The 144,179-nt window shown below is 41.1% G+C and overlaps 1 long non-coding RNA gene across 1 annotated transcript; it reads left to right on the forward strand.

The window, feature by feature from the left end:
* The first annotated feature begins 37,726 nt into the window (after nt 1–37,726).
* LOC140716680 (uncharacterized) lies at nt 37,727–99,629 on the forward strand. The gene is made up of 3 exons (XR_012096345.1): nt 37,727–37,832; nt 98,594–98,821; nt 99,491–99,629. It is a non-coding gene; the product is annotated as an uncharacterized lncRNA (long non-coding RNA).
* The last annotated feature ends 44,550 nt before the right edge of the window (nt 99,630–144,179 follow it).

The raw sequence follows: 144,179 nt of genomic DNA on the forward strand, positions 1-144,179 counted from the left end.
AATTTGACTTTAATTTCTCCTTCTGAAATTGCAGGGTGAATTTTATCATATTATGCTCACTGCACCCGAAGGTTTCCTTTACCTTAAGTTTTCTAACTCAATTCTACTTCATTGCACAACACCTAATCCAGAATAGTTGATTCCCTTGTGGGCTCAACCATGAGCTGTCCTTAAAAACCACCTCATAGGTATTCAACAAATTTCCCCCTTGAGATTCAGCACCAATCTCATTTTCCTAACATAACATTGTTCTTTTGACATGCATTTTCTATCTACCGTTTTAATCTGAGGATCACATCCTGACTGCTGTTCGGTTATTTGTATATAACTCCCATCAGGGTCTTTTTACCCTTGCAGTTTCTTAGCTCTACCCACAACAATTCTACACCTCCTAATCCTCTGTCACCTCTTTCTAAAGATTTGATTTCATTTTTTACCAAAAGAGCCACCCCACCCCTCTGCATATCTGCCTGTCTTTTTGATACAAAGTGTATCCTTGGATGTTAAACTCCCAGCTATAATCTTCTTTCAGCCATGATTCAATGATACCCACAAAGTCATATATGCCAATCTACCTTATTCCATAAACTGCGCGCGTTCAGATATGACACCCTTCAGTCCTGTATTCACCCTTTTTGATTTTGTCCACCTTTTACATTGCAACTCACCCCCTTCACTGCAATTTTACCCTATCATCAGCCTCTCCTTGCTAGTAGTCTCACTACACACAGTGTCTGTTTGTAAACCAACTGCCCCCTCCTCAGCCCTATTGCTCCAGTTCCCATCCCTCTGTCAAATCAGTATAAACCCTTCCCAACAGTTCTAGCAAAACTGCCCGTGAGGATATTAGTGCCCCTTGGGTTCAAGTGTAACCCAACACTCTTGTAAAGATTGTACCTTCCCCGGAAGAGACGCCAATAATCCAGAAATCTGAAGCCCTCTGCCCTGCACCAGTTCCACAGTCATGCATTTATCTGCCAGATCATCCTATTCTTACCCCACTGGTACGTGGCACAGGCAGCAATCCAGAGATTGCTACCCTGGGACTCCTGCTTTTCAGCTTCCTACCTATCTCTTTTCCTAGCAGAGTTATCTATAATCAGAAAACTTATGTTTAGGATTAAGGATAAGAGGTATAGAGTGGTTCTGCGGAGGAATTTTTTTTAACCCACTGAGTGGTTTAAAACTAGAATGCACTGCATAAGTGGTTGGTAAATATTGATGCTTCTTCAACATTTACAGAATATTTAAATGAACACTTAGAATGCCATGTGATGGAAGTGTAGAAGGTGAGTGCCAGAAAGTAGGATTAGTGTACATAGGTGCTTGGTGGCCAGTAGGGATTGGTTCTGCACTGAGTGAGCCTGTGCTGCTGAGCATATGAATTTCAAGTTCTTTCCTGGAAGCAAAGGAAATGTACAAATTGAGCAGCTTGAGGGAAGAGTATTACCTGGAACAATTCCCTCAAATTGGCTGTTTTAATATTTGATGGTCCAGATCTTCTTCACTGTTGAACCAAAATCTTATTCGTATACCTTTGCTTCATTGACACGTAAGCCTTAATATCCAAGAGCAAAGTTTGAACTTGCAAACTTTTTACTCAGAAAGAAGTATTTGATCTAAACCAAGCTCGAACGTTGTTTTAAAAATACTTATGATAGTACTAAATCCGGGTCACACATGACTGCCAAATAAACTTTCAGGTTTATAAGGTGACCATTTGTTACTCATGACATATCCTGAACTGGATAGTTCAGTTTTGGTAATTTAGAACAAAGTTATTTAGAAACCTTGTCATACTAAAGAAGGATCTAAACTTTGTTCTTGTGATGCAGGTGATAACACTAAAGCCACATTTATTACTCTTGGGGATAAGGACTCGGTGTATGGTGTAAACCTTAGTCACATTTGGCTAAACCTGATACTTGTAGTGGATTTTCATTAATCCATCAGGTTTCATGAATACTTTTATTTTCTGGACCCCAGTCAGAAAATGCAATGATCTTAATTCTCGAGGTTAGATGTGAACTCAGAGACCCAAATTGCCGGCTCAGTATTATGGCTATTGTGGAATTCTCGCGGAGCAGGAGATTTGATTCAGAAAGGATTATTTAGTACATTCATTCTTCCTTACGGATCATGATTTCCTTCAGTACTCCCCTTGCATCAACAGATTAATTAGAAGATAATCTTTGGTGTATCTACCCACTGAGGACATACTGAAGTCTCCAGTCACAGCAATAATTGTAAATCATCCCTATTACCACATGTCCTGTAATTATGGTTTTTATTTCAAAGATAAGCTTTATTCATACAAATAAATATTTTCCATTCTTAGTGTTATTTGTTCAATATGTTTAGTAATGTTAATTATTTTTTAAACTAACCATTACCTCTCCTGTGGCACCACATCACCCCCTACCCCCACCACCCTCTAGTTAACAGCAGTTCACTGTTTGATGCAGCAGTGTTCACCAAGCTAGGCAGTTAGCTTGCAGACGTTTCAGCACCAGTCAAGGTGAGATCCTCTGTTGTTGGTGTTTCTCCCTGGGAGTGCTCGCTTTCAAATAGCCCCTTTTCGCTTGTGTCAGTCCTGATGGGCTACTTCTTCAGTTGGCCTTTGAATTCTATTTGCTTGTGTTTCTTTGGCTCTTAGGGTTTCATAAACAACACCTATTATGATATGTTTGTTTATGGAGTTATCAGAAGAGAACCAGGCTTCTAAAAATTCTCGTGTTTGCCTGCGCCAGAACCTCTGCGGTGTTCTAGTTAAAGTGGTGTCCTGCTCAGTCTTCATGTACCGAGTTCAGCGCCAGGGAATTATGTCTCAGTACCAACAGTTTGTGTTCCCGTAAACGAGTGAGAGTTTACGTCCTGTCTGGCTGACATAGTTCTCGTTGGAGTCTCCACAGGTGATCCTGTACACCACATTGCTTTTGTCAACACACACAAAATGCTGGAGGAACTCAACAATGGAAAAGAATACAGTTAACATTTCGGGCTAAGACCCTTCTTCAGTCCTGCCGAAGGGTTTCAGCCCGAGATGTCAACTGTTTACTCTTTTTCATAGACACTGTCTGGCCTGCTGAGTTCCTCTAGCATTTTGTGTGTGTTGCTTGAATTTCCAACATCCGCAGATTTTTTCATCTTTCTGCCATTGATTTTATTGTTTTTTTTTCCATGTTTAATGATGAAATCTAATACATTTTAGAAGAGGATTCTTAGTCAAATGCATTTTTAACATGCGGTGGGTTCCAATTAAAAGCCGATGCTGTTCTGGAATTCAAATTTTTTTCATGGCTTTATAGTAGGTTTTGAATTTGTTTCTTGTCAGCCATTTATGTTGTTCTACTTGTTATTCATTATCAGAACTCTTTTAACAGGTTCATTTACCTTTTGCATGAATGCAGTATTCTGGAATTGGGACTGTGTTGCCAACTATTTGACAACGTGCAGCACAGAGGGTTAAACTCGCATATCAATTTGATAAATTTCCTCTTCCCTGATGGTAGGACTCGAGCGAGATGCACTGAATTCAGGCAGGAGGTAATGTTCTGAAGTGAGAACTGTACTGTATCAACAGAGAATTCATCAACACACACTGTGTTGAAATATAATGTATTATTAAATTTAAAGTAAGCAGTTGTTTTAACATCAGATAAAATAATTTCCACAATAATCTTGGCAATCTTGCAATGAATATTTCAGAAGACATTAAAAGTCTGCTTAGAATATGGAATAATTCTCAAACATTATTGAACATTATTATATCGCTATTCATTGCACTTGCTGTTCTATCTAAATTAAATAGGCAACAATAGAATATGAAAATTTCTGATCTCCAAATGTAAGCATTTGATTGAAAGGGTTACATATCTCAAACCATGTGGACTTAAACCTCTTAGTTTCACAGACAGGTTCCATGCAGTAGATTAACCAGGACAGCGCTGAATCTCTCTTTCAAGCTTCTCTAAAATATGAATTTGCATACTTTCAATGTTAGATATATTGCTCGATGACATCAGTTTCAAATATTTTTTTAAAAAGGATAAAGAAGCAAAAAATGAAAGTTAAAATTAACCATGCCTTTCTAGACATGTACTTACAGTCCTGGGCAAAAGTCTTAGACACACATATATATAATGTATATTATAGAGCTCGGGTGCCTAAGACTTTTACGCAGTACTGTTTTTGTCAACGTGGAGAGGAGAGTGAGTGTGTGAATCTAGTGGGAGCAAAGTATGTTGGGAATGGTAAGGGTGGAATGCCAAGGGGAGGGGGTTAGGAAAGGTGGCAGAGAAGGTGTGCCAGGGGTAAGGGGTGGCATGGCTGCAGACACACTCAGCCCTGAGACACCAGGCAAGGTCATTTGATTCCAAACAAATGGTTTATTGCTCATTACAGAATGTCTCTCTGGTGCTTCCCACTCCCTCCCCTCTCCCTTCCCTTTTCCCCAAACATGATTCCCCTCTCCCTGCCCTCTTCCCCCTCTCAGTCCACAATAGAGACCCATATCAGAATCTGGTTTATCATCACTCACATATGTCATGAAATTTGTTTTTTTTTCGCAGCAACAGTAGAGTACAATGCACAAAATCACTACAATACTGTGTAAAAGTCTTAGGCACCCTGGCGATATAGATGCCTAAGACTGGCAGAAACAAAAGACGTTGTGAATGGTGAGGGTGGAACACTGCAGGAGGGATGTGGGACAGATGGTAGAGAAGGAGTGTCAGGGGTTGGGGAGCAGGGGTGGTGGCATTGGTGCAAACACATCCAGCCCTGAGACACCAGGCAAACGGTGTCTATTGATCACTACAGAATGTATTTCTGGTGCTTCCTGCTCCCATCCACTCTCAGTCCACAATAGAGACCCATATCAGAATCAGGTTTATCATCATTTGTATATGTCATGAAATTTGTTTTTTTTTGTGGCAGCAGTACAGAGCAATACGTAAAATTACCACAGGATTATGCAAAAATCTTAGGCACCTTAGTTATATATATGCGCCTAAGACTTAAGCACTGTACTGTATATCATTGCTTGAATAACTCTGTCTGTTAACTCTTTATTCATCCCTTCAGATGATACATTCCTTTTACATGTTTTTTCCCTTTCATGTATTACACTGCAACCTTGAATTTCCACCATTTCTCTGATTGGAGAGGAAACTGTATCTGGAAACACTAACCTTGCATTCTTTTCTTTTTGTTGATATGCATTTGCAGATCTTTTATTATTGTTTTATTTTACATTTCTAGTATTTGGCTGTTTTCATTTGAACACCTGCCTCTTTGCCACAGGCACTTTTTTTTTATTGACAGAGGCTTTCTCTAACATCACAGATGGAAGATTGTTCAGATCGCTAGATGGAGTTGTTCATGATCCTTTTATCTGACCAAAGTGGATCGCTGTCTTCAATTTATTTTCCTATTATTGCTAGCTAGTTAGTGAAATAACTATTGTGGATTCAGCCAGAGCCATATAGTCTATAAAAGCCTTTGGTTACACACCTGATCTTAATAGAATTCCTGCTCATAGCCAGAGTAGCACTGTTGAACGCAAAGAATAGGAGAGAAAGAAGACCATTCAAGGGTTTAAGTACACACTTGTATGACTGTGTATGTGATTTGGCTATATGTTTATGTTCATATTTGTGACTGAGTGTGTAAGGAGGAGTAGTGCAAGATTGTGTGTTTTTGTGAATGTATGTGTGTGAGTGTGTGGATTTGTGAGTGGGAAGGTTGTGTGAGTTTGAATGTGAGTTTCTGTGTATGTGCATGCGTGTGCACTCATTTCTAAGCATATGGTTTTGTCTGTCTGTGTGTGACAGGAGGGAGGGTGTGCGGATGTTGGATGAGGATGTGAGAGGGAAGTAAATAATAGGGGGGGGATAACAGATTATGGAAGAGCATAACTAATGTTTAGCGTCAGGAAGGATGAACTGCTGAAACAAGTTCAGATTTAAAGTACATTGCAAGTTAATTCTTTCCCATGGAACTTTACATCTTGGGATTTCTATTCAAGGTTTACTATATTAAGGTTAAAGAAGGTATAATGAATAAAAATCGGTATATAAGTGAAGTAGGTATAATAAACAGTCCTGAAGAAGGATCTCAGCCCAAAATGTCAACTGTTTACTCTTTCCATAGATGCTGTCTGGCCTGCTGAGTTCCTCCAGCATTTTGTGTGTGTTGCTTTAGATTTCCAGCATCTGCAGATTGTTGATAATCAACAACAAATTATTTGCATCAAAACTAACTCTTGGACACAGTTTGCTCTTATTTGCAAATTGTCAGGGCAATTAATAAAGCACATGTGTTTAGTTGCACATTCATGAATGGCTGCATGGATTAATTCTGGATACATGTATCTATGCATGAGTCTCCCTTTGTAAGTGTCTGCACATATGACAGTGAATGTGTAAATGAGTGTGGATTATGCATTCACATGAATACATATGTGCACATCCGTATAAGTTGCTGACATATGTATATAGATATTGAAAAAAGACAAAGGTATATTCTGAACAAGGGAGAACTCCAAGTGAAAGCTTTAATCAACATCTTTTCCAGAATACTCCAAAAAATGAAAAATCAGGCTTCTGTGTTGTGTTACAAATCTCATTTAATAAAACAGCTTTGCTCAATAGTTCTGCAGAAAAATTTTGCTCGTCTCATAGAACTTGATGTCTGATTCAGGAATTTTATTGCACCATTTCAAAATCTGAGATGTGATTTATGAACATAAAACTTGCCAGGTGAAGTGGACCAATTTGTGAAGCAGCAGGGAGAGATTTATGCTTGACTGACAGCAGTTGGAAGCAGAGAATTTTCTTTTCATTTACTCTTAAGGGAAGTTTTGGGATAACATTAAAATATGAGTGGAGAAATAGCAGATGGAGTTTAACCTAGTCAAGTGTGAGGTGTTGAACTTAGAGAGGTCCAATTTAAGAGGAATGTTTACAGTAAATGGCAGTACCTTTAGGAGAACAGATGTACAAAAGGATTGTGGAGTCCAAGTTTATGTAAAGAAATAGACATTCAATGTTTCTGGTTGAGACCTTTCATCTGAAGTTTTTTCTTCTTGATGTCCATTGACTTCAGTTTTACCAGAAGCGCTTGATGCCACATTTGGTAAAATTACTCCCATCACATCAAAAACATTCATTCTCATCTCACCCCTGGATGAAGGATATAACGAGATCTGGAGCAGGGTGATCCCAGTGAAATGAAAGCTGGGCATTGCTAAGTGCAACTTAACACTGTAAATGATGGCAGCCTATGTGATTGTTTGAGAGCAGAATTAGTAATTAGTAATTAGTCTGACAGGATTTATCCGACGTTTTTGTGAAATGGACAAGCCTGTTCATTTTTCCACACTATCTGGTTAATGCCAGTTCTGTAACTGTAGTGGAACAGATTGACTAGGGATACAACCAGCTCTGGAGTAAAGGCCTTCAGTCCTACTGCTGGGATGTTATCTGGCCCCATAACCTTTGCTGCATGCAGTGCTGTCAACCATTTCTTGGTCTCATGTCATGTATCAAATTGGCTGAAGACTGCTTCTTTAGTGACTTTAAGACTACAACATATAAGAGCAGAACTGGGCCACTTGGCCCATCAAGTCTGCTCCACTATTTCATCAGGGCTGATTCAATTTTCCTCTCAGACCCATTCTCCTGCCTTTTCCTCATATCCCTTCATACTCTGACCAACCAAGAATCTATCAGCCTCTGCTTTAAATATACATAAAGACTTGGCCTCCATAGCCACCGAGAGATTCACCACTCTCTGGCCAAAGAAATTCCTCCTCATCTCTATTCTAAGAGGACGCCCCTCTATTCTGAGGCTGTGCCCTCTGGTCTTAGACTCTCCCACCACAGGAAACACCCTCTCCACATCCACTCTATCAAGGCTTTTCTACATTGGATCGGTATCAATGCGATTCCTCTTGAAATGAATGCTAGCGGTGGGCTTCTCAGGAGGAAGTTGAGTTAAATCATCCACTCAATACTTCTGGCTGACCATTACTCCTTTCTTTAGCACTCTGAAGAACATTGAGAGGGTGTTCTTGGATGTTCACATTAGCCGTTGAATTATCTGCCATCACACATAGTTAGGTGTGGCCACACTGCAAAATTTGATCTGAGCCTTTGACCGTGAGATCTCATCCTTCAATCTATTGCATTCTGTTCTTGCATGATTACAGTCTGCTCCGTCGAGCTGGAGTCTCATTTTTAGATTCACCAGGTGTTGCACCATCAGCATTCATCTCTGAACTAGGGTTAACCCAGTTGCTTGATATTAATGGTTGAGTAACGGATTGTAAGATTACAAACGGGGTGGTGCACATTTCATCTGTCTCCAATGGAAGACAATGCATCATGGTTATCCTATTTTGAGCTGCCAAATCTATTGAATCTATTTTTTAACATACTGTGATGTCACACAAACAGTGGAAAGTGACAAAGTGAATAATAAAACTACAATGAATTCACTGGATAGTTGCCACGCTGTTAAAAGGATATCAAGATATGAGAACATAATGAATAAAAGGAGAAGCAAGCCATTCAACCACTCATTATTGCTACAATAAGAAAGTGGCTGACCACAGTCACACTTTCCTGCACTAACTTCAAATTGCTTGTCGACTATCATTAAAACGTGCATTGATCTCTTACCAATGCCCTCCTGGCTAAAGAATTCCAAAATGTTACCACCGTCTGTGCTCACAACCCCTTCCCCAGTCCAGGAGGAACATCATCACTGCATGCAGTCAAGCTTTTGAATTTTTTTACATTTCAACGAGACTCTGCAGAAGCTGAAAAATGGATTTCAATCTTAATATCAAAACCACAGTTATGCCTATCTGGAAAGGATAAACAGGATGAGTCATTCTGAAAGTTACTGAAAAAATAAATTAGCAATAAAGTGGACTCTTCAGCACACCAGCCATAAACCACACACTTATACAAATTTTATGCTAATCCCATTTTTTTTACTCCATATTTTCATCCGGGGAGGAGCTAACTAAAGGACCTCAATTTATTGACATCACCACGGAATCAAATGATATATTCATTTTTATATGCTGAGTGGAGATGCAACTGGAGATTGAGTTAATTGGCCATAAATAGGAAGCTTGATGAATGGATAAGAGAAATGAGAATAAAAGATGAAGCTGATATTTAGAAAGAAATACATAAATCTTTGCAGTATTTCCCTGTTCCACATTTCACCATTGTTAAGGAGGAGTAAGACTTTTGAGCTAAAGGTTCCTGGACAAATTATTGTGAAATTACCATGGAAAAGTACTGTTTAAGGTTTTTCATACTTGAAGTGATCTGAAGTTAGATGAAAAATGACTGTAACCTGGGCTTACTTGCTTCTGGGCTCAGCACTTCATTTGTATACAAGGCTCTGCTGGGAATTGAATATCCACACAGGGTCATGAAGGTTAATGGCTGTCATTATAATTGCTATATACTTTTTAACTCTCTGTACCGGGGGTTCCTGAACTGGGGTGTATGGACCTCTCGGTTAATGGCAAGGCTCCACAGCTTAAAAAAGATTGAGAACCCCTGCTCTCAGGTGCTCCATGCCTGGGTTTTCTTTCGAAGGAGGAATCATATTTAAAGACTGCTGAGGAATACAAGTTAATTTGCCAATAATATTCAAACCAAGGAGGAGCCGTTTTAAAGAAAGAGACAGAGCATTCAGGAGTGGGATCAGGAGGCACATCCTGACACAAGTATTGAGAACCAGAACTTGTGTTCCATAATCTCTTCCAACCCAGCTGTAAAAGCAATGCAAAGCTGAACCAATTGAAACTATTAAAATCAAACAAAGCATTTTTCCACTTATCTCTCAGTTATAAAACACTGCTAGTACCTTAGCGACAGATAGGCGTGAACTGAGGTACAGGGATTTAGCCCATCATCTAAGTATGTTGATATTGCTGAAGTCTAACAATTAAAACTTTCCATTATTTTGCACTCTGCTTCGATTCTCAATATGTGTTAAAGATGGGTTCTCTGGAGCTGAATGGGAAAAAAAAATCCCAACATCCATAAAGTAATAATTTTTGGCTATCTTATATTCCTGGGTTTTAAATTAACTTTAGTGTGGCATTTAATCCTCTACAGAAGATCATGGGAGCTAATCAAGTAAAAGATATTCTTTAACCAAAGGATCAGATGAATGCAGTTCGATGTGGATAGGCTTAGTTTTTTTTTGAGTGAAGAGAGGGAGGGCTTTTAAAACTGTAAGTCCAGATTTATTTGCAAAAACATTTATCATATGATGGATGGTGAAGCAGGTAGTTTTGAGAAAGTAGGGAGTCTGCAGAAGACATAGACTGATTAGGAGAATGGGCAAAGAAGTGGCAGATGGAATATAGTTTTGGAAAGTGTATTGTCGTACACTTCGGTAGAAGGAATACATGTGTAGACTATATTTTAACTAGGGAGCAAATTCAAAAATTAGAGGTGCAAAGGGACCTCGGAGTCCTAGTGCAGGACTCCCTAAAGGTTAATTTGCAGGTTGAGTTGGTTGTAAGGTAGGGAAATGCAATGTTATTTCTTTCTTTCTTTATTTTTTTAGAGATACAGCATGGTTACAGGCCCTTGCAGCCCAATTACACCCACGTGACCAATTAAACTACTAACCGGTACATCTTTAGAATGTGGGAGGAAACCGGAGCACCTGGAGGAAATCCACACGGTCACAGGAAGAATGTTCAAACTCCTCACAGACAGCAATAAAGTTGAACTTGGGTTGCTGGTGCTGTAATAGTGTTGCGTCAACCGCTACGAACTGGTGTTGCCTCAATTAGCATTCATTTTGTGAAGACTAGAATATAAAAACAAGGATTAAAAATGTAATTTTGATGCAAGTTATTTGGGGTCCACAGAAGGTTTACAATAATGATGCTGGGAATAAAAGGGTTAACTTATAAGAATTGTTTGATGGCTCTGGGCCTGTACTTGCTGAAGCTTAGAAGAATGAGAGGCGTATCTTATTGAAACCTACTGAATATAGAAAGACCTAGGTAGAGTGGATGTGGAAAGGATGTTTCCTATAGTGGGGAGAGTCTAAGACCTGAGGACACTGCCTCAGAATACAAGGATGTTGATGCACCATCAATAACTCTCGGAGACGTAAGTCAAGGTAGGCTTTTATTGGCTAGAAGAAAGCACTGTCAGCAGCAAGCGACCACCACACAACATCCTGGAGACTGAGGGAGGAGCAGTGCCTCCAATCGCCTTTATACAGGGGTCTGTGGGAGGAGCCACAGGAGCAGTCAGCAGGGAGGGGCGTGTCCAGACAGGTATATGTAGTTCATCACAGATATCCCTTTAGAAAAGAGATGAGGAGGAATTTCTTTAGCCAGAGAGTGGTGAATCTGTGGAATTCATTGCTACAGCTGGCTGTGGAGACCAAGTCATTGGGTATATTTTCAGCATGCTTTCATAGATCCTTGATTAGCAATGATGTCAAAGGTTATGAAGAAAAGACAGGGGAATGAGGTTGAGAGGGAAAATCAATCAACCATGATTGAATGGCGGAACAGCCTTGATGGGCGAACTAGCCTAATTCTGCTCCTATGTCTTATGATCTAACTTTCCAAGTTGATTGTGTCTTGATTGGTCAGCATGGCTCTGCTGGGAGCTATATTATGGACATTTCAAATTGGGGATTGTGCCTAAACTGACATCTGTGATCTGTGACTTTCCGCACTGACCTGGCTAGATGTAGGGATCTGATCCCATTGGCTCTCCGTACCCTAGAGTTGAATGCGAGGGTCTCAACACAACCAAGGTTTCTGCAGTGTTGTGGACACATATGTCTTGCCTCTGCAGGCTCCTTGATCGCCTTTGACAGAAGGCAGAGGCAGGGATAGCTTTCTTGCCATCAAAGCTCGTACTGAAATAACTTTTCAAACGTTTCTGACAGCCAGTAAATAATGAGAGGAAAAAGTAAATTATTAAAATAACTGAAAATAGTTAATTAAGGACACTTAGAAATAATTAAACACATTTAGATAAAGCAAAATATATATTTTTTAAAGTTACATGCTAAATATTTCAGCTTAGTATTTCCATTAAATTAATTCAATCTCTCTTCCTACACTTGATCTAACTGGACAGGACTTAACAGATAATTCTCCAGCCTAACACCAAGGAATTCCAGCATGACAGGATGCTATGAGTTCAGCCTCTGTACATCTGTCAGGAAGTCCTGGATTCACAGAGAGTGTGGGTCAGTTCAGGATTTACTTCAACCGAGTAGTTGAACACAGGCTGTTCCCTTTGAGAACACAAACACCAGATATTTTATAAATATTCAGGGAAACAAAAATAGACATGAAACTCGCTGAGTTCTTTATATTTTCAGGCAATCTCTGTTACGCATTAACTTCTGGGGAATGTCACTCAAAATGTGAAACTCAAGGGATTTCTTGGTTATAATTCTAATATTTCTTCAAATTCTTAGGCTTTTAAAGCTCAGTGTTTAATACGATCATCCCTCAAGCATCATGAACTTGCTCCACAATAAAAGTCTTGGCTGATCTTCAGATTCAGTTCAAGTTCAATCCTTATATCTTCTGGTTCCATTAGTGTCCATGTATCTATTAACACACCAAATAACCGAACAGCCACAGCTTTCTGAGATGAAGAATTGCAAATGCAAAAGACCTGCAGAGATTTCTTCTCATCACACTCTCAGATAGCTGACCCCTTTCTCTGGGGCCACACCTCTTAGTTCCGTATTCTTCACCAAGTGGGCTAAGATACTTGGCATCTAATCCTCTCGTGATTGGTGTTGATTGCCTTGATATTGTGGTTATCCATTTTAACCTCCTGGGAATACAGAACAAGCTTTCATATTGCGTAGAGAAGCGCACTGAGGAGTTGCTATTATTAAAGACATCGATGTGAGGGCAAATCAGAAGCCATACTTACAGCAGAGCTCTGGGCATGGATGAGAGACTGGGGTTCTGCCTGCAGATCGGGGGATAGGACAGCTCTCAGGACAGCAAGAACTGTGCTTTCTGCACCATCAGGAAGGCAAAACAGATTATTCACAGAGAATATACAGCCATTTCTGTGACACCCAAGGCATGAGATGCATGTGGCAGGGTATTCAGACCATAACGGACTACAAGTCCACCCTGCGTGTCAGCGACAGTGATGCTCTCTTCCTGATATGCTGTATGTCTTTTATGCTCGGTTTGATGCATGGAACGATCTGCCAGCAATAAGACCCCCCTCACCCCCTGAGGAGCAAGCATTTTGTTTAGCTACAGCTGACATGAGGAAGACGCAAGTCAGGGACACCCATGAAAAGCTGCGGGGCCTGATAACGTACCTTGTCAGGAGCTGAGGGACTGTGCAGCCCAGATAACAGAGGTTCTAACAGACATCTTCCACATCTCTCTGGAATAGTCCACTGTCCCCTCAGGTTTCAAGGTAGTCAGTATCACCTTGATGCCCAAGAGGATGACAGTAACCTGCCTCAATGAGTACCTACTGGGGCACTGGCCTCAAAAATAATCAAGAGTTTTGAGTGGCTTGTTATGGATTACATTAAATCCCATCTTCCTACTACATTGGACGCTTTCCAGTTTGCTTATTGCTCAAATCAGTCCTCTGATGATGCCATAACCTCTGCTCTCCACTCTGTCCCCCCTGGAAAATGGAGCCACATATGTCAGGATGCTGTTTTCAACTTCAGCTCAGCATTTAGCACGGTCGTCCCTGAGAAGCCAGTAGGTAAACAGTCCTTGTTGGGTCTCAACATCTCTAGCTCCATCACACTGAGCACTGGCACTCTCAGCGTTGAATGCTCAGCCCACTGCTGTTCACGCTGTTGATGCATGATGGTACTGCTCGATCCAGTTCAAACCAAATCATCCAGTTCACTGATGACTCAGCAGTGGTTGGATTCATTGACAATGATGACGGTGATGTGACAGCATCCAGAGAGGAGGTAGAGCAGCTGGTAAAATGGTGCGAGCACAACAACTTGAGTCTCAACGTAGACAAGACTAACAAGATGATTGTGGACTTTAGGAAGGTGCAGACTGACTATACATACACAACTCCTCCTTGTAGAGAGTTAGGAGCACCAAATTTCTGGGAATGCACATAATGGACTATCTCAACTGGTCCCTCAACACTACCTCTTTGGTCAAGAAAGCACAGCATCATCTCCAGTTCCTGAGGAGATTGAAGTGAGTAACCCTCACCCCCACCACCATTCTAACCAATTTTGCAGGAGCACCACAGAGAGTGTCCTGACTAGCTGCATCACCATCTAGTACAGGAATACAAGGTATCTGACCGCAGTTCGGTACAAAGGATTGCAGGGACTGCTGAAAGGATCATAAGGGTTTCTCTTCCATCTATCAGAGATATTTATCAGGAGCACTGCATACACAGGGCCCTTAGCATTGTCAATGATCTCTCTCATCCATCCAACAATATCTTTGACCCCCTACCATCAGGCAGGAGGTACTGTAGCATTAGGACAAGAAATGTGAGGATGGGGAAACAGCTTCTTCCTCCAGGCCGTAAGACTACTGAATTCCTTGGTCTCATCATATATGAAGTACCAGTAGCATTACACTGTTTACTTTTTAATTCGTGTCATAAATGCAACTTATTTTTTGTAAATTTATTTGTGGTAATATTACTTATTGTGTTATATGTTTGAGTTATATGTACTGTGTTGTATGCTATGGTCCAGAGGAATGCTGTTTCATTTGGTGGTATACATGTGTACGGTTGAATGACAATATTGAACTTGAACTGGAATAATCATAGGATGGTCCTCTCATGCAAGGAACCAATGTTGTAAATCTTCACTGCACTGATGCCAAGTCCAGAGGAACCAACCACAGTTAGGGAAAAACAATTACACATGAAACTCACCAATGTTTTTTGTAATTTTAGGTGTTCTCAGGTGTAGTTGCAATGAAGTCCAATGAACCTGCACAAGTTGTTTGCTGCACTGACAAACACATTTTCTGTTGTGCTGTTCCACCACTCTCATATTTCTTTAAAGGAAATTATTTACTTGCTTCTCACAATAAAACAAATCTTCTCACAGTGAGTGGTGAATCTCTGGAATTCTCTTCCCTGGATTGTAGTGGAGGCTAGATCATGAGAGATATCTAAAGTACACTCGAGGCATCAAGTAACCAATGCTTGTTTTTCACTATTCTATTTCTCCTGTCAAAGTGAATCGAACTTTATTTGCTGATTTTCGTGAGAAATTAGTAGACAGTAATACAGATTCACACCATTGTTCTGATGCCAGGGTTTCCACATTGAACTGCACTTCAGTGGGCATTAAAGCAACAGTAAAACATCAGAGTACAGGAAGTAGGTGGAGAGTTTAGTGACAAGGTGTCATAACTACAACCTTTCCCTCAATGTCAACAAAAGAGCTGGTCTTTGACTTCAGAAGTGGGGGGGGGGGGTGCACATGCCCTTATCCACATTAACAGTATTGAGATTGAGAGATTCAAGATATTAGGTGTGAACATACCTGTCCTGGTCCAAGTACATTGATGTCACAGCCAAGAAAGCTAACCAACACCTCTACTTCCTCAGGAGGCTAAAGAAATTTGGCATGTCCTTGTCGACTCTCACCAATTTTTATTGATGCACCATAGAAAGCATCCTATCTGGATGCATAACACCCTGGTACAGCAGCTGCTCTGCACATGACCACAAGCAACTGCAGAGAGTTGTGGACTGAGCATAGCATATCACAGGAGCCAACCTGCCCTCTGTGAACTCTGTCTTTACTTCTCGCTGCCTCAGTAAAGTAGCCAACATAAGCAAAGACCCAACTCACTCTGCCATTTTCTCTTCCCCATCTCTCATTGGGTGGGGGATACAAAAGCCCAAAAAGCACATACCATCAGGCTCAAAGGCAGATTTTATTCCACTGTTATCAGACTCTTGAACGAACTTCTTGTACAATAAGATGGACTTCTGGCCTTGCAGTCTACCTCGATATGATCTTGCACTGTATCATTTACCTGCACTGCACTCTGTCAGTAGCTTTTACACTTTATTCTACATTGTTGTTACTTTACATTATTTGAGTTCAATGCACTGTGTAATTATTTGATCTGTATAAACAAGACAAGTTTTTCACTGTTACTTGGTACGTGTGACAATAATAAACCTAAGACCAACTAAAATTATAAGGTGTGGTTTAACTTATCCTGTTGTAATTGTGAACATAGTGAACTTGTAACTATTAATATTCATACAAAATTCTGACCTATTATTTTGCTAAGCTAAGTACAGATGACTTTATTAGAAGTACAATATACACTGATACATAGTCTCCAGAACATGTGACTCTATGTTTCCACGTATCTACATCAGTTATACGATGGATATAGTAGATGACATATGAAGGGAAATAGATGATCAGCTAGCTACCTAATGTTGTAGATCTCCATTCTTTCTTTTAATACCTCCATGTCCTTTGAAGAATCAACAGACCTTGGAGTTTGTGCAGTGTAGCATAAGGGAAAAGTAATTGAGAATGCTTATCCTATCTTCATAGGTTCAAAGGTTCACTTATTATCAATGAACACAAGAATCTGAAATTCTTCTTCTCCAGATAGCCACAAAACCAAGAAAGAAAAGAATGGCAGCACAATCATCAACTGTCAAATCCTTCTTCCCCACACAAAAATAAGAAAAGTAAAATGGAACAGGCATTTTGACCGCTAAATTCCCCTCCCTTACATACAAAAAAAACGAGAAAGATCGGGGTAAAAACACAGAAAACCTGGGTAAAATTCTCCAGGCACAGCAGCAGGCCTTTTTCTCTTCATAGCAGAGCAATTTCACCAGCAATAAAAAGGCTGTCTGCCCTCTCCGTAACAGCGCAATCTCACTAGCGATAAAAAGGCAGTCTTGTCTCTCTGTAGTGGCGCGATCTCACAACGGATAAAAAGGCAGTCTCTTCTCTCCGTATCAGAGTGATCTCACCAGCGATAAAAACGCAGTCTCCACTCCCTATAGCAGAGCACCATCTTGACTGGAAGCCCGGTCATGGGAACTTAGAGAAATGAAGAATGATCCCATTGAGACATGTATTATTCTTGGTCTCCATCAAATGTTTTATTTAGGTTCTAAACTCAGAACACTTCAATGAAGTGGAATGGTTGCCACCACCTGACTGAGTCCTCTTGCACACTGCTTATGATTGGTTGGTGCAGATCTCCATTCTAATCCTGGTATCTATTTATCAGTGGTGAAACTCTTTTCTAGATTATTTCTCAGTCTCAAGCAAAGGCAGAGGAAGGTTGTCCCAGATTGCCTGATTGGTCTGAACACATCTAACCACTGAGTGAATAAAATGCCATATCTCATTCTTTACTTGAAATGCGTTTAGACACAAATCTACTTGCAAGTGAATCTGTGTGATATCTCATTAGGCGCAGATGAAACATAATAACCCATCCTTCCCCTTAACAAATACTGACTACCCAGATGTAGGTTTCAATCTTCAGTGTTTTCCTATGTTATTTTGTTTCCTTGACTTTCTGAATGGTTGCATAAACTGCAATGTCAGGGATCTGAATCGGAATTCCAAAAAGAAAACAAATCAACCTACTGGAAGATGAAATGCTCCCAATTACCAACATCCTTTGTTCTCAATTAGCAAGGAAGAGCAAAGATTGTACAAAATAGTTCTTCTGCATATAATGAACAAGTTTTGTCGACAAGGGTCGATTTGATGGCTCCCTTATCACAAAAGAAGCCCCTCTGATCACTTTGTCCACTGTTGCTTCATCAAAATTGATTGAGGTTGCAATTGGAGAGAGTTTTTGTATCTGAACTCAGGCACTGAATAAGACAAGTTATTTCATTTAACAGGTAGCGGTCACGTTCCCTTTTCTGGTCTTCTCCCAAAGGATCGCACGTCATTCTCCTCAGGAGTCCGATCACTAAATATTACTCCCCATTCAGTGATTCAAATCAGCCACAGGTTTCTTGCAGCTTGGCTGACATCATGCAGGAACATCACTAAACTAATTCGGACTTTAGAATTCTCCTGGGCCTTTGTCAGTAAAAATATAACACCACATGGCAGAAAGCTTTTTGTCCTTAGGGCCTTGGATGGTTTAGTGTTCTCATCAAAATGCCACATTTTTCAATAAGAGTTTACACTTACACTTCATCCAATTCCTGTTCATCTGCCCCCTTTAGTGCTCTTTATTTTCCCTTAGGGGAGTATTTGATGTATCAATTGCACAGATGTCTGAATTGAAGAATCCATTCAGCTCCAACTAAACTTCTTGAAGCAGGAGAAATAATTGCAGTGCCTCTAACCACACAGCACAACCTACTAACACTCAAAGTTTTCCTTTCATGGGAGCATGGAATATAAATCTTATTATACCTACATATACTGTATATATTTATTACATACCTTTTTTATGATGGCAGTCTGTCGCTTCTCTGATGAGAGGATAAAAGCTCCTCTTACTGCTTTTCAGTATCTGGTTTCAGTAGGGTGTATTTTAAGGACCACAATCGGGTTCAAATGCAATGGGCCAAGCTATTGTCCACTTTAATGCATAGTGTAGACTCACATATAAATAGCAGCAAATTGGATGCCCGTAGTAATAATTACCACCAACCCTCAGCATCCGCTGATCATTCCCACCTGTTACAAAAATTGACTGGCACATTTTATTTTTCAACAGACTCATTTCAGTATTTTTTCTGTATAGAACCCAAACAAAGAGGCGCAGCAACAAACAACCTGTTGGAGGATTTCAATGGGTTGATCGGCATCTGTGAGGGGAACCGAAATCCAATAGCATGGACGGCAGCGATACCTCATGAGCTCAATGCCTTCTATGCCTGCTTTGAAAGGGAGAATGTAACTACAGCTGTGAAGATCCCTGCTGCACCCACTGACCCTGTGATCTCTGTCTCGGAGGCCGATGTCAGGCTGTCTTAAAGGAGGGTGAACCCTTGCAAGGCAGCAGGCCCAATGGAGTACCTGGTAAGGCTCTGAAAACTTATGCCAACCAACTGACGGGAATATTCAAGGACATTTTCAACCTCTCACTGCTACAGTTCCCATCTGCTTCAAAAGGGCAAAAATTACACTAGTGCCTAAGAAAAGTAGTGTGAGCTGCCTTAATGACCATCATCAACTAACACTCACAATTATGGGTGATGAAATGCTTTGAGAGGTTGGTCATGGCTAGAATGAACTCCTACCTCAGCAAGGACCTGAACCCACTGCAATTGCCTGTCACCACAATAGGTCAACAGCGGATGCAATGTCAATGGCTCCTCACACAGCTTTAGGTCACCTGAGCAATACAAACACCTATGTCAGAATGCTGTTCATTGACTACAGCTCAGCATTTAACACCATCATTCTCACAGCCCTGACTGATAAGCTACAGAATCTGGGCCTCTGTACCTCCCTTTGCGACTGGATTCTCGACTTTCTAACCCGGAGAATACAATCTGTGCGGATTGGTGATAATATCTCCTCCTCGCTGACTATCAACACCGGCGCACCTCAGGAGTGTGCGCTTAGCCCACTGCTCTACTCTTTCTATACTCATGTCTGTGTGGCTAGGTATAGCTCAAATGCCATCTATAAATTTGCTGATGGTACAATCATTGTTGGTAGAATCTCATCTGGAGATGAGAGGGTGTACAAGAGCAAGATATACCAGCTAGCTGAGTGATGTCACAGCAACAACCTTGCACTCATCGTCAGTAAGACCGAAGAGCTGATAGTGAACTTCAGGAAGGGTAAGAAGAGGGAACATGAACCAATTCCCGTAGAGGGATCAGAAGTGGAGAGGGTGAGAAATTTCAAGTTCCTGGGTGTCAAGATCTCTGAGGATCTGACATATCAATGCAGCTATAAAAAAGGCAAGACAGCAGCTATATTTCATTCAGAGTTTGAAGAGATTTGGTTTGTCAACTAAAACAGTCGAAAACTTCTATAGATGTACCATAGAGAGCATTCTGGCAGGCTACATCACTGTCTGGTATGGGGGCAGGGGCTACAGCACAGGATCAAAAGAGGCTACAGAAAGTTGTAAAATTAATCAGCTCCATCTTGGGTACTAGCCTCTGTAGTATCCAAGACATCTTCAAGGAGCGGTGCCTCAGAAAGGTGACGTCCATTATTAAGGACCCCCAACACTCAAGGCATGCCCTCTTCTCATTGTTACCGTCAGGAAGGAGATACAGAAGCCTGAAGGTACACATCCCCTCTGCCATATGTTTCCTAAATGGATATTGAACACATGAACACTACCTCATTTATTTTTAATATATCTAATTTCTGCTTTTGCACTACTTTTAATCAATTACAGTATATATAGAGAGTAAATAATTGATTTACTTATTTTTTCTTTTTATATTATCATATATTGCATTAAACTGCTGCTATTAAGTTAACAAATTTCACGACACATGCAGGTGGTAATAAACCTGATTCCGATTCTGATTCCTTCTCATTAATCTATCAATGAGATAACAACAACTTCTCTCTTTAGCAACTCTGGACTCATACTATTAAAGAAAGTCCCTTTGTTCTATTCATCCCTCCTGCACCCTTCCAACTTAAAACTATTGTGTTTGTTTCTATCTCAGTTCTGATGAAGGATTTGTTAACACATGAACGGTTTCTCTTCATAAAGATGCTGTTAAACTTTGTGTTTCCAGAGTTTCCTGAATATTTAGGTTTATTTCCGATTTCCAGGCTCTGCAGGTTTGAAACAGCTCTGCCATTTGAGTGCACAGTAAATTCAGACTGTTGTGTCTCATCATTTCCGTCCATTCACGTCAGAGAGCACAGTAGTTGAACATTTACTGCTCTCACAGCAAAGAGCACAATGGATTGGCAATCTTTCCTCTCATATGGATGGTACAAATGCCTGAGATTCTGCAACTTCATTAGAAAGCAGAGTGGCTGGCAAATCACATTAAAGAGCACTATGCTTTGGAACATTCTCAAGTCACAGACGTGCAACAAAGAAACAGGCCCTTCAACCCATCAAGTCTGTACTGACAAACACCACCCATTTACACTAATCCTACGTTAATCCAATTTATTTATTCTTCCTACAACCTCATCAAGTCCCCCCAGGCTCTACCATGAATTTACACACTAAGGACAACTAACAATAGTCAATTGACCTACCAATCCATATGTATTTGGGACATGGGAGGAAGTTATATCACTTAGATGAAACTGACGATCTCAGGAAGTACATGCAAACTCCACGTAGACAAGACGCAAGGTCAAGATTGAACCCTCACACATTGGAGAATGCAGAGGGATGGGAATCTGGATTTTCATGAGGGAGCATAAATGTTTATAAATCTGTCTTTAACATTACACCACATATTGGAGCAGAAACATCAAGTAAGATCTTCCTAGTTTGAGATCAGTTTGCAAAACGTGAATTGGGTTCCAAGAGGATGAATTTCCCCATGATTAATATGAGATATCTCTCTGGAAGGACTTTCTGGGACTCTGAATGTTGGTGAGGGAGGAGGTGTAAGGGTTGATGTAGCACTTGTCTCACTTGGAGGGGCGTCAGTGGGGAGAGACAAGTGAGAAGAGTAACAGAGAATGACTCTTATGGAAAGTGGGGGGGGAGAGTTCTCCTCCCCATCTTCTTAGCTGGCTTCACCCCCCTTCCTTTCTAGTGCAAATGAACGGTCTCAGCCTGAAACGTTGACTGTTTACTCCCCTCCATAGATGCTGCCTCACGTGTTGAGCTCCTCCAGAATTTTCTTTGTATATAACAATAACAATGCAGAATAAATTGTAACAGCTACAGAGAAAATACAGTGTAGGTAATCAATAAGGTGTAAATCATAATGAGGCAAATTGTGAGGTCAAGAGTCCAATTACAGTAGGGAACTAGCTATAGTCTCCCAACCATGAGGTAGAAGCTGTCCTTGAGCATGGTTGCCCATGATTTCAGGCAGAGGTGTTAATGCCTATCCTTACAGGCAGCAAGTGAAAACAGATGCTCATTTATAATGTAGTATTCCTTTCTGTGTGGATGAATGGAACTTTTCAGTTTGTGAACACTGAAATTTAGTCAAAAGGTAAGATGAAAGATTTAGTAAACTAATATTATAATCCAAAATTTCTCTGTTGTTCCTCTAAATAGGGCTGGTGAAAAGTCCTTACTCTGTTTGTGTGCAGGGCTGTGTTGTTCAAAGGTTGGTCTCCTGGTTCTGAGTTATAGATGAGAGGTTCAAATTTATCTCCAGGCACCAAAGGGAAGTCATGTAAAATGGTACATCACTGTAATAATTTTTGGGTGCTGCACCACTGTTGTCATTGGCTGTGGCAACTGGCATTCTGCAATGTAGAATAGAGTCATAGCATTGTGGAACCAAAGAGTCTTTCAGCACAGAAATCAGTCCTTCAGCCCATTGTGGTGACACCAACTGTCTACCCTTTCTCCGCATTGTTTATCGTCTTTTATGCTATGGAGCTTAGCATGTGGCATGTAAATTATCTGGAGTAAAGAAGGAAAGCAAGAAACTAATTTGCATTTTATTGTGTCTCTTAAAGGCATCACTATTTTCTAATGCACTTTGCAGCCAAATAAGTACTTGAGAATACCCATGTAGAGTTGGACTAATTGGCATAGCACTATGCCTTGTAAAGAATGCTCATTTGTCTCTCCCTGTTGTTTTGCATTTATCTTCTACGCATCTAAGGGTAAAAACTTCATGTGTGATGGTTGCTCCATTTTTCTTTGAGCTGTTAAGGAATACAAATGACAAAGGATCAAACTGGGAATTCAGCTAAATTTAATGACCCCAGTGTCAGTGAGAAGTGAGTGATGTTGAGTGCAGTAAATGCAGGAGCAGATTATCAAATGCTGTGAAGTGAGGAAACCTTTCAATTTGTGCCCTGCTGTACTTGGATGAGTACATTAGAGTGAGGAGCAGTTTACTGCATTTTAATAGTATTACCAACATGTTCGGAGCCAGACAGAGACACATTTAAATGCATGATTTATTCTGAAAACTAGTGCAAGTTTTGTGACTGGATTGTAAAGGGTGATTTTTGCTTCTTTCATAAGATGGACCTAAGATAGACTACTTTATCCCAAAACACCTCAGAAATGATTTTTTCATAACCTAAAATTATTATTTTATAGTCAGAAAATTATGATGCAAAATTATTCTGTAAAGCATAAAGCAAATACCTGTAATAGAATCAAACATGATCTGGAGGCCTTTCAACCTTTGCAACACAGTCAAAGAGTGATCCCATTTCTCAACGATCTTCCCACCAATTCCAAAATGGTACTTGTTATGTATTGATTAATTTTCCATTTGAAGTCAAGCAAAAGATTCCACATCGGGAATTTTCATTCTGTGAAATAATTTTCCTTATTCTGTATTTTCCTTATGATTTATCTTTATTTCTTCACTTACGTTACTGATAATGAAACAGTTTCTAATTTATCAAAAAAAATCATAATTTTAAATCTTACCTTAACCTTTTTTGATTCTGAAAGGATCCCAAAAGCTGTGGAGTCCAGGTCATTGGGTGTATTTAAGGCAGAGCTTGATAAGTTGTTGATTGGATATGGCATCAAAGGTTATAGGAAGAAGGCTGGGGAGTGGGGCTGAGGAGGTGAAAAAAGGATCAGCCATGATTGAATGGTGGAACAGACTCGATGGGCCAAATAGCCTGATTCTGCTCTTATATCTTATAGTCAATGGTCAATTTCTGCACCCTGTATCGACAACACAGTTCTGTTTATGATTATCCTATTTTACTGTCTTTTAAATCCTCTTCCAAGCCTTGAAATTCTCTCTGATGTGCAGTTCTCAGAAGCATGAATTAAAATATATTTATCAGAGTTTTAATACAAACTTTATTTTCCTGAAAAAAATTCCAAAAATCATAAATAATTTTTCCCATTCTGCTGTCATTTTCCCTTCCTTTGTCGATCACTTGCATTGTTTCTTTTATTTAATAAAACATAGAAGATAAAATCACCTGACTTATTTTATGAGATGACTGCACACACATTTACTCTAAGGCAGGGGTTCCCACCCTGGGTCCACGGACCCCGCAGTTAATAGTAAGGTTCCATGACATTAAAAAAGTTGGGAAAAAGTTGGGAAGTTGGGAACTGCACTGCAAATATTAGCACTTAGTGCTTGTAATGCTAATGTTTGTACTACCAAATTTGAAATAATTGATCTGTCAATTAATTTTATTCTATTTTGTCCTTCCAGTCTGTGACCCAATACATTATTACTTTTCCTAATTTTCATTTGTGTTAGACTATAAAAGATTAGTTCCCTGAAACACAAAACAGAACATTCCTATTAGCATGAGATTTTGAAAGGCTACCCAGGACAACAGCAAAGGAAGGTATGTTCTTTTAACACAATAAAAACCTCTACTTGCATTTTCACCCTTGCAAAATCAGTCACTTTCAACATTGTACGATATTGCTGAATTTTAATGAATTCATTTTGGCAGCAGATAGCCCTGAACCTATGTACTGGCAGCCAAGAAAATTTAATCATAGAATGTAAGAGAAATAGGAATGACTTAGTTATGATTGGTGCTTAAACTCTAATTTCTTGCTGAATTAAACATTGATTCCAATCAAAACCCTTCGCATTTTGTCACCAATGCCTGTTTTACTACTGAAGTATCTGATACCTGACCTTCTTATTATCATGCATCATGCATCATTCAATGATCCCTCTGGTAGCAACTGCCTTGAACATTTGTAATCTTTGACTTCAGATACATATTTGCCAATACCATTTGTCTGTTTTGATGCATCAAAGCTTAACTCATTGCAGAAATTATATACACCCATTTATTTTGATTGTTCTCTTGAATATATTATTGAGCTCATCTCCTACTTCAGATGTGTCCATTCCTCTATTGCCCTGCTGGATTGGACTGCCTTCATCTGCACTGTCTAGATGTTGATAGAGAATTAGCAGTAATGGTTCTTGTACCACCTCTTGTCATTCTCTGAGCATCTATTATTGGGTTCTCTTATTACTTCTCGAGCTCCTATCTCTCAGAGGTGTTATAGAAAACATAGAAAACCTACAGCACAATACAGGCCCTTCGGCCCACAAAATTGTGCCGAACATGTCCCCACCTTAGAAATTACTAGGCTTATTATAGCTCTCTATTTTACTAAGCTCCATGTACCTATCTAAAAGCCTCTTAAAAGACCCTTAATGCTGTTCAAAAGACCGACCACCACCACCTTCTTGAAACCAACATGCCCTACAATATCTGTATTACACTCCCTGACCTCAATATCCTCCATGTCTGACACCTAGGCAAATATTGATGTAAAGTATTAATTTTGTACTTCTCCATTTCCTCTGGTTCCTAACACAAATTCCCTCTTTGTCTATGAGTGGCCCTACCTCATCCCCAGCTACCCATGTTAATACATGTATGAAACACCTTCGGATTCTCTTTTAATACTACTCACCAAGGACGATTCACGTCTTCTTTTAGCTCTTCTGACCCCGCCCGAGTTCACTTCTGCTTCCTTTACATTATTCAAAGGTCCTGTCCCATTTCAGTGAGCTGAACCTTACACATGCTTTCTTCTCCTTTTTAACAAAATTTCTCAAAGGTTCCAAACCTTTCCAGCCTTACTTTTCTTCGAGGAAGATGCTCGATCTGCGTTCTGACAAGCTGCCTTCAGACAGCTCCCATATTGTCACATGTGGACTTGCCCAATAACAGCTGACTCCCAAACTACTATCCCCAGCCCTTGCTTAATGCTGTTGTAATTATCCTTCCCCCCAATTTAGCAAATTGCCTCAAAGTTTATTCCTAGCCTTAACTATCTGAAAACTTAAGGAGATATGATCGCTCTTTCCAAAATGCATGCCCACTAAAACTCCAATTTCACAATATTCACTTGCCCAGCTTACAAATGCCTGTCTTGTATACAGCCCATACATACAAACAAGCATTTTGGACACAAGCAGGAATGGATTGCCAGCTGCTTCAGGAATTTTCAGCCACCTGGGAATTTGACTCATGATCTCATCTCCACTCTGTGAACGGTTGAGTTATCTGCATACTGTTTCAAGAAACCCTCCTGGATGCACTTAACAAATTTTGCCCCATTTCAGCTTCTGGTACTAAGGGATCATAGTCAATATTGTTGAAATTAGAGTCACCCAATATAAAAACCCTGTTGCTTTTACATTTTCCATTATCTGCCTATGTGTCTGCTCCTTTATCTCCCACTGGCAATTGGAAAAACTATAATGTAATTCAGTGATTGCACCTTTCTTATTCCTGAGGTCTCCCCATATTGCCTCACTTAATGAATCCTCTCTAAGTGCAACTGTGACATTCTCCCTGATCACTCATGCAATTTCCCCATCTCTTTCACACGCTTCTTTATCAAGTATAAAATCTCCAAATCATGGAACATTGCCAGCCCTGCCCATCTCAGGTTACATTATAATCCCATCATAAGGTTACAATGTTATAGTCAGATGTACTAATCCAAGTTCTAAACTCATCTGCCTTACTCATAATACTCCTTGAATTGCAATAAATTCACTTCAGCCTGTCAGTTCCACCATTAACCTGGTGCTGTCTGTCCTTCCTTTCAGCCTCACATGACCTAACATCGACCTTCTCCTCAATCCTTCCACTCGCTGACCTACCGTCCTGGATCCTACCATGCCCCATGTACTTGAAGCCCTCCCTCCTGCACCGGCTACATCCAGAAATACAACGTCAAACTCCACATGTACATTGACAGTTCAAAGCTCTTCTGGGCTATCATACCTTTGAACCCTCCGATTTCTCCATTTCCTTGCTCAAATGATTTGAACAATCATCTGAAGCCAACTTGTGCTTGCAGAGACTTTGCAATAATAGAAGAGATGGATTCAATGCCCATTGGTCTGAGTTGCTCTGTATACTTTATTTACAGAAGAATAAAGTAGCTTATGATTCAGGCCAGGATTCACTTGGATTCTTAACCTAATCCACTGTCAAAAGACGGAATCATCACCCTGTCTTATGGCATTGTCCAAGCAACCGTGTTAATGAGGATGTGATGCCCTATCCTTGCTGATGATGATAACATTAATGACCATGACATTGGCAAGTTGTGGTTATTCAAGAGTCTGATCTGCAAGCCGACTACTCTCAGCAAGCATTTTACTAGGTGCCTCTTGCACCTAATAAAGTGGTCACTGAGTGTACATTCGTGGTCTTCTGCTGCTGTAGCCCATCCATTTCAAGGTTTGATGCACTGTGCATTCTAAGATACTCTTCTGCGCACCACTGTTGTAATGCATGGTTATTTGAGTTACTGCTACATTCCTGTCAGCTTGAATCAATCTGGCCATCATCTCCACTCTGAACCTCCTTCCACCTATTCACATTAGGGATGGAGGATAATTTATAATTCTCACACCAAATAGCATGGGGAATTCAAAGGAAATGCACAAGAGAAAGTGCAAATCCACATGAACAGTAACAGTGGTTAGATTTAAGGTACAGATTCACACAACATTTAAGAAGCATCTGGATGAACATTTGCGATGTTATGGTCTAATAGTCAATGGACCAAGTAAATAAGGTTAGTTTAGAAAGGTACTTGATGGCTGGCATAAGGTTGGAGGATCAAAGAGCCTGTTTCTGTGTTGCTTAGCTCTGTGACTCCATGAACTTGGGGCTGACTAAAGCTGCACTACATTCTACACCACTGCACTACTTAATTTATAAGTGATTGAGGATCAGAATAAAATCTTCCATAGAGTCACAGAGTCATAATACCTCCCGCATTTAATGAAGTGGCCACTTGGTGCACGCTTGTGGTCGTCTGATGCTATAGCCCATCAGCTTCAAGGTTTGACATGTTATGTATTCAGAGAGGCTCTTCTGCCCATCACTGTCGTAACACAGGGTTATTTGAATTACTTTCGCCTTCCTATCAACATGAAACAGTCCAGCCATTCTCCTCTGACCTCTTTCATGAACAAGACACTTTCACCCACAGAACTGCAGCCCATGGGTTGTTTTTGTTTTTCGCACCATTTTCTACAAACTCTAGAGACTGTTCTGTGTGAAAATTCCAGGGAAACAGCAGTTTTTGAGATACTCAGACCACCCCATCTGGTACCAACAATTATTTCATGTTCAAAGTCACTTAGACCACATTTCTTCCCCATTCTGATGTTTGGTCTGAATAACACCTGAATCTCTTGACCATATCTGCGTGCTTTTATGCCCTGACTTGCTGCCACATGATTGGCTAATTACATATTTGCACATATGAGAAAATGTGCAGGTGTACTTAAAAAGGTGTCCACTGAGTGTAATCTGTGCATCTACAAACTTTCCAAACCCTGGCTTGACTTTATTCAAGATCACCACCAATTGTCAATGATGCTTGCTAATCTACAATCGTTTTACAGATAAAAATGCAATACTATACCAGCTACCATAGGTTCCTTACCATAGCCATTTTTGCTTTAAGCAGATATCATTGAAGGATCAGGATGGATGCTGGCTGCTCACAATTTACTTTCACCAGGGCCCTTCACATCTTTTATCTGATGTCTTGAATGATCCTTTGTTGGAATGTCTGTGTTGATAACAAGATTGTCTTCTGCCACCCAGATAGCTCGCTGCTCTCTTTCTTTTACTGTTGTCGGTAGCAGACCTTATTTTTCTTTGAACTGCGTGTTCGATGTCTGCCATTTGCCACTACCCAGCTGTGTCATTTTATGGGCGCTAACCAAGAACAGTTGCCTTTTTGATCTTTGCTATTTAGTTCTTCATGCACCCATATATGTCTGCTGTAATAAGATGGCTGACTCACCACCCCTCACTCCTCCCCACCCATCCAATATGCTTCAGAATCAGAATCACTGACATATATCATGAAATTTGTCATTTTGTGGCAGCAGTATAATGCATTACATAAAAATATTTTTAGTTACAATAAGAAATACAAGAAGTAAATAGTGCAAACAGAGAGCTTTGCTGTCATGTTCATAGTATTTATCTTTTACCTCTTCAATTTTTGTCTAGAATCTTTATCTTCAAGGCTCATTTCACTTGTATGATGTTCTATATTCAGGGTGTAATCTATACCTTTCTTTTCTTTTGCCCAAGGCCTAAACAATTTTATTTGTCTGTTTCTGGCTGCTGTGCCCCATTGCCTGTTAATCTATTCATCTGCATTTCCTCCTTTTCATCAATCTCTGTAAATGTCTCAGATGTGTTCTGTAACTGTACAAAAAAGGCTCTCTGCATTTCAGAGGATCTTAGCTTGTCAGCATCATAATATCAATGTCCTATGTTTAATCCACACAACTCATTCTTAGTGACATATTTTCACATTTACATTTGCCCGAGCATCACCTTGAGTCATTGATCATTAAATGGTGAATGTGCCTCTTTACACTGCTATCTGGAGAACACCATGCCAACTGGAGAAATTCACCATGTTGACTTGACCACACACATTGCAGTGTTAAATAAACATATCACCATTTCCACTCACAGTGTCAAACCCATGCCATTCCATTCCACTGTCCTCACTGACTTTGGCAGTCCGGTCTCCCATGAAGATAATTTGGTCATTGCTTGTACACTTCCTATTTGTATTTTGCTGTGAGGTAGAACTTGTTGTTTTTACCCTCTTAACTCGTATTTGTCAAGGCACAGTGGGATGTTGTGGCTGCATTTCTCTTAGCCTGGTTCTCAGATGTCCATTTGTTGATCGGTTTCCACTCCAGCATGAAGGTATTGAGTCATAGCCATACAGCAGAGAAACAAGTCCTTCACCTCATCAGGTTCATGCAGATCTTCAAAGTATCTAAACATACCAATTCCTTTTACTAACACTTGTTTCATGGCATATTATGTCTTGATGATTCAAGTACTCATCCAAATACTTCTTTAGCACTGCAGTAGGACCTGCCTCCACCACCTTCTCACGCAGTGTGTTCTCTGTATTGCAACAACTCTTTAGACAAAAACTAAATCCTCAAATCCCCTCAAAATCTCTTCTAATTCATCTTAAACCCACACCTTCTGGTCTTTGACACCTCTTCCATGGGTTAAAGTTTCTTACTATCCAACCTACCTTTGCCTCTCATAATTTGGTATAACTCCATCAGGTCCTCCCTCAGAGTCCTCTGCTGCAAGAAAAAAAATTCTAGCCTATTCAGTCTCTCCTCAAAAATGAAACATTTCATCCCAAGCACATCTTGATGAATTTTGTCTGGACTTTCTGTTGTGGGATTGTCTCCTTTCTTGAGTGTTACAACCAGCACTGAACACAATGCAGAAAGGAGTTCATCACTCACTTCTTCAAACAATGGTAATACCCTCATTGGTCATCATCCATCCAAAACACAGTAGAGATTCTTCCTAATTCTATCCATCCATCTAGACAGGTTGATTGGAACAAGGCACGATGGGACAGAAAGGGAATAGGGTAGATTTGAATATTTCCTTTTCTTAGCTTAGGAATTCTGATACTAATTCAAGATTCGAGATTCAAGATTAATTTATTATCAAAGAATGTAGAAGTTATACAACATTGAGCTTTGCTTGCTCACAGGTAGCCTCAAAGCAAGAAACCAAAAAGAACAACTTTCAAGAAAATGAAAAAAGATCAACACTCGATGCTCAAGAGAAAGAAAAAAAAAACATGCAAACAATCAAAGTGAACAACAGCAACATTCCAAATCAAAATTGAGTCCTCAGAGCCGAAGCCTGGAGCAGCTCAGAGTAGGCCCAAAGCCTCACATCAGTTCATCATGTTAGTGGGCACGGAGCACAGCAGCTGGGGCAGTCCTCATAGCCTCAGCACCATGGAGATTACCATCGCGGAGAACAAACAAAATCAGCTCTCACCCTGACTGACACCTGGTCTTTTCCTTCCATCTGGGCTGGAATTTAAATTGATCCAACAATGGAACAGTGAAAGGCTCTGGTGCCACAGAGAGAGGAGTGAAGATTGTGGAGAGCGAATGAAATCGGCTCTCCCCTTCAATCTGGGCTAACATTTAAATTGTAGTGCATCTACTATCAACTTGGCAGGAACTAGCCTGGATTTTTCTGCTCCTTTTTATTCAGAACACACCAGGGTCCACTTTGGCCACTCATGAGACATTATCAAGGTCATTCATTTGCAAATGAAATCTGATGCTGCAAATGGTACAGAGGCTGTACAGGATAATTGATTTTTCGTCCTAACATGCAATCCCTCTGCCGTGTCCTGGAAACAACATTTTGTGAGTAATTAGAGTTTGCTGAACTGCCTCTCAAAATAAATGGGTGGTGTCACTCACATTGAGCAGAACTGCAGATGCATGTGCAACTTTCCATCTGCCTCTGAAGCATAGATATTAATTTGGATAAAGAACATCTGTCCCCATTATCTGAACATTTTGGACACATTTATTACCAATCCAGACATTCAGCCAACTTGTAACTTCAGAGTATGCATGTTGGAGATGGATTTCGTCAATGGATACAGTGACTGGAATCCCTTCCAGAGAATTCTGTTCCATGTTGGACCATGCTCTTCTCATGTAGCTTCATCTCCATCTCCATGAGCTAACTTATATCTGCAAAAGGATGGTGTGATTGGATTCACTTATTACTTTCCCTGAATCATCAATTAATAATTGATATTAGATGGTGTATAATTTCAGAAAGAATATCGGGTCAAAGCACGTTGTTAAGCGTATAGAGAAAGACTGGAGTTTCTCAGTCAAGGAGTTCTGCCAACTGTGTCATATAAAGGGCTTATAATTCACCTTCCAATGTTGTGTGAGATTGCATGGAAGCTGATTTACCAGAAGGTGCAGTACACTATGGTTAGTGAGATGCAAGATTTAGCAGCAGGCTTCAACCATAGTCTGTGGTCAGCAGATGTGGGTCATTGGAAGTGGGATATGATAAAGCAATTGACCAGAGACTCCTGTTGATGTAACAGACAGAAGTGAAAACATACACTGTACAAATGTGGAGATGAGAGTGAAATGAGAACCAAGAATTCTCTCCTGCCTTATTGTGCAAAATTAAATTTTTCAGAATGGAGATGGACAAATTGATCAACAGAGCATGGATGTAGCCTCAAATCAAAGCCAGAACAATCTCAGGTGAGGCTTCAGTGGGTCTTCCAGGTTGTAGACAAGTCTGAAAACTTACTGTATTGAGAAGGCGCTGAAGTTCAATATTAGGGGCAGCCACTAATCTCTCCCCTTGCAGAGTGATCAGTGGGCAATGTCAGGTTTGTCAGGTTTGCTTTCACCAAATGGAATGGATCAATATTCAGTTAGCAACTGTAGCTATCGTATTTCATCCGAGTCTCTTTCTGTGGCCCACTGAACTGCTGGCCCGATCCACAACAACCTGCACACATGTACATCGACACACCCGGTTGTTAAATTAAGGTAGATGGAGAATAACCAAAATGCACTCCCCCAGAGGCAACTCGCACGCCTTTTTCTGGAGTGACCCTCCGACCGCTCATTATTCTGTAAATGGCAGGCTGCTAAAGAATGTTGATGAACAGAGCCTTCTTTGAGTTCATGTCTATAGTTCCTTAAAAGCAGGAATTCAGCTAGATAGAGAGTTTAACCAGGCATATAGGCATACCTGCCTTCATCAGTCGTGGCATAGTATGTAAGAGTTTTTATATTTTATTTTATTGAGATACACCGTGGAATAGGCCCTTCGAGTCATGCCACCCAACAATCTGTGGTTTAATCCTGGCCTAATCAGAGGACTATTTACTATAACCAGTTAAACTACCAACTGTGGGAGGAAACCAGAGTACCTGGAGAAAACTCACATGATCATGGGGAGAATGTACAAACTCCTTACAGAGAGTGGTGGGAATTGAACCTGGGTCGTAGGTACTGTAAGGCGCTGTGCAACCCACTACGCTACCCTGCTCTACTGTTATATTGCAACTTTACCAAACACATTGTGTACATTTCTGTTCCAACATGATAGGAAGAATGTGGTTACATTAGAGGGAGTGCAAAGGAGATTCACCAGGATGCTGATTAGAGAGTGGTTGATATATAGTACTCACCGCCTGAGGAGGCCTTGGGGTCAGATATGATCGCTACGTTTAAGTTGTATTTGGACAGGCACTAAAATAGGTATAGCAGAAAAAGATACTGACCTTGCACCAGCAGATGTAATTGGTATATATTGGAGAAAAGGTCCTTATGAATGTGATAGGTCAAATGGCCGATCTGTGCTGTATGGCTATATGGATACTTTACAAACAGCATAATAGATTCTCCATTATGTAATGCAATGATCCAGTAATGCAAGAGCAAGTTATGGCCAATGATGGTGGATGTACCAGATATATGAGATATATGGGGGGGGGGGGGGGGGGGGGGGGGGGGGGGTGTGTGTGTGTGTGTGTGTGTGTGTGTGTGTGTGTGTGTGTTTGAATGGATATTGATACATGCATAAGTACCTTTGTACCTGAGCCTGTCTGTGTATGTGTTTATGTAGACAGTTCTAATAGTGTATAAATACTAGATCGGCAGACCTTGGAAAGGGACAGACAGATAGGTTAGGATCAGACAAGGATTCACCCCCCCCCCCCCCCCACCCAATTTCTTTGTAAACTGAGGATACAGTTAGAAATATTGAGACCCAGTCTCATTATCCATGTGAGAAGGGCAAACAACTTGTATGATTTGAAAGGACTGTACAGTCTGGACATTAACTCAACATCCTACCATTTTGTCATCAGCTAACACAGTACGGGTTGTTACACTGACACACATAGCAAGGAATTTAATATAGCAGCATGAATAGCAATTTCTGTTAAGCAGAGCCATTAACATGTTGGCTTTGTATTAATCAACTGTCAATAGATTATTAGTAAGTTTTTGCTAGACACTGCTTTGCACAATTGAAAGCACAAACAAAGATTTAGAGATCACAGTGTAAAACTACTGTAATTGTCTCTGGTGAAGTAATTCAAGTCATCATCTACACATTAAATATTTAACAGAGGAAATTACTCTCTGGCCAATCCTGCCAAAGCCTTCAGTAGATGAATACTTCTGGGGATTCTATGTCTGCATAAAATTCTCTGATTGATCAACTCAGATAATAATAAATATGCTTCTACATCAGATTTATATCAGAGTGATAAAATATTCATAGGATAGGAAATGTATGAGCATTAGCAATGGTACATGCAACATACTGTGATACTTTAAATTAGAATATGTTAGAATAGCAAGACTCAGAAAAGCATATTTACCAAGTTTTTTAAATGATTAAGGTGTTGTATAACTTCCATTTAGATTGTTGTGAAATAGCTCATCTACCTCCTGTATAAGTTTCTTTGCTCTAACTGTAGTCATAAATCATATTATATATTAATGGGACGGGACAGCAGTTGCAAAGAATTACATAGAAGCTGCAATGAAAAGGAGGCCTCAGCTGAGTGGTAATGATGGCCCATTGTTATGGTTAAACCACAAGTGCAAATACTTCCTCTACATTCATCCTGTCAAACATCTTCATAATTTTAAAAGCTTCCCTTGGATCATTTCTTTTTGTCTTTCTTAGACTGCAATATTATTCATGACAATCACATCCTTAATTTTGGTAAAAGCCTTGTCAATCTTTACTGCTCTTTATTAATGGTACAGTGCTTTTTATATAAAACATAGACCAGTACTATACAAGGTAGAATATAAAATGGATGTCATCTTTTTGCTTTTGTACTTCAACCGATTAAATTTAGCCTCAATACTTACGTTATGGCCCTACCAAAAATTGTAACAACTTTTAACATCTTTTTCATGATTTGTTTGCTTTTATATGCAATTAGCATTTTTAAGCTTTTGAAAGAATATTATTTTCATAAATAGTCATATAGTTCTATTAAATTTCTTATGTCAAAATGCACCCATTGCATTTACCACTTCCTCCACTGCAGTTGTCTTCCAAACAAGATTAAAGATTCAAATTTATTTATCACATGTACCTTGAAACATACAGTGAAATGCGTTGTTTACGTCAACAACCGACACATTTGAGGGCGTGCTGGAGCAGCCTGCAAGTGTCACCACACATTGTGGTGCCCCCCATTGCCACACACACACACACACACACACTCTCTCTCTCTCTCTCTCTCTCTCTCTCTCTCTCTCTCTCTCTCCCTCTCTCTCTCTCTCTCTCCGTCTCTCTCTCTTCCAACCCTTGGACTCAGACTCCATCACGTAGACACTGGACCTTCGAGGTCCCCAATGGTCTTGCAGAGATTCACAGATTCAGGGCTCCAGGCATCAGGCCTTGACTTCTGGACTTCCAATTGACCCTCGGGCCTCAATCCTCAACATCAAAGCAGGACTCGCTGATCCCCGAATGCTAGGCCTTGAAATCCGAGCATGACATTCATGGGACCCAAAACACTAGGCCTCAAACTTCATTATCACCAATCTGCATACCGTTGTGCGGTGGGGGGGGGGGGGGGTCATTCGATCTCATTCCTCCTGCCTGCAGAATAAGTAAATGAAAGGTGAACAACGAAAGCCCAAGCTGCAGAATATCAGTTTCAATTTAGTATCAAACCAAGAAAATTCTCCTAAATGTGCAACACAGCAATGCTTGCACATTACTAAGTGATTCCAAAATTTAGTTCCATTGAACTAACAGGAGCAAAATTTCAGAAAAAAACGATTCATACACAGCCGTAATATGACCCAATAACCACTATCTTTCTTATTTTGTAGCCATTGTTCAATACTTTTTAGTACCTGACTCTGAACACCACATGCTTGAATTCTTTCACAGGTGTCATATGGGGAATAGTATCAAGTGACTTCTAAAGGTGTCCACTGCATCAAATACTGCTCTTTGCTACTCTTTATTACTTCAAAGAATTCAAAAAAACTATGCTGATTAGAAACTATTACATTTTTGTATGCTTTGCAGTTTGATCTTTATGCAATGATTCGGTTACTTCCTCTGCTAAAATGGTGATTTTCTTTTCCTAGGTTTGACTTTTTCCCTTCCTTTAAAGTTTGCTCATTTTAAAGCTTTTCTGTATTTTCTAATATTAGTTCCAGTTGCCATTCTTCATCTCTGTCGAGATGAACTGACAGTAATGCAAAGATGTTCCTATGCTATTTCAATTCATTTCTAAGTTGAAAATCAAGCCATAGAGAATTATATTTGTTTAATCTGCGCTTGTTGCTTGCTTAAATTTGTTTATCTTGTTGGCCTCAGCCAAAACATTTAAATGAGATTGAACTTAATTGAATCCACTTCCTTGTTTTTTTTAAAACAAAATATACTTTATTCAAAAATAAAATTATGTACAATAAACCATTCAATGACTCTCAGTCCTTTACAAATGTTTCCATTACAGTCTACAACCCAGGTGGCTCTGTTACTTCATATTTACATACACTTGTTCAGGTGTATACACCCCGCCCCCCCTACCCCTCAGCTCCCGCGGGAGAAGAACCCTAGACTGTGGTCCTTCCCCACCAGGCCCTTGCGGTGGCTGCACCAAGTTTGAGTGCGTCCCTCAGCACGTACTCCTGCAGCTGAGAATGTGCCAGTCGGCAGCATTCCCCCACGGACATCTCCATGTGCTGGTAGACCATCAAGTTTCGGGCCAACCAAAGAGTTTCACTGAGTTGATGATCTGCCAGCAGCACCGGATGTTGGTCTCCATGTGCCAGGGACAGTGTCGAGGTTCATCCCCAGCAGCTGCGTAACAGAGGACTCTCTGATCTACGAGCTGTTGCCAGGGCACTCCCTTGTTCTTTGTTTCGGAAAGTGTAAGCACTGAAGCAGTTAACTACAACAGCACTCTGAACTTCACTCTCATCATTGTAATCACTGTCACCCAGGGTTGCGATGAGTTCTGTTTTATAGATCATCTTTAAGTCAAGGTCAAGATAATTACTTTCTCTCTTGGCTTCCTGAATGCATTCAGTAACAAAACATTTATGGATTATGTTACTTCATCTCATTCAAAATCATTTATGATTGTGATTTGGTTGATTGAAGATTCCCATTGAAATGACATTCCTACTCTTACAAAACACTTTTTGACACTCTTTAGTCAAGTGACATGAAGATGAATGCCTTGATACTGCATGACTCAACCAGACTGATTCCACTAGCCATTTTCATGTGTAAAGATGGCCATGAATTGATTTAATCACTTTAAAGAGAGGAGTGAAAGCTACATGAAAAAGTCTACACTTTCTATGAAATATTATGAAGGCATTTTAAAAAGCAGACCACATATCTTTGCTTTATATAGGCAGTTCAGCAGTTGCTGGTGAACTCAAAGTTTGTGAATACTGGAAAATTAGATGTTTGTATATTATTGATTCAGATTAAAGAAAAAATAGAAGTAATTTATAATGGAACTTTCACAGCCTCTGGATTTAATAAAGTAGTTCAGAGCCAATGAAGTACTTCTGAAGTGCAATCATTGTTGCAATGTTGGAAAACACAGCAGCTAAATTGTCCTCAGCAAGGTCCTCAAAAAAAGGAAAGGATAATCTGTTTTACTGGCATTGATTGAAGCATAAACAATGGCCAAGACATTGGGGAAAAAAGCTGCTGCAGTTTGTGAATTATGCATAGGATCTGTCTAGCCCCGCAGAGAGAGGAAGGAAAGAGCTCCAAGTCTGTGAAGCTCTGTGAGTCTGCTGGGGAAGTCGGAGCACAGTGCCTGAAAATCCATGAGTCTGCTGGAGGTCTGTGTGTGTGCATGGGTGGGTGGGAGGGAGGGAGGGAAGAACAGGGCTTGTTTGGTTGTTATTGTTTTGATGCTTGGCATGTTCTGTCATGTTGTGCTCTGTATTGTTCTGCTGAACATTGTGGACATGCTATGTTGTCGCCGGAACGTGTCACAACACTTGCGGGCTGCCCCCAGGGCATTCTTAGGTTGCCCTGGTTGTTAATACAAATGCCACATTTCACTGTATGTTTCAGTATACTATACATGTGATAAATAAATCTCAATCTGAATTTAACTCTATAGTTAGACAAAAAGGCACTTTCTCCCTAACTTGTATTACACTGGTACCAGACCGGATGATGTAATGAAGGACTTGGCTGGTACATGAGTGTCCAAAGAAAAAGAACAAAGCTGAGGGTTGTGACAGTGAGTGGTGTGGAGGAGGAAATGAGACAAGGACACAGCAAAGTGCAAAGAGAAAGGAAAGAATTAGCAGCAAAACAAAGTTGCAGAAATACGATAGAATGAAAGTCATTAAACTATCAGGAGTGAATAAAAAGAGCAGGCAGAAAACCAAGCAGAAAGAATTAATAAATAGGATTTGAGAAGTTTAATATGTATTATATATTTTTAAAACTAATTAAAATATTTACAATTTATTATAATTGAATTTGGTCTTCAGTATTATAATTGAGTTTGATTGCTAATGATTGCATTAATGATGAATTCCTGATAATGAATGGATTTTTAAATTATCTTATGGGTTCTTTTACTGATTGTGAATATCAATAAGTTGTTACTAATAAATTCTAATTTGGTGGTAGGCACTCAGTGTTTTTTATTGGTTGGTTCTCAGTAAATGATGTGAATTTACATAATTAATTTGCGGAACAGGGAAACAGCTACAAAAGCAAAATATGAAGACCAGTGGAATACTGGCACTAACAATAACACCACAAGATTCATTTATTTGTTAAATTGGTGAGGCCTCAATACAAGCTTTTCAATGGAATGCCTGTCTTTAATATATTAGTTTATGAATTTTATTCCTGGAGGAATTTAATCTCATGGCTAGTAACAAATATTTCCATTCTGTATTCTATCTAAGGTCTGGGTGTGCTTGATGCTGCCACTGAGGGCTAAACAACTTGTGGACATGTGTGTTTGTGTGCTAGTAATGGTGTCTGGCATAAAACAGTCTGTTGGAGAGCAATGATCCCTGCTTTCAATATGCTTCTGTGAGTACTAAGGGATTCTGACGGCTATTCATACCATCCACATCCCTTCCTAAAATACTCCCAATTCTCCGCAAGGCGAAGCAATGTTCTCTCCCATGCCAACATCCCTACTGTTGAGACTCTCATGCAAAGAATTACTAGGTGAACTTCGCAAATGGTTCATGGATGTGCTCAAAGCCTCCATTAAGAAATGCAATGCCTCCACTTTCTCCTGGGAATCTCTGGCCCCTGATCGCCCAGAGCAGAGGAGGAGCTAGTGCGGAGGATCTTGAGATTGTGTATCAGGAGCTCACAGAAGCAGCAGAAAGAATAAGCCACACACTTGCCCACCCTAACAGGCAAAACCTGCACCATTGAAAAAGGGTCTTCTGTCCTCGTGTGATATCAGAACCCATCATCCCAGTGTGGAAGTAGGCCATCCTTCATCCTGAGTAACTGCCTTGGAAGATGAGAAAGAAAAATAAGTGAATACAGTGAAAGTATTAGTGCATCAGAAAGCTGGCTTTAATTCATCAAGTTCCACAATGTACTGGTGTGTGGTAGATTATTTGTGAACAACCTATTCAGATGAGGCAAGCTGCTTATCTTAATATGTTAATTATTTAGTTGAAGCATTATTTAGGATGGTGGGGTGGAGGTACATCTCTACCAAAGGAGATGTAAGGGGCTCCTCCCTCTGCTAGCCTGTAGATCAGCCTTGGGCAAGAGTGTGTACCTGCTTAGCCCCATCCTTGATCAGGGTCACATGAAGCCATGGGAGCAGATGGTGGATGATCTTATGAGCAGCTGATGCATATCATAAGCCTTGGTTATGCAACCACTGACACCAGGCAGAAAATCGCTGAAGAGTATTGATAATGGCTGGGATCACCCATCTTGTAAAGACACTGTCCAGAATAAGGCAATGGGAAACCACTTCTTTAGAAAAATTTGCCAAAAACAATCATGGTCATGGAAAGACCGTGATTGTCCATATCATATGACATGGCATATAAGGAACGAGCAAAAGCATTATTGGTGTGAGCATTTTTTAAGTTTAACTATGAAATTCCTAGACTTCTTGAAATTTACCAATAAATCACAGTGAGAACACAGCTATTTGAAGCATCCACTCTGACTCCATCTCTCTAGCAGTGCAATCATTTGAGTCAAGTATGATGTTCTCCTAAGGGTTTGTGGATTCCTTTAATGGAGAATGCCTGTGCATGAATTTGTTGAATGTGTGGAGCCTGATGCACGGGCAGGCACCTTAACAGATTGGGTTCAGGGCCCAGAGGCATGGAGTGCATGATGTCTAATGACCCTTCACTGCTGCAGCTTTTCTCCACCTTCTCTGCTGTTGTGATGTGCCATCATCTTCTGCTAGCTTCACTGTTGAGATCTTGTTTGGATCATTCTTTGTCTGGAACCTCCTGCTTGAGCTTACCACCATTGGTGACGTTACCAGAAGCTAAGCGCCTGATTCCTGAACTCCAAACAGCATCACTGTTGGGATCTCAGAAACTCACAAGCCCCTCCACCACGATAAGGTGACGCTCCTCGGAGAAGTTATCTTTCTACATCCTACCCTCTCTCCCTCTGTACCTATGTCCTCACCATCTTCCTCTACATTTGACAAGGAAATTGGAAAAAAGCAGTGAAAACTCATAGTTCCTGTTTTGCTGACAAATTTGAAAGTTTTTTTTTAACCTAATGTCATACCCAGATAAGAAGATAATGTGGAAATTGACCAGCCAATATTACCCCACCAGTGTCTGACATTAAGTCATTAGATTCCACGCTGAGAAGTGATTGTGTGACTTTCAGCTCTGCAATTTAGTTGCAGAAGGCTATCGCATCTGCCTTCATCTCTGAATTTTCATTCGTCAATTCCAAGAATGAAATTGACACTTAAACTACAAGAAATGCTTGTGACATATGTCTTTTTATAGAGACAGCAAGAACTCTGACACTTAGGACATCTTATAATAAGAGACTGTTTGGCCCGTTGGGTTCATGCTGGCTCTCTTGGGAGCAACCCTATCAGTCCCACTCTCACTCACCTTATTTCCTGACACCCCTCCAACTTATTCTCTCTTGTCAGCTCCGCTTTGATTCTCTTTGCTATTAATCTATATTAAGGATAATTTACCATCCCAGCTGTGTTTGTTTTATGGAGTATTTTGAAGCTTTGGTGTCACATGCAAATCTCTTGGGGAACTAGGCCGGTCTGTCACCATGAGTCCTGGGTCTCCACCCACCTCTCGCACAAAGGAGCTGAAAGAGAGGAACTGCAGAGGGAGAAGAATGAAGGGAGTAAGAGAGAGAGAGTGAGAGAGTAAAGGAGGATGAGATACAGGGTGCCCTGGCAAGGAAGATAGTGGATGTATGAGTGATAATTTTTCAAAACTCCTTAGATTCTGGATTAGTTCCTGAAGATTGGAGGGTGGCTAATGTAACCCCACTTTTTAAAAAAGGAGGGAGAGAAAAACGGGGGAATTATAGACCGGTTAGTCTGACATCGGTGGTGGGGAAAATGCTAGAGTTGGTTATCAAAGATGTGAAAACAGCACATTTGGAAAGAGGTGAAATCATCGGACAAAGTCAGCATGGATTTGTGAAAGGAAAATCATGTCTGACGAATCTTATAGAATTTTTTGAAGATGTAACTAGTAGAGTGGATAGGGGAGAGCCAGTGGATGTGGCATATTTAGATTTTCAAAAGGCTTTTGACAAGGTCCCACACAGGAGATTAGTGTGCAAACTTAAAGCACACGGTATTGGGGGTATGGTATTGATGTGGACAGAGAATTGGTTGGCAGACAGGAAGCAAAGAGTGGGAGTAAACGGGACCTTTTCAGAATGGCAGGCAGTGACTAGTGGGGTACCGCAAGGCTCAGTGCTGGGACCCCAGTTGCTTACAATATATATTAATGATTTAGATGAGGGAATTAAATGCAGCATATCCAAGTTTGCGGATGACATGGAGCTGGGCGGCAGTGTTAGCTGTGAGGAGGATGCTAAGAGGATGCAGGGTGACTTGGATAGGTTAGGTGAGTGGGCAAATTCATGACAGATGCAATTTAATGTGGATAAATGTGAGGTTATCCACTTTGGTTGCAAGAACAGGAAAACAGATTATTATCTGAACGGTGGCCGATTAGAAAAAGGGGAGGTGCAATGAGACCTGGGTGTCATTGTACACCAGTCATTGAAGGTGGGCATGCAGGTACAGCAGGCGGTGAAAAAGGCAAATGGTATGTTGGCATTCATAGCAAAAGGATTTGAGTACAGGAGCAGGGAGGTACTGCCGCAGTTGTACAAGGCCTTGGTGAGACCACACCTGGAGTATTGTGTGCAGTTTTGGTCCCCTAATCTGAGGAAAGACATTCTTGCCATAGAGCGAGTACAGAGAGGGTTCACCAGATTGATTCCTGGGATGGCAGGACTTTCATATGAAGAAAGACTGGATCGACTAGGCTTATACTCACTGGAATTTAGAAGATTGAGGGGGGATCATATTGAAACGTATAAAATTCTAAAGGGATTGGACAGGCTAGATGCAGGAAGATTGTTTCCAATGTTGGGGAAGTCCAGAACGAGGGGTCACAGTTTAAGGATAAAGGGAAAGCCTTTTAGGACCGAGATGAGGAAAAACTTCTTCACACAGAGAGTGGTGAATCTGTGGAATTTTCTGCCACAGGAAACAGTTGAGGCCGGTTCATTGGCTATATCGAAGAGGAAGTTAGATATGGCGCTTGTAGCTAAAGGGATCAGGGGGTATGGAGAGAAAGCAGGTACAGGGTTCTGAGTTGGATGATCAGCTATGATCATACTGAATGGCGGTGCAGGTTCGAAGGGCCGAATGGCCTACTCCTGCACCTATTTTCTATGTTTCTAAGATCTTCCATGCTTGTAAACTGGATTTAATGCCCTTGATTTGCTGTGTACTTTCTGGCCATTGACTCGAGGTTCTTCCACTTCTCTTTTTTCACTCTTTTTGTTCCCTACTCTATGTCCACTCTCCCTGACCTCTGATCTCTCTCCCTTCCCTGTGTACACTGCTACTCACCCTTCTCTCAGCCTCCTGTCCATCCCCTTCTCTCCCACTCTGATGTCATCTCTCTGCCCGCTTCCTATCCCCTTCACATTCTCCGTACCCACTTCCTCATCCTATTCTCCAACATTTGACTTCCCTCTGTCCTTTCTTCCCTTTCTCCCCAATCTCCCTTTCCATACACCAGCTGGCCCTCCCCTGTAACCCCACTTCCTCCCTCTCCCTCAGCAGTTGCACCCCTCCTCTTCCCCTCAGCTCCATACCTTTCTGCTCTCCTCATCTTCCTCCTTTCCCTCCCATCTACCATTTCCTCTCTGGCTCTCCTTCCTTTTCAAATTTATACCATTCTTTTTACACTATTTATAAATATTAATTTTCCACTATTCCTTTACAATACAATTAAAACCACAATTATCTCACAAGTTTTAATGATATTTTTACTTACTTAAAAGCCCTGGTTATAATATTTTGATGTTAACATTGATAATGTTATGTCAAATAATGTTATTATGCTTATGAATGCAATAAATGATTAATTCCTTCATCAATAAACTAGTCTAAATTTTGTATAATTTCTAATGCAGTATATCAACAAATTTTGATGTTACATTTTAAAATTTGCTTTTGAATCATAGCTTCTTGAGTCATGGTAACATATCCTTAGGTTTTTAAAGCTCTTGTTTGTGTTGGATTCTGAAATGTCGAGTGAGAAGTCACACAATCATTCCCTGGCATGGGAACCTAGCAACTGAAAACCAGCCACTGGTAGGGTGACAGTGGCTGCTCAGTTTCTATATTATCTCCTGACTTGGCCATGAAATTCAGTGAAAAAGATCTGTTCACACAGAAGCAGTGAGGGACAGGTGGAAAAACAGATGGTATGATAATCACACACTCTGCCTTAACAGATATTTGCTCCTGTTAGATCCACCTCTTTGTTGAAGAGGAATGTGAAGGTGTTTCTGAAATTTGCACACATTGAACAAAGCAACAACCTGCATGATGTTTATAAACACAGGTAGTAATTGAAAGACATACAGCAAAGAAGTAGAAGCAGGAGTAGATCGTCTGTTTGCATCACAAACTGGCATAGAAACTTCGATGCCCTTGAACTCAAGAGCATAAGGAGAGTGATGGACTCAGCCATTTCCATCATAGGTACAGTTCACTTATCCATCAAGGACATCTACAAGAGGTTGTGACTCAGGAAGGCAACATCCATTATTGGGAAACTTTGCCATCTGGGCCAACTCCTCCTCCTGATGCTACCATCAGCAGCAAGTACAGTGCCTGAAACCCACACCTCTAGGTCCAACACAGCTTCCTCCTAATTGCTATATAGTTCTTGAACTTATCTGAAGAACCCTAACACCACCTCAGATTATATTTCTTTCTCTCTCTCAACTTGACTGAATGTTTTCATGTTCATTTTGTTTATTTTGCTATGTAATTTATGTTAATACAATATTCTGACAACTAGTGTCCATCATATTTGCAGAACCTTGTGCTGCTACTATGAAGTGTCAATTTTTATGGCACTCTGTTTTTGCCAGTAAATTTGAACTTGAATTTGCTTGCTTTGATGTTTGTTGAGATCATTGCTGAGATAAAGACTACCAAGGTGCAATTCTCTATGTCTAGTGACTTTCCTTATCAGCTACACTAGAATCTCTGTAACAAAATATGTCAGTGAATGTAAACTTCACAGCAATAACATCAAAGAAACCTTACCACCTGTATAATAATACTTACTATATGATCTTGAGATGTGTCTACTGAAGTAGTGTAGTGGGTAGTGCTTGTAGTTCTCACTTTCAGCTTCCACTGCTGGCTAGCAGTCTTGTGAAAAGGGGAGCTGACCTTATAAATCTCTCCCTGCCAGCAGCAAGCCTCATGTAGTTCCTCCTCACCGGCAATACACAGAAACTTTCGGACTCAGGCTGAATGACAGGATGGGGAGGAGGCCTGACCTTTGCACACATAGCACGCAGGCCCACCGGTGTGTGGACACGCCCTGGTGCTCATGAACCAGATCCCTAGCTATAGGTAAATAACTCCACTGCCTTGTGGACAGCCTCGGGAGAGACAAGGGCTATGGGAGTAAACCCAGACAGCAAATCTGGAGCGGAGCCCCTAAGGCAGCTGGACATCATTGAACATCTTTCCGGCAGCTCCTGCAACAAGCTAGTGTCAAACGTATTGCTTCATAAGCTTTCCTTTGGAATACACTGATGAAGCCGAGAGGGAGTTGTTGATGCCTGGGCATCTCGGATCTCGATACCTTCCACCCAGGCTTGTGATGATGACCATCATCACCCGTTGTCCTTCGAGACAGACGGATGCCAGCTATGCTCTTGTGTTATTCTTAGTGGAAGCCTTTCAACTTGGTTTGCTGGCTGTACGTCTACACAATACTCTGATGTGGCTGTGTCCAGATTGATGGAATGCTACTCCCTTTCTTTGGGACATATTGAAGGAGACCACTAATAGCTTCAATGGATTTGGAATGGCTGGTTGCTCAGGGCAGTTTCTAGAGATGAGCATCTTGAAAAGGGACATTTCCAAACTTCAGGACACCATTAAAACTCTCCTGTGAACAGTTATATCTATTGCTGTGGGATGTTGCCTTCAGACTCATTCCAACACAAGCACCGGAGTTGTCAACTCCCTGATGATCACATTGTGCTCCCAGTCATTAGCTCTCAGCTCTTGCAGAGCAGCAATCTATCCCCTGGTGTCATTTTGTTTCTCTTGCATAAGAGTGGTCTGTTCCTTGTTGATAGCAACCACTTTTGTGATTTTTCAGGGTACGCTGTGATACAGCTATTAGAGCTGCTGCCTTGCAGGGTCAAAAACTCAAGTTGAACCCTGACCTCAAGTAGTGTCTGTATGGGGTTTATATGTTCTCCCTGCGACTGCATGTCAGATTCAGATTCAGATTCAGTTTATTGTCATTTAGAAACCACAAATGCAATGCAATTAAAAAATGAGACAACGTTCCTCCAGAATGATATCACAAAAGCATATGACAAAACAGACTACACCAGAAAATCCACATAACATTTGGCAATCCCCAATCCAGAGTCTGGAGAGGCTGCTGCGTATTAATATCGCGCTACCATCTTAGCGCATTCCCCGGAAAGGAGCTCCAAACCACCGGACAAACAAGACCAAAAACTAAAGCTATAAGACCTGCACAAAACCACATAGTTACAACATAGAGTTACAACAGTGCAAACAATAGCATAATTGATTAAAAAAAATAGACCATGGGCACAGTAAAAATAGTCCAAAGATATTAAAAGACTATAAGTTCAAAAGAAACCACCACACAGTTTCCACAAGTCCCCAGGGTCCCGACAGACTCGCCATCCCACGCCGGCGGCAGAAGGGAATACCCCCGCTATGGAGTTCCACGGTGTTTCACCCATATGCTTTGCTTTCCTTCCACATCCCAAAGATATGCTGGTTAGTGGGTTAAATGGCTACTGTAAATCTCTCCTGGAGTTGTAGGTAAGTGGCAGAATCTGCAAATTTGGATGAGAGAGTAGGAAGAAATTTTTGAAAAAGAGATTAACGTAGCTGTACTGTAAATGCATGTATGATGGTCAGTGTGAACTATTATCTGTACTGTATCTCTCTATAGCTCCATACATATGACAGTCAAGGCACTGAGGTTAGCACATTTAGTTAGGACATGGAATACCTTCTTCACCATGCCAGATATAATGGGACATATCACTGGGAATCTCTAAGAACAGAAGATCTGCAGATGCTGGAAATCCAAGCAACATGCACAAAATGCTTGACGAACTCAGCAGGCCAGGCAGCAACATTTTGGGCCGATATGTTAACTGTCCTCTTCTCCACTGACGTTACCTGACTTGCTGAGTTCCTTCAGCAATTTCTGTGTGTTACTAGGGATTGCTGTAGCTTCTTGCTAGCATATTCTCCTCTTTTTGCTCTGTGTGCTTCCTGGTATCTCTAGTGTAGAAGTCTTGCTACTGTGACAGGGGTACTCAGGTCAGTGCAATGCACACAAAATGCTGGAGGAACTCAGCAAGTCAGGCAGCATCTATGGAAAAGAATAAACAGTAGGAGAAATGGAAGAAGGAGGATCACCAAGGGGAAGTGATAACCAGGTGAAGAGAAGAGCTAGAAGGCCAGGGTAGAAATAGAAGAAGAGGGAAGGTGGAGGGGTGGAATATACTGGAAAGAAAAATACAGTAGATGTTCATGCCATCAGCTTGGAGGCTTCCTAGATGGAATATGAGGCATTGCACCTCCAACGTGAGATTGGCCTCATCATGATAAAAGATCATGATGGGAATGGGGATAGGAGTTAAAATGGTTGGCCACCAGGAAATTCCGCTTTTGGCAGATAGAGAGGAGGTGCAAAACAAAGTGGTCCCCCAATTTATATCAGGTCTTATCTATATAGAAGAGAGAGCACCGGATACAATAGATGATCCCAACAGATTTGCAGGTGAAGTGTTGCTTCACATGGAAGGACTGTTTGGGGGCCTGAATGGAAGTAAGAGATGAGGTAAATGGGCAGGTGTAGCATTTGCGCTGCTATCCAAATGCTATGTTGGAGCCAGAATCTGTGGCAACACTTGTGGGCTGCCATCAGTACATCCTTGGGTTTGCTGGTTGTTAACACAATGCACTGCATCTTTTGATGTATAGCACTGTGCAAAAGTCTTAGGTATATATATATACACACACACACATAATTAGGGTGCCTAAGACTTCTGCACTGTATTGTCATAATTTTATGTATTGCACTGTACTGCTGACACAAAAAAAACTAATTTCATGACATCTGTGAGTGATGATAAACCTGATTCTGATATGGGCATCTATTGTGGACTGAGAGTGGGAAGGGGGCAAGGAGAGGGGAATCATGGTTGGGAAAAGAGGAAGGGAGAGGGGAGCGAGCAGGAAGCACCTGCGAGACATTCTGTAACGACCAATTGTTTGGAATCAAATGACCTTGCCTGGTGACTCAGTACTGGGTGACCCATGCCACCCCCCCCACCTCCCTGGCACTCCTTCTGTGCCATCTGTCTAGCACCCCTCCTGTGGCATTCCACCCTCAATATTTCCAACATCCTTTGCTCCTGCCAGATTTACAAATTTGCTCTCCGCTCCACATTGATAAATACAGTACTGTGCAAAAGTCTTAGGCACCCGAGCTACATATATGTGCCTAAGACTTTTGCACAGTACTGTACATATGATAAATAAATCTGAAAGTGTGTGCATGCCATCCCCTGCACACCTATTTCAAAATATTCTCCTCCATACATGATTTAGTGGAGAGATTTTAAAAAAATCTTATTTAGCGATGCAGTACGGCAACAAGCCCTTCTGGCCATCGAGCTTGTACAGTCCAATGATATCCATGTGACCAATTAATCTACTAACCCATATGTCTTTAGAAGGTGGGAGGAAACCAGAGCCCCCTGGGAAAACCCGTGCAGTCACATGGAGAATGTCCAAACTCCTTACAGACATTGGTGGAATGGAACCATGCCTCTCCTGATACAGGAGCCCTGATGACAAATTGCACAAGAATTGGTCGGTTGCTTCATAGCCTTGAGCCTCTAACTCATTGTGAGCTACACATGAGCACGATAAAGGCAGCGTACATACCCAAACAACACATAAGCCTTTGTTTTGTGATCACAGTACATTAGTTTATCCAACCTGCAGTGAAATGAACAGCTGTTTGCAAATGTTCAATAAAGGTTCTATTTAAGAATGATTTAATTTCTAGTCAATGATAGCTACATGGGTGCAAATACATATAACTGACTAACAGCTGTAAACACACTTCAGCAGTTACTAATCTTGCTCCTCCAATTGCTTCTCTGTGGGTTCAACAGGGACTAAAGCAGGGTGCTCAGATCCATCAACTGTTACCAATGTATTCGAGGGCTCTGTCCTCTTCTGAACCCACAAGTCCCTCCATAGACTTCTCCAATGCCAGTCTTAATCATGAATCAGCATTTGAGGTGCTGAGTGAAAGTGAGAGGAGGAGTTGCTCTGGGGTGTGCAGTGGAATGGCTCATTTTGTCCCCACTTCTGTAGTTACCGGTACTTTCACTTCCAGCATAAACACAAGACATTCTGCAAATGCTGAATGCCAGAGTAACACACATAAAATGCTGGAGAATCTCAGGTCAGGCAGAATGTATGGAGAGGAATAAACAGGCAACAGTTTGGGCTGAGACTATCTCAAGACTGAGATGCTGCCTTCTCAGTTCCTCGAGCATTTTGTGTGTGTCACTCCCACTACCATCACTTCCCTTCACAGGATGGGCTTGAGGATATATTATTGAAGGTCAGTTGGGCAATGGCCAGGATGGACTCAAGTTTCCTTCTTCCTTTTCAATGAGGAACTCATAGAGCACTAATCCCCAGAGAAGATTGACATGCACTCAATCAATTGCTTAATACACCTTACAACTGGCCATACTTTCCATGGGTGAAGACTTGCAACATCGTGCAACTTCTGCTTGTGGGGGCCTTCATTTGTCCCTCTGTAAGCTGCACAATTCAGCTCGCATGCCTGTTGATAACTCATTATTCTCTCCTGATTCTCCTGTTTCCCAAGAGATCCAAAAGTGCCTGTTGCTGTGCATAACAATGCTTTTTGTTAACCATTGAACACTAATTCCCCACTGCTGTATACAGTATTAGTTCTTTCTCACTCATGTGGAAACCTATTTGCCATCTTGTCAGTGCCACCAAGATCTGGGTATCAGGTCAGTGGATGGTTTGGATGACTTACCCTCAGAGTAAAAACCTCTTTTGAGAACTTGCTGTCATCCCCTTGAACCACCTCTGGCAACATAAACATGAAAGATTAAAGTGAAAGGATGCTTCCATGCCAAGATAAAAACCAATAAAACCTACCCTGTATTTTTTCTTTCCATGAGTAGCTCTATGGGTGGTAATATCTAATTCTGTCAACATATATCACTGAAGCACTTATCTCCTTACGTCCTTCTTAAGCCATTAAGGCTTATGCCAGTTCCTCTGCCTATGTGGGATATCTGGAAGGCCAAAATTCATTGCTTTGTTTTGCAGTATGGAGGAAAGAAAGGACCAAAGAGATAACATGGACAGATGGAAATCATCTGTTGAATGTGACTGTATTTCATGAAGTAGCATTGTCAGTCCTTGGTCCTTTAGAATCTGGGCCATCTGCAGTGGCTGGATTGGGTAGCTACAAGTAGAAATGTTACACCCACCAAGGTTTTCTCTAGCTGTATGGATGTGGCAAACTCAAAGCATCCCTATGTCGATAAAAGCTCTACATTTCCACAGAAAAAACATGTCATCTCCCATTTATAATATATATCCTGTGATAACATTTTAAAACCCTATTAATCTTTGAATATTTTGCTATAGTTAACAATTTTCTCTAACTGTGAAGGCTTAAAGAATGTCAATTAAAAATGCTCAAACTAAAATCACTCAAACAATTTGTGTATGCTTTCTACATGTATCAAATTAACAAAAAAAACTTTGATCAGAGTCCCTAAAATCAGTCTTGGCACCATAATCCCAAGGGTTAAACATTTTGCAGGCTGTTAAATTTGCAAAAGGTCACATTCTGTAAATTGCATGAATACATGTCTGGACTTTGTAATTTAGTATTTCAATCATGGAAATTAGATTTTAGACATTAATTGAAGTACTGTCGCTGCTTGTCGCATCACGTTTAATTTGCACTCTACCAATTTCACTAAGTAACTCTGCTAGTCTTTGGCTGTTAACAACAATCATTCACATTATTCTCAGCCCTTTCATTTGCCCAAATTTTCACTTCTTGTTTATCCAGCTTGCTGACTGTTACTGGGCAGAAGCCTGCTTGTATCTCAAGCAAGCAACCAATCTGAACATAATTTCTGATTAGAGATCCCCTGTGATATTTAAGCAGAAAAGGTTTAAATATTTGAAGATATAAGTAACTAGATGGATAGAAATATCATTCAGAAGTATGTGATTGTTTAGGTGAGGAGCCAGGTGGGAGGGGATGTCAGGTGAGAGGACTTTTAACACCAACAATCACAGGCTGAATGATATTTTATTCTGTGCTATATATCCTCTGTAGAATCACTGAATCATAGAAAAGTACAGCACAGAAACAGGCCCTTCAGTCCATTTAGTCAATGCTAAACAATTTAAGCTACCTACTCCCATCAACCTGCACCAGGATCTTAGCCCTCCATATCCCTACCATCCATGTACTTATCCAAACTTCTCTCAAACCTTGAAATTAAGCTTGTATGCACCACTTGTGCTGGCAGCTCATTCCACACTCTCATGACCCTCTGAGTGAAGAAGTTTCCCCTCATGTACCCATTAAACTTTCCACCTTTCACCCTTAACCCATGACCTATGGTTGCAATCCCACCCAAACTCAGTGGAAAAAGCTTGTTTACATTTACCCTATCTATATCCCTCATAATTTTCTACCTCTATCAAATCTCTCCTCAAACATCTAAATTCTGGAATAAAGTCTAACCTATTCAATCTTTCCTTATAACCCAGATCTACCAGACCCAGCAAAATCCTTGTAAATTTTCTTTGTACTCGTTCAACCTTATTTACATCTTTCCTGTAGGTAGGTGACCAAAGCAGCACACAATACTCTAAACTAGATTTCACCAATGGCTTATACAACTTCAACATAACATTCCATCTCCTGTACTCAATGTGTCAAAAGCTTTCTTTATGACCCTCTCTACCTCTGAAGCCTCTTTCAACAAATGATGTACCTGTGTTCCCAGATCCCTTTGTTCTACCTCACTCCTCAGTGCCCTACCATTTACTGTGTAAGACCTATCCTGGTTGGTCCTAACAAAGTGCAACACCTCACACTTGTCTGCATTAAATTACATCTGTAATACAGAAGGAAGGCTGAACTCTCTCGCCATCAATGTCAGGAACAATTACTTTCTGCAGCAATCAGATTCTTGAACTGACACACAAAACACTAACTACCTCTGCAATGAATCACTGCAGACCACTTCTAGCACCACCAAGGACTTGTCTCTGATTGCATCATTTTTGCACGTTTATGTTGTTTTGCAATCTTTTTTCAGTGTTTTGTATAACTTATGTATAACTATTTTTGTGCGTGTTGCCTGAACGTACATGTTGGTGATGCTGCTGATAGGAGATTTTCATTGCACCTGTACCTCGCCGTACTTGTGGACGTAACAACAAACTCAACTTGTATTCATTTGTCTCGAGCAAAGAGAAGTTGTCCTGAGTATGTCAACCTGTTGAAAATGTACACTTGACCCAGGTTCTCATATTGTTTTCTCATTCAGCCCCACTCGTCAATTCTAGCTCTCAGGAAATCCCATCAGTTCTGATTGCCAGACCACCTGTGGAAAGAAAACTGTTAACATTTCATTTCTAGGACCTTTGCAGTATCTGCAGTGTTTTTTTTTCCAGTCCCATTCCCTCATTTACTTCCCTCTCACCTATTCTCTCCACACTTGGCCATCATCTCCATTCTGAGCCTCCTTCCACCTATGCACATTAGGGATGGAGGATAATTTATAATTCTCACACCAAATAGCATGGGGAATTCAAAGGAAATGCACAAGAGAAAGTGCAAATCCACATGAACAGTAACAGTGGTTAGATTTAAGGTACAGATTCACACAACATTTAAGAAGCATCTGGATGAACATTTGCGATGTTATGGTCTAATAGTCAATGGACCAAGTAAATAAGGTTAGTTTAGAAAGGTACTTGATGGCTGGCATAAGGTTGGAGGATCAAAGAGCCTGTTTCTGTGTTGCTTAGCTCTGTGACTCCATGAACTTGGGGCTGACTAAAGCTGCACTACATTCTACACCACTGCACTACCTAATTTATAAGTGATTGAGGATCAGAATAAAATCTTCCAAAGTGTCATAGTACCTCCTGTATCCAATGAGTGGCCACTGGGTGCACTCTCATGGTCATCTGATGCTATAGCCTATCTGCTTCAAGGTTTGACGTGTTATGTATTCAGAGAGGCTCTTCTGCCGTCACTGTCGTAACACAGGGTTATTTGAATTACTTTTGCCTTCCAATCAACATGTAACAGTCTGGCCATTCTCCTCTGACCTCTCTCATGAACAAGACACTTTCACCCACAGAACAGCTGCTCACTGGGTGTTTCTACTTCCACACCATTCTCGGCAAAACTCTAGAGACTGTTTTGTGTGAAAATCTCAGGAGATCAGCAGTTTCTGCAATACTCAAACCACCCCATCTGTCACCAACATTGATTCCATGGTGAAGATGAGTTAGTTCACATTTCTTCCCCATTTTGATATCTGTTCTTAACAACAATTGCACCTTTTGACCATGTCTGCATGTTTTTGTGCATGAAGTTGCTGCCACATTATTGGCTGATTGTATATCTGAATTAACAAGCACGTATATAGGTGGCCACTGAGTGTATGTCTTTTAGTCCGAATCTGTTAGGGATCATTATTTGGAGGATAAACTATGATGGATAGTGTAAGTATGGATCTACTGAAATGAGAACCAGTCTTCAGGAAATAAAACCTGTATAAAATTTAACTTTCATCTGATACAATGTCACCAAGACCAAGGAGATGGTGGTGGACTTTAGGAGATCTAGGCCTCATATGGAGCCAGTGATCATTAATGGAGAATGTGTGGAGCAGGTTAAGACCTACAAGTATCTGGGAGTACAGTTAGACGAGAAGCTAGACTGGACTGCCAACACAGATGCCTTGTGCAGGAAGGCACAGAGTCGACTGTACTTCCTTAGAAGGTTGGCGTCATTCAATGTCTGCAGTGAGATGCTGAAGATGTTCTATAGGTCAGTTGTTGAGAGCGCCCTCTTCTTTGTGGTGGCATGTTGGGGAGGAAGCATTAAGAAGAAGGACGCCTCACGTCTTAATAAGCTGGTAAGGAAGGCGGGCTCTGTCGTGGGCAAAGTACTGGAGAGTTTAACATCGGTAGCTGAGCGAAGGGCGCTGAGTAGGCTACGGTCAATTATGGAAAACCCTGAACATCCTCTACATAGCACCATCCAGAGACAGAGAAGCAGTTTCAGCGACAGGTTACTGTCGATGCAATGCTCCTCAGACAGGATGAAGAGGTCAATACTCCCCAATGCCATTAGGCTTTACAATTCAACTGCCAGGACTTAAGAACTTTTTTTTTAAAGCTATTATTAATGCTTTTTGAGTTAGTGATTTAGATGCATATCATATTATTACTGAGTTAAGTATTATATGTAATGAGTTTTTGCTACAACAAGTGTATGGGACATTGGAAAAAATGTTGAATTTCCCCATGGGGATGAATAAAGTATCTATCTATCTATCTATCTATCTATCTATCATTGTGACTAGAGAAACCAAACACTTTGATTCCGTCTCTTTGAAGCTACATAGAGAGGGCTATAGATGAATGTATCTGCTGTTAGCACATTGTTAATGGTGTATGCCTGCTCCTTAAAGCACAGTTCAGAAAAAAATCTGTTTCGTCAATTAACCTTATGGTTTGTTGTTTATTCATGGAGTCATCCCTCAACATTGTATCAAAAGGGGTTTATTTCAGGAGTCTGGCTTTTGGAACAGACACTAGTGTTGAATATTGAAAGAGGTACTGCTAGCTGGGATGTGCTATCTTTATAAATATGTAATTCGCAAAATTGACCTGTCTATATTCAAAATCTTAGTTGGGTAGGTAATTATAGCAATAGAAACTGTAGTTAATTGTTTATTGTTATCATTGTGTTGAAGAAGAAGTACAAAACATTGTGTCAGGACAGTGAGATTCTCTTAGATTCTCCTGGACTCTCTCTCTCCTGGAGGTTTGCTGCATGAATAAACTTATATTTCACAGTTACATCTTCTGTGTGGCTTAGTTTTAGTCAGTCACGACAAAATCGCCCATGCCTACCGAGATGCCCATTGAAGCTAGTCCCATTTGCTTGCATTTGGCTCAGATTCCTCTCAACATTTCCTCTCCACAGCCCTGCCTTTAAAATAACATAGTTATATATATTCAGGGCATAGAAAATACACTGGGGTGCAGTCATTTGCATGAAAACATGTATTGAGTGAGAGCATCACTTAAACCTTTGAATACTAAGAATGTGAAATAAGAACACAATATGCCATTAACCAGCCAAAAAATACTTCAGTGGAGAGGTTTCCAAGTTTCAATGATGAAATCTAAGTCTCCTCAAGATTAATGAAACATTAGGATGGATCATTATCTAGAAGTGTGGGATTCACCTGAATGTTGACCATTGTGCACATGAATCGAAGTATTCCCGAATGACACAAGTCAGGTCATAGTCATGTCTTTTTTTACACAGATGCCTATTAATAAACAGAGGATTCCTGCAGAAGTTAGATAAATGTCCAGCTAATTTGCTTTGATGCCACTGAGTGATAAAAATATTGGTCAGAATATGGGCAAAACATTTGATAAGAGTTGTGATGTCCATCAGAGCAGGCTAGAGTTGAGTTTAATGCTAATATTCAGCTAGAGCTTTGACGCACCTTTTGGCAGTGACGTTAATCTAGGAATTTTATAATGAGATGCATGAAAAAGTATCGCTAAAAGACGTTTTCTTTTCTCATTCTAAATCTCTGGTTTTGGGACAATACAAAGCTCTTGACAGAAGGTAAATCATATATGTAAAAATCATAAACCTTATATGGCCTCCTGCAATTCACTAACTCATTTCTGAGTAGGACCTGAAAATGTAACTGTTCTTAAAAGATGTGGAATAATGCTGTATTGACATTTGTACCTTGCTATTTAATACAGTCCAAAGAATCTAACAGTACTAAACAATAATGAACTACAATGTAACACAGAATAGAGCAGCCCTGACACGTATACAGCAGTCTCCAGATGATTAGCTCCCACTGGTACTGAATTCAGATGGTTATGGAATGTTTCATTACTCTATCTGCGAAATAAATTCTGCCACTGATGATGTTCCGTGTACGTGAGCTGAGCTGGAACTCTTCAACAAAAATCTGCTCAGCGATGTTGCAGTTCGGCTCTGATTGAGAAAATCATAGAAATTCAAAGTTTTAAAAGAAGTAGCAGGTGTTTTTAAATGGATTACAAGCATCAGCAAATTTTGATTAAATTTGTTTGTGCACCCTTAGTTGATGAGTTCCTGTATAATTCTTTCTTGCTAGTGAAGCAAATAATTGCAAACTCCTATACACTTCCTACTGACTAAGACACCACAGACAGAATCAGATAGAATTTTGCAAAGGCTAGTATCCGAACTGAGGTGACTGAGAAGTGAGAGAAGAGTCAAAAAGAGATGGACAGTAGAAAGAAAGAATGAATTTTACAATCCAGAAGACAACTCCAAGGATTTTAGAGCCAGTGAGTTACTTTTAAAAGTGTAACCACTATTGTTGCATTGAAAGTTTGACAAACATCCCAGGACTTCTGTCTCAGTAGAAAGCGGGTGGGAATCTTGATAGGTGTGTTGAATTTTGACCCGACTTTACAATCAGTAGCAAGTTGCCCTGGCTTGCAGGTAAGAACAAAGCTTATCTGCTGTTTTCTCTCAGTGGGACTTTAACTTCAAACCCTTATGGTATTTATTATAATGATTTTCATGCTCTGGGAGTTAGGGGGTGGCATGGCAAAAGCTATATGCTCAAACATGGTTAGTAAAATGGTTAAAGAGACTTTGATACCCAGCAAAGTAGTGTACCAACGGCTAAAACTGATATATTCTTGAATGCTTCTGACATTCAGTAACTGAGAAACATCCAAAAATGATTTTAAAAATAACTTAAAACAATAATAAAACCTGGTGAAATATTATGATTTTAAGAACGAAGAGAACTAAGAAGTGCTGAAGACACTGCTTTAGAACATTATAAATGCACTCAACTATTGATGAAAACTTATTAACACATAATTACCTTCGAACTTTGTAAACATTGCTCTTCTTTAAAGGAGCTGTGGCTAACACCATAGCCAACCTGAGTCAACATGTTCATCAGCTTCAGAAGATTACCACAACCTGCATCCTATCCAACTTGAATCAAAGTGTTCAGGCAGATTCTTCAGCAGATTATCACAAACATCCAGCTACGTTATTGGAGTTCAAGGCAAATACACTGCAGTACAATACTAGGGAGCATTTGGAAATACAGAGGCAATGCTGATCAGCACTTTAAAACAGTTTAGATTAGAGAAACCACTATAGCTGCTCACAGCTTTGCTGGCAAATTCATCATCTACCTTTAATATCTGTGCTTGAAGAAGAATATTGCACTTTACATATCCTTACCCAATGCTCTTCAAAGTCAATGCATCTAGTCACTCTTGCATAGAAACCAAATTGAAGCCAGTGGAAGAGATAACCAGTTAACCAGTATTGGAAACTATGGTCAGTTCTATTCAGCATACCTTCCATGCTCTTCCTTACAGAGTGCAGTAGGGAATGTTGGATTGAAAATCAGCATGCGAGGTCAGTCATTAATGACACAGAATGAGGTTTAAAAAGAGCTTGGTTGCTTTTGGCTTTTTTCTCAGTGGGCAGAAATCATCATGGGCCAAAGTAAGGTGCGAAGTAAGTAAGAATTTCTTAGTAAGTTTTTTTTTTCTGTTAATACATAGCTAGTGTGCTGAGAATGGATCTGGAGGTATTGGCATGTTCTTTGTGTGAGATGTAGGAAATTTGGGAGACCTCCAGTCCCCCTGACAACTACACCTGCATGAAGTGCACCAAACTGCAGCTCCTTAGAGACCGTGTTAAGGAACTGGAGCTGCAGCTCGATGACCTTCAATTCATACAGGAAAATGAGAAGGTGATAGACAGGAGCTACAGGTAGGTAGTCACCCCGAAGTTGCAGGAGGCAGGTATCTGAGTGACTGTCGGGGAGGGAAAGTGAATCGGCAGATAGTGCAGAGTACCCTGTGGCCATCCTCCTCATCCTCCTTGATAATAAGTATACCGCTTTGCATATCATTGGCGGGGGAGGGGTGCAGGGGGAACCTACTAGGGGTAAGCTGCAGCAACAAGGATCTGCGGCTCAAAAGAGAAGGGGGGGGGGTGGAGGTGAGGAATACAGAAGTGATGGGGATTCCATTACTAGAGGAGGAGAAAGCAGTTTCTGTGAACGTGAAAGAGACACCCGGATGGTACATTGCCTCCCAAGTGTCAGAGTCAGGGATGTTTCGAGTTTGGTCCGCGGCCTTCTAAAGGAGGCGCATGAACAGCTGAAAGTCATGGTACCAACAACATAGGTAGGAAAAGGGAGGAGGTCCTGAAGATAGAATATAGGGAGTTAGGTAAAAAGCTGAAATGTAGGACCTGCAGGGTAGTATTCACTGGATTTCTACCTGTGTAATGTGCAAGTGAGGGTAAGAATAGAATGATTTGGCAGATGAATGCATGGCTGAAGAATTCGTGCAGGGAGCAGGGTTTCAGATTTCTGGATCATTGCGATATCTTCTGGGTGTACATCCTGCACAAAAAGGATGGGTTACACCTGAACCCAAGAGAGGACAATATCCTTGCTAGGGCTGAAGATGGGGGAGTTGGTAGGTGCAATGTGTAGTGAGACTGTGAGGAAGGACAAGCGGATAACAGGGCAACATTGCAGTCAGTGGCAGTTAAAGTGTAACAGGGGGCCAAAATCAAAAAGGGTGATGAATACAAGACTGAATGTGTTATATTTGAATGTAAATAGTATACAGAGCAAAGTTGATGATCTATCAGTGCAGTTGGAGTTTGGCAGGTATGACCTTGTGGGCATCTCTGAGTTAAGGCTGAAAGAAGATCATAGTTGGGAGTTTAACTTCTAAGGATACACACATTGTTTTGAAAGGACAGGCAGGGAAGCAGAGGGGTGGAGTGGCTCTATGGTAAAAAAAGTAAAATTCTTAGAAAGAGGTGGGTGGATAGGTTCAGAAGATGTAGAATCCTTGTGAGTAGAGTTCAGAAACTGTAAGGGTAAAAAGACCCTGATGGGAGTTATATACATGCCCTAAAACAGTAGCCAGGATGTGAGCTAGACGTGGGGGATAGAAATGGCAATGTTACAATCATCATGGAGGATTTCAATAGGCAAAGAGAATGGGAAAATCCCATTGTTGCTGGATCCCAAGAGAGGGAACTTGTAGAATGCCTACAAGATGACTTTTTAGAGCAGCTTGTGATTGAACCCACTAGGGGAACAGTAGTTCTGGATTGGGTGATATGTAATGACCTAGATTTGATTAGGAAACTTAAGGTAAAGGAACCTTTAGGGGACAGTGATCATAATATGATAGAATTCACCCTGCAGTTTGAGAAGGAGAAGTTAAAACCTGATGTATCAGTATTACAGTGGATTAAAGGGAATTATAGAGGTATGAGAGAATTGCTGTCCAATGTTGATTGGAAGGAAACACCAGAAGGGATGACAGTGGAACAGCAATGGCTGTTGTTTCTGGGGGAAATTTGGCAAGTGCAGGATAGATACATCCCAAAGATGAAGAAGTATTCTAAAGAGAGGATGAGGCAACCATGGCTGACAATGGAAGTCAAAGCTAGCACAGAAGCAAAAGGCAGGGCATTTAATACAGCAAAAATATGTGGGAAATTAGAGGATTGAGAAGCTTTTAAAAACAAACAAAAGGCAACGGAAAAACCATAAAGAGAGAAAAGATGAAATATGAAGGTAAGCTAGCCAGTAATATAAAAGAGGATACAAAAGGTTTTTCAGACATATAGAGTAAAAGAGAGATCAGATTGGATTGTTGGAAAATGACCCTGGAGAGGTAGTAATAGGGGACAAAGAAATGATGGACTAACATAAGTATTTTGCATCAGTTTTCACTGTGGAAGACACTAGCAGAATGTCACGAATTCGAGTGTGTCAGGGGCAGAAGTGAGTGCAGTTGCTATTACTAAAGAAAAGTCCTTTGACTAGGTGCCATACATGAGGCTGCTTAACAAAATAAGAGTCCATGGTATTATAAGAAAAATGCTAGAAAATAGAGAAGATTAGCTGACTGACAGGAGGCAAAGAGTGGAAATAAAGGGGCCTTTTCTGGTTGGCTGCTGGTGACTAGTGGTATGCCATGGAGGTTGGTGTTGAGACCACTTCTTTTCACTTCGTATGTCAGTGATTTGGATGAAAGAATTTATGGCTTTGAGGCTAAGTTTGCAGATGATACAAAAATAGGAGGAGGGTCAGGTAGTGTTGAAGAAGCAGGAAGTCTGCAGAAGGACTGCAGAAGATTATGAGAATGGGCAAAGAAGTGGCAGATAGAATATAATGCAGGGAAATGCATGGTCGTGCACTTTGGCAGAAGGAATAAAGGATTTTGTAAATGGGGAGGAAAATCAAAAATCTGAGGTGCAGAGGAACTTGTGAATCCTTGTGCAAAATTCCCAAAGGTTAACTTGCAGGTTGAGTCGGTGGTGAGGAAGGCAAATGCAATGCTAGCATTCATTTTGAGAGGACCAGAATACAAAAGCAAGGATGCAATGCTGAGGCTTTATAAAACATTGGTCAGACCACACTTGGAGTATTGTGAGCAGTTTTGGGCCCCTTATCTAAGAAAGGATGTGCTCACATTGGAGAGTCCAGAGGAGGTTTACAAGAATAATCTCAGGAATGAAAGGGTTAACATACAAGGACCATTTGATCACTCTGGGACTGTACTCACTGGAGTTTAGAAGAATAAGGGGGGATCTCATTAAAACCTATCGAATATTGAAAGGTCTGTACAGAGTGGATGTGGACAGAATGTTTCCGATAGTGGGGGAGTCTAGGCCCAGATGGCAAAGCCTCAGAATAGATGGACATCCCTTTAGAACAGAGATGAGGAAAAACTTCTTTAGGCTGAATATGGTGAATCTGGAATATTTTGCCACAGATGGCTGCAGCTGCAGGTTCATAAGTTCTTGATTAATCATGCCATCAAAGGTTACAGGGAGAAGGCAGGTGATGGGGTTGAGACCGATAATAATTCAGCCATGATGGAATGGCAGGGCAGACATGATGGAATGGGCTGAAGGGCCTAATTCTGCTCCTGGATCTTATAGTCTTATGGAATATTTCACAGGCAGGCTATATCTACTTTGAATTGATCTAGTGTAACCTGTTTCATTAAAGATGGATCCCACTTTGTTATGACGGGCCAGGTCTTGCTAATTTGGCCTCCTGTCATTCACACTTCAAAGTTAACAACTGACTAACGCAGCAGTCCCCCTGTACTACCTATATTGAATGTGCACATCTCCTGAATGTTTGTGCATTGTATTTGTAGACAGAAAGAATTCACATGGTGTCCAGGTTTAACTTCAGAACAACTTTCTCTTTATTACAAGCTGACATAACCAGGAGTCACTCATCCTAGAATAAATGTCCAGTGTGATAGTGTAGTGGGTAGTGCTTGTTGCTCTCACTTTCAGCTTTTACCTCTAGCTAGCATTCTCGTGAAGAGGAGAGCCGAATGTGTAAGTCTCTCCCTGCCTCTCCAACAGCAAGTCTCAAGTTGTGCCTCTTCACTGGTGACACAGAAACTGAACTCCTTTCGGACTCAGGCTGAACTACAGAAGACGGGGTGGAGGACTGGCCCCTGCACATGTAGCATGTGCACACACCTCGGTGCTCGTGAACCAGATCCCTAGCTATGGGTAACCAGCCCCACCGCCTTGTGTGCAGCCTCAGGAGAGACAAAGGCTATGGGAGTAAACCCAGACAGCAAACCTGGAGCGGAGCCCCTAAGGCAGCTGGACATCATTGAACATCCTTCCGGCAGCTCCTGCAACAAGCTAGTGTCAAACGTATTGCTTCATAAGCTTTCCTTTGGACTACACTGATGAGGCTGAGAGGGGGATCTTGATGACTGGGCGTCTCGGATCTCCATACCTTCCGCCCAGGCTTGTGATGATGATCATCATCACCAATTGTCCTTCGAGACAGATGGATGCCAACTAACCAACCAACAGTACTATGCAAATGTCGGAGGCACCCTAGCTACATATATGTGCCTAATACTTTTGTGCAACACTGCAATGGCAAGGTTTTGCTCTGAAGCCATTGCTAGGCTGGTATCCAGGCATACGTTTACTGTTGTTCACTTTGGCCGTCAGTCTGTTTCTCAGGCCAGTTGAATCTGTTACAGAATTTTACTGCCCGGTACCAATCCTGTAGGGGCCCCCTTTATCTCACTACTACATGTTCATCCCCCTACCTCTCTCTGGAATTCACTATTCTCTACTCTGAGTTTATTATCCCCTACTACGACATTTCAAAGTTCAAGGTAATTTTATGATCAAAGTACATATACATAGAGTAGTACATATACTACTCTGAGATTCATTTTCCTGCATGCATACTCAGTAGAACAAATAAATACAATAGAATCAATGAAAAACTATACACAAAGACCTACAAACAACCAATCTACAAAAGAACTCAAACTATGTAAATAAATAATAAAAGCAATAAAGAAATGAATGATTGAATACAAGTTGTAGCATCCTTGAAAGTGAGTCCATAGGTAGTGGAATCAGTTCAGAGTTTAGGTGAGTAAAGTGTTCTGTGCTGGTTCAGGAGCTTTATGGTTGAAGGGTAATAATTGATCTGGAACCGTGTAGTGTAGGACCTAAGGCTCCTGTACCTCTGTCCCGATGGCAGCACTGAGAAGTGAGCATGGCCTGGGTGGTGGGTAGAGACCACCTGAGAGACCAGCGATGCACTCAAAGAAGGAAGCCTGTTGGGGGCAATGGAAATATCAAGAGAGTGCCTTCTCCCTGTAACCTTCCAAGCCCTGACTAATCAAGACCATATCAAACTCCACCTCGAATAAACCCGATGATTTTGCCTCCACAACTGCCTGTGGCAACAAATTCCACAGATTTGCCACCCTCTGGCATATAAAATTCTGCCTCATATTCATTCTAAATGGAACTGTATCTCAAACCTTGCCTTTGGATGATCCAGCATTTGGGTCTTAACCATCCTTGTCAAGGTCTCTCGTTACAGTACAATTAAGCCTAACATGGATCCAGTGGGGTATCAGCCTTGTGATCGCTGCAGCAGTCTTTCAGACCTCCATAAGCGATGTGCTCTGGGATACTCTCAGTAAGTATGCCTTTGTCTACTTGGATGATATCCTAATCTTCTCGAAGTCCATGAGAAGCATGTTGTTCACATCAGGGACATGTCAAAGAGGCTTCCAGACCATGGACTTTACGTAAAGCTGGAGAAGTCTGAATTTCAAACAATGACTATTTCATTTCTGAGTTTTATCATCTCTAACGGCAATTTCAAGATGAACCCTACCAAGGCCAAGGCAATCAGAGACTGGCCACCACCATCCAGTGTCAAACAAGTCCAATAATTCCTGGGGTTTGCAAACTTTTATTGGAAGTTCATCAAGAGCTTCAGCTTGGTGGTAGCTCTGCTGATGGTGCTAACTAAGCAATACACTAGCCCTTTTGTCGGGACTACTGAAGTGGAGGCTGCTTTAGCAGAGCTTAAACAGCTCCCATCTTGGTTTCTCCTAACCCAGACCTTCCCTTCATTGTGGAGGTGGATGCCTCAGACATCAGTGTGGATGCAGTGCTGTATCAATGGTCATCTTTGGATGGTAAACTGCACCCGCGTGCTTTCTTCTCCAGGCAGCTATCCCTGGCAGATAGGAACTATGTCATTGGGAATTGGGAGCTTCTTGCAATTAAGGTAGCTTTGGAGGAATGGCATCACTGGCTAGAGGGGGCCAAGAACCCTTTTATCATTTGGACAGACCGCAGAAGCCTGGCTTAAATTCAGGAAGCCAAGAGACTGAATTCCAGGCAGGTCAGGTGGTCTTTGTTCTTTAACTGCTTTAATTTCATCCTGACCTATCAATGGGGGTGAAAAAAACAGAAAACAGATGCCTTGTCCCATCAGTTTGAAAAACCTGAATGAGAGGAGCAGCCTAGCACCATTTTGCCCCAAGCTAAGGTGGTAGTGCCAATTCAATGGAGAATCGATGCTCTTATTCAAAAGGCCCAAGTGCAAGGGGAGATTCCTAAGAACAATTCTCTGAGTCGGCTCTTTGTCCATGGTTCCATCCAGTCTCAGGTACTCCAATGGGGACATTCATCAAGATTGACCGTTCACCCAGGGATTACTAGGACCCTCAAGTTTATCAAGAGAAGGTATTGGTGGCCCATGACCCTCCTGAACCTTTAGCATACTGCTAGTGTCATCCACAATGAAGACAGATACAAAATACGACCTCTCCAGCATCATTCTCCAGCTGTCCAATAGCTACTCTCATCTCCTTTTTACTCTTTATATATCTGAGAAAACATTTGGTGTCCTCTTTTATATTATTGGCTAGCTTACCTTCATATTTAATTTTTTTCTCTCCTTATGGCTTTTTTGTTGCCTTCTGTTGGTTTTTAAAAGCTTCCTAATCCTCTACCTTCCCACTAATTTTTGCTTTGTTATATGCCCTCTCTTTTGCTTTTGTGCTGGCTTTGACTTCTCTTGCCGGCCATGGTTATGTCATCCTAACTTTAGAATGCTTCTCTTTTGTCATGTATCTATAATGCACCTTGTGAACTTCTCCCAAGAAACTCCAACCATTGCTATTCTGCCATCATGCCTGTTGGTGTCCCCTTCCAATCAACTTCAGCCAGCTCATATCTCACGCATCTACAATTCCCTTTACTCCACTGTAATACTGATACATCTAACTTTAGCTTCTTCCTCTCAAATTATAGGGTGAGCCTTTAAATTGCTAGATTTCAGTATCTCAGAGGACTTGTCCTGGACACCCATCATATAAATATCATTGCAAAGAAAGCACAACAACACTTCTACTTCCTCATAAAGTCTGCAGAGATTCAGCATGTCATCAAAAACCTTAGCAAACTTCTATAGATGTGTGGTAGAAAGTGTACTGATTGGCTGCATTATGGCCTGGTAGGAGAACACCAATGTCTTTGAGTGGAAAATCCTACCAAAGGAAATGGACTCAGCCCAGTCCATCGCAGGTAAAACCCTCCCAACCATTGACCACATCTACATGAAACGTTGTCGTTGAAAAGCAGCATCCATCGTCAAAGGTCCTCAGCACCCAAGCAATGTTCATTTCTCACTGCTGCCATCAGATAGAAGGTACAATGTCTCAGGACTCGCACCAGCAGGTTCAAGAACAGTTACTACCCCTCAGCCATCAGGATTTTGATCAAAAGGGGTAACTACACTCATTCTATTTCTGGTGCTCCCATAACTCTTGGTCTCACCTTAAGGACTATTTATCTTGTTATATATTGCTATTTATTTATACTTGCATTTACACAGTTTGTTGTTCATTGATCTTTGCTAAGTATGCTCACAGGAAAAAGAATCTCAGGATTGTATGTGGTGACACGTATACACCCTGATAATAAATTTTACTTTAAACTTTGGTCATTTTAATTACTCACTCCTAAGAGTTCCTTTACCTTAAGTTCCCTAATCAAATCCAATTCATTACATAACATCCAATCCAGAAAAGCCTTTCCCCTAGGGACTCAACCACAAGTTGCTCTAAAAAGCCATCTCATTAGCATTCTACAAATTCTATCTCTTGGGATCCAGTGCTACCAATCTATCTGCATATTGACATCCCCTATGATTTTTGTTACATAGCATTATTGTTGTGACTTTTCTATCTCCCATTGTAATTTGTAGCCCACATCCTGGCCACTCTCCAGAGGCCTGTATATAACTCCCATTAGTGTCTTATTACTCTTGCAGTTTCTTAACTCTACCTACAAGGATTCCATATATCCCGATCCTATGTCACTCTTTCTAAAGATTTGATTTCATTTTTTTACCAACAGAGCCACTCCATCACCTTTTCCTACCTGCCTGTCCTTTCGATGCAATGTGTATTCTTGGATGTTAAGCTCCTAACTACGATCTTCTTTTTGACACCAAAGTGCAGGTCTCTGGTACTAAGTTTGGTTACTGTTCCGATGTTTAGATAATAACGTGATTCCTTTCACCATACTAAGGGATTCAGGGAGTTATTTTTATACACTAAGATGAAGTTACCTAAATCCAGGTTACAGATGGTGACAAAAGGCTTGATGAATGATTTATATTAATGAATTTTCAGAATATCATTCATATACATTCGACATTATGAACAATTGGAACCATGACCAACATGACATCATCTCAGAAGATGTTCAGATATGTAAGAAGTGTTCAGACTGACCAAGTCTTTTTGATGATTGGATTCACTTTCCTGACAAACTAGTTAATATAACCATACAGTCAAAGATTTTAACCAATTCTCTCATTATGTCAGGCAGGTGACTAATATTTAAGAAAAAAAGCTCTTCAGTTTCCCTTTAAACCACTAAAGAATTTAATTTACTCTTATTAAAACTGATTGTAGGAGTTAATTTTGTAGCTTGTTTAAACATATTTCCAGGGGCATTCATTGCAAATTCTTGGTATTTGAATATATTGAAACTAATGTGAAATTAAGTAACCATCAACAAGGAAAAATGGTATTAATGATACTGAATTCGCCTCTGACCCTTCTGTTAGCAACATTAAGTTTTAAAGATATGCGTTGTCTGTCAATCGAGTTGCAGAGAAGCTAACTGTGGTGCTGCTATGGACTTTTCAGGTAAAATAAAATCCAAAAGGACTTGTTACAATTGTTGAGGCCCTGCTTATTACAGTGAATAATAATGAGCATGGGGTTGATTCATCCAAAAGTATTTACCAATCCCAAACTGAACTGAGCAGTGACCATGCAAACCAATGCAAATATAGAAGGTAATGTCATAAAAATCTGTTGCCATGGAGTTATGATTAAAATATAATATTTAAAGATAATGACAAGTATAGATATGAGGATCATTAGTGATCATATTTCTTTTCACGTTGTCCTGACTCCATATCTTTAAGTAGTAGAAAATTCTATCTAAGTGATTGTGGAGCCAACGTTCTTGAATCAACATAATTCAGAATTAATATTCTTGGCTCATCTTACATATTGTAGTCAACAAAGCAAAGTAACATTTACTAATTATAAACACAGCTTAGAGAAGGTCTACATGTGAAAGATTGACTGATGAGATGTTTATTCATCACCATGTGTACGGATAGCACTGAACATGAACACAGAAACACTAATCTTCCCTTTCCAGTCAGTAAGAAGCTTACAATTTTGATAGTATCATGTATTAATTGTGGAAACAAAGTATTCTGTGAGAGGAAAGTGCCTTTTAGTTCTATTATGCTAATACCACAGTCTAAGCCTAAGGCACCTGTTTAAGTCCAGTAACACTGCTAATGTCACTGCCTTGGGAATTACACCAATGCAGTCTTAATTAGAACAGACTGAAACTCAAAAGTGAATAGATCTCTGTATACCCTATCCACAAAGAGAGGATGACACGATCCTTGTTGGGAGTGGGCCAGTGGTGAGAGTGGGAGAGTCAGGCTTTGGCTCGGAAGAGGCGTTGGCTCCAGGTAAGTAGTCCAGGTAAGTTGCTGTTAAGTTTCCCTTTTCTCTTTCTGTGTCAGGGGTACTTAGTGTAGTTTCAGTGGCCATTGTGTGTTCTTCATGGCCCATGTTGGAGTCCTGGGAGACCCAGAGACCCAGGGAACTACATCTGCATGAAGTGCATCTAACTGCAGCTCCTTGAAGACTGGACCATGTTAGGAATATTGAGCAGCAGCAGGACGACCTACGGGAGAGTGAGTAGATCATCAATTGGAGTTACAGGAAAGTAGTCACCCCTAAGTTGCAGGAGGCAGGTGGGGGGGGGGGTGAGTGTCAGGTGAAGGAATAAGCAGTTAGTACAGAGCACCCCTGTGGCCATTCTCCTCAATAATAAGTATACCCTTTTGCATACTGTTGTGTGAGATAACCTCCCAAGGGAATGCCACAGAGACCAGGTTACTGGCACTGAGCATGGGTCTGTGGTACAGAAGGGAAAGAGGGAGAGGAGGGGAGCTGTACTGAGAGGAGACTCAATAGTCAGAGGAACAGACAGCAAATTCTGTAAATGTGAACAGGACACCATGATAGTATGTTGCCTTCCAGGTGCCAGGGTCAGGGACTTCTCAGATCATGTCCACAGCATTTTGGAGGTGGAGGGAGAGCAGCCAGTTGTCTTGGTACATTTAGGTACCAATGACATAGGAAGGAAAAGCAAAAAGGTGCTGAAGAGAGAATTTAGAGAGCTGGACAGAAAGCTGAGAAGCAGGACTTCAGGGTAATAATTTCTGGATTGCTATCTGCGCCATGTGCCAGTGAGGGTAGAAACAGGGTGATTTGGCAGATAAATGTGTGGCTGAGAAACTGGTGCAGGGTTTCATGTTCTTGGATCATTGGGATCTCTTCTGGGGGAAGTATGACCTTTTCAAAAGTGACAGGTTGGACCCAAACCTGAGGGGGTCCAACATCCTCACGAGCAGGTTTGTTAGTGCTGTTGGGGAGGGTTTAAAGTCATTTGGTGGGGGAAAGGAACCAGAGTGAATGAACTCAGGATAGGACAGATGGTAAAAAAAGCAAAGATAGTGTGCAGTCAAACTGTCAGGAAGGGCAGGCAGATGATAGGACAAAATTGCAGCCAGCAGCGTGAATATCAGTTCATAAGGGATGCAGAATCAAAAAGCATAGCAAATACAGTACTCAAAGTGTTATATCTCAATGCATAGAGTATAAGAAATAAGGTGGATGATCTTGATGCACTGTTACAGGTTGTCAGGTATGATGTTGTGGCCGAACGATGATTGTAGTTGGGAGCTGAAAGTCCAAGGTTGCACATTGTATTGGAGTGACAGGAATGTGGACAGTGGAGGTGGAGTGGCTCTGCTAGTAAAGAATGGCATCAAATCATTAGAAAGATGTGACGTAGGATTGGAAGATGTTGAATCCTTGTGGTTTGAGTTACGAAACTGCAAGGGTGAAAGGACCCTGATGGCAGTTATTTACAGGCTTCCAAACAGCAGCTGGGATGTGGACTACATATTACAATAGGAAATAGAAAAGGTGTGTCAAAAGGACAATGTTATGATAGTCGTGGGAGATTTCAATATGCAGGTCTATTGAGAAACTTAGGTTGATAATGGATTTCAAGAGAGTGAGTTTGTTGAATGCCTATGAAATGGCTTTTTAGAACAGATTGTCATTGAGCCCGGTAGGGGATCAGCTATACTTATCAGCTTGTTATATAATGAAACAGAGACAATTAGGAAGCTTAAGGTAAAGGAACCCCTAGGAGCCATTGATCACAATATGACTGAGTTCAACTTGAAATTTGATAGAAAGAAAATAAAGTAGCAGTGACTTGAGTGGAGTATAGGAAATTAAGTGTTATGAGAGAGCATTTTGCCAAAGTAAATTGAAAGGAGATGCTAGCAGGGATGTCAGCAGAGTGGCAATGGCTTGAGTTTCTGGGAAAATGAGGAAATGTAGGATAGATGTATCCTAAAAACAAAGAAATACACAAATTGCAATATAGTACAACCTTTGCTAACAAGGGAAGTCATAGTTAGTGTAAAAGCAAAACAGAGGGCATGCAACTAAACAAAAATTAGTGGGACAATAGAGGATTGGGAAGCTTTTAAAAACCCACAAAAAGCAACTCAAAGAATCATTAGGAGGGAAAAGATGAAATGTGAAAGCAAGCTAGCAACAATATCAAGGTGGATAAAAAAAAAGTAGATAAAAGAGAGATGAGAGTTGATATAGGACCACTTGAACAGGAGGCCAGAGCAATAATAACAGGGGACAAGGAGATGGCAGATGAACTAAATGAGTATTTTGCATCAGTCTTCACTGTGGAAGACACTAACAGTGTGCCAAATGTTGAATGGTATGAGGGAATGGAAGAAAGTGCTGTTAGTATTACAAGGGATGAGGTTCTCAAAGAGCTGAAAGACCTAAAGGTACATAAGTCCCTGGACCAGATGAGCTGCACCCTAGGGTTCTGAAAGAGGTAGCGTTAGAGATTGTGGTGGCATTAGTAATGACCTTTCAAGAATCATTGGACTCTGGCATAGTTCCGGAGGACTGGAAAATTGCAAATGTCTCTCCACTCTTTAAGAAAGGAGGGAGGCAGCAGAAAGGAAATTACAGACCATTTAGTCTGACCTCAATAATTGGGAAGATGTTGGAGTCAACTGTTAAGGATGAAGTTATGGAGGACTTGGTGAAACAAGACAAGATTGGACAAAGTCAGCATGGTTTCCTTAAGGGAAAATCTTGCCTTATGACCCTGTTGGAATTTTTTGAGGAGATTACAAGTAGAGTAGATAAAGGAGATGCAGTGAATGTTGTATATTTGGATTTCAGAAGGCCTTTGACAAGGTGTCACACAATACTCAAAGTGGGAATAAAAGGAAAATAAGGATCCTTTTCAGGTTGGCTGCCAGTGATTAGTGGTGTCAGTGATGGGCCCACTTCTTTTAAATGCTGTATGTCAATGATTTAGATGATGGAATAGATGATTTTGCTGCCAAGTTTGTAGATGATATGAAGCTTGGTGGAGCAGCAGATAGTGTTGACAAAACAGAAAGGCTGCAGAAGGACTTCAACAGATTAGGAGAATGGGCAAGAAAGTAGTAAATGAAATACAATGTTGGAAAATGTATGGTCATGCACTTTGGTAGAAGAAATAAATGTGCAGATTATTTTCTAAGCGGGGAGAAAATCCAAAAGACACGCTCCCCGGCCTACTCCCCGTAACCTTTGATACCTTGGCCAATTAAGAGCCTATCAAGCTCTGCCTTGAATACACCTGATGACTGGAGTCCACAGCTGCCTGAGGTAACAAATTCCACAAATTCACCACCCTCTGGCAAAAGAAATTTGGATGGCAGTGATTGTCAGGAACACTATGAAGAGGGAGGTCACCTTCAAGCGGGGGATGCCCCGGTGCATCTTTTCCTGGTGACAGTGATGTCTAGTGTCCCTGTGAGACAAGCTGGAGAGAAACTATTGGAAAATGGGGGAAAGTTGACTGCTGAGTCATTCAACTTCGGGGACTCCCCGGTTCCTGCCGGTTGGAAGAGGAGGTTGGTAGAAAAGATGTTGAAGCTAGAAGGTGTCTTTTCCACTGACCAGTTTGATGTGGGTTGTTCCAAGAGCATTCGTCACACTATCCAGGAGACAAAGGACAGCCCATTTAGAGAGCGGACACAGAGGCTGGCCCCTGCAGAATTGGAGGATGTTCAACAACATTTGTGTAAGTTGAAGGTATCTGGGATCATCATCAAGTCCCAAAGCCCCTATGCGTCCCCAATAGTAGTGGCCCGAAAAAAGAATGGGAAGGTATGGATGTGTATGGACTATAGTACTCTGAACTGGTCCCTGACCAGTATACAGTCCCCAGGATCAAAAACGCGCTGGCCTGTCTGAGTGGTGCAAAGTGGTTCAGTGTGCTGGATGTGAGGAGTGGATATTACCAGATCCCCGTGAGTGAGGCTGACAAAGAAAAGATGGCATTTATATGTCCACTGGGATTTTCCCAGTTCGAAAGGATGCCCCAGGGCATCTCGGGAGCCCCTGCAACATTCCAGCATGTCATGGAGAAGATGGTGGGGGATATGAACTTGCTTGAGGTATTGGTGTATCTGGATGACCTCATAGTGTTTGGATCCACCTTGGAAGAACATGAAGCAAAGATGCTGAAGGTGCTGGGCCACCTGAAAGCTGAAGGGTTAAAACTTTCCCCGGACAAGTGCCAGTTCTGCCAAATGTCTATTAGCTATGTTGGGCACATAGTCTCATGGGATGGAATAGCTATGATGTGGTTATGATAGAGGCGGTGACCACTCAACCAAGACCCCAGACTGTGAGTGCTCTGCGCTCGCTCCTCGGGTTCTGTGGTTACTATCAGAGGTTTGTGAAAGTCTACGTGAAAGTAAGTCACCCTTTGAATCAGCTTCTGTGAGGTTACCCTCCCTTGGGGAAGAAAGGGAGGGGGAAAATGGACAGGAGGGTGGATTGTATCTTAGCCTGTCGGAGTCCTTTGGACTAAGGTGGGATGCAGAATGTGAGGAGGTCTTCCAGTCGCTGAAGGAGCTGCTGACCCAGGCTCCGGTGCTGGCTTTTGCAGACCCCCATTGCCGTATGTACTGCACATGGATGTCGGCCGAGAGGGCTTAGGGGGCGTCCTGTATCAAGATCAGGGCACCAGATTGAGACCCGTTGCTTTTATCAGCCGGAGTCTGTCGTCCTCCGAGAAAAACTATCCTACGCACAAGTTGGAATTTCCTGGTTTAAAATAGGCGGTGGTGGATAAGCTGAGAGACTACCTCTACAGGGCCAAGTTTGAGGTGAGAACGGACAACAACCCCCTAACTTATATCCTGACCTTGGCGAAACCAGATGCCACAGGCCATTGGTGGTTGGCGGCATTGTCTGCCCATGATTTCAGCCTGAAGTCCCGACCAGAAAGCAGGAATATTGATGCTGATGCTTTGTCCTGATGGGCGCATGAGGGACTGGTCAGGGACGAGAAGTGGGAGAGTGTTCCTGCCCCAGGGTGAAGGCCATGTGTCAGTTTGCTATCACCGTGAAGACTGAGGGTAAGGAGGGGGCAGGTCAAGCGGTAGATCAATTTGGAGCTTCTGATGATGCCACTCCACTAGTTTACTGTAACCTGACTGCTCTGAAAACAAACCAGTTACCGGAATTGAGTCCTGAGGAAGTGGCAGCTGCTCGGTGAGATGACCTAGGCATTGATACCATTTGGTCAGCAGTCGAAAAAGGAAACATGGCTCAAGCAGAGAAGACAAAAGATGCAGGAGTGCCTCCATTACTGAGAGAATGGCCTTGGTTGGAGTTGCGGAATCAGATCCTATACCGGGTCACATCACCCCTGGACCGACCTCAGCCTTCCCAGCTGGTTCTGCCTGAGAAGTATTTGAGGATTGTGTTGAAGTCACTTCATGATGATTCTGGACATTTGGGGATTGAAAAGACCTATGGATTGCTCAGAGACCAGTTTTACTGGCCCTGAATAAAGTCAGAGGTCGATGCATACGGCCGAAGATGCTGCCTACGTGGGCAGCTCCCTTGTCCCACTTGCAGAGTGTGGGGTCCCTGGACCTGCATTTCATTTATTATGGGCTTCCCAGGTGGATACATAGTGATCAGGGATGGGATTTCGAGAGCAGACTCATCGATGAGTTAATGGGCATACTTGGAGTCAAGAAGTTGAGGACCATGCCCTATCACCCGCAGTGTGACCCCCAGCCCGAAAGGTTTAATTGGACTTTACTAGACATGCTTGGGACCTTGAAGATCAGCAAGAAGAGCAGGTGGAGTCAACATATTGGACATCTGGTCCACAGTTACAACTGTACCCGAAATGAAGCTAGCGGGTACTTGCCATATCTGATGTTTGGGCGCAAGGCAAGGTTGCCCATTGACCTTTGTTTTGGGACTGACAAGGGTGACTTACCACCGAAGACTTATCTGAAGTATGTGTCTGATATGAGGAGAGAGCTGAAAAGGGCTTATGAATTAGCTGTGGTCGTGGCTGCCAAGCAGAATCAAGGAGATAAGAGGAAGTATGATCAAAAGGTAGGTTCTCCCAACTCATGATGGGAGACTGAGTCCTCATAAGGAATTTGGGTTTACCTGGGATGCATAAGTTAGCTAATCGCTGGGTGGCTACACCCTAGGTAGTGGAGAGTGAGATGCCAAGTATACCAACTTTCTGGGTGAAACCAGAGGATGGGAATGGGCCTGTTAAGATTCTCCATCGGAACCACCTGTTGCCCCTGGGGCAAGAGGTGCAGGTAGACCCAGAGCCCGACTTGGAGCCAACACCTAGTAAGAGGACTCTGCAGAAATGTGGGGTGACTGCAGGGCCTACAGCAGGTGAGGTTAAGCTGGCCCCCATCCCTGAGAGGGATACTGAGTCGGAGGATGAGGACCTGGATGTGTGGTACATGCTGCCTTTTGCTAGCGCCCCATTGATTGAGGAAGAGATTTCTAGCTCTTCTCCCACTGAGTCAGGTGAAGTGGGGGGGAGGAGCACTATCTGTGGGCAGCCTGGGTTGCAGCGGGACCCTGCAAGGGATGAAATGGGGCTTGGACAGAGGGGTCTGAGTTGCAGGTGGGCACGAGTGATAGGCCGGGGGAGGCCTCGCCAGGTAGACCGGAAGTATTCCCAGTAGTGTCTGAACCTGAAGAGTTAGGTGAGGGGGAACGGAGATCTCAGAGAATCAGAAGACCACTGGATAGACTGGCCCACATAGAACCAGGGGAACAGAGTGTGACCCTTACCGTGTTGGGGGGCTATGTCACTGCCTTTTACACCTGGATTGGACTTCGCGTTTTGCAGGAAGGATTGTTGAATTATCTCAACATCATGAGGACAAGACTACATTTGGTGGGGGGGGGGGGGGGGGGGGAGAGTAACGTGCTGTAAGGTTTCACTGCTAATGTAATGGCTTCTCTGTAGCAGCAATATTTGGGTTATGACTAGAGATAACAGGCTTTGGAATGCAGCTTCAGCGGCAGGTTGCTATCGATGCAATGCTCCTCAGACAGGATGAAGAGATCATTACTCCCCAATGCCATTCAGCTTTACAATTCAACCGCCAGGGGTAAGATATGTTAAAGTGCCGGGGTTAGGACTGAGCTTAAGTTACCATTCAATGTATTTTAGTAAACTATTTAAGAACTTTTTAAAAGCTATTTATTAATGCTTTTTGAGAGGGTGATTTTAAATGCATATCATATTATACAGAGTTAAGTATTGTATGTAATTAGTTTTGCTACAATAAGTGTATGGGACATTGGAAAAAAATGTTGAATTTCCCCATGGGGATGAATAAAGTATCTATCTATCTATCTATCTATCTATCTATTCAATGAGAGGGATGTTGTTCTTTCTTGTGGGTCTGGGAGCAGGGATTTTGCAGTCTTTTTTCGGCAAGAAATGAGGAGAGAAGACACGAATGGAGAGAGTTAGTTGACCGCCAGATGGAGTGAACTTGCAGCGAGGGTCCGAGGATTGGATACGCTCGGAGGAGGTCGACAAGAAATCAGTGGACCGAACCGAGAGTTCCAGCATTGCGCATTAGACTGTTTCATGAGAACGGGCCCTTTTCTTTTAGTTTCTTCACTAACCACATGGTCAAATTAAGAATTATTAAGCTCAATCATTTAATTGCATATTGTGTACTGTTTTTTATTTCATGGTATGAATTTGTAACAGGGAACATATCATGCAGCATCCACCCAAACAAGATTTCTTAAGTTTGGCTGGGCCGAGGGCTGTCTTCCCCTAGATTAAGCCGCTAGCCGAACCGAGAATTACATACGTAAGGTCTTTATTTATTGCAGCAAGTGGGCATTCTCTTGGACACCCTCTCAGTCGAAGCACTCCAAGCTCAAAGTACAACCACATTTATACTTTTAAGAACAAAGATAACAGAAAGTGATTTGCTGCAATTTCATGATGACACAGTTCACTTCAATAATTTGATTCTGACAAATAGATCCATTGAACTGCAATGGGAGCACACTGTAACTGACAAGACAACTTTGAAAGTTCAAACATCTTTACTCATCCAAATGCTTCTGAGTACAGTGAACTCAAAGACCCAAATCAGTGGCATGAGGGCTGACTTCCTGGGGGACACAAATATCCCAATTATTGACCGACAGTGCAAAATGCCTACACCCATGCTTGTGTGCTAATTGAAAAAATATACGTCTGGTCTGGAAGCTTCATAGATCTTGGTCACTATGATGCAAAATAACTTAGATGAAGGTGTCTGATGCCTGGTTTCATGTAAGCCAATTAACATACCCCAATTGTCCTATGTTTGGCTGATTAATGTGAGAATGTCTCATGGTGATTTCATTTTAAAATTTATATCTCCTGAGAAGCCATCTCCCTGCTGTGGGTCAGTAGCCTGGGCTCTGTTGTTTGTTTACAAAGCTGTCCTTTTAATTTCAAAACTGATTACTGCTAGTAGTTTACATCTGAACAGTATTGCTTTGAGGAATTGTTCTCGTTTGTCTGCTGTCTACACAGTTCCATATCCACTGATAGTCCTTAACACCTTGTACTCCTATTTTAATCATGCATTTTGCCATAGCTGTACTTGCATTAATTGTCTAGATTAAATGCATTAAATGCTTTCATTGTGTTTCTATCAACACGATTTATCTATCCGAGAGCATGTATCAGATTGATTAGACTGGTATAGCATACAATGCATTTTCAGTACATTGTATTTTCAAACCAATATATCACTGGTAGTGTTAGCTGATATAGCTGTGTTATACAATTATATTGAATCTTAAATGGATGATAATCTAGATGTTAAGATACATTTTGTTAAAACAAATTGTTGTTAAGCTTCAAGATTTTACATTGGATCTTCAAGTTTTTTTCCAATGCATGCAATTTTGGGCAGCCTATATCAAAATGGGTGATTCTAATCACCCTGTAGTTTGGACCAGTTATATTGCCAAGGGTGGCTTTGTGAACAAGTTCATAGAGTGTATTTGGAATGAAGCAAAACATGAGAAATTGACCATGGAGAAAGGCATTTTAGATTTGTTATTATGCAATAAGACAGGATTAATTAATGAAGATTCCCCCAGGAAAGAGTCATCATTAAATGAAAGAAATACAAATTCAGTTTGAGAGTGAGAAACCCCAATCTGAAGCTTGATTGTTCTATACTGTACTGGTACGTGGACATGGTAGCTAAAGTGGATTTTGAAGTGGATTTTGAGTTGACAATTTGCCTTTGCCTTTCTGGGTACCTTTGTCTCATTAGTGTTTAGAAGAATGTAGGGGAAGATGGGCAAAGCAGTAGCCTATGCTGCCATCTTCCACTTTCCCACTGTACCCTAACTTCTGGTTATCGAGTGAGTCATAGATATTTGTCAATTCCTAACACTCTAATACAGGGTTTCCCAACCAGGGTTCCACGAGAGATCGTGATTAAAAAAAACATCGTATTTTGAACTTCGCACATTGCACAGTGCAAGTGCTTGCAGTGGTGGGCAGTGACCGAGTAACCCTGTTAGCAACCTCATTAGAGGACTCTCAGGCCAATATGGCAGTGCGCAGTAGGACCGTGTTTAAAGAGCAAACACGAGAAAATCTGCAGATCCTGGAAATTCAAACAACAACACACACAAAATGCTGGTGGAACACAGCAGGTCAGGCAGCATCTACAGGGAGAAGCGCTGTTGACGTTTCGGGCCGAGACCCTTCGTCAGGACTAACTGAAAGGAAAGATAGTCAAAGGAAAGATATCTTTCCTTTCGATTAGTCCTGACGAAGGGTCTCGGCCCAAAACATCGACAGGACCGTGTTTATTTGGTTTTGTCCATTCTCAGTTTTTAACTCGAGATAGGGGAGGCCATTTATAATTGGTGAGCCCTATATTTCACGGAGGGAAGGACGCTAGGCTGATGAGGAGCATGAAGTGCGTTTTCTGAGCATTGAATGGAATTGCCCAACTTGGGCTGTGACGTCAATCTCTCCCTTCCAAATTACCTTCCCCAACCTCCCCTTATCACCACCTTATGGGAGCAAACAAATTCTACCTGTGTAATAGAAAATTGGAGGGAAATTTTCATTCTTAAGAAGGAGTTTTTATGCTTTGTGACTCAGCTGCTGGCCTGCTGCTTTGCTGTTGTTGTAAACGTTGCAAGAGGTGGATTGTTCCAAATCAGAAGACCAGGTGCTTTTCCTTCTGCCTTAGAGGGACTGTGTTGGCATCTGTACAGATGGTGCCCCATTAATGGTTGGCTCCGTGAAGGGTTTCATTTCTCTTGTTAAAAAAGAAAGAAAATCCTGACCTTGTCACAACACACTGCTTTCTTCACTGAGAGGTGCGGATGTCAAAAGCTCTTGGAGAAGAAATGAAAAAAAGTTCTGGATGATGCCACAAAAATGGTTAACTTTATTTATCAAAGACCAGTTCATTCGAGAATGTTTAAAAAAAACTGGGTGAAAACCTGCACAAAGAGCACACTGATCTGCTACATAGAGAAATCCAGTGGCATAGCAGAGGAAGAGTTCTCAACAGAGTGTTTGAGCTGAAAGGTGAATTGCAGGAGTGCATTCAAGGAAACAGTATGCCAGATTTTGCTAAGTACTTTGAAGATGAAGAATGGCTGCAGAAACTAGACTTAGCAGACATTTTTCATCATATGAACCAGTTGAACAAGTCTCTACAAGGCCCTGGAGAAAATGTTTTGAGTTTAAATTACAAGATTCTTGGATTGAAAAGGAAATTGAATCTTTGGAAAAACCATGTTTGCAAAAGGAAATCTTGAAATGTTTCCACTGCTGCTTGGGCTTGAGAGTGAGGAAGGATCAGAAAGTCTTGAGTCTTATTGAAAACCACCTGGAAGGACTGTAGAACAAAACTGAACAGTATTCTTCCTCCCTTTCAACACAAGTGGCTGACTGGGTGAGGGACCCTTTCTCTGAATCTTCTGCTCAGCCTAAGAACTTGACTTTGAGAGAAGAAGAAGAACTTTGTGAGCTGCACTCTGATTGTGCACTCAAGATGAGATTTACTGACCTGCCCCTGGACAAGTTCTGGATTTCTGTGCAAGAGTATCTTGCCATTCATCGGAAAGCAATGGACATTTTGCTGCAGTTTTCAACTACTTACATGTGTGAGCAAGCTTTGTCTTGCTTAACAAGCATTAAGAGCAAGGATCGAAATGAACTCATTTCAGTTGAAGGTGAACTCTGTCTCTGCTTATCTCAAGTTTAACCCAGAACTGAGTATTTGTGCAGCAAAAAAACAAGCACAGGTTTCAAATGTTAGGCCTACATTTGACCATGATCATGTCACTTAGTAAGAAAATGTTTTTTAATGTCTTGAATAAAATTGTGTCTTAGGCTATATATTTATTCATATTGCTTTGGCTTATGGATTTTAGTAACCTTACTATTCAACATTTTCAATCAATTTTCATGTTATAAATAGCATTATTTAAAATCAATTTACAGCCTTTATTTAAATTAAATCTACCAAGCCTACCTTTACAAAAATTAAGTCTCATTTTGGCTTAAGCCGGTTATTTAACAGAAATTTATTATGTTCGGCTTATGAGTTTTTAAAATACGTGAAAGGGAAAAAAGTGATTAATTTTAAGAAAGATAAGCGAGGCTTAACTACCTGTATTTTTCAAGAAAGGTTGGCTAAAAATTCCTTCTCTACTCAGAAAAGCATGGACAAGTATTTTTAGGCAATTATATCTACAACTTACTGAACATGCGAACGAGCTGTAGAAATAATAACTTTTACACAGGGGTTCCCTGAGACCTGACAATTATTTCAAGGGTTTTTCCAGGGCAAAAAAGGATGAGAAAGGCTGCTCTACTGATTAGTTCAGTATGCTCTGCCCTCATAATATTATAATTCCTACCTATGAGGTCATGAATCAATCCTGTTTTGTTGCATCACAGTATTTCTAAAACACCATGGATGCTTCCTCAATATTTTCATTCAAAGAAATCATTCTAAATATACTCTGTGAACCAAACCTCAAACCATTTGAACCAGTTGATTTGCACAGTCCACATCAGTGTCTCGCAACCTTTTTTGGGTTACCACCACCTTGGCTCCTGGACCACATCCCCAGCAACCCCACTCCCTTTTTGGCCATTACATAAAAACTATAAAGAATTATGAATTATGATGTGCAGTGAAAGGAAATAGGAACTACAAATTCAAAGCAGTGATAAATGATTACAAATATTATTCAAATATATTTAAAGTTACAAATAAAATCATTTATTTATGCAATTACAGTAAAAATATTTTCATGAACAATTTTAGAGCGTACATTAGTAGTCCAACTATTCACTATTTCATTGCTTGGTGCAGTGATAACATTTTCTGAACATCAGGCTGAATGTCACTCAGAAGGAGTCTCAGATCCCCACGTTCAATCATTTCCAGTCTGTTTCATTGCTTTGAAAAGTTTGGCAACTGCACTGAAACTGCGCTGCACTAAGTATGATGTTGGACAGACAATAAAGAACATCTTGACCTTTCTCCGGAGTGCAGAAGAGCATTCAGAGATTTATAAGACCATAAGATCATAAGATATAGGAGCAGAATTAAGCCATTTGGCCCATCAAGTCTGCTCTGTCATTTCATCATGGCTGATCCAATTTTCCTCTCAGCCCCAATCTCCTGCCTTCTCCCTGTATCCCTTCATGCCCTGACCAATCAAGAATCTATCAACCTCTGCTTTAAATATGCTCAATGACTTGGCCTCCACAGCTGCCCGTGGCAATGAATTCCACAGATTCATTACCCTCTTGCTAAAGAAAATTCTCCTCATCGCCATTCTAAAAGGAAACCCTGAGGCTGTATCCTTTGGTCTCCTGCCATAGGAAACATCCTCTCCACATCCACTCTATCAAGGCCTTTCACTGTTCAATAGGTTTCAATGAGGTTACCCCTCATTCTTCTGAATTCCAGTGAATACAGACCCAGAGCTCTTCATATGACAAGTCATTCAATCCTGGAATCATTTTCATGAACCCCCTTCAGTATCAGCACATCCTCTTTAAGATAAGGGGCATAAAACTGCTCACAACACTCCAAATGAGGCCTCACCAGTGCTTTATAAAATTTCAACATTACGTCCTTGCTTTTATATTTCTAGTCCTCTTGAAATGAATGCTAACATTACATTTGCCTTCCTCACCACAGACTCAATCTGCAAATTAACCTTTAGGGAATCCTGTACAAGGATTCCCAAGTCCCTTTGCACCTCAGTTTTTTTTGTTCTTTTTCTCCATTTAGAAAATGCTCAAACCTTTCATTTCTTCTGCCAAAGCACATGACCGTACAATTCCCGGTACTGTATTCCTTCTGTTATTTCTTTGCCATTCTCCAAATCTGTGTAAGTCCTTCTGTACCCTCTCTATTCCCTTAAAACTACATGCCTCTCCACCTATCTTCATATCATCTGCAAATTTGCAACAATGCCATCGATTCCATCATCCAAATCATTTGACATATAATGTAAAAAGAATTGGTTATCTCTGCAACCAAAAGTCTTGCTATGATTTCTTTGAACCTCAGCTTCAGCTCAAAGTCATTTTGTAGCAAAATCAGTTCTTCCTCCACCTCTCTTGTTAATTCCTCATTACAAGTGGTCAGGAATAGATTTATTACCCAATCTGGAATTTGGATTGAGAGAAGATCCTGAAATCTCTATGACATGTCTATATGCAGCTCACCTACGTGGGCACAGTATATTTGTATTCTTTCTTTCTTTCCAACTCTGAGATGCTCAGAATTTGGAAAAGGTCACAGCAGCCAATGTTACACTTAAATAGGGTTAACTTGGACAAAAGTATGGAGACGAATCATTTGATTTTGAAATGATTCAAATAACTTCCTTGCAATTTCATTAAACTGTGAATAACTGACAGATAAGCAATGTCATGCCTAATACAGGGGGATGTTGTATATTTGGACTTTCAGAAGGCCTTTGACAAGGTTCCACACATGAGGCTGCTTACCAAGTTAAGAGCCCATGGTATTACAGGAAAGTTACTAACATGGTTAGAGCATTGGCTGATAGGTAGGAGGCAGCGAGTGGGAATAAAAGGATCCCTTTCTGGTTGGCTGCTAGTGCCTAGTGGTGTTCCGTAGGGGTCAGTGTTGGGTCCATTTCTTTTTATGCTGTATATCAATGATTTAGATGGTGGAATAGGTGGCTTTGTTGCCAAGTTTGCAGATGTTACGAAGATTGGTGGAGGGACAGGTAGTGTTGAGGGAACAGGTAGGATGCAAAAAGACTTAGACAGAGTAGGAGAATGGACAAGAAAGTGGCAAATGAAATACAATGTTGGAAAATGCACTTTGGTAGTAGAAATAAATGTGTAGACTATTTTTCTAAACGGGGAGAAAATACAGGAATCTGAGATGCAGAGGGATGTGGGAGTCCTTGTGCAGAACACCCTGAAGGTTAACTTGCAGGTTGAGTCCGTGGTGAGGAAGGCAAATGCCATGTTAGCATTCATTTCAAGAATATAAGAGCAAGGATGTGATGCTGAGGCTTTATAAGGCACTGGTGAGGGCTTACCTTGAGTATTGTGAACAGTTTTGGGCCTCTTATCTAAGAAAAGATGTGCTGGCATTGGAGAAGGTGCAGAGGTGGTTCACAAGCATGATTCCAGGAATGAAAGGGTTATCATACGAGGTGTCTGTACTCGCTGGAATTCAGAAGGATGAGGGTGGATCTCATTGAAACCTTTCAAATGTTGAATGGCCTGGCAGAGTAGATGTGGAAAGGATGTTTCCCATGGTGGGACAGTCTAGGACGAGAGGTCGCAGCCTCAGGATAGAGGAGCGACCTTTCAAAACAGGGATGCCGAGGAATGCTGAAAGGTGGTGAATTTGTGGAATTTGTTGCCATGTGAAGCTGTGGAAGCCAGGGTTTTGTGTGTATTTAAGGCAGAGATTGATAGGTTCTTGATTGGACATGGCATCAAAGGTTACAGGGAGAAGGCCAGGAACTGGGGTTGAGGAGGAGATAGAGAAAAAGGATCAGTCATGATTGAATGGAGGAGCAGCCTCGATGGGCCAGATGGCCTAATTCGGCTCCTATGTCTTAAGGTTTTATGGTCTTATGGGCTAGAGAGGTGAAGTCAGGACCATTCTAAAAGCCAGATTCGAAACTTTATGCCTTTGAATGCTATACCCTGATTCACAGGAATTTTGTCACTGCATGCTAAGAGTATGTGAATTGCACTAGCTAACACTGCACTGCAGTAGGGAATGGCATTAACGAGCAGCCTGGGCTCAGAAATATTACGATTTCTTCAGTCCAGATGTCTCATTATATGCTAAATACAGAAGTATCACATTGCTTTTCAAAAACTATAACATCTTTCAAGTAAAGTCTAAGAGAACGGTGGGTTAGCAAGAGGTAACGTGACTACATAAGAACATAAGGAATAGGAGCAGGAGTAGGCCATCTGGCCCATCAGGCCTGCTCTGCCATTCAATAAGATCATGGCTGATATGGCCATGGACTCATCTCCACCTACCTGTCTTTTCCCCATAACTCTTAATTCCCCTGCTGTGCAAAAATCTATCCAAACTTGCCTTAAAATAAATTTACTGAGGTAGCCTCCATGGTTTCACTGGGCAGAGAATTCCACAGATTCACCACTCTCTGGGAAAAGAAGTTCCTCCTCATCTCCGTCCTAAATCTACTCCCCAGAATCTAGAGGCCATGTCACCTAGTTCTAGTCTCACCTACCAGTGGAAACAACTTTCCTGCCTCTATTTTATACTTCCCTTTCATAATTTTATATGTTTCTATAAGATCTCCTCTTGTTCTTCTGTAATTATATGATCATTGTAACCATTTATGAGACATTGAGGATCAAATGCTTATAATCAGTAACTCATTTCTTAAATAAAGCCAGTCATCCCTCAACTGCCGCCCTCGCTAATGAGCGACCCCCACGCCCCTCACACCTCTTTTATCTGTATCACCCCACTTAGAAACTACCACCACTCCCGGGGGCAATATCACCCACTCTGGGAATCACTGATTTATATGATGATTAAAATTCCCCATCATTTTTACAATACCTTCATTAACATCACCATTGGATGTGTAAATGGTGGTGCTATTTAATACTCTTTACTATTGCTTATCTTATTCCAAGCTGATACTGTGATTTGATGAGCACCATTCCTCACCATTGAAGTAATATCTTCATTAACAGAACTACCCTATCTCCTTTCTTTAGTTTCCAGCCTTGGTTTCCTCCACAATCTGCATTATGGCCTAGTATGTGAATACCAATGCCTTTGAGCAGAAAAATCCACCAAAAGTTAGTGGACTCAGCCCAGTACATCACAGGTAAAACCCTCCCAGACATTGAGCACATCTACATGAAACGTTGCCATAGAAAAGCAGCATCAATCTTCAAAGATCTTCACAACCCAGGCCATGCTCTTTTCTCGCTGCTGCCATCGGGTAGCAGGTACAAGTGCCTTAGGACTCCCACCACAGGGTTCAAGAACAGATGTTACCTCTCAACCATCAGGCTCATGAACAAAAGGGGATAACTACACATATTTAAGGACTCTTTTATCTTGTTATTTCATGCTCGTTATTTATTTCCCTTTATTTATTATCTCCATTTGCACAGTTTGTTTACAGTTTACATTTCCTGATGTCTACTGTTTACAGATCCTGTTAACAGTTACTGTTCTATAGATTTACGGGGTGTATGGGGTGTCAGGGAGAGATAGTACCTCTGACGGGGAACACGTCATACTCTTCTGAGTAGTTCGTCCGCATTGGTCCTCACCTGACACTCAGCTCTCACCAGTGGTTCCTCGTAGCTGTTTGCATGTAACAGCGGCCACACCCCGGGCAACGGCTTCGACTGGCCGGCAAAACCTGGTGAGGGTAGCCGATGGGCCTCAAACCCTCGGTGAGTTAGGGCTTGTCTACCTACGCATGTGAAGACTGAATTCGGCGGACTACGCGGAGGAGACCACCACTTGGCAGTCCAATGAGTAGAAAGGCGGACCCAGCAAAACGTTGTGGAGCTCAATCAGGGCACAGTGAGAGATGTAGGACACTGCTGGCCATCCACTGCATCCCGACTTATCTCCAGCCGTCTCGACTCTGTCTTGCAACTGGATACAGATAGGTCGGGATGAGAGAGAGAGTATGATGATTTGCGCAACTCTCCCTCACTTTAATCCAAGTCAAGCACAAGTCACGATTCCAAACCCATTCCGCTAAAAAACTTCAAGTCCTGTGGCGATGGGCGAGTGGCGAAGCAGCAGGTGTGGATACACTGGAAGCTGTAGACACAAACCTGCACACAGGCGGCCCAGGGCATTGGGTCGTTCTCCGCTGGAATGAAGCAGCAGTGGAGCTCGGCAGCCCCCTGGGTGTCTGAGCAGTCCTCTTTAGGAATCGCTCTGCTCACCTCCATGGAGGAAGGGGCTAGAAAAGGTGCCTCGAACATAGCCTGCTTCATCTTACCCTGGCCAGCACACCGCGGCTGGTGGGGATCCCACTCAGTAGTCGAACTACAAAGAAGACAAAAGTGAAGGTGCTCAACCTTAGCACGTGGAACGTGCGAACTCTGCTTGACTTCGCCAAGGCTGTCAGACCAGAAAGAAGAACAGCACTGGTCGCCAAAGAACTAGCCCGCTATAATGTGGACATTGCAGCACTCAGTGAAACACGCCTAGCAGACAAGGGCCAGCTTACAGAACGTGGTGGTGGGTACACCTTCTCCTGGAGCGGTCGCAGCAGCACTGAACGACAAGAGGCTGGCGTTGGATTTGCCATCTGATCCCACCTCGCTCATAAGCTTGCCAAGCTTCCAGAGGGCATCAACGATCGCCTGATGATGCTTCAGCTCCCACTTGGCAATAAGAGGAGTGCAACGTTGATCAGCACATATGCCCCAATGATGACCAACCCAGATGACATCAAAGATAAGTTCTATGAAGAACTTGATGCCCTCATAGCAGCAGTCCCACAGTCAGAGAAGCTTATTGTCCTCGGGGACTTTAACGCCAGAGTGGGGACAGATTACCAGACCTGGGAAAGGATTCTTGGAAGACATGGTATTGGCAAGTGTAACAGCAATGGCCTGCTGCTCCTCAAGACATGCGCTACGCATGGCCTTGTCATCACCAACACCCTATTCCGCCTCTCTACCCATAACAAGACATCTTGGATGCATCCACGCTCCAGGCACTGGCATCTGATTGACTATGTCATCACCAGAAAGAGGGACTGGCAAGACGTGAGAGTGACAAAGGCCATGTGTGGTGCCGACTGCTGGACGGATCATCGACTCATAGTGTCCAAGTTTAAACTTCGCATCCTGCCTGTGAGAAGACCCCAATGTCAGAAGACTGCAAAGAGGCTCAATGTCTCCAAGCTGAAGAGCAGCGTAGTTGCAGAAGAATTTCGTGAAGACCTAGATAGCAGGCTGCTTGACACACCCCAGGATGACCACACCAGCACTGAAGAGCAGTGGACGGCTTTCAGAGATGCAGTCTGCTCTACCGCTCTCGAACACCTCGGACCAGCAATCCGTAGACATCAAGACTGGTTCGATGAGAACGACGAGGAGATATAGGCACTGTTGTCAGAGAAACACCAACTGTTCAGAGCGCACCAGAACGATCCCACATCACAAGCAAAGATAGATGCCTTCGCCAGTGCAAGACGGAAAATGCAGAAGAAACTCCGTGAGATGCAGGATATCTGGTTCAGCAATAAGGCCGATGAGATCCAGGGCTACGCAGACAGTCACGACACAAAGTGTTTCTACGATGCTTTGAAGGCTATGTATGGACCTCAGTCCTCTGGCTCCTCCCCCCTCCTCAGTGCAGATGAGACTTGGCTACTGACAGAGAAAAAGCAGATTTTGGAGAGATGGGCTGAACACTTCAACCAGGTCCTCAACCGCCCTGCCGAAATCAATGATGAGGCCATTGCTCGCCTACCTCAGCTGGAGATCAACCTGGACCTTGACAACCTCCCCACAGAAGAAGAAGTCAGGAAAGCCATCAGGCAAAGCACCAGGATCAGATGCAATCCTTGCTGAAGTCTACAAAGCAGGAGGCCCAGTCATAATGCAGAAGCTGACAGAGCTCTTCCAGTCTATGTGGAACGAAGGAAAGGTCCTGCAACAGTTGAAAGATGCCAGCATAGTCCACATCTACAAGAGGAAAGGCAACTGCCAGTCTTGTGACAATCTCCCTCCTGTCCATAGCTGGGAAGATCTTGGCTCGTGTCCTGCTTAATCGTCTTCTCCAACACCTTGAGCAAGGTCTCCTCCCAGAAAGCCAGCGTGGCTTCCGTGCAGAGCGTAGAACTGTCGACATGATATTTGCTGCACGTCAACTCCAGGAAAAATGTCAGGAGCAGCACAGCGACCTCTTTATGACCTTCGTCGATCTGACCAAGGCATTTGATACGGTCAGCAGAGATGGCTTATGGAAGATAATGGAGAAGTTTGGCTGCCCTAGCAGGTTCATCACGATTGTTCAGCAGCTCCACGATGGCATGATGGTGAAAGTTTTGGATGATAGTAACCAGTCAGAAGCCTTCCCAGTGACGAACGGTGTGAAGCAATGATGCGTTCTCGCCCCTACACTCTTTAGCATGGTCTTCTCTGCTATGCTGACTGATGCCTTCCGCAATTGTCAGGATGGTATACACGTCAGATACAGGACTGGCGGTGGGCTATTCAACCTCCGGCGTCTGCAGGCTGTTACAAAGGTAAAGGAGACCGTCGTCGGAGACCTCTTATTCGCTGATGACTGCACCCTCAACGACAGCACAGAACAGAAGATGCAGCGAGAAATGGACTGCCTCTCCCGAGCCTGTGACAACCTTGGACTTACAATCAGCACCAAAAAGACCAAAGTTATGTACCAGCCCGCACCCAGAAACCCCTACCAGGAACCACACATCACAGTAAAGGGGCAGAAGCTACTGGCAGTCGACAGCTTTACTTATCTGGGCAGTACTCTATCACGAGCGGTGAACATAGATGCAGAGATCAGCAACAGAATTGCCAAAGCCAGGGCCGCCTTTGGGAGACTCCGTGAGAATGTATGGGAGCGGAGAGGACTCAGCCTTACCACCAAGCTGAAGGTCTACCGAGCAGTGGTTCTCACCACCCTCCTCTATGCCAGCGAGACCTGGACTGTCTACAGCAGACACGCTAAACAGCTCAACCACTTCCACTTGAGCTGCCTCCGCAGACTTCTCCATGTACAATGGCAGGACAAAGTCCCAAACACGGAGGTCCTGGAGCGGGCTAGCACCCACAGCGTCTACACCCTCCTACAGAAAGCCCAAGCCAGATGGGCTGGCCATGTCGTCAGGATGTCTGACAGTCAACTACCAAAACAGCTGCTGTATGGAGAGCTGAGCCAGGGCAAGCCCACAGTTGGAGGGCAGAAGAAACGTTTCAAAGACTGCCTCAAAGTGTCCCTCAAAGACCTCAACATCAATCCCAGTAGCTGGGAATCACTTGCACTGGACCGCCCAACCTGGTGGAGCAGGACCACTAAAGGAGCGGATGTAGCAGAAATCAGACACACTGCAGAGGCTCAGAGGAAACGTGTCACACGCAAGGCTCGAGCTACCTCCACTTCCACTGCAGCACCTACCCTCATGTGTCCCACATGTGGGCGAGCTTTCAGGACCTGGATTGGCCTCACCAGTCACCTCCGGACCCATAGTCACAAACCCTCCACCTGACAGAAGTCGTGGTCGTCTTCGACTCTGAAGGACGAACAACATAGATTTGCTCAGTATACCCGCAAAAAAACAAAATCTCAGGGTTGCATGTGGTGACATGTATGTACTCTAATAATAAATTTTACTTTGAACCTTGAACTTTGAACTTTGGTCACATGGCAACCATATCTCTGCAATTGATATCAGATGATACCTATTCTTGTTTATATCGATTCAGTATTTGTGTGAAAATCTGATTCAGTTTCTTAATATAGGGATTGAGGACATCAGCAATAAGAATAGAGGATTAAGGACACTGGCAGAATAGTTGAAGGAGGAAAAATTGGGAATGGAGATGTGAATAGTTGGTGGGGAGGGAGTGGTTGAGGTTGGCTGTGGCAGATAAAGGGAGGATGTCAAAAGGAGGTTCGGGAAGAGAAGGGAAAATGGGCTTTGGGGAGTGGGTTTTTGCAGGGTTCACACTCGCATTACTTGTGTATATTTAGATTTACCTGTAGGTCTCTCATCTGGACTCTATGGAATTGAAGCCACGTTGTCCCAGGAGTAGCCAAGATACTTTGGATAATATTATATTCCTGGCGATACTCCAAAAGAGAAATGACATCATCTTATGCTTCTCCAGCCAAATGTTGAATCAGGGTCACGAGGGTCACTCTTGACAGAAAGTGTGTAATGAACTTCCTAAAAATCAATTCAGCCTGGAAAATGTTACAAATGGAACTTATTCAGGGTTAAATGAATTTTCCATCTCATGGCTCTGAAAGGAAGCAGAGCTATGCTCTCCAATATTAAAAGATGCAAAGTACTACTGATGTGGGCAAAGTGAAGCCATAGCCACCAAATTTAGACAAATGAAAGTACTTAGACTAGAAGAACTAAAAGAGACACTTACCCAGGATTTTAGCAAAGGTCTTGTGGAGAAGATTCTTGATGGAGTCAGGATAGTAGCAAATGGCTAAATCTTGAGTGTTTGTAATAAACTATAACAATAAAAATGGAAGTACTATAATGGCTAGTTGAGTTATAGGAAAACACAGGGCTGGGATATGGTTAAATACATCTATGAAACCAAAGGGAAATGAAGGAAGAACACTAGAGTCCCAAGAGATTTATTCAGAGTGAGTGTCAGTATACCAGACAATGAGGAGTACAGAATGTAATATCTATTTTCACAAAAGAAGCAGAGCTAATCTAAGTAATTACAGGTCAATAAGTTAAACATATTTGTTCAGAAAAGTTTCAGAATATTTAATTAAAAATGATACAAGCAAATATTGAGACAGAGAAAATAATTAGAGGGAGTCAACATGGATTTTAATGATGATCATGTTAACATACATAATCCACTTCCCAGAGAAGGTGGAATTAAGGATCAATTTTATTTGCCATATATATTCACACGTTTAAGGAACTTGCAGTGGTGTGTTGGCGCAACATGCAACAAAACACAACATTCAACAATTATGAAGAAAAAGAATTATATAAAAGTTGGAGGTTACAGGACAGATATGGAATAAAATGTGCATAAATAGATAAATACCAGCATGCATTTATAATGTAGCAGCATTTTAAAGAGTGGTTTAAAGTATTTAAATTTCAGTGCAGTGAAGGTGTAATAAAGGGGATTGGAGAGGGTCTAACTAGAATGTGTGCTCAGGTTAATTGCCTGGGGGGGGGGGGGCGGGGAGAAACTTTTTAAATGGTGTGAAGATTTTGTTTTAATAGGCCTACGGTGCTTTCCAGAAGAGACCTTTTGGAAAAGGCAATTTGTAAAGTGGGAAGTGTTTCAATGATTGTTCCTGCCCACTTCTTTGTCCTGGACACATACAAGTCCTACAGTGATGGTAAACCGTAGCCAATGACTTTTTCTGTTGACCTGACTGTTCACTGTAGTTTCCATATATTGTGAAAGGGTGCTGCATCAAGCCAGACAGTAATGGCTGACGTGAGGTTGCCCGCTATGAGACGGCAGTGTAGAATTGCACCAGTATGTTCTGAAGAAGATGGAATCTCACCAACTGCCACAAGAAACACATCCTCTGTTGAGTAACTGTGAATATTAGGTGCAAGGATTTACAGTAAATCTTTGGCAATGTCTATTTTCAGAGTCTATAGATGAAAATCACAGAATTGGTGGGAAGTTAGAAAATTCAATTCAAAGCCAGAAGAAGAAACGATGGGTAGAGTTAAGAAGAGCTTCTCAGCGTGATTGGAAGTGGTAGTCACCCCAGACCCCAGGTAGTCTCAGCAGATGATGCAACACTTGAAGAAAGGAAAACAGAATTAACCCTTTATCATTTGAGTGAATGTCACCAACACGGAACCATTAATTCCACTTCTACATCCACAGATGCTGCCTGACCTACTGAGAGTTTCTAGTATTTTCAATTTATTCAGAAGTTTCCAGTTTCTGAATTCTTGAAATTTTCTACTTATAGAAACAGGAGATTTGACTACCTTCAAAGAAAACTCTATCCCCTATCTTTGGAAATGTTCCGTAGCTCAAATTCTCAAGTCAGCCGGACTTCTGGTAATCTGACACAATGTAGGATACTGACTGAGGAGGAGAGGTCAGAGATGCCCCTTACTCTAGCTCCACCTTAGGGTTGCCCCTGTGGAAAGAAAACAGGTGTTCTGCAAAGCTGGGCAGGAGACTAATATATGAAATAGATTTGGGTGAAGCAACAAGGCAAGAAAATTGCATAATGTGAGAAATATGGAGGAATGGGGGAACCGCAAATCCCTAACTGTGATTGGGCAGATAGATTCTCTCTTTTATTTGCCTAAGCATATAAAATAAGAGCAGGGAGATTATGGCAGAATTGTACACAATTGGGTGGCGGGGTGAAGATACATCTCTACTAAAGGAGATGTAAGCTGCTCCTTCCCTCTTCTAGCCTGCAAATCACCCTCGGGCAAGGTGTAGCACCTGCTTAGCCACCCCCTCCCCCCCAATCAGGGTCATCTTAAGCTAAGGGAGCAGGTGGTGGATGGTCATATGAGCAGCTGGTGCATATCACAAGTCCTGGTTATGCGACCACTGATGCCAGGCAGACGACCTCTGAAGAGTATTGATAATGGCTGGGGTCACCAGTCTTGTAAAGACACTGCCCAGAAGAAGGCAATGGCAAACCACTCCTGTGGACACATTTGCCAGGAACAATCATGGTCATGGAAAAACAGTGATCACCTATGACGTGCACATAACAAACAAACAAAATAATGACATCGTAACTTTTCCTCTTTATTGATCACAGCACTTGAGATTGGACTATCCATAATGAAAATTGCAGAAGCCGACCAAATGAAAAAGAAGTGTAGACAGTATAGTGTAAAGTATCTGAAATATAGATTTATACCAGCAACAAGCAACCAACAGCAGCCAATGTGTCTGCTGTGTGAAAAAGTTTTTTTTCAGATGAGACAATGAAACCGTCCATAAAGTCAATAAAACAAACAAGAACTGGGTCACTTTGTGAAAACTTTCAGAAACGGAAAACTCTTTAAATAATGTTTGCCAGCCCTTCAGAACAAAGCAGTGATGGTTTGCTTTCTTCATACAACATTTCATTGCTCATTGCAAAATCTGGAAAGCCCCATACAGTTGGAGAAGAACTGATTCTGCCAGCAGCAAGGGAGGTTCGGAGTACGGTTTTGCGTAAGTCACCAGGCCAAACAATTCAAGCAATTCAGTGACACCTGTGACTGTTCAGTGACAGCTCTGTTCAAAGACGAATAGATGTAATGTCTGAGAATGTGGAAGACATAAGAACATAACAAATAGGAGCAGGAGTAAGCCATCTGGCCCGTTGAGCCTGCTCCGCAATTCAATAAGATCATGGCTGATCTGGCCATGGACTCATCTCCACCTACCTGCTATTTCTTCATAACCCTTAATTCCCCTATTATGCAAAAATCTATCCAACCTCTTTGTACAACGTACATATGTCAACAGAATTTGCTATGCAGTTGGATGAATCAATTTTGCCAGGCAATGAAGCTTTGCTTCCTGGTTATGATCGCTACATAAAAGATGAAAGCATGCTTCAAAAGTTGTCATTTGAAGGGGGACTAGAAACAGATATGAAGGGGGTGTCGATATTTCAGGATGTTAAGCATTTTTTCAAAGTGAAGGACATTCTGCTCACCAACATTCCTGCTTGTGCAACAGATGGGGCACCATCAATGACAGGGTTATTACTTTCTTGAAAAAAAGCTGGACCTAATACAGCTTGAGTGTTGGAGCTCAAAGTTCATTTTTGATTCCGTCTGTAAGATGTTTGTACATTCTTCCTGTGATCACGTGGGTTCCTCCACAGGCCAAAGATGTATCAGTTAGTAGATTAACAGGTAATTGCAAATGGTTCTGTGATTAGACCGGGATTAAATAGGTGGGCCGTTAGGCGATGTGGCTCATTGGGCCAAAAGGGCATGTTCCGCATTGTGTTGCGAAATAAAATTTTTAAAAAAAGTAATTCACAGATAACATCTTGTCACAAAAAAACAAAGTGATTGGCTGTAAAAATCATTAAATGCTGTTATCACAGCAGTAAATAACATCAAATCCCATGCTCTCAATTATTCATTATTTTGAGTCCTTTGTATTGGGAATGATGAACTTTTTGAATGCTTGCTGATGCACACAGAAGTCAGATAGCTCTCAAAAGAAAACTACCTGAGATGCTTTTATGCATCTTTTGAAACTGTGAAGACCCGAATGCTTCATTTCTTAATCAACTCAAAAATATTAGGCATGATCATAAGACATAGGAGCAGAATTAGACCATCTGGCACATTGAGTCTGCTCCTCCATTCAATCATAGCTAATCCTTTTTCTCTATCTCCTCCTCAACCCCAGTTCCTGGCCTTCTCCCCGTAACATTTGATGCCATGTCCAATCAAGAACCTATCAATCTCTGCCTTAAATACACACAAAACCCTGGCTTCCACAGCTTCACATGGCAACAAATTCACAAAATCACCAGCCTTTGGCTAAAGAAATTACGCTGCATCTCTATTCTGAGGCTGTGCCCTCTTGTCCTAGACTCTCACACCATGGGAAACATCCTTTACACATCAACTTTGTCTAGGCCTTTCAACGTTGGAAAGGTTTCAATGACATCCCACCCTCATCCTTCTGAATACTTTACTTTATTGTCACCAAACAATTGATACTAGAGCGTACAATCATCACAGTGATATTTGTTTCTGCGCTTTGCGCTCCATGAAGTATTGAATTATTGAATTCCAGCCAGTACAGACCCACAGCCATCAAATGTTCCTCGTATGATAACCTTTTCAACCTGGAATCATCTTTGCGAACCTCCTCTGCACCTTCTCCGATGCCAGCACATATTTTCTAAGATGATGGGCCCAAAACTGTTGACAATACTCAAAGTCAAGCCTCACCAGCGCCTTATAAAGCCTCAGTATCACATCCCTGGTCTTATATTCTAGACCTCTTGAAATGAATGCTAACATTGCATTTGCCTTCCTCACTACCAACTCAACCTGCAAGTTAACCTTCAGGGTGTTCTGCACAAGGACTCCCAAGACCTTCTGCATCTCAGATTCCTGGATTTTCTCCCCATTTAGAAAATAGTTTGCACATTTATTTCTACTACCAAAGTGCATGGACCAACATTGTATTTCATTTGCTTCTTTCTTGCCCATTCTCCTAATGTCTAAGTCCTTCTGCATCCTACCTGTTTCCTCAACACTACCTGCCCCTCCACCAGTCTTCGTAACATCTGCAAACTTGGCAACAAAGCCATCTATTCCACCATCTAAATCATTGATATACAGCATAAAAAGAAGTGGTCCCAACACTGACCCCTGCGGAACACCATTAGTCACTGGCAGCCAACCAGAAAGGGATCCTTTTATTCCCACTTGCTGCCTCCTACCAATCAGCCAATACTCTAATCATGTTAGTAACTTTCCTGTAATACCATGGGATCTTAACTTGGTAAGCAGTCTCATGTGTGGCACCTTGTCAAAGGCCTTCTGAAAATCCAAATATACAACATCCACTGCATCCCCTTTATCTATCCTACTTGTAATCTCTTCAAAGAATTCCAACAGGTTCATCATGTAGGGTTTTTCCTGAAGGAAACCATACTGACTTTGTCCTATCTTGTCCTGTGTCACCAAGTACTCCATCACCTCATCCTTAACAATTGACTCTAACATCTTACCAACCACTGAGGTCAGGTTAACTTGTCTATAATTTCCTTTCAGCTGCCTTCTTCCTTTCTTAAAGAGTGGAGTAACATTTGCAATTTTCCAGTCCTCTGGCACCATGCCAGAGTCCAATAATTTTTGAAAGATCATTTTTAATGCCACCACAATCTCTAATGCTACCTCTTTCAGAACCCTAGGGTGCAGTTCCTCTGGTCCGGGTGACGGATGTACCATTAGATCTTTCAGCTTTTTGAGCACCTTCTCTCTTGTAACAGTAACTGCACCCACTTCGCTTCCTTCACACACTACAAATTCAGGCATACTGCTTGTGTCTTCCATGACCCAACTGCTGCCCCATTTTATGTACTTTCAGGTAGAGAGTCAGGCTTTGCCTGAGCTATGATGACATCTTGGGTGGCGGGTCGGTACATCTTTACCAAAGGAGGTGTAAGGTGTATCATTAAAAATAAAGTAACTGTTTTGAACCCACTTTGTTAGCTGGAAGTATGTCCACCTTGGTCATGAGGGATGACCCACCACTTAAGCAGTGGATTTTGGGAGCTGGACCTCATCACAGAACTAAACAGGGAAGCAAGCTAGTCTTTTCTTCTGAAGAATAATTAGATACAGTCTTGTCTCCCCATATCAAAGGTACCCATAGATATCTATATGGGATAGGAGTTAAAATCTTCTTTTGACTTTTGGGCTTTGCAAACAGGGAACCTAACACCTTCACAGGCCTCAACAATCTCCATTTAGTGATCACTTTAAACAGCAGTGCAGTTTCTGAAAGCACAAGAAGTTGCAGACTTAAATCCGTGACACATGGATTCTTCACATTTCCATGAGGTCCCCTGATACCTCAGCAAGCTCAGCTTTTAAAAAGGCTACATGTACACATCACCAAATGTCCCTGAACTGTCACTCAAAGTCTACTTCATTCAAATTAGAGGAAAGGACTGACATTGGGGGTCCTGATACAATTAGCAGAAATACTGTACCTGAGGGTTTTCAGTGACCCTTTAGCGGAGAGTATGAAATAAAAGAAACCTGGCACCTGTTACAATTTCAAGATGATAAAGTAAATTTAACAATGAATCTCAATCCTTCCGCATCTGTTGACACACACAATATTTTAAAATAACCTCAGTAGAGAGTGAGATTCTCTAAAACAATAGAGCAAATTTTATTATGATTGTCCAAGAAAAAGATAGGTGCTTTCTGACTTGATTTGCAATGTAACTCAATGGAATGGTTTGTGATAGAGAACTGATAATCTCCTTTGTTCTTTCGTAATTGCAGTGACATTTTCAACACCTCAGAGTAAAGGACAAAAAACATCTCACTCTTGGCAGGAAATTTATTTTGATTAAAATGTCACAATGAGACAGTTGTAATATCGGGTGAACTCCCCTGTTTAAATAAAATATTGGCATAGTTCTTTGATCTTCAATTGTTTATTATCTCCATTTGCCAGGACAGTGCTGGGATTGTTGCTCAGATACCACCACACACAGTGGAACGGCCCTTTAGATCTGATTTCAAAATGTAGCTTACAATAAGGCACTTCACAGAGACTGCAGTACACAATATGAAGAGTAATGGGCAAGTGAAAGTGACAAAGGTTGAAATCTGATTTTAAAACTGGGGTGGGAGGTAGATGATAGTTAAGATTTGTTGTTTCTATCACCCAGAGTATTAATTTAGAATCTTTAATGGGCTTATAGACATGCTGTTACTCCTAGGCATCATTTGTTCTGTATGTAATTCACTAACAGCTATCCATTATCTTCAGTAATGTACTGAGTGTATCTTCTATCAATTCATAACCTGGCAAACTCCAAGCTTCCATTATTTGTTGAAGTGATGCTTTATCATGAAGTTCAAGAGAAAATGGAAATGAATTAAAATCTCATAGGACTTCTTATTTATCCATTCATCTTCCACTCTGCACTTAAGAATCCTAACCATCCTGGTTTAGAATTATTGAGCCTGGTGATTGTTTTTCATTAAAATTAATGAACCACTGCCTTTGTAAATAGTTTAGATTTGCAATTTTCAACAGCCTTCTCTCAAACTATGATATTGCTTTTCTGGATGCACGCTGATACCTTTCAATTAATCTGGTAATTAAAAGGAACCAAAGGCTATTTTCTCTTCTTTTGATTTGCTGAATATTACTATATACTTAATTTCAGAGCAGATTCTCCTGTTAAACCCCATTACCCCAGCTAACTGAATCCACAATAACTTCAGTTGGAATAGGTTATATTTCAATATGGCTTGAACAGGAGAGATAAATCTGAATGCAAATTAGCTGAAATAAATTACAGGTTCATGGTCTTGTCCCTCTGAGGGAATAAACTTTAAAATTGACAAGAAAAATAAAAATAATTGTCTGGCATTATGATTGTACCACAAGATGTCACCAAATTACTTTGCGCAGATGGATTACACACTCAGTATGAGCTATCCGTTCTGCACAGGATGTGCATCTAAGAAAGTAAATTGAAGAAACAAGGTCAATATTATGCAATGATAATATAAAAATAACAAGTTGCACAAAGTGTATGTGTTAGGTAATGCCAAATGTGAATTTTTAAAGTAACATGTATTAGAAAACCGAAGGGGGTTGTGGTGAAGGGGAGGTTCCTACATTTTGGAGGTTAGTAGGTGTTGTGATGAATTTTGATCTCGACATCGGGAATATACAGGCAGAATCAGAATCAGAACCAGAATCAGGTTTAATATCATTGGCATATGTCATGAAATTTGTTTATTTGGTGGCATTAGTACATTGCTATACATAATAATGAAAAAATAGAAGTTACAATAAATATATATATATATATGTGTATTAATAAAACAAATTAAATTAAATTAAATAAGTAGTGCAAGAAGAGAGCAAAACAATTAAATAAAACAGCAGGGTAGTGTACAGTACATGGGCTCATTGTCCATTCAGAAATCTGATGACAGCAGGGAAGAAGCTCTTCCTAAAACATTGTCCTCAGTCTCCTTTACCTCCTCCTTGATAACAGCAATGAGAAGAGCAATGATAAGAACACTTATCTTGGGTGATAGGGATCCTTAATGATGGATACCACCTTTTTGAGGTGTCACCTTTTGAAGATGTCCTTGATGCTGGGGAGAACACAAACTGGCAAAATTGTACACAACGCCACACCAGGGCAAAAAATCAAAGACTTTATCCAGGATATACACACTAAGCATCAGATGAAGTCTGAGGGTAGAAAATTGAAATATTTCAGGGAGGAATTACAGAGCAAGAGCAGTTAAGGGTGTTAAAATAGAGATGTGAAAAAGCTAGAATTAGGAATGAAGAGGGAACTAGATGATTTTGCATAGATTGGAGAGGTAGGAACTATGGTAGGTCAAAAAGCCTCAGAAAGTCTTGAAAGTAGATAAAATTGATAAAAGTCTTGACAAAATTGAGTTGAATTTAATCAGCAGCTCCTAGTTCCTGGGTCCCTGGTGTCAACATCACTGACGATCTATACCTGGGCCCAACATATTGATGCAATCATGCCAGCAGCTATATTTCATTAGGCGTTTGAGGAGATTTGGTATGTCACCAAAGACTCTAGCAAATTTCTAAAGCTGTATAGTGTGAAGCATTTTGACTGGTTGTATCAACGCCTGGTATGGATGTACTAATGCACAGAACGGGTAAAAGCTGCAGAGGGTTGTAAACTCAGCCAGTTCCATTATGGGCACTAGCCTCCCCGACATCGAGGCCACCTTCAAAAGGTGCTCAAGAATGCAGAATACATCCTGAAGGACCGCCACCATTCAGGAAATGCCCGCTTCTCATTACTACTGTCAGTAAGGAAGTACAGGATCCTGAAGATGCACACTCAATGTCTGGTGAAGATGGCGCCTGCGTACAATGTTCCCACAGTCAACATCTTGTAGATAGACGATGAAGATATTTATTTCACTTCTGTTATGTCTTTTACATCTGGTTTTTGTCTTGAACATCTTTAGGAACTGTTAGAGCCTGTGATTGAAGTCTGGAGATAGTTTGGGTGATCCATCGCTCTGCAGTCTCTGAGAGGACTCTGGGAGGCAGAGGCAGCGAATACGAGCCTCATCGTGAGGAAACTATGGGACAGGTCGTGAGTCGATATCTGACTCCATTTCGCCAATTCAAGCTTCCATTGTTTGCCAATTAAAGTGATGAAGGAAATTGAAACATCGAGGAGAATGCTGAAGGTGAGCACCAGCTGCCTGCCTTGTGATCGCTGGTGGAATCACTCTGCTGCCAGAGAGGGGAGACTGCCTTTTTATCGCTGGTGGGATTGCTCTGTTGCCAGTGCCTGGAGAATCTTACCCAGGTTTTCTGTGTTTTGGATATGGATATGAATATGGACTTAGACTATGGACTATGGACTTCTTTTCAGTTTTAGTTTTTTTTATATTCTGTGTTTTTCTTCCTTTCTTTCTCGTTTTTTGTGTGGGGGAGAGGGATTTGGGGCTCGATGTGCCTGTTCTTTTTCTGTTCATTTTTTCATGCTGGGAGTGTGGATTTGGGGGTTGATGATCAGTGCTGCCGTTCTTTTCTTTCTTAGTTTTGTGGCTGTCTGGAGAAGAAGAATTTCAGAGTTGTATACTGATGATAAATGAACCTTTCAACCTTTTGCATCTTTTTGAGGAGCAGCTTCTTCCCCTCCACCATCAGATTTATGAATAGTCCATGAACCCACAAACTCTACCTTGCTATTCCTATTTTGCAGTATTTATTTATTTTTTTGTATGTTCATTTGTTTATTATAACTTAATAGTAATTTTTACATCTTGCACTGTACTGCTGCTGCAAACCAACAAATGTCACGACATATATCAGTGATAATAAGTTTGATTCTGCTTAAATGTTGCCAACAGGTAGTCCAAACTGCCCAATGCGTCACCATCACCAGCCTACCCGCCACCAAGGACATATATGCAGAAAGATGCCAAAAAGGGCTGGTAACATCATGAAGGATCTCACCCATCATGGACTGTTTGTCCCACTCCCATCAGGGAGGAGGTAACATTCACGCCAATTTATTATTGTGTTCTTTATGCTACTGTGTTTATTTTGTGCTGCATCGGAGCTGGAGTAACATTTTTTTTTTGTTTTCCCTTACACTCGTGTACTGGAAATGACATTAAACAATCTTGAATTTTGCATTTTGGTCTTACTGCATGCAGGCATAGCCACATTTGCTGAGGAGCTGTAACTGGCATTGAACTTCTTTGCAATATCTCCACACTGTAGGAAGGTCAGTGATGGTGCATTTGAAGATGATTGGGCCATCTCTGAGGAACTATAATTTCACAGAGTTGGGATAACTAAACTCTGAAAACCACAACTATATTCTTTTTAAAAAGTTAACATTTCAGCCATTAGAATGTGTTCCCTTTGATGCCCATTGACTTTTATTTTACTGGATACCTTGATGCTCAAATGCAGCTTTGGTTCAAGAGCAATTATTCTCACCTCACATTAGATTTAAGCTCTTTGGTCCACACATCAGTCACTAAATTTATGGATTGGAATTTGCCAAAAACATACTGAATACTTGCTTGAGTGGTGCATCCAAAGTGGACCTATTATAACCTAAGTGTGAAGTCATGCCTTTCTGGATTTGACAGTGAAGTAAACTGCCTATTAAATTGAACATAAATTGAAGTCACTCAAATAGATAATGGTAACAACTGAAACTGAACAATCATTGACCAAATAATTAATAGGACCACATACCAGTCACAGGTTGGAACTTAAGATTGAATGACTCATCACTTCTCTTCCCAATGCCTTTCAAAGCACCTTCTAACTACAAGACAGGAGTGTGAGTGAATGCTCCAACTCCAACTCTGCCTGGATGAAACTCCAGCAACACTTTAGAAGCTCAACCTCTTAAAGAATAATGCAGTCTATATAAATGAAAGATATTTGTTAAACTATATGTTCACTCTGAGTATTTCCAGGTGTCTGTGACTGCACTATCTCCAAATCATGTGTTAAGACAATAAGACCATAAGACAAAGGAGCAGAAGTCGGCCATTCAGCCCATCGAGTCTGCTCTGCCATTTAATCATGAGTTGATCCATTCTCCCATTTAAGGAAACCATGCTGAGTTCGGCCTATCTTGCAATACACCTCCAGGTGTATTATATACATAACCTCATCCTTGACGATTGACTCCAACAACTTCCCAACCACCAATGTCAAGCTAACAGGTCTATAATTTCCTTTTTGCTTCCTTGCTCCCTTCATTTTTTTAAACTTTTTTTTATTGAGTTTTCAAATAATTACAGAAATAAAAGGAAATATATGAAAAAAATATATATATACCCTTCCCCCTTCCCCTCAACCCCTCCCCCCTAACATCCCTATAGAAAAAAAAGAAAGAAAGAAAAAAAAGAAAGAGTGCCTGGATATCGGAAGATCCCCACATGCTCCATGGAGTTCATAATAACTTTAGTATATATACTTATTTATTTCCCCAAATAACCAATTATTTCTTGCCCCCTTCTTAATAGCGGAGTGACATTTGCAATCTTCCTGTCCTCTGGAACCATGCCAGAATCTGTTGACTTTTGAAAGATCATTGCTAATGTCTCCACAATCTCCATTGCTACTTCCTTCAGAACACGAGGGTGCATTCCATCAGGTCCAGGAGATTTATCTCCCCTTAGACTATTCAGTTTCCTTAGTACTTTGTCTGTCGTAATTGTGACTGCGCACACTTCTCTTCCCTGACACCCTTGAGTGTCCGGTATACTGCTGATGTCTTTCTCAGTGAAGACTGATGCAGAATACTCGTTCAGTTCCTCCGCCATCTCCTTATCTCCCATTACAATTTCTCCAGCATCATTTTCTATCTGTCCTATATCTACTCTCACCTGTCTTTTACTCTTTATAGACTTGAAAAAGCTTTTAGTATCCTCTTTGATATTATTTGCTAGCTTCCTTTCATAGTTCATCTTTTCCCTCTTAATGACCTTCTTAGTTTCCTTTCATAAACTTTTAAAAACTTCCGAATCCTCTGTCTTCCCACTAATTTTTGCTTCCTTGTATGCCCTCTGTTTTGCTTTTACTTTGACTTCTCTTGTCAGCCACGGTTGCATCCTTTTTCCATTCAAAAATTTCTTCTTTTTTGGAATATATCTGTCTTGCACCTTCCTCACTTCTCACATAAACTCCAGCCACTGCTGCTCTGCCGTCCTTCCCGCTAGTGTCCCTTTCCAGTCAACTTTGGCCAGTTCCTCTCTCATGCCACTGTAATTTCCTTTACTCCACTGAAATACCAACACATCGGATTTCGGCTTCTCTTTCTCAAATTTCACAGTGAACTCAATCATGTTATGATCACTGCCTCCTAAGGGTTCCTTCACCTCAATCTCTCTAATCACCTCCGGTTCATTACACAATACCCAATCCAGTACAGCTGATCCCCTAGTGGGCTCAACAATAAGCTGTTCTCAAAACCAATCTCATAGACATTCTACAAATTCTCTCTCTTGAGATCCAGTGCCGACCTGATTTTCCCAATCCACTCGCTTGTTAAAATCTCCTACAATTATCATAACACTGCCCTTCTGGCAAGCCTTTTCTATTTCCTGTTGTAATTTGTAGTTCACATCACTGCAGCTGTTTGGAGGCCTGTAGATAACTGCTATCAGGGTCCTTTTACCCCTGCTATTTCTTAGCTCAACCTATAAAGCTTCTGCACCTTCCGATCCTATGTCACCACTTTCTAATGATTTAATATCATTTCTTACCAATAAAGCAATGTCACCCCCTCTGCCTACCTGCCTATCCTTCTGATACACCATGTATCGTTAGACGTTCAGCTCCCAGAGTTGAACTAACTTGTGAATACACCTGTAAAACACATAACCTCCAATACCAAGCACAAAAGCAGCAGCTATGTGAAACTCAGGCTCTAACAAATTCCCCTCTATGTCTGACTAGTATTGCCACTTCATTTTCATCACAAGGTCAAAATCATGTTATTCCTTACTTAACAGTTGCAGGAGTACCTTAACTTCAGTTGTTTCAGAAGATGTCTCACAAACAGCTTCTCATAGCCTTTGCAGCTGGGCAGAAAAGCTTATCCTAAAAGATGTCCCTCTGATAAATAATAAAGCTATCATCAGTAATTGTGGAGAGAGGAGTAAATGTGAGACATGCATATCACAGCAATAATTACTGCAAACCATGGCATATAAAAAGCACAACTTCTGTGCAGGGAATGAAGAGGAGTAATTTTGCCTTAACATTCACAATTTGACATAAAAAAAGTGAGTGCTGAAGTGCCTGTATCAAGGATTCATTTAAGGATAACATGTTTGACAGGTATAGCAGAATTTTCTGAATGTGATAACTAGATTAACACAAAGCAGTTGATAGAGCTTATATGGATAACAAAATACAGTAGATGAAGTTTTTAGGGATCATCAGAAGGCACTTAGTTGAAAAGAAGACACTGTTGGGCAGATGCAACCAATTGCCAGTGTGTTGCCTTTAAGGCATTTGTTTAGTTTATTATATTTTTGCTTTAGTAATTCATTTGTTATTGTTTTCTAGTTAAAGTTAAGATTGTCTAAAGTAAATTCGTTGTCTGTGATATATTGCGGCATGCGATGACGTCACACCCGGTTTTGCCGCGTCTTGTGGGAAAATGGGAAGGAGGGGGCTTATGTGTTGCAGGATCAGCGCGAGAAAAGTTCTCTTTCTACGCACTAGAAACATTAGAGAAGCAACGCCGTAAGTTCATGAGATAATCGATATGTTGAATGAAAAATGTTAACGCTAATTCTGTTAAAAGTAATAATGGTTGATAAAGTTTATGTTTTTTGTTATTTAAAGAGTTGCGGATAGTTTGTGTTGAAGTGTATTTAAAGCCAGTCGATGGTGTAGGTAGATTCTGACTGTATGTTGCACTTTAATGTAATATAGTTGTTGTAGTTTTACTTTTGCAAGTATTTATGATGTAAATTTGATGTCAAGAAGGAAACAAATACTGAATATATTTTGTATTGTTTTATCAACAGTTTTCACCATACGTTAATGTGGAAGAGTGAACAGTAAATGGTTAATCTTACTGGGACTGCCTCATTGACTAGTTTAAACTTGGTGTTTAGCTCAGAGTTCTTTTACACCCGTGCGAGAACACTACAGCCAGAGATTCATAGCAAAATACAGCAGAGAAATGGGTTCCTTCCCTAAATCAGTTCCTTGGTGCTGTTTCACTGAATTTGGCAGATGCTCCAATCCTGAGGTGGATTGCTCATATATTTCTACATTATCTGCCTTTTCCTCTGATCTCAGAACTAACATCATACCCAAGTTAATAATGAACTTTCCTATTAGGTTCTTGTGCATTGAAGAGATGTCTATTTGTTTTAAACAATGTATTAAATTCTATAAATGTGGATTATTGCTTTCTGTCAAAGTACTCCCAATGGATATCAATACATTCAGGACTTTTTCAGAAAGGAAGGAAAATACATGAGGAAGACCTTCAGCTATAGATGCCCTCCTCAAAATTCACATAGGAAATGATCCAGTTTTGTTCCCCTCCCCCCATTTGGTCCCATCTGCCCACCATTGCTCCTTATCTGGTTCAACTTATCACCTTTCTTACTTATCAGATTCCACCAGCTGCAGCTTTTTGTAACTTCACTTATCATTTCCCAGTGCTTGTCTCTATCCCTACCTTCCCTTCCCTCCACTTGGCTCCAACTGTGCTTCGCTTCTCTCTCTCCTCATCTGCCTCTATCTATCAACCTCCCACCTCCAACTGATACCTCCCAGCTACACACCTTCACACTCCTTACCTGAATTCATCATTCCCCTCCACACCTGCCAGCCCCTTCCTCAGTCCTCCCCTTCAGCTCTTTATACTGGCTATCAGTGGTCTATATTTTCACTCCTGAGTTTGGGTCTTGACCCAAAATGTTTATTCTTTGTCTCCACAGATGCTACATGACTTGCAGTTTGATTTTTGCTCCATACCTTGGTATCTGGAGTCTTGTGCTTTTACAGAGCAAATTTTTTGATGTATAGGGTTTAAGCTAGTGAACATGCACAAATGCAATAGCCGGATCTCACTAATTGTATTGCAATATATCATACAATAGGTGCATTTTCCATGTAAATATTGACTGGGAAAAAATAAGTACACAGGAGATCCATATGTAAGAAATCAAATTACTTTGGCATCTACTGTATTTTGTTCCTTATTTTCTCAACAAAAATTTCTTTAAATAAAGAATTTATATAGCCCTTTCATGTTTTTGGAATTATTCAGTCCTGCACAAGCAATAAAAGCCATTGTTTCATTCAAAGTTTCCTCAATATCTAAGCCCAGATGAGGTACTCAAGTGGCTTTAAGTAGACTTAACTGCAACACCTTACAGCTGTGGGGTAACTGTGCTATCACTGAGCCAAGCTGACACTTCAATATCTTTTTCAAGTGAAATCAATAAATGTATGAATTTGATTAGAGCATTAAATATCCAAATGCAAAGCAGAAGTGTTATCTTCAGCTATGCCTAACAGGACTGGAACTAATTTAAACCATTCTGACTAAACATTTCTTCCTATTACCAATGACCTTCAACATTCCTAATATCTTTACACCACTGACTATTTAAGATGTTACTTTCATTTATTCTCTTTCACTGCCCATTCTTCACCTTATAAGAAGGAGTTCAATGGACATATCTGTTTTTTCTTGCATGAAAAGAAAATCAATTTTTCCACTTATTCATGCAGTCAACAATCAGTCCTTTCACATTGTTCCATGTGAGTTTGTTTCCCTTTAACCATAGCTTCATTGTTTCCCTTTTTGCTTTTAATATGTCTTATCTCCCTTTCCTTGTCCAAAAGCCCATGGTCATTTGAAACGTGGTCAAGGCCACAGAGTCTCTGGGTTTCCAGCTCCCTTTAATATCTTTCCAAATTCCAATGTGGAATGAGGAAAGATTGCAGTTCAGTTGGAACATGACAGAACTAAACCGTGTACGGAGGGCAGGATTCAGGCAAATTGGACTGATGGGCATTGTGGGCAAACTAGGGATACCGTTTTAATTCCAGAAGTAGCTTAATTATCCCAGGGGTCGGGGTGGGGGTGGAGCATTAATCTTGAATGCTGGCCAAGGTTGTAAAGGAAGATCTGAGATCAACAACAGCGATTATGGTGGGGTGAGATTGGCTGCGAGTGTTGTTAGCAATTTCTGTTCTCTCTGGCTGTTCTACAAGAATATGTAAAAGACGTAATGATTAGCTTTTCGTGACATACTTCCAATGGTTTGCTGACCCATTGTGTGTATGCATGGCATGGTCAGGCAGAAAGAAACCTCTGCAAATACATCATAAACAGTTAAGACCCTTTACTTATACATGTAAAGGAAGGCTGAAGCCTCCATCAGTCTTATTTCCTAACATCTACTGTGGAGTTTAACAGGGATTTGAACATGCAGTTAAATAGATTCAAGGTTCAAGATTGTCCAATGTCATTTCCAGTACATAAGTGTAAAATAGAACAAAATCATTTTTATTCTGAATCTGAGGTAGCATAAGGAAAGCCCACTAACAGGTAAATAGCACAATAATAAAAAAAAACACAATAAATATAAATACATAAGATTGCTTATATACATTGATTGTATGTCGATACGTTGCCAAGGGAAAGCAATATCCACTGTCAACGATCCTCACCATCCACTATTCTCATTGCTGCCATCATGCCATCAGGTAGAATGGACAGGTGCCTCAGGACTCACACCACCAGTTTCTAGAAAAGTTACTACCCCTCAACCATCAGGCTCTTGAACAAAAGGAGATAGCTACACTCATTTAAGGACTCTTATATTGTTATTTATTGTTCATTATTTATTGCTATTTGTTTAAATCTGTATTTGCACAGTTTGTTTACAATTTATAGTTCCTGATATTTACAGTTTATTGTTACTGTTCTATAGATGGATTTGCACAGAATGCCCGCAGGAAAAAAATCTCAGGTTTGTATGTGGTAACATGTGTGTACTCTGATAATAAATTTTACATTGAACTTTGAAATTTTAAGTGATGCTAGGTACAGGAGTGTCTGTATATAATGTGCCTCACACTCAATGATAAAGTAGTGGTGGAGGTGTGTGTAGGGGTGGGTTAATGGATGGAGGTGTTGATCAGCCTTACTGCTTGGGGAAAGTAACTGTCTTTGAGTCTAGCAGTCCTGGATTGGATGCTACATAGCGTCCTTCCTGATGGGAGTGGGAAAAACAGTCTATAAGAAGGGTGGGTTCAAAGGTCAAATTTAATGTCAGAGAAATGTATACAATATACATCCTGAAATGGTGAAGGGGTAGAGGAAGGCATTACTAGATGTTTGAGAAATCGATGTTCATGCCATCTGGTTGGAGGCTACCCAAACAGAATATAAGGTGTTGTTCCTCCAACCTAAGTGTATCCGGACAATGGAGGAGGCCATGGATGGACATGTCAGAATGGGAATGGGAAGTGGAATTGAAATGGGTGGCCACTGGGAGATCCCGCTTGTTCTGGCGGATGGAGTGTAGGTGCTTGGTGAAGCAGTCTGCCAATCTACGTCGGGTCTCACCGATATACAGGAGACCACACTGGGAGCACCAGGCATAGAATAAGACCCCAAAAGACTCACAGGTGAATTGTTGCCTCATCTGGAAGGACTGTTTGGGGCCCTGAATGTTCATAAGGGAAGAGGTGTAGGGGCAATTGTAGCACTTGTTCTGCTTGCAAGAATAAAGTGCCTGGAGGGAGATTAGTGGGGAGTCGCTTAGGGAGCAGTCCCTGCGGAAAGCTGAAAGTGGGGGAGGGAGGGAAAGATGTATTTGGTGGTGGGATCCAGTTGGAGGTGGCAACAGTTTCAGAGAATTATGTGCTAGACGCAGAGGCTGGTGGGGTGGTAGGTGAGGACAAGAGGAACCCTATCCCTGATAAGGCAGCAGGAGGATAGGGTAAGAGCAGATGTGCATGAAAGGGAAGAGATGCGATTGAGGGCAGTGTTGATTGTGGAGGAAGTGAGAGTCTGTTGATTTACAATAGATATCTGTGGATAAGCTGTCTCCGGAGATAGAGACAGTGAGATTGAGAAAGGGAAGGGAAGTGTTGGAAATGGACCAGATGAATTTAAGGGCAGAGAGAAAGTTGGAGGCAATACAAATAGCAGGGTGGGACAGATACAGTCTACAAAAGACATATGTTGCGCAAATCTCCTTATTCTCATTGTAAAATGCATCAATCAATCAAAACAATAAATATCTGCAGCAAAGGTGAATAATTCAATTAAAACAGTAGCACAAAGCATTACATCATTAACACATATAAGCAATCACTACATAATCACTGGCAACACACTGACCATCCTTCTCACTGAAGCATAACATGAACAGTGTAGTCAGTCGTACAGTGTGATGCTTGTTGCTTACTGTGTAAAATGCCAGAGATCAGGACATTTAGTTTATTATTCTAACTATAATGATTACAACTCCAATCATGTGTAAGAACACTGAAGGACCAATAGAAGGAAATGCAAGAATGAAACACACACACGCAGTCTTCACGTAATCCTAGCAGTTTACTATGTGTCTTCACATGAAAGTCAAGGACAAAATTGCTCACACTTTTAGGGGACAAATCATACATCTCTGATAACAGAAATACAGTTCAATAATGGTCAATTTTGGTCTATTTTGTTCCTAATGTTGGGCCACATTTTTTCCAGCAACCGCACATAGAACGTGCTCCTTAGTGATGCAGTGAGGAAAATAGTTCCTGGAATGACTAATCCTGTTCTGGCAGTCTGACATGGTGATTACCCAACAAGCCTCAGTCATAGCTTCCATCAGCGGCATTTTGTCATAAGGATGCTTGTCATAAATCTGCCATCTCCAGGTGATAAAAACACTCCTCAATGGGGTTGACAAATGAGTATGGTGAAGGAATTCCATGGACATCAGGGATGAGGCTGAATGCAGATGAGTGGTGGAAGGATGCATTGTCCCAAGTGATTACATAGTGTGGGCCATTGGTCCTGGCATCCTGTTCCTCCTCAAACGCTAAGAGTTGTCTGTAAAGACCTTCAAGGAATGTGATAATGTGTGAGGAGTTACATGACCCAGTTGTTGTGATGTTTGACAGAACTCTAGTATTTGATATGGCTGCACACATGGCAATGCTTGAACTTCTCTGGCATAGTACCTGGATTGCCCCCCACCTCCCCTTTGCACTGAAACATTCTTCCCTGACCTTCTTGTCTTAGACAGGTTTGGTGTATCCACAAATTTGCATTGATTGCTTACTGTAATGAACTTAATTATGGAACTCACTGTGTTACTTCCACACTCCACGTTAATTGATGGCCATGATATCACATATCAAAAGCCAGAAACTAATGGAAATGACAACAGGTCAATTAAATTCTCAAATTCATTTTAAACTAAGATATTGATATTGATTCTCACATAATTTAGTACTGGATTCCATTGCATATTATTCATGGTTTTTCTTTCTTACAGGTAATTTCATGATCTTTGGGTAGACATTTATGTCAACCTTCTTAATCTGAGTGTTGGTTCTGCAATATTTCAGAGCTCCAGAAAGAGAGGGGGAGTGGAGAAAAGAGAGAGAGAAGGGGGAAGAGGGAGAGGCAGAGAGAGGGGGAGAGAAAGAGAGGAGAGAAAGGGGGAGAGAGAGGGGAGAGAGAGAAGAGAGAGGGGAGAAAAAGAGGAAGAGAGGGAGGAAAGGAGAGGGAAGAGAGAGAGAGAGAGAGAGAGAGAGGGAGAGGCAAAATCAATGATTTTTCTTATGAACCTTTAAAGAGAGCTAATAATTCTTACACTATACAAATGAAACATATTATTCAACTTAGCAAAATTATGTTTTTCTACGTACTTCAGACAAGTATGATTATTTAGTAAAGTGTTGCAAAATTTATACATCTCTTCACTTAAGGCTATCAAAGATATGTTGGAAATCTTTCACTCTATACAAACTTTTCAAAGAATTCTATTTACTTAATGCTTGTGTTAAAGCACTTTAAAATATTCAGAGGATATTAGCATATTTTTACTGTGCACATAGTCTGTTTTTTATCTATTATGCTATTGTTTGCATTGTTGTAACTATATGTTGTAATTATGTGGTTTTGTGCAGGTCTTGTAGCTTTAGTTTTTGGTCTTGTTTTTGTCTGGTGGATTTGGAGCTCCTTTCCAGGGAACGCGCTAGACGGTAGCGCGATATTAATACACAGCAGCATCTCCGGACTCTGGACTGGGGATTGCCAAACATTACATGGATTTTCTGGTGTAGTCTGCTTTGTCATATGCTTTTGTGATACCATTCTGGGGGATCGTTGTCTCATTTTTTATCTGCATTGCATTTGTGGTTTCTAAATGACAATAAACTCAATCTGAATCTGAATTCTGAATCTGAATAGCCAGTCATTGTGTTCAATAATAAATGTTACATTGTACTCCTATTTTTTTCTGTACTGAAACATTATGTTTAATTTATAATTCCTACTTTCAGTTTAATAATATTTTTGCCTTTATACATACAGATGCGTTCTGTCAAATTTAAATATTTCTGGAAAATAATTTATTTTCTTCCTTATATACAGTTCTGTGCAAAAGTCTTAGGCATGTATATATAGCTAGGGTTGCTAAGACTTTTATACAGTACTGTATTTATCAACATGGAGCGGAGAGCAGGTTTGTAAATCTGGTGCGAGCATAAGATGTTGAGAATGGTGTGAGGGGTGTGGGGTAGGAGGCAGAGAAGGAGTCGCAGGGGCGGGGAGGGTGTGGGGTGGAGGAGGTGGCTCAGGTACAGACACACCTAGCCCTGAGACTCCAGGCAAGGTCACTTGATTCATAACAGTTGATTTATTAATCATTACAGAATGCCTCTCTGGTACTTCCTGCTCCCTCCCCTCTCTCTTCTCCCTTCCCACTCTCAGTCCACAACACAGACCCATATCAGAATCAGGTTTATCATCACTCACTAATGTCATGAAATTTGTTTTTTTTTGTGGCAGCAGTACAGTGCAATATATAAAATTACTATAGTTCTGTGCAAAAGTCTTAGGCACCCTATCTATATATACAGTATGTGCCAAAGGCTTTTGCCCAGTCTTATATTATGTTCCTTTTTTGCCATCACAGGAAGACCTGGAAAATAGTGGACACTTTATGGTAGTCAATTGGCCTCCCAAACTTTATATCCTTAAGATGAGGGAGGAATCTAGAGCACCTGCACAAAACTCGCACAATCACAGGAAGAAGTTGCAAACTCCACACAGACAGCACTAGCAGTCAGGGTTGAATCCAGGTCACTGAAGCTGATAGGAAGCAATACTACGTGTGATGCCTATCAATTTTAAATCCATCTTTTCTTCTATTACTATTTCTTCAAACAATAAAGACCAATTCATTGTATTCAGTGACTCCGAATCAAGGCTCTTTCTGCTCAGGAAAAAGAAGAAAAGAGCATCACTTTTAGTCAGCTAGGTATAAATGAATACCTTGACAAATATAAAAAGTCTAAGAGTAGGTTTAGGGGGAAATCAGAGGAGTAACAAGAGGGTATGAGATGGATTTGGCAGACAGGGTTAAAGATAATCCCAAGAGGTTCCTCAGTTACATTAACTGTAAAAATGTGATTAGGGAAATACTAGGTCGTCTAAAAGACCATCAGGGCTGCCTACATGTGAAACTGCAAGAGATGGGCAAAATTTTGAATGACTATTTCTTCTTTGTGTCTAATAAAGAGAATATCATGGATACTAAAGTAATGAGGGTAAAAAGTAGTGAGGTCTCAGAACATGTGCATATTACAAGGAAGGAAGCATTGAATTGCATTAAGGTGGACAAATCCCTAGGGTCTCACCAAGTCCACACCAAACCTTACAGAGGGCTAGGGAAGAAACCATGGAGGCCCTTGTAGAGATATTGGCTTCATCATTAGTCACTAGTGACGTTCCAGAACATAGGAGGGTGGATAATATTGTTCCATTGTTCAAGGAGGGTAGTAAGGACACACCAGGGAACTACAGGCCAGTGAGCCTGACTTCAATTGTAGGGAAGTTACTGGAGGGAATTCCAAGCGATGTGGTCTACTATCATATGTATCGTCAAGGCCTGATCAGGAATAGTTGCCATGGTTTAATACATAAGAGGTCGTATCTGATAAGTGTTTTGAAGATATTTGAAGAGTAGCTAAGGGGATGGATGAGATAGGGCATTTGATGTTGTATATACGTAATTTAGTAAGGCTTTTGACAAGATCCCACATGGCAGGATGATCAGGGAGGTCAGGTCTCATTGGATTCAAGAGGACACACACAAAATGCTGGTGGAACACAACAGGCCAGGCAGCATCTATAGGAAGAAGTACAGTCGACGTTTCAGGCTGACACCCTGACGAAGGGTCTCGGCCCGAAACGTTGGCTGTACTTTTTCCTATAGATGCTGCCTGGCCTGCTGCATTCCATCAGCATTTTGTGCGTGTTGCTTGAATTTCCAGCATCTGCAGATTCCCTCATGTTTGCAGATTCAGGAAGAGTTGTGAAGTGAGTTCAGAACTAGATGATAGAAAGTAGAGGGTAATGGCTGACGGTCAATTCACCAACTGGAGGTCTATGAATAGTGGGGTGCCCCATGGGTCAGAACTGGGAGCTCTGCTATTCATTATTTATGTCAATAATTTTGATGTGGATGTACATAGCATGATTAGCAAGTTTCCTGATGATACTAAATTGTGCTTGTTGATAGTGAAGAAGGTTACAATGAATGACAAATAGATTTTGATCAGTTGAGAAGATGTGCTGAGAAAGGACAAATAGTTTTCAACTTTGACAAGTGCAAGATGATACATTACAGGGCACTGATCAGTATTGTGAAACATAGGGACCTTAGGAGTACAGGTTCACATTTTGCTAAAAGCAGCTGTGCAAGTAGACGGGGGGGGTGGGGGGGGGGGGGTAAAGAATATGCTTAGCATACTGGCCTTCACCAGTCAGGGCATCAAATTTAGAAGTAGGGATATTATGTCGCAGTTAGATAGTCATTGGTGGGACTACATTTGGAGTGTTGTGTAGTTTTGCTCGCCCTGTTATATGAAAGACATTGTCAAAGCTGGAGGAGTTGTAGAAGATATTTACAGGGATACAACCTGGACTAGAGGGACTGAGTTATAGGGAGAGGTTGGCTACTCTGAATCTTCACTCCTTAGAGTGTAGGAGAAGTTTCTCAAACCATGAGAGGTATGCATAAGGTGGACAGTCATGGAAGAGAGATTTAAAAGAGATCTGAGAGGTAAATTGTTGACACGAGGATAGAGTATCTGGAATGAGCTGCCAGAGGAAGAGGTTGAGGCAGGTAATTGCAGCATTTAGGAGGCATTTGGATAGGTGCATAGAGGGGAGGGTAGGAGGGGGAGGGGTGAAGCTAAGAGCTGGAAAGTTGATTGGCAAAAGGAATACAGAGCTGGAGAAGGGAGAGGATCATGGGACAGGAGGCCTAGGGAGAAAGAAAGGGGGAGGGGAGCACCAGAGAGAGATGGAGAACAGGCAAAGAGTGATGGACAGAGAGAGGAAAAAAAGTGGGGGGAAATAAATAAATCAGAGATGGGGTAAGAAGGGGAGGAGGGACATTAACGGAAGTTAGAAAAGTCAATGTTCATGCCATCAGGTTGGAGGCTACCCAGACGGAATATCAGGTGTTGTTCCTCCAACCTGAGTGTGGCTTCATCTTGACAGTAGAGGAGGCCATGGATAGACATATCAGAATGGGAATGGGACCTGGAATTAAAATGTGTGGCCACTGGGAGATCCTACTTTCTCTGGTGGACAGAGCGTAGGTGATAATATTTGCCAGCACCAAAAAGTATTAGTTACTATAATTATAGTGCTATATGTGAGACCTTGCTATGGAGAGATAGCATTTTTACTCTCACAGTAGATTTTGCCTGGACTCCCATTTGAGATGTTCAAACGTTCTGCACGCATCACTTCATATGCTTTTGTACTCTTATCTGGAGTTTGGAGTTAATCTTCTTAGTAAATATATAGTTAATTATTAGAGTAGGTAATAGTTAACAGAACTTTTCTTTTTGATATCACTGATGGCCATAGTGAAATATAGCAGGATTTCTCAGTGACCACTCATTTCAATTCTACTTCCCATTCCCATTCCAACATGTCAGTCCATGGCCTCCTCTACTGCCAGGATGAGGCCACACTCAGGTTGGAGGAGCAACACTTTATTTTCCGTCTGGGTAGCCTCCAACCTGATGGCATGAACACTAATTTCTCGAACTTCTGATAAGTGACCTCAGCCCTCTCCTTCACCATTCCCTATTCCTGTTTCCCTCTCTCACCTTATCTCCCTACCTGCCCAGCACCTCCCTCTGTGCTCCTCCCCCTTCCCTTTCTTCCACGGTCTTCTACCCTCTCCCATCAAGTTCCCCCTTGTCCATCCATTTATCTCTTTCACCAATCAACTTCCCAGCTCTTTACATCACCCCTCCTTCTCTCCCAGTTCCATCTGTCACCTGCCACCTTGCACTTCTTCCTCCCCTCCTCCCACCTTCTTAATCTGACTTCTCCTCTTTCTTTCCATTCCTGATGAAGGGCCTCAACCCAAAATGGCAACTGTTTACTCTTTCCCATAGATGCTGCCTGGCCTGCTGAGATACACATGAGTACATTTCCATACTAGCAGCTTATGAGTTCAGTGCTGTGGCTGTGTTCAAAGACATCTTCCTAAAGAAAGTGTCTTGATGTTGATTGTGATCAAGCATTTCAATCCCAACTATGGGGACACTGCGATGTAGTCCTGATCAGCAAGTGAATCATCTGATTCAAGATTCATTTAGGTAAATACATAATACATTGGTCACTACATTAAAGTATAGGCCATTTATATTTTACACCATTCAGCACATACACATGACAAACATGAGGTGCACAATATGTGGTACAAACACCATAATTACCAGATGTATAAATAGAAACATATCTTAGAATTGGCACATTGTGCTGAGCCTTTCAATGTTGCTTGATCCATTGAGCTTCAGTTGACTAGAAAATTATGTCTAGAGCTTATCAGTCAATGCTCACCCTTACAACACTGGATCAAGGTTTAGCCGTACTAACCCAACAAGGTAAATGGTTTCATTCCTTGGTTCAGAGGTCACTGAGCATGCACTCTTTGGGAAATACCCGAAGCTGTTTAGATTTGAGTGTATTATAAGGAGAGGTTGGACAAATGTGGATTGTTTTCTCTAGAGAGGGGTTCCCAGCCTTTTTAATGCCATGGACCAATACCATTAAGAAAGTGGTCCATAGACCCCAGGTCGGGAACCCCTGCCCTAGAGCATCTGAAACTGAGAGGATAACCGATAGAGCATTTTTAAATTGTGATAGGCATTGACAGGGTAGATAAACCGAGCGTTTTATCCTAGGGGAGAAATATCAAATATTAGAAGAGGTGCATTTAGGGTGATGGGGTGGGGGTGTTTAAAGGAGGAGTTTTTGACATAAAGAGCGGTATTTGCCTCGTGTGCGCTACCAGGGGTTGTGGTGGAAGCAGATATGTTTTAGAGGCATTGAGTCGGGCATATGAACATGTGTGGAATAGAAGGATATGGATCATGTATAGACAGATAAGTTTAGTTTATTTTAGCATTATGGTCAGCATGGATTTCATGGGCTGAAGTGCCTGTTCCTGTGTTGTACTGTTCTGTGTATTGTTGTGTTGATTCAATATATCTCCAGCTTGGCTTCACTTTCTTGTAGAACCCCAAATGACTGCAATACCTTCCCCTCATATTCCATCATTCCTTTGCACAGGCCCCATTTCTGTTAAGTGACCCTTTCTTTTGACCATCAGTGGGAACAAAATGGCCATGTATCCAATCACTGAGAATGCAACTGAATTTGACCAACCAAATTGCAAATGGTATACTGGGAGACCTGATTTTATTCATTGAATCACATATCCATCATTAAAAAGATGAATATTATTTTGAATGTGTTTTCAGAACTGCATAGAGTAATATTTTTGTTGAGTGCATTAAAATGCATTACTCTTGATACTTAAATACACATACAGGCACCTGAAATTTCAATGTGAGATCTCATGCTACATGACCATAATTATAAGGGAAAATTGACATGACCTCAATCAAAGCTGCATAAATATTTGAAATCAGCCATTTATTCCATTTTCCAGAAATCTGGAGAAATTGCATAGTAATTCTCTCTCAAGAACCGTGGGGGAAATAATCATCTACTATGAGATTACGTAGGCTATACTTTAGCAGAGGTGTGAATACATTGGCATGATTCCCAGGATTAAAAACCAGTAGCAGAACAAGGGGAAAATGACTGGCTATGCTGTATACAGTACTAAGTTCAAAGTATCAAAAATTATGAGGTGCCCTGTGATTAGGAGTCTGTGTCTTTGCAGCAACACAGTGGGAAAAGAATTCGCTGATCTGAATATTATAGAACCACAAGAGCACTCTACAGTAAATGAACAGAAACTGTAGCAGTGGCTTCAGCTAAAAATCAAGACACTTCCAAAATGGAGCTTATCTGATGTATAATCAACGTCCCATTGATGAGAGCAAATGATCAGATAAAATATTTATGGATTCCCTCATTTTGCAGTGTAATTTTTGGTTTAAATTTCATTGATTTGATCATGGTTAACAGCTTAGCATACAAAATGAAGAGGAAAAATCAATGAATAACTGAATGATTTTCACTTCTCCAGCCTATTTTTTTTACCTAAATCTTACCACAAGTTCTTCACTTCCTTCGCTGACCCCTCCTTCATTATGTTTTGTAGCCCCAGAAGTGAATCAAAAGAAAAGCATGGGAGCTGGGACACGTTTTGTCTACTTCATTTTACTTTAGTGCGACTCTCGAATATGATGTGGTGGTGTAATGATGTATGCCGTTTATGTACTTTTATATATAACCTGTAATGAATTATGTAAACAACAAAAAATGCTTAATCAAACAATATATTTCCAATATTGCCTAAGTATTAAATACACAATACCCTTCACACTTATCAGAACATTCCAAACTTTGTGTCATGTCAGTTAGTCACTTTATGATTTTATTTGACTATGATGCACCCTAACTTGTGCCATACACTTTGATTTTCAATTTAAGAAGCATCTATGAACAGTTAGAGAAACCACTGTTTGGGAGAAATTACACTGGACCGCAAATTGTTTCGCAAGCATCGCTTCCTCTGAATTTTTTTTTGTTTATCATAGGCCACTTGAAGCTGAACACAGATATAATTTCAGACTACTTGTATCACGTAAGACTTTGGAGAAACAAGAAATTAACTTTTATTGAACATAATGCATTGAATCGCATAACAGTGCTGACGCTTTGCAATAGTTCACCTAAGCTAAAAATGTTTTGTTGATGATTTTCATTTGTATTCAGTATCTGAGGCTTCTCGCTTAAATATGCAACAATTATCAGCCAGTATTGATGAATTCCAGCTGTTCTGATACCACTTCTCCATAACCGCAATGTCCTGGTGAAACCATTTACCATGCTTGTTACTAACAACGCCAAGATTTACAGGGAAGAAGTCTAAATGGGAATACAGAAAATGAATCTTTAGTGACATGTTGCACTTCATGGTTTTGTATGCTTGAAGCATGTTGCCAACCAGCTGCACGTAGTTTTGTGCTCTGCAGTTGCATCCTTGAACGCTTTCCATGTGATTTTCTCTGGTCCCACTAGAAGTTCTTCGAATTGCCTGTCATTAATGACCTGTTTGGTTTGTTAACCAACAAAAATGCCATAATCTTGGTATCAGTTATTCTGTGTCAAATATTGAAATCCTTCATGGAAGCTTTTGTGTCTTCTGACAGCGGATTCCATCCTGGCTGTCTTGAAACCCAGTAATTCTGCTTTGTGTCTCTGACAAACCCCAGTCTCTGACCAGTTCACTTAACTCAGATTGAGTTATCAGATGAGGTTCACTACACATAAAGGGTTCAAAATCTATATCAGTATCTGTGTCGTTTTCCATTCCTGGTTTGTGCCTCGTGGCATCTTCATCGTCTTTCCTGCACTCCATGTCTCTAGTGTTTTTGATACTGAAAGATTATTGCCATATTGCGGCACAGGTTTCAATGGATTTCTTGTTTTTAGCAGAGAAACCAGACATGCTGGTCAGACAGAAGTAGCAGTCTGTCATGTGATCCTTCTGCTCTCACCATATTACCAGGACAGTGAATGACATTGACTTCCGAGAACCTCTGAGCCAAGCTCTAAGATTGACAGCGCATATTGCGCAACAAATGTGAGGAGCCCAGACTTTGTCATAGTCACCAATTTTACACCCAAAGTAGGCTTTCTTAATAAGAGGAGTCATGCTCCATCTTTGAGATTTAAGTGTATACTCGCCACAGATGTAACAGAAAGTATTGCACCCGTTACAATATTGGCGAGGCATTTTGCTATCAGAAGTACACCTGAAAATATAATTATTTTCTTATAATGAGTACACACACAAGATACTCCGCGTGTGGAGCATACATATCAACATGATCACAAACTGATATACACGTAGACGCAATGCACAGAATGGTGTGGGTGTGATGCTTTAATAGCCTTTCTAAAACCTGTCCTGCCATGCAGCATCCACCCTGCCTAAGCATGCCCTATCTTACCTCTTTGCCATAGAGTTGCTTTTGGATGCATGAGAATGGACATTGGCAATGATATGACTGAGTAAAATTCTGAGGTTAAAATATACCTCCCATGCTGACAAGCAACCTGCTGAATGAACTTAGCATGCTAAGAAACATCTATACAAGGAAAGGAATTGTTGATGCTTTAGGTTGAAATCTGCATCTGGGCCCCTGATGGCTTTGACCCAAGCATAAACGATTTCTTTCTTGCCTCAGATGCTGCTAAAACTGCTGAGTTCCTCCAGTATAATGCTGCTCAAAAATCCATTATCTGCAGTCGCTTGTGTCTTCACTGTCTATGCCTATATTGCCATTAAGTGGATCCAAAATGAATTGTTTTTGTGTTTTATCAACATCTCTGAACATTTCTGTGATATAAAATAAAGCAACTTTGGTTGGTAGCTTGGAAGTGAACTCAGCTTCGTTTTCAACTTGAACCTTGTTTCTCTTTCCAAAGATGCTGACTAACTTAGAACATAGCACAACTTGGTACAGCACAAGAACAGGCCCTTTATTTCACAATGTTATGCTGAACCAATTAAATTAGTAATCAAGTGGTCAATTAAACTAATCACTTCTGCCTACACAATGTCCATATCCATCCATTTTCCTCATATTCATGTGCCCATCTAAATGTCTCTTAAAAGTTTCTATTCTAACAGCCTCGATCACCAGCCCAGGCAGCACATTCCAGGCACTCACTGCTCTCTCTGTAAAAAACATGCTCCTCACATCTCCAATAAATTTACCCCCCTCACCTTAAATACATGCCCTCTGGCATTGAACATTCCAACCCTTGGAGAAAGATATTGTCTTTCTACTCTATCATGTTTCTCATAATCTTATAAACCTCTAACAGATCTTCCTTCAGCCTCCGCCGCTCCAGAGGAAAGAACTCAAATTTGTTCAACCTCTCGTTATAACACATGCCCTTTAATGCAGGCAGCATCCTGTTAAATCTCTTCCGTACCCTCTCCGAAGCCTCAACGTCCTTCCAATAGTGGGGGAGCCAGAATTGCATGTAATACTCCAGATGTAGCCTAACTAGAGTTTTATAAAACTTGCTGGGTATATCTGGTGTTGTAGTTTCTGTTTCAGCCCATTGATTTTTTTTTATCACACAAATGTGTGCAAGTAACAGATCTAAGCTCATACAAACTAATTTCAGTGAGAAGGAAAATCTTGGAGTCATAGTTCTACTGAAGAGAAACTATACTCCTATCAAGTACACGCATCACTGAACTGTTTTAGGAACTTCCATTACCTACATACTTTAATCACAAATCAAAGAATGTATTAAAGAAGGCTATCAGACTCCTGAAAGAACTAATTAAAAAAGGTTAATTCCATTTGTCACATTATTCGATCTTATTGCAACCAGCAGTCACCTCATTACCTATTCATTACTCATTCCAGGCAGAGCATGGTTTAGCTATAATGAACTCATTATAACTGGGCCATACTGAGCATAGGGCAGATGAAGTGATCTTATCATCAGAAATAACACTAGTTTTCCAGGGGGCTTAGAGCAGTGAATTTCTTTTAGTCAGCTACTTTGAGCATGTTACCGTGCTTTAAAGGGAATGCAACTTTTTACAATTAAAAGTCTGTAAAAATGTAAAAAGAAGTGAAATATAGATACCCAGCAATTCCCTAAGCTCATGATTTAAGAAATTGCCTGTGTCATAGAATTGAGACTTATTTAGAAACTAGATGTTAGTGGCTAACTGACTACACAAGTACTGAAGCTCAGTAAGTCATGGTGTCATGTTTATAGAACATAGAATAGTACAGTACTAAATAATCCATTTGGCCCACGATGTTGTGCTGAACTTCATGCCAATAAGTATGAAATACCTGCTCCTGTGTATCATCCATATTCCTCCATTCCCTTCATTTTCATGTGTCTATCTAAAAGTCTCTTAAACTCTCCAGCTTGACTGACTCCATACTACACACAATAACCTATTCCAGACATGTGCCACACTCTGCATAAAAATTCTTGCCTGTTATGTCACCTTTAAATTTCCCCCTCTAACCATAAAAGCATGTTCTCTGATGTTTGACATTTCTACCTTTGGGAGAAGATTGTCGACTATTATTCAGCACGATCTCATGGAGAGCTTGCAGCAGTCACAGAGCAATTTCCGCATATTTTTATACTGCTGGACAGGTGAGTATACAAGACTACTGGCATGCAAGTGAATCTGTTAGACAGGCAGATATACGTAACCAGGAGCAAATAACTACATCCATAGCACAAGGCATTTTTAATCATATGAGTATGTGTTCCTTTCTTTGGCCATCTGCATTCAGTGCTGCACCCTGATTATAAAAGACTATCTGCTGTCTGCAGGTCTAAGCTTAGGACATAGGGTTACAAAATTCAAATAGACAAATAGAAGTTAGCTACTTAGTTGACCCTTTTGTTGACCCTTTTGTTGACCCTTCTTCCACGCTACCTATGCCTCTCATAATTTAAAATCTGAGGTCTTCCCTCAGCCTGTAATGCCCTAGGAGATCAACCAAGTTCATCTAGCTTTTCCTTATAGCTCTTGCCTCCTAATCTAAGCAACATCCTGGTAAACCTCTTCTGCATCGTCTCCATAGTCTCTATATTTTTTCCAAAAATAGGGCGACCAGGACCGTATACAATGTTACAAGTGTGGTCTTACTAGAGTTTTATCTAGCTGCAGTTTAATTCCTTACTCTTATATTCAACAGCTCTACCAATGAAGGCAATCATGTCATATGCCGTTTTTACCAGATTATCCACCTCTATAGACACTTTCAGTGAACTATGTACCTGGACCCGAAGCTGCCACTGTAATCAATATTATTAGGGAGTCTACCTTTAACTCTCATCTCTCCCCTGTCGTTTAACCTCCCATAGTGCAGAACTTCACTCTTGCCCTGATTAAGCTCCATCTGCCTCTTCACTGCTCAAATCTGTAGCTGATCTGTATTGCACTGTATCTTTGATAGTCTTTTACACAGTCCACAGCTCCATCAGTCTTGATGTTATCGACAAACTCATTAATTCACCCATCTGCAATAACGTGCAAACGATTTAGTCAGCCTAGATTTCTTATATGTTTTCAGAATCAGAATCAGGTTTATTATCACTGGCAGGTGTTGGGAAATTTGTTAACTTAGCAGCAGCAGTTTAATGCAATACATGGTAATAAAGAAAAAAAAATTATTAACAGTAGATAAATATATGTATGTCGAATAGATTAAAATAGTGCAAAAACAGAAGTTAGATATGTTAAAATAAAAGTGATGCAGGGTTCATTGGTTCAATGTCCATTGGATGGCAGAGGGGAAGAAAGTGTTCCTGAATCACTGAGTGTGTGCCTTCAGGCTTCTGCACCTCCTACCTGATGGTAATAATGAGAAGAGGGCAAGCTCTGGGTGAAGGGGGTCCTGAATAATGGACCTTATCTTTCTGAGGCACTGCTCCTTGAAGATGTCTTGGATACTACAGAGGCTAGTACCCAAGATAGAGCTAATTAATTTTACAAGATCCTGTAGCTTCTTTTGGCCCTGTGCAGCAGCTACCCCAGCCCCCCATACAATGATGCAGCCTGTCAGAATGCTCTCCTCAGTACATCTATAGAAGTTTTCGAGTGCTTTATTTGACAAACTAAATCCCTTCAAACTCCTAATGAAATATAGCTACTGTCTTGCCTTCTTTATAGCTGCATCAATATGTTGGGACCAGTTTAGTTTTTCAGATATCTTGACACCCAGAAACTTGAAATGGCTCACTCTTTCCATTTCTGATTCCCCTATGAGGATTGGTTTGTATTATAGATGGTATTTGAGCTATACCTAGCCACTCAGTCATAGGTATAGAGGGAGTAGAGCAATGGGCTAACCACACACCCCTGAGGTACACCAGTGTTGATCATCAGCGAGGAGGGTATGTTATAACCAATCTGTACAGATTTTGGTCTTCTGCTTAGGAAGTTGGGGATCCAATTGCAGAGGGAGGTACAGAGGCTCAGGTTCTGTAGCTTATTAATCAGGACTGGGAATGATGGTGTTAAGCGCTGATCGTATAATCAATGAACAGCATCCTGACGTATGTGTTTGTATTGTCCAGGTGTGTGAATTGCCATTGAGATTGCGTCTGCCATAGACCTATTATGGTGATAGGCAAACTGCAGTGGGTCCAGGTCCTTGCTGAGGCAGGAGTTCAGTCTAGCGATGACCAACCTCTCAAAGCATTTCATCACTGTTAATGAGTGCTACTGTGTGATAGGTGGTATGGCCTCCACAGAGCCTTGATCTCAACATCAATGAGGCCATCTGGAGTTACCTGGAGAGACAGAAGCAAATGAAACAGCCAAAGTCTGCAGAAGAACTGTGGCAAATTCTTCAAGATGCTTGGAGCAACCCACTAGCCAATTTTCTTATAAAACTGCACAATAGCTTATCAAAACTAAATTGATGTATTTTCAAAGGCATAGAAAGGGTGGTCACACCATATATTGACTTGATTTTGTTTCTTTAACATTTAGTACACGTTGTATTATTTTTGATATTTAGAAACTTTTCACTTCTGAATGCATCTTTGCTTTACAGATTTGTTTAAATGTTGAAAAGACTTTTGCACAGAACTGTACATTTTCATCCAAGTCATTGATATGCATCACAAACCACAGAGGTCCCAGCTTCGAACCTTGTGGAACACCACTAGTCATGCACCTCCAGCCAGAATAATAGCCTTCTACCCCTACTCTCCTTCTTCTGTGTGTAAGCCATTTCTAGATCCAAACTTGCAATTCACCCTGGATCCTATGCTTCTTTATCTTCTGAATCAACTTATCAAATGCCATACTAAAGTCCATGTAGATAATGCCCATTGCCTTACCTCATTACATTCCTTTGTCACCTCCTCAAATAATTCAATCAAGTTTGTAAGGCATAACCTACCCTGTACAAAACCATGCTGACTGACCCTAAGTAGGCCATGCCTTTCTAAGTGTGCATAAATCCTATCCCTCTGCACCTCTCCAGTAGATTCCCTATCACTGATATGAAGCTCACTTGCCTATAATTACCTGGATTATCCCTATGTGCTTTCTTGATCGAAGGCAAATAACAGTATAGAATGGAAATGCTGTCAAAATAAACATTAAGATAGAACCTAAATCAATATTGAATATTCCCTTTCTCTGGTTGCTAGGTTTAAACCAGAGTATAGATGAGATTGCATTCTTCTCCCTGTCACACATGCAAGTATACATTCAAGAAAACATTCTGACACAAACAGACATCCAAAAACATACAGGCAGAGACTTACTGGCAAACACATAGGTTGGATTTGTTTTCCTTGGAATTTAAGAGGCTGCCAGTGTACCTCACTGAGATTTGGAAAGTTATGGAGTTAGAGAGGAAGATAGATATTAGGAAACCTTTCCCCATTGATGAATGAGGCAGCATAGTTTTAGGTTAAATGGCAAACAGTTTAGAGAAGATCTGAGAGAGATCGTTTTCTCCCAAAAGCTTGCTAGAATCTGGAATTCATTTTCTGTGTGGATGATGGAGGCAAATCCCATCACAAGGAAGTATCAAAATGAGCACTTCAATCTCCAAGGCAGTGAAGACTATGGACTGAGAACTGGATCAGTTCAATCAGCATTCCCAATCTGCGGTCCAAGGACCCCTCAGTTAATGAGAAGGTATTATCTCAATAACGATGTGTCATATGATAAGGTAGCATTTATTTTAAATATGTTCAGATTACTTTTGCAAATAAATTCTTTGTAAGCAGCTAAGACACATTACAGGGGTATTCATTTTGACAGCGCTCATTTCTTTGGACTGATACACAAGAACTTCATTCAGTTGCTGCAAAATCAGCTGTCAAGCAGTACAGTCTGGCTGAGTGCACACTTTCCTCTTATTGTCAACTTTCATGAAGTTTTCTCCGAGGCTCTGTGGGGGTTGCTATAGGATGAAGTTGGTGCAAGACACAGACACAGTGAATAGATGAAGATGGAAACACACTCTGTTCTATAGACAAGTGCATGACCAACCAGTACCTCACGCCATATTGTACTCCTTCAGGCATTAATGGAAGCAGTAGGTTTACAATAGACATTGTGTAAAGTGTACTCACTATCACATTCCACTCGTATATCACTTGTACAGTTGAAACATACAATTTGTGTGAAAAAATGTGAAGCACTTACAGAAGGGCTGTGCCTACCTGAAATGCAGGATAAATGAATACTGGCGCTTTCATTACCATCTGATGACTCACTCAAGCTCCTTCATCAACAGCAAAGCAGATATTCTCCAAAATCGCTTCTTCATTTTGTTACTTACTAATTAACCCATAAAACACAAGGACATGGAACAGAGATATGAGGCACTTCTTCCCATCAGTAGAAAGATAACAGTCTCCCTCTGCTTCTGTAACCCTACAAACAGCAAGTTACAGCTTAACAAGAAAGGTTAGCTTGCAAATCAAAGTCCAAAAGTACACGGCATCAACAGATGAGTCAGAGTGGATATGAGTTATGTAGTGGAAAATAGTGTGATATTGATTTGCGGCCTTTATTTTACATTAAAGGAAGCAATGTTGACTACAAAAATATAATATTTTGCAGAATCCAAAATTTATGAAAATGACCAATAAGAAAATTTGGTCACATATCTTTTAAGGGTTTGGGCAATATAATATGTACATACTATTAAAGAGGGTATTCAAGTTTAAAGTTCAAGTTTAATTGTCATTCAACCGTACACATGAATACAGCTAAATGAAACAGTGTTCCTCTGGGGCCAAGGTGCAAAACACAGTACCAACAGTCACACACAGTACACAGCACATATAGCACATATAATTATGACAGCAGAAAAATATACAATTATAATAATATAGCCCAAGTCCTTAAGTGTCATGGCCTGTAGATTGATAGTGCATGGATGTTGTCCTGGAGCCATGTTTCTGCAAGAGCAAGCCCACCACAGTTCCTCATCTTACACAGTGCAGCTGCAGGCGAACGCAATCTAGCTCGTCTTCCATCAAACGAACAGTAGAGGGCAGCACTGATGGGAGGGGCCAGCCCCAACCCAGCATGCAATCCAACAGGGCATAGCCAGCTCCGCTGTCTCCTTCCCCGGTGGCCGTAACAGCCAACCCTGAGGCATGAGGTGGGCTCAGGTCCTGTTCCTTGCCAAGAGGGCAAGGTCACTGTATCTAATTCTGATTCAGAGTGGATGATATTTAACTATGAAAGCAAACATTGGCAGTGTTTTCCGAATTCATTTTTCTTGATCTGTTTGCTGCCAGAAAAGGCAGTCTTCATGGGCTATCTATTACTACCTCTGAACCAGAATGCTTCCTGTGCCATTGAAGAGGGCCTTTCACAGTTAGCACAATCGTTAGTTTGGAATCCTAACCAGACTGGATGGCAGAATATCTCCCCTTAATGGTATCAGTGAACGAGATAGGTTATAACCTATTTGTATAATCCATCGATCAAGTCAGCCTCAGACAGTTATATGTCAAAAATTCCATTTGGCAGAGAATAATGCTATCTATGACTCAGTCATATTGTTACAAAGCTCAGTTTTCTGGAAACAAACTTGTTGCACAATTATTTCCTCACAATGAAAGCATAAGACACTTCCAGCCAATGATTTGCAACCCCGAACACAAACTTCAGCTATTCTATATTTACAAATGATATCTCTAAGATCTAGTACAGACAGAGGCAATCAACCAGCAGTTCATTGGAGCGCACTAAATATCACCAATGTCTCACCTAAAAATATTTCATAAAATATTAATGTTCCATAGTTCTGTTAGAGATACCATTCCATGTTAAAGAATCAAGAGCAATTTTTATTCAAAAGAATTTATGGCTGTACAGATGTTGCTTGCTTTGTTGAAAGTTACAAGGAAAGAAGAGACATCAATATCAACATAATGGTTGATTTCCTTTTATCCATTTTTAGGAAGATGTCAAGCTCAACAATAATTCTTTCACCGAGGAAAATGGCTTTGATCTGTTGACAGCTTGTAACGTGGCAACAGTGTAAGCATTATGACAGCCCCATCAGTTTTTGGTGCACTCAGACCCAGAGTAAAAATACAAAGAGCACATGTAATTATCCCTGAGACTGTCATGTTGTGTGATATACCACTCTGGCTAATCACTGCACAAGATGATTCTGAAATGGAACGATTTGACTGGTGACTGAAATCTGCACTCATTAAAAGATAAATAAGAGATTTGAAAGACATTTACTGGGCACTTAACATACTGAGAAGATGAAGTGAATTCAGTAGTATCAGAGGTGAAGTCTGAATTCAAATTATTGAAGGAAAGATTTGTGTATGATCTAAAGGACGAAATAATTCTGAAGGATTGGAATAGAATTAAGTTGCACTCTTTGATGTGTTTTTGAGTTCATGTTACCTTAAAATGATGTTGATCATGTTTACAGTCGGGGATGTAAAACACTGGGATTGCAGACTACAGTGCAACATTGTGTCAGATACTCCTGTGGATTGGGAGATAACTCTGCTTCAATTGGATTTTAAATAAGGTTTCAATGGTAATAATCCATAATGAGAAAGTTACCTTCACCCTATGTAAAATAACGTTTTAAATGAAGTTGAAGTAGGCCATTCAGCCCATTGTGCCTGGTCCATCATGGTTGATCAGAATCGGAATAAAAACTCATTTATTTCACTGACTTTGATCACGTAAAATTTGTTGTTTTGAGACAGAGTTACGGTACAAAGACATAAAATTACTGTAAATCACAAAATAAGTAGTGCAAAGAAAAGGAAGAGCAATTTGTGTTTATGGATCACTTAGAAATCTGGTGGCAGAGGGGAAGAAGCTGTTTCTGAATCATCGAGTGTGGACCTTCAGGGTCCTGTACCTCTTCCCTGATGGTAACAATGAGTAGAATGCATATCCCAGATGGTGAGGGTCCTTAGTGATGAATGTCACCTTCTTGAGGCACCGTCTCTTCAAAATGTACCCAACAGGGGAAGGGTTGTGCCCTTGTTGGAACTGGATGAGTCAATAACCCCCTGCAGCCTTCTGCAGTCCTGCAATGCATTGGAGCCTCCATACTAGATTGTGATCTAAACCAGTCAAAATGCTCTCCACCATTAATCTGTAGAAATTTGTAAGAGTCTTTGGTGATAGACAAATCTCCTCAAGCTCCTAATGAACTAGAACCATTCATCTCAGCTCCACCTTCTTGGACTAACCCTATCTCTTTTGATCCTTCCATTCTGATGTTGAAGATACTCCGTGACCTAACTTCTACCAACCATCTTGGGGAATGAACAACAAAGATTCACTTCTTTCTTGGTGAAGGAATATTTTCTTCTTTTTTTGGGATCATAAGTAAAGTTACAATTGTGATAAAAAATGATAAGCTTGAGATAATGGATGAAGTAAGAATATACAACTTTAATAGAACACTCTTACCCTTATTTTGTTGATGCTGGTAATTCATGTTGGAGTATAGAATCGAAGGATGGCAATTTCCCTCATGGACTTTACTCAAGTGGAAATCCATCAGTGTTAAGCTTCTCAGTGATGCATTGGTAGATGATTTAAGTACTCAGCCTCTATGCCATGACCAATTGTGATAAGATTCACTCATCCCAAATGTATACTTTCCAGCAATATTCATTGTCCCCAATATATACTTAATTTCATCTTATCCTCCTATTGTCGATTGTACATCCCTTCTTTCTGCACTTTCTTGGAATATCAAGGGAGGGATCTGGTCCTTTGTTGATCGAATATTTTAAGGGGTAATCCTGACTTTAAAGAACTTGAAATGTTCAGCTCCATGCATAAGAACTGCCGTAGAGGTGTGCTTGAATTGATATTCTTTTGTTTTAATATTTTTGCACTTTAACAGTATAAACTTTTAGTCTTGTATTGGAAATCAAGTGGAACATGAAATACAGAGATCTATTGCTTACAACTGATACCAGCAAGAGCTTTGCAGAATTTACGTAAGTACAATGTTACAAGAGCCGCGACTGTTTAGATTTTTCTTGGATATCAGATATTGTATTCGAGTACAACATTAAACACAAAGGAAATATAAATATAAGCGATGGTTTGATGTTTTGATTCCTTGCTATACAGAAAAAATTATTACCATTTGAGCTGCGGCCTGTGTAAGCAGATAATATCTCAAATGTAAACAGTGTCAATTTGAATAATGTGCACACCTTTCATGAAAAGGAAATTGGAACACAGATTTACAGCTGTGCTATCACCGTGAGACTTCCAATGAACATGACCTGAGAAAACATTTCTCTCCAATCACTGCTTTCAAAATCCTTAAATCAGATTGGTCTAATATTTTATATATATTTATGCAGAGACATTACAGAAAGGAAAATAAAATTGTATCCCTTCAGAATTACAATGTAAGCCATTTTGGAGTGGACGGTTACTGCATACATTTTCCACTCAGCTGCATTTAAACAACAAAGTACAAAATTCATAATAGGTAATTAATTTTAACCTTATTTATCTTCCCCCAGACCCTTGCTAAAGTTATTATGCTGCATGGTTAGGTAGTGCATTCTTGCTGTTAAGATATGCCATTTTTCTTATTCTTACAATGAAATGCTAAATAAAGGTTCCATCTGTCTGCTTCAATGGATTAGATGAACTGCAAAGACCTTACAAAGAAAGAATTTGCATTTATATATCATCTTTCATGTCCTCAGGATGTTGCAAAGTAATTCGCTGGTAATGCATTGCTTCTGTAGCCTAATCACTCTTGTTATGTGGCAGCTAATTTGCACACAGTAACATCTTACAAATGGCATTAATGCCTGACAAGTTATCTTGCTTTTGATGTCGCTGATTAGGCCATTAACTCAGGAAGGAAATCTGCTTTGAAATTATGCAATGGTGTATTTAACATCCATTTGAAGCAACAAAGTTTTCATTTAAGATTTTCCCACACCCAGTCCCAGTGGCTTCTGTGCCGATATTCTGCACGTGTTATCAATCCTGTGTTTCTGAAAGACAAAGTCCAAAAACAAACCTGGAAATCAACAATTTTAAAAAAACACAGAAATACTGGAAATACTGAGTAGATCAGACAGCATCGGTGGAAAAAGAAACCAAGTTGACTTTTCAGATTGGAAATCCTTCATCAGAATTGGGAAGTAAAGGAAAAAACAAGGCAGTTTTACATTGTAGAGAGGATGAGGGAGGAATAAAGAGATCCTATGTATGTACATATTAATGTATCTGTCTACCTATCTGTCCATCTGTCTGTCTGCCTATCAGTGTGTCTGTCAATCTCAGTCTCTCTTTCTATGTAACTATATGTCCCAAAAACATACAAACTGCTGGAGGAACTCGGTGGAACAGGCAGCATATGAAGATGTGAAATGGGCAGTTGATGTTTTGTGTCAAGACTCTCCATCGTCCAGCAGCAGTTACATACATCCACAGTGATGAAGTGTTTTGAAAGATTGTTGATGAAACATATCAACTCCTGCCTGAGAAGCAACTTAAACCTGCTCCAATTTGCCTACCGGAAAAACGGGTCCACAGCAGGTGCCATCTCATTGGCTCTTCACTCAACCCTGAAACATCTGGACAGCAAGGAAGCATACATCGGGATGCCCTTTATCGATTACAGCTCACGTCTTCTTGAAATTAATCAATAAGCTCCTAGACCAGTGGTTCCCAACTTGCACTCCACAGTTCCCTGCTTAATGGTATTGGTCCATGGCATAAAAAAGGTTGGGAACCCTTGTCCTAGACCTTGGTCTCAATACCTCCTTGTGCAATTGCATACTCAATTTCCTTACTTGCAGACCCCAGTCGGTTCAGATTGGCAATAACATCTCCTCCACAATCATCATTAGCACAGGTGCACCACAAGGCTGTGTGCTTAGCCCCCTGCTCTACTCACTTTACACTTATGACCGTGTGGCTAAGAACAGCTCCAATGCCATATTTAAGCTCACTGATGACACAACTGTCATAGGCTGAATCGAAAGTAGTGATGAATCGGTATACAAGAGGGAAATTGAAAATCTGGCTGAGTGGTGTCACAACAACAACCTTATTCTAAATGTCATCAAGACCAAGAGCTGATCAGTGACTTCAGGAGGAGGAAACAAGAAGAATATGAGTCAGTCCTCATCAGAGGATCAGAGGAGGAGAGGGTCAGTAATTTTAAATTCCTCGGTGTTATTATTTTAGATCCTGGACCCAACATGTAAATGCAATTTTGAAGAAAGCATGGCAGTGCCTCTGCTTCCTTAAATGTTTGCGAAGATTCAGCATGATATCTAAAAATCTGACAAACTTCTATAGGTGTGTAGTGAAGAGTACCTGCATCACAGCCTGGTAAGGAAACACCAGTGCCCTTGAACAGAATACCCTACAAAATAGCAGATATGGCCCTCCCCACCATTGAGCACATCTACATGAAACACTGTCACAGGAAAGCAACATCCATCATCAGGAACCCCCACCACCCAGGTCGTGCTCCCTTCTCACTGCTGCCATCAGGACTCACACCACCAGGTTCAGGAACAGTTACTAGCCCTCAACCATCAGGCTCTTGAACCAAAGGGGAAAACTTCACTGAGCTTCACTTGCCTAATCATTGGAATGTTCCCACAACCAATGGACATACTTTCAAGGACTCTTCATCTCATGTTTTTGATATTTATTGCTTAATTATTACTGTTACTTTCTTTTTGCATTTGCACAGTGTGTTGTCTTTTGCACAAGACAACAAGCGTGCAAGTTGGTGCAGTCTTTCATTGATTCTGTTATGGTAATTATTCTATTATGGATTTATTGAGTATGTGTGCCAGAAAATGAATCTCAGGGTTGTATATAGTGACATATACGCACTTTGATAATAAACTTAGTTTGAACTTTGAACCCAACATGAAATGTTGCAGGTCTATTTCCCTCTTCAGATGTTGCCTAATCTGCTGCGTTCCTCTGCACTTCACCTGTGAGTCGGCTGGTGTGGTATACTGCATCCGGTGTTCCCAGTGTGGCCTTTTATATATTGGTGAGACCCGTCACAGTCTGGGAGACCGTTTCGCTGAACACCTACTCTCGGTCCGCCAGAGAAAGCAGGATCTCCCAGTGGCCACACATTTTAATTCTACATCCCATTCCCATTCTGATACATCTATCCATGGCCTCCTCTACTGTCAAGATGAAGCCACACTCAGGTTGGAGGAACAACACCTTATATACCGGCTGGGTAGCCTCCAACCGGATGGCATGAACATTGACTTCTCTAACTTCCGTTAATGCCCCTCCTCCCCTTCTTACCACATCCCTGACAATATTTAGTTGTTTGTTTTTTTTTCTCTCTCTCTGCCCATCACTCTGCCTGTTCTCCATCTCCCTCTGGTGCTCCCCCCTCCCCCTTTCTTTCTCCCAAGGCCTCCCGTCCCATGATCCTTTCCCTTCTCCAGCTTTGTATCACTTTCGCCAATCACCATTCCAGCTCTTAGCTTCATCCCACCCCCTCCGGTCTTCTCCTATCATTTCGCATTTCCCCCTCCCCCACTACTTTCAAATCTCTTAGTATCTTTCCTTTCAGTTAGTCCTGATGAAGGGTCTCGGCCCGAAACGTTGACAGTGCTTCTCCTTATAGATGCTGCCTGACCTGCTGTGTTCCACCAGCATTTTGTGTGTGTTGTTTAGAGTTCCTCTGCTAGTTTGTTTTTTTTTTGCTCCATATTCTACAGTCTCTATCTGTTTATTCCTCCCACAAACATTCTGCAAGTTTGACTTGTTTTCCTTTTTTTCCAGTTCTGTGAAAAAAAACTTCATTCTGAAATATTAACTCTGCTTTGCCTTGTGCAGACACTGCGCGGCTTGCTGCATTTCCAGAATTATATGTCGTTAATCCAAAAATAAACTTGCAAATCAAAGAACAAATGTTTTATAGAAAGAGTGTAGGAGAATCAGAAACTAGCCAATGGCATGCTAATATTTAAGGCCATCCATGCTCCAAACACTTAAGGACCTACCTCACAATGAAAAGATTGGAGGAAAACTTATCAAGGTCTGGAAGGTAGTCATTACAATCTCAAATAAAATCTTCAAGTCCTGAACTGAGATTTTGCCTTGGTATCCTTGACTCTATTACCTATTACAAACTCAGTTCTCATACAGTCTATCATCTGGCAGCTGGAAAACAGCAAGGCCTCTGAAGTTCTTCTACATGAATTCATTACCTCATCTTCCTAGCTGGTTACTTCAGAATAATAATGTTCATCTTCATGAAAGGAGACCAGATTGTTTGCAGTAATTACAAAGAAGCTTTCCTGCTGTGCATCATAAGCAAAGTCATAACAAGCATCCCTTTCAATAACCCTCTTCCAAAGGCTGGAGCTTCTCTGAGATGCAATGTGAGTTCCACTCATTGGAAGGTTCACGTGACAAATCTGGGAAAATTTCAGAAGCAGAGCCAACTACTGTACATGATCTTCACTGCCCTCACAAATCCTTCAAATGTATCAACAACCCCACATTAATTTTCTGTTCATGCTTAACCAGCATCCCACGTCTTGACATCAGACTGCTTGGATGCAGCAGCAGCTAGATAAGATGACACAGGGGCAAACCTGGTAATTTGCACCTGTGCTGCATGGTGTGAGGCAATAACATTCTCCATTTCCTTCCAACATTTAATTCTAATGCAAAATCTCCTTCAAATATCCATCAATATTCTGGGGTTATTAACTAATCTGATAAGCACCTGACTCCCCTTAGCCTGACCATTATCTACAAGACAAATCAGGTGTATGATTAAATAGTTTCAATAGTTTGGACAACTGCAAATTCAATAACATTTTGCAACCTTAAAACCATCCATGACATCATCTGGCAACTCATCCACCACTCCAGGCATTCAGAGTGGCCACAGGCTGTAGTATGTACCATTTCTTTGATATGCCAATTCTTTGTCAGCACTTCCCATTCTTGCAGACCCTATCACTTCAAGGTACACAATGGGGAAAACGCACCCCCCATAAGCTTCCCTCCACTCACAGCCATCTAGAGTAGGTCACTATCCCATCACAGGGTCAAAATCCTTTACTGCCAAAGGACATTTGAGCATATGGATTTCAAAGGTTCAATGAGGCTCATTATCCTTTGACCTGAGCAATGAGCAGGTTTCCAATGAACACTTTTCTAGTAATGCCTGCAAGCCCTGAGAACTTAAATAAGAATCTTTCATTTTGCAGTGTTCTTATTTGCCACAGAAAACTAACAGCTCTATTTGAACAGCAATTGTTTGTCTACAAATTATCTCAGAGCATTCCAGTGATTTAAAGTGCATTGCACGAATTGAGATGTTTCTTCATTTTATAATTATAACTACAGACATGGATGGCGGTGAACCCAAATGCCGAGTATGGTCTAGAATTAACTCAGACTTGAAATAAACAAGGTGGTTTAAATGAAATCCCAAACAAAGGGAACTAAGTGGTCAGCATGATGTCTTTAAATACAAACTTTCCATGAAGGAATGTGGCAGGCAATAATTGGCAGTCTGGGTCTTAAAAAGACAGCAGCAGCAAGCCATACTCAAAACTTGGATGCCTGTTGCTGTTCAGTCAAGACCATAACAGAACCCCATCCCCCCCCCCGACAGACAGCTCCTGATGGCACAAGGAAATCAGGATGGTGCTGGTGAAAGTCTTTCATCAAGGTGAGGTCCAGGATGCCCTGGGAAGAAATCCAGCTTCGTGCAGGTGAATAGTCCCTTAACAATTCCGGGAGGCAGAAGAGGTTTGGGAACTGGAGCCAATGGGCTGGTACCTCAAGGGCTTGAGGCAGGAGACGTGGAATGTGGGGTGAATCCGCATGGTGCTCAGGAGTTGGAGACGATAGGTAACTGGGTTGATGCATCGCAGGATTTTGAGCAGACCAATGTAATGAGTGGCTAACTTTCTAGACTCAATCTGCATGTGGAGATATCTAGTTGAGAGCCAGACCCACTGACCAGGAAGAAGTGCTGTCCCTGCATTTGCCAGTGGTTGCCCTGGTCTCGTTGCCACAAATTGTCCAACAACAACTCTCGCTTTAACACATTTCTGATGATATCTCTGAACCAGTTGGTCCACTGATGGAACCCTTACCTCTGCTTCTTGTTCCAGGAACAGTGGAGGACAGCACCCAAACTGGCATTCAGAAAGGGACATCCCAATAAACGAATGCTGAAGTGTGTTGTGTGGAAGCTCCACCCAGGTCAGGTTGTCACTCCGGACGGTAAGGTTCTCCAAGGCTAAAGATCTGAGTGTTCTCTTTAGGTCCTGGTTGACCCTCTTTGTTTGCTCATTGGTCTACATATTGAACCCAGATGACAGACCAGCATAGGCCTCAATGAGCTCAGAGGTCTTCCAAAATATAGAGTCAAATGGGGGGGGGGGGGGGATCACAATTAAACAGTGTTTTTGGGGAAATTGTGAATCCTGAAGACATGCTGTAACATGAGGTTGGCGGTCTCTGAAGCTGATGGTAGTTTGGGAAAGAGTAAGAGACTGCAAGACTTGGAGAATCAGTCTACAACCACCATGATTACTGTATTACGCAGATACAGTGGAAGACCATGACAAAGTCCATAGAAATGTGGGTCCAAGGCAAGAAGGAATGCAGAAGGGCTGAAGCAGACCCTGAGGCTAAGCTCAAGGTTCTTTATTTTGTGCATAGACATCACAAGCCAAGATATATTCCTGGACATCTTTAGTTATCCCTGGCCACCAATAATATCTTGTTATAAACTCTAGGGTGTGTTCCACCCCAAATGCCAAGCCAGGTTTGGAGTGTGTCCCCAGTTGAGCATGTCCAAACAGCTTCAGGAACAAAGGTACATCTGGGAGGACCATACGTGGGTCTGCCCCATGTTGTTCTTGGGCTCGGCCAACTGTCAAGTGTATGTTCCAGCGGATGGGTACCTCCACTCTAGAGCTGGGAATCATAGTTGAAGGGTTCTCTTCCCCATTGGGTGCTTCAAACTGTCAATAGACAATAGACAGTAGGTGCAGGAGTAGGGCATTCGGCCCTTCTAGCCAGCAGCACCATTCACTGTGATCATGGCTGATCATACACAATCAGTACCCCGTTCCTGCCCTCTCCCCATATCCCTCGACCCCGCTATCTATAAGAGCTCTATCTAACTCTCTCTTGAATGCATCCAGAGACTTGGCCTCCACTGCCTTCTGGGGCAGAGCATTCCACATATCCACCACTCTCTGGGTGAAAAAGTTTTTCCGCATCTCTGTTCTAAATGGCCTACCCCTTATTCTTAAACTGTGGCCTCTAGTTCTGGACTCACCCATCAGCGGGAACATGCTTCCTGCCTCCAGTGTATCCAATCCCTTAATAATCTTATATGTTTCAATCAGATCCCCTCTCATCCTTCTAAATTCCAGTGTATACAAGCTCAGTCGCTCCAATCTTTCAACATATGACAGTCCCGCCATTCCGGGAATTAACCTTGTGAACCTACGCTGCACTTCCTCAATAGCAAGAATGCCCTTCCTCAAATTTGGAGACCAAAACTGCACACAATACTCCAGGTGGGGTCTCACCAGGGCCCTGTACAGCTGCAGAAGGACCTCTTTACTCGTATACTCAATTCCTCTTGTTATAAAAGCCAGCATGCCATTAGCTTTCTTCACGGCCTGCTGTACCTGCATGCTTGCTTTCATTGACTGATATACAAGAACACCTAGATCTCGTTGTACTTCCCCTTTTCCTAACTTGACTCCATTTAGATAGTAATCTGCCTTCCTGTTCTTACAACCAAAGTGGATAACCTCACATTTATCCACATTAAACTGCATCTGCCATACATTTGCCCACTCACCCAACCTGTCCAAGTCACCCTGCATTCTCATAACATCCTCCTGACATTTCACACTGCCACCCAGCTTTGGGTCATCAGCAAATTTGCTAATGTTACTTTTAATCCCTTCATCTAAATCATTAATGTATGAAGGGATTAAAAGTAACATTAGCAAATTTGCTGATGATTTCAGCCTCTTCGCATCCTGGATATAGACTAGATTTTTCATGGTTGGTCCATACCACAAATGGATTGTTGGACCCCTCCAACCAGTGCCTCCACTCCTCCCGTGCCAGTTTAACGGTCAACAATTCCCGATTCCTGATGTCATAATTTGCCTCCGTGGGAGAAAGGTGTCTTGAGCAGAAGGCACAAGGATGCAGTTTCTGGTCCAAGGCTGGTCATTGGGACAATGTGGCCCCTATACCCATGTTTGATGCTTTAGCTTCCACCACAAAAGGCAGGTCTGGATCTGGTGGATCTAGGATAGGTGCCGACGTGAACCTTTGTTTTAACTCCACCAAAGCTGCCTTGGGCTCCAGGGTTCCATGGAAGGGACCAATAGATTTCTTGGTGAAGTTGCTGAGCAGCACTGCTACTGAACCAAAATTGTAGAGTTGTTTCAGAGATGGGTTGCAGCCAAATCCAAATGGCCTGGGTCTTATTGGGATCCGTTTGTAAGTTGCCATTAGATATTACAAACCCAAGGAAGGAAACTGGATACATGGATTTCACTCTTTGAGCTTGATTCTTCAGAAGCTATTGTAGAACAGGCCAGACATGCTGGACATGTTCTTGAGTGGATGTAGAGAAAATGAAAATGAAAATATTGTCTAGGTAGAGAAAGATGAAGTGGTGTAGTATCTCCCAGAGTACGTTGTAGATGAAGGCTTGAAATGCTGCTGGAGCATTTGACAATCCAAAAAGGCATGACCAGGTATTCATAGTGGCCGATAGATGTGTTGAATGCTGTTTTCCTTGTGGGATAACAGCCAGGGCTAACTACCAAGCATGACCCACAATGAGTGGTATTTTTGGGGAGCAAATGAGGTAGAACTGAATTGATGCCACATGCTGGCCAATCTTGAGCTTGAGCAGGAATGTTTGGTGGGTGATCTGCCCCAACACCAAAGGTCTCCCATCCAGGGCCATTGCAACTAGCCACTGGTTGAGTCACAAATAGGAAATTTTCAATCTTCTGGGCAGTCCAAGGTCCAAAAAATTCCCCACTGCACTGGAGTCAATAAAAGCTTCTCAGGAATGTTTTTGGGCTCCATGAGAAAGCGACACAGGGAGCTCCAGAGGGAGCTGAACTGGGAGTTAGGCTAGCAACTGTCACAGCTCTCCTTACACTAGAGATCCCAGGAGTTTCTCAGCAGCTCAGGACAACAGGTCCAATAATGTCCAACCTCTCTACAGTAAATGCAGCACCTCTCCCTCCTTCTCTCTTTTGGCTCAAGAGCGCCTGATCCAGCCTATTTGCATAGGCTGCGATTAGCGGTAGTCAAGGAGGAGTCCTAGTCCAGGGAATAGGAGAGGATGGAGGATAGTTGGGGGGAAGAGTGTTTTCAGAATTATCCCCTTTGTCTATCCCTTCACCTTTCCATTATTTGGTTATCAAGTCGAATTGCCAGGTCCATAATACTCTCTGGATCTTCCACTGGGTCTCAGGCTGCAAGGGCATCCTTTAGCTCATCACTCAACCCCTTATGGAATAGAACAGTTAGTCCTTCCATATTCCAACCTCTCTCTGTGGCCAAGAAACAAAATTCTATGGAATAACCAGCCACAGACCAATTCACCTATGTCCTCCGGCGGGGTGATAGAATATCTTCCTCAAAGTCTCTGAAAATGTCTTCACTGGCACAGATGGGTGAATCCTTCTCCCAGAATGCAGTAGGACAAGCCTGGGCCCTTCCAGTAAGGAGCGAGATGATATAGGTTACCTTACTGTGTTCCAACTGGAAACTTGGATGACTGTAATGCAAAACATAAGGAGCATTGTACCAGGAATCCTTGGCACACTTCAGGGTTACTGTCATACTTCTCTGGAGCCAGTAAGTGCAGTGATACTTCATGAGTACTGACAGAGTCTCCAGTTTGAACATGCCTAGAATTGGCAGCTGCTCTGGCCAAACTCAGATGCTGCCTACTGGAGTCAGAGAGTTTCTGGAGAGTCGTGTGGATATCCTGAAGCTTGCTGTCATGTATGCTCCAGTTGCTCCCTGGTAGGTCAAAACAATCGGCAGACATTCATACTCTGCTGGATTCATGATGGCTTAATTGAGCTATGGATGCTGGTGAACCCAAATGCTGAGTCAGGTCTAGAATTAACTCAAACTCAAAATAAACAAGATAACACAAATGAAATCCAAAGGCAAAAAGCACAAACAGACTTTCCATGAAGGAATATGGCAGGCAAAAATTGGCATTCTGAGCCTTAATAGGACAGCACCAGCTAGCCATACACTGGGGAATTGGACTTCTGAAACTTGTATGTCTGCCGCTGTTCAGTCAGGACTATGACAATTGTGGTATTATGAAGAAGGGAGAGCCATTTATCTCTCCATTATCCATATCTCTGTATTGGCACTCTTGCAATAGGAAGTCCAAGGATGCATCTTGGCATGAAATTGTATACTTCACAGATGTGTCCAATCATTTTCTTTGGGTGGTCAGTCACTTTTGTAATCACCTTCACTACTGTCTGATTTCATTACCTCATTTGTTGTGTGGTGAGCAGAAGTATATCACTCAAGTGAACTGACCTCACATTTCAAAGTGAAGACAGCTATCAACACCACAAATATAGTTCTACAATAATTGCAATCAAAAATGATCAATTCCAACACTGATGTAAGCAGCATGTATAGAAGCCATGAGATAAAATAAATACAAATTCCTTCTTTTTCTTGAACCAGAAACTTGTATTCAGATTATGTTGTCCCATAAGGCAAAAGGGAAGCATTTGATTGTGAGATTGGACATACTGTTCTGTTTTGAACAATAAATTGTTCTGTCAAATCTCCATTCCATCTGACTTCATCAGGGTCAGTCCTAAATTATTTGAACTGTGAAACCTCCAGAGCCAAGCCAAGTATTATCTTCAGTTACTTGTTTTGACTTTTCAGACGTCCATTAGTAAGATCTTTTGTTCCACATTTCAACTCTCCAAAGTTCAATCAAAACAATTAACTACATTCATCTCAGTTTTATCAGAACTGAAGATACAACCTTGTTACTAATATTGAGATAATTCTAAGGTAAATCTGTCACAGTTCCACCAACATCAGATCATTGAAGGCTGACAGTATTTGAAGAGGTTTATGTTGTTGCGCCAGGCATGTTTTGACCAGAGATTCTAGAGGTAAAGAAAGGATAATATCAAGCAATTTACTTTGTTTTTACATCCTTGGACAAGAATTTCTGTATTTGTTTTGGCTTGAACAATGAACATATTCACAACTCCTTTGTGTAAAATGAATTGTAGGTGGATCATAACTAATCAGCTTCTTCTCACTCTCATGTCCCTTAATTTCCCTGTTATCCAAAAATGAAATATACATTGTTATGGAAGCATTAATACATCAAAGAAAAATAAATGAGGTAAGAATTATGTAAGGCTAGCTTGATCTAATAGAATTAAATCATATAAATTGCTTTTCTTATCCCTCTGCTCCCTATCAGTCTGTAGTTATCCCTTGCATGAAAGCAAAGGGATAGTTTCGTGGAATGCTGTACTCAAATACTTGGGCTGGTATATCATGAGGAATCATACCACATAAAAGAAAGAAAGAAAGAAAGAAAGAAAGAAAGGAAGGAAGGAAGAACTAAGTGAGGGAAAGGAAGACAGGAACAAAGGTTATTAATTGATTTATTAAATTTAATGGCTTCAGGATGTACCAATTCATCACACATAATGAGCAAAAAAAAATAAAATAGATAAGTTCACGAGGGAGTAGGTCTCAGAAGAAGAGTAGCAAGGTGGACAGAGCTTTTTTCTGATTGAGGTTAGTTCTATACAGCACCTGAGACTTCTAGAGCTGTTACAAGGTGATACACACAGAACGAACATTGCAATTTTTGTGACTTTCATTATTTACTTCACAGGCAAAGCAAAATTATTTTGGAAGAGGCAAACTTATTGATTGTAAAGGCCCTTTCCTGCATTTTCAGAGGCGAGTTACTCATTTCGCATGAATTCCTGTCACGTTTATGAGCTGCACTGCAAAATCTAAGGAAGCATGTCTTTTATGACTGCCAGCAAAGAACCAAACTGCTTTGTACCCATTTCTAGATCAAATGTGAATGGTGTTTTGCTACTGTGCTAACTATACCTATACTTATATTGTGATCCGGTGATGAACACTTTGTTTTGAAAATTGTATGACTTTTTTTCTTTAATTTTAACTGAATACAACTGATTAATAGGAGAAATGGTTAAATTCTCAGTCCATTAGCTGCAAGGAAAGATTTCAAACTTTGTTGCAGCTTCAGGATTTTCAGATTGAAGACAGAATCAAACACCTGTTGTTTAAATGCTTACGATTGTCGATTCACAAGGAAATCACAAATGGATTTGAACCAAAATGCAATGTAAGTTTGCCGCACTCCTTAACCCTGCAGGACAAGGCGAGAGCACAACTGACAATACTAGCTCATCACATAGTGCCAGTTACACAGAAAATGGGACAAAAAACCTGATTGTTTCAGTAATTACTTTCCAAGTCAGACTTCTATTTTCATGTTTTAATTAACCTCTGGACAGCTATTTGTTTATTTATAATTGGGTAGTAAGGTGTTTGGTAAGATCTGTGTGTTGTTTGCAAATTTACATCTGTTTGCAGACGAAAAATGGTCACACTGACATTGCCCCGTTGTGCACTAAGGATTTTCAAGCATCCAATTTCATTTTGATCTGCCATTGTTGTTTTGCACATACATAAGGAAAAAGTTCTGGGTATGTGTTCAATTCTTTTCTCACTAAATCTTCCTGTTGTGTCCAAAATAGCCAATGATTGCTGTGCTGGCCATCTGGAATCTAATAAAAAAAAATGCTGGAAATTCTCAGCTTGTCTTTCATTAAAACAAGGAAAAATTAGAAACCAAAGACATTTTAAGTTCAGAAAAGGGGATGGTGTGAGGTGCAGGAAGTGGATAGAGCAAAAGAATGTGCCCAACAGGCCAGAGGTAAGAAAGACTTTATGACACAAATTGCAGTCAGTCAACATGTAAATGGAGGAAGATTAGTAAGGATATGGGAGAAAGGAAATGCCGGAAATCTCAGATATAAAATACTGCAGTGGATGAAATTCTGAAATAAAATTATCCCACTGGTCAGGAAGCATCTGTGGAGAAAGAAAAAAAAACAGAGTTAACATCACAGAATATTCAGTGAAGATAAAATCTGGAAGATTAGCTATCTGAAACTATTATGTGCAATATTGAGTAATAATATCATTTCTGATTGGAAGGTTAGATGGTCCAGATAGAAATAAATCATTGCTTCATGTCAGATTCAGATTAGATTAGTTTGTTGTCTTTGGTTACATCAAGATCACAGATTAAACCATGTGCAAAGTTATAATGACAGCAAAAATAATTACAGCAACAAACACAAAAACAGCAGAGTGGTGCAAAGATAGTCGTGCAATCTGAAGTAGTGAAAAAGAAGTACTGAAGTGACATTAATCAAATAATTTAAAGATACAGTTAAGAGCCTGGAAATATAACAGCATAACAACTTATGGTCAGTTCATAAGTTTGATAGCACTGCAGAAGAAACTGTTCACAAGTGTCATCGTTTGGGCTTTCAAATTCCTACATCTTCTAACAGAAGGTATAAATGATCAAAGAACAGTTGAACTCCAGATGGTGGGAAATCAGATGTTCCATTTTTATATAGCAACCCAAAAATATTTAAAGCATCTTGTGGCACTCAGCATACAGTATCTCATATCAAATATCTGTACCTCGGCCATTGAATACTGATGAGGATTCTCCTTGGCTGATCCTTGGTGAATCTGACTTGCTTCTGAAACCCTTGCTCCACCTCCTTCTCCTCTCTCATCCAAAATCTTGTTCTACTCTGTTTGAATTCATTTTTATTTTCATTTTTATTTATTTAGAGATATGGCATGATAACAGGTTCTTCCAGACCAATGAACCCAAACCTCCTAATTATACTCAAGTGACTAATTAATCTACAAACCCATGCGGGAGGAAGCTGGAGCACCTGGAAAAAACTCATGCAATCACAGGAATCGAACCTGGGTCACTGGCACTATAATAGATTTACGCTAACCACTACACTACCATTCAGCCGGAGTCTGGCCATTCATAATTCAATCCCCACTGGGGCATTCATATCATGAAAAAGCTACATTCAGCTTTCAGAAGAACGTCAACAAGTGGAGCACCAGGCACTAAGCCAAATCTAGGAAATCTTGAAAAAAGGAATTGTAATGAAAGCTGGAAGCATTAACTGAGCACAATGGCAGCAGGGTAGGATAATGGTTAGCGCAGTCGCTTCACATCACCGGTGATCACTGATCAATGTTTGATTCCTGCAGCTGTCTGTAAAGAGTTTGTATGTTCTCCCCATAACAGCATGTGTTTCTTCCAGGTGCCCAAGTTTCCTCCCATATTACAAAAACTGACAGTATGGTTAGGTTTAGTGAGGTGTGGGCATGCTATGTTGACACTAGAAGATTGGCGACACTTGCGGGCTACCACCAACACAATCCTTGAACTGTGTTTGCTGTTGATGCAAAATGGCTCATTTCAATATATGTTTCTATATTTCAATGTATATGCAACAAATAAAGTTAATCTTTAAAAAAAAATCCCTGATTACTTTGAGTACTGCTGGTAGCAGGGAGGGAAGGGCATCTTTTTTGAAGTCAGAGAGTCATAGAACCATACAGCACTGTGGATGTCATTGCTGACCAAGTTGCCCACCATTTGCCTTCACTTGGCCCATATCACTTGAAACTTTCCTTTCATGTGTCTATCCAAGTATCATTTAAATGTTATTATTGTACCAATCTCTAACACTTCCACTGGCACCTCACTCCATATACTCAACACCCTCTCTATAAAAATCTTCCCCTCTCACATTATGTCCACTGCTTTTGGACTCTCCTACATCTGGAAAAGGACTGCGATCACCGAGTTTACCTATACTCTCATGATTTTACAGATCTCCATACGACTATAAGACATAGGAGCAGAATTAGGTCATTTGGTTCAGCAAGTCTGCTCCATTATTTCATCATGGCTGATCTATTATCCCTCTCAACTTCATTCTCCTACCTTCTTCCTCCATTTTTTGATGCCCTGACTAATCAACAACCTATCAAACTTGCCCTTAAATATACCCAATGACTTGGCCTATATAGCTGTCTGTGGCAATAAATTCCACGGATTCATCACCCTCTGGTTGAAGAAATTCCTCCTCACCCCTGTTCTAAAGAGTCGTCCCTCTGTTCTGAAGTTGTGCCACCTGGCCCTAGACTCCCCCACTATAGGAAACATCTTCTCCAGGTCCACTCCGTCTAGGCTTTCAAAGTTCAAAAGGTTTTAATGATATCCCCCTTCATTCTTCTAATCTACAGTGAGTACAAGCCAGAGCCATCAAATGTTTCTCGAACATTAAATCTTTCCTTCCCAAAATCATTCCTGTGAACCTCCTCTGGACTTTCTCCACTGCCAAAACATCTTTTCTTAGATAAGTGGCCCAAAACTTCTCATAATGCTGCAAGTGTGATCTGTGTGATGCTTTATAAGCATCAGCATTACAGCTTTGCTTTTATATTCTAGTCCTTTAGAAATTAAAGCTAACATTGCATTTTAATTCCTTACCGCCAACTCAAACTGCAAGTTAACCTTCAGGGGATCCTCCGCGAGGTCTCTCAAGACCCTTTGCATCTC

The sequence above is a fragment of the Hemitrygon akajei genome, chromosome 26, assembly GCF_048418815.1.
Source record: "Hemitrygon akajei chromosome 26, sHemAka1.3, whole genome shotgun sequence".
Taxonomy (NCBI): Eukaryota; Metazoa; Chordata; class Chondrichthyes; order Myliobatiformes; family Dasyatidae; genus Hemitrygon; species Hemitrygon akajei.